Source organism: Dendrobates tinctorius, unplaced genomic scaffold (genome assembly GCF_039654945.1).
Source record: "Dendrobates tinctorius isolate UK_male_01 unplaced genomic scaffold, ASM3965494v1 ptg000120l, whole genome shotgun sequence".
In the NCBI taxonomy this organism is placed as follows: Eukaryota; Metazoa; Chordata; class Amphibia; order Anura; family Dendrobatidae; genus Dendrobates; species Dendrobates tinctorius.
In genome coordinates, this window is record NW_027361788.1 from 20337914 (window position 1) to 20459809 (window position 121896).

Consider the following 121896-nt stretch of genomic DNA (forward strand, 5'->3'; position numbering starts at 1 on the left):
TTTGACACTGTAGACAGATGGTGTTTCCCTCAACCAAGAGATCTTTCATTGTAGCTTGTTGCCAAAATCTAATAGTCTAAATTTTTTTTGTATTTTAGATATTACAAAAACATACTAAATGGTAACAAGAAATATTAAACATTTTTCACTATTTTTATAATGAAATTAAAAAGAACAAATTTATTTAAATTTTTTTTCTCCTTCTCCACTGTGATTTTAGTAATTTTTACATGTCTTTCTTTCTCTCCAGGTGTTAACATCTCATTCATGCTCAGAAGAAGGCTTGGAGGATGCCGCCAACGTGTTGCTTCAGCTTTCCAGAGGAGACCCTGGGACCCGGGACACTGTATTAAAGCTGCTGCTGAGTGGAGCCCACCATCTAGGATATACTCTGTGCAAACAGATAGGTAAGGAATATTGTTTGTAGGACCCCTTGTGGGTTTGGGTCTAGTTTGTGCAGTCATTGATTTTTCTTCCATATTCTTTCCTAGGTACGCTGTTGGCAGAGCTGCGAGAGTATAACCTGGATCAGCAGAGGCGCATTCAGTGCGAGGCCCTTTCTCCAGACGGCATGCCGGAGGAGCAGCCTCATAACACCAAGGCAAAGGGCAAGATGCAGAGCAGGTAAGTGTCACGTCTGTAATTATTTTAGGGCCACAAATTACTTATTTCTCATTTTGGGCATAATTCAATCTAAAGTGTCAGGTCTCTCCCCACTCCATCTCTGCGATCCAGGTTTGACATTGCAGAGAACGTGATCATTGTAGCTTCGCAGAAGAGACCTCTAGGGGGTAGAGAACTCCAACTACCGTCAATGTCCATGCTGACGTCCAAGACCTCCACGCAAAAATTCTTCCTGCGAGTACTACAGGTCATCATTCAGCTCAGAGATGACACCAGAAGAGCCAACAAAAAGGCAAAGCAAACCAGCAGACTAGGTGGGCACGTTTTTCCCTTTTTGGGCCTATGCATACGTTGCAGATTTGCTCTTGAATCTTACCTTCCAGAACTGTTGGCACAACTTTTAATGAACCAGGCTGGTGTGATGTCAACATTGCGGCGTGGCGCCAGCCTGGCTAACAGTTGCACCAGGAATCCCGGAAGCTAAAAGATTCATGAGCCTCCTGTCCAGCGGTCACTGAGCACTGATCTGCCCAACTCTAACTGCAACCATCAACTTATTACTATACGGAGGTTGCGAAAAATCTAAATTTTGTAGAACATTTTGGAACTTGTGTTGCGGTCCTGCCAAACGAACAAAAAACAGACTGCTCAAACCAAGCACAAGTGCTCAAATTACCCTTGGCGCTGCTCAGATTTTCAGTGCACAGTCTTGATTCTTTCGCTCAGCCCTTCTTTACCACCTATAAAGCATAAGCTGTCAATCCAAAGAGGGCAGCATAGCGCCACTGAACTACCCGGCCATGCCTAGGATGCATTGAGCTTGGTTTGAGCAGTCACTTTGCAGACTCCCTGTAAAGCACACAATCTGTAAACCTCTGCAATGATGAAGAAAGCACAGTGTGCTCCTGAAGGATGTCGAGATGTATTTCTTAAAGCACCAGCAGTTAGATAATTTGGTTCAAAAAGTAGTTTTGTGTCAGTAAATAGCGGAGCAGTGTCAGATGGTCGCTTTTGAGCCATTAAACCCTCATGAGCCAAGCATGCTGGGAAATTAGTAAAAAAAAAAAAAAATCTCAAGTGGACAAATAGGTAAAAGTTACTAATGAGCGTTCCAATGTAAGGTTCGGCCAGCCTTCGTTCTGCACCTAGTGCATGTCGCAGGACAATGTTTTCTTTTTTCTTACAGCTGTCTTCTTCTTGCAGGGGCTGCCAGTCTGGCCTCGGCTAGCAGCATCCAGGCCGCTGTGCAGCAGCTGGAGGCTGAGGCTGATGCCATTATACAAATGGTACGTGAGGGTCAAAGGGCGCGGAGACAGCTGCAAACTGCAACGGTTAGCATGATGACTGACGCTGGCAGAGCATTCATCCTTAGTTTGTTCCTCTCCCTCATATTTTTTTTTTTTTGATTGGTTTCTATTCACATGTGTTTCCCCACTTTTCCACTGTCCTGTGTGTCCATAGCCTCGCGGTTACGTCTATCCTCTCTACATCCCAGTTTCATGCATGGTTCATTAACAGAAGCGCCTTGCTTTTGCGGACAAAGCGTGCGTTGTCTACATGGTTTGCATGGCATCTCATACTCTTGTGCTGCTTTTGTGTGTCCTCCATCCTCCTATCATTACTAGTCTACTTACACTTCCACATCTCTGCCCTTCGCACAAATCTGACAAAAGTTTATTCGTTTGTTCAGGCGGAAGGCTCCGCACGGAGGGAGGAATCTCCTATGGATGTTGACCAACCCTCGCCAGCCACACAAGATACCCCATCTGTTGGTCGGTATCCGGATGAGTAGTGTGCGTAGGTAACAGGTTGCGTTGGTTTCTTCATTTGATAACCCATGAGTATTGTCTTATATTTCTAGGCTCTGAAGCATCTCAGGCCGCTGAAAAGAAAGAGGAAGAGCGACTCCCCGAGCTGCCCCTGCTGAGCGAGCAGCTGAGTCTGGACGAATTGTGGGACATGTTGGGAGAATGTCTAAAGGAGCTGGAAGAGTCTCACGATCAGCACGCAGTGCTAGGTACCAGGACCACAGGCCTCACTTTGACTTTTCTATATTTCTGCCGATATTTAATGTCCTCTTTTTCTTTTTGTCTGTTGTTCTGCAGTTCTCCAGCCGGCCGTAGAGGCGTTCTTCTTGGTCCATGCAACAGAAAGAGAGAGCAAACCTCCCGTGCGGGACACACGGGAGAGCCAACTGGCTCACATAAAAGATGAGCCTCCCCCATTATCGCCAGCACCCCTCACTCCCGCTACTCCTTCTTCCTTAGATCCCTTCTTTTCAAGGGAGCCCTCAGCTATGCACATCTCATCCAGCCTGCCTCCTGACACTCAGAAGTTTCTACGATTTGCAGGTAACGATGTAGTTTAGATTATCCTTTTATTTATTTTTTTCAACATCATGGATTCTTCAGATTGTGCAGTTTCAGGTCCTAAGACTTACGGTACATTGGTGGTGGTCTCAGGACCTGGACCCCCACAGATTTGCAGAACATGTATGGTAGCACCTAACATTAAAGGACTATGGTGCTTACCTCTTGTGCAGGGCATTGCAATAGCTTAGATATCCATGGTTACGACCACTCATATAGTGACAATTAGTTGTTAGTCGTTCTAACCATGAATACCTAAGCTACTGCAATGCCCTGCACATGGGGTAAGCAATGTATGACATACCCCTTTTGAAGTAATAAGTATTTTTCTTATAAATCAATAGTAGATCTTATCTGAGCAGTTCCTCCCCTCCCTGCCTTCTGGACTGATCGATCATTCTAAACTCACAGGTAAAATATATATTTAGTGAATACAGACTTTCTCATTACTGAGATGGGAGATGACAGTTGGTGCTCATAAAATTTTATGGAGAGCTGTAACTGGTTCCAGGAGAAGATGCAGTACAATGTCTGTTTGCCTCTATCTCCTCCCTCTTCCATAGAATTTTATAAACACCAACTGGTATCTCATCTGAAATGTGAATAGCTGCCTTCACTGAATGCAGATTTTACAGGTTTTTTTTCCCCATGAATTGAGGATGACAGATCGGTCCAGGAGGAGAAAGAAGTAGATTTCTCTGATAAGATATATTACAAAGTTTCTTATTTTCATGTGCCCTTATAAAATAGAAATAAATGATGGATTCTCTTTAAGCTCTGGTTAGTTTACTAAATGGGAAAGCAACTATTTTGTCTGTGCAAAAATGATGGAAAAAAATTGTGGTCTCTTTTCATCCCTCATGTGAGATGTGTGCTTTCCTTGGATACATACAGAAATGTAATTTTTTTTTTTTTTTCCCCCTTTCCCCAGAGACGCATCGCACTGTGTTAAATCAGATCCTCAGGCAGTCTACCACTCACTTGGCTGATGGACCCTTTGCTGTTCTTGTCGACTACATTAGGGTCCTGGACTTCGATGTTAAACGCAAGTACGTATGATCCCAAGGATGCTAGTGACAGGTGATCAGTGGAGGGTACCGGGCCGCCACCCATCCGTTAATGATGACCTATCTAACAGCATCTTAGCACTGGACTACCCCTATAAAGTCGTTATATAATGTACAGAGCCTACTGATGGTTTATTACTTATCATTTAAAGCAGTGGTCCCCAACCTTTTTTGCACCAGGGACCGGTTTTAAGCAAGACCATTCTTCCATGGCCTGGCAGGGCGGGGATGGAGGTGTGGCAGGGGGGGGCTTTGGTCATAAGGGGGCGGGGCTATGGACGCGGTTGTAGTGTAGCAGTGCATACTTATAATTAAATGATAACATTTATAATGTGACTCAACTCACCATAGATTTTGAATGAGTGCTCCATCACCCCCATCCTTGCCTGCTCCATCACCCCATCATTGCCTTCTTCCCATCACTCCCTTCACCCCATCATTGCCTTCACCCCATCACCTCCTTCTCCATCACCCCCATCATGGCCTTCTCCCATTACCCCCTCATTGCCTTCTCCCATCACCCCAGGCATCATGGCCTTCTCTCCCCATCACTGTCTTCTCCTCATGTCCCCATCTCCTCCAGGGCCAGGCTCCACCTACACAAACACAGACAAACACACATATATACACACACACACATACACACATTATATATACACACACCACCTCTCACCTGTCCGCAGCATCGCCCGCGCTTCCTCGCTCTGACACAGCAGCGGCCGCGGCACGCTCCTCTCTGTGTCAGTCAGACAGGAAGCGCGGGCGGCGGGCAGGAAGCTGGACGGGTCCTTGCAGCTCCGCTCCTGCTATTCCCTCTTGCAGGCAGCGGAGCTGCTTGGATCGCTCCCTGGCCGCCGCTACACATGAGGGCAGTCTAAGAATTGTTGCGCGCCGCCCCAGTCCCCGCTACGCCACTGACCGCCCCTGGCTCCCCTTGTGTCCGCGGACCGGCAAGGGCACTGCAGCGGCCCGGTGCTGGGCCGCGGACCGGCGGTTGGGGACCCCTGATTTAAAGAATTCTGTTTTGGCAAAATTTTAGATATTTTCGCCAGGAGCTCGAGCGACTAGATGAAGGATTGCGGAAAGAGGATATGGCCGTTCATGTGAGACGAGACCATGTGTTCGAAGACTCATACCGAGAACTGCACAGGAAATCCCCGGAAGAGATGAAAAACAGACTGTAAGTAATGATAGGTGGATAATTCATTGCAGAGTGTGATGTAGAGAAATGCTGAATATTTCCTCTCTCTCCATAGGTACATAGTGTTTGAGGGAGAAGAGGGCCAGGATGCAGGTGGGCTTCTCCGAGAGTGGTATATGATCATCTCCAGGGAAATGTTCAATCCCATGTATGCTCTGTTCCGCACGTCACCTGGGGACCGAGTCACCTACACAATCAACCCTTCCTCCCACTGCAACCCCAATCACCTCAGCTACTTCAAGTTTGTCGGGCGGATAGTCGCTAAAGCTGTGTATGACAACAGGCTCTTGGAGTGCTACTTCACTCGGTCATTCTACAAGCACATCTTGGGCAAATCTGTCAGGTAGGCTGTCATACTTGGTACCCCGCTTCAGCCAGCACCCAACTTCTGTAGTGCTCTGTCATCATACAGAGGTAAAGTCGAGTCCACCGTTTTGTGTGCTCCTATGCAGGGATATTCACTTTACGCAGACGATGATTTTACCTTTTCAACTCTCCAGTGCCTTCTGCTAAAGCCATTTTGTCTGCTTGCCTTGCAGATACACTGACATGGAGAGCGAGGATTATCACTTCTACCAGGGATTAGTGTATTTGCTTGAGAACGATGTCTCCACACTGGGATACGACTTAACTTTCAGCACTGAGGTAACTAAATATGAAGCCACTACGTTAGCGCCTCATTTACATTTGTAGTCTCTAGCCTTACAGCTCTGGTGTAAGGTGGCAACTATGGATTTGCTCCACTTAAAGGGAGCCTAGTTTGATTTCCATGATTTCAACAGCTTAAAGTGAACCTGTCATGTCCCACAATTCTATTAATCTTCAGGTAAATAGTGTTACAATGCGAAAGCATAACCACCAGGAGAAAATGAACTTACTGTATATACTCGTGTATAAGCCGACCCCCCCCCCCCCCCCCCCAATTTTGCCACAAAAAACTGGGAAAAGTTATTGACTCGCCTATAAGCCTAGGGTGGAAAATGCAGCAGCTACTGGTAAATTTCAAAGATAAAAATAGATACCAATAAAAGTAAAATTAATTGAGACATCAGTAGGTTAAATGTTTTTGAATATCCATGTTGAATCTGGAGCCCCATATAATGCTCCATACAGTTCATGATGGGCCCCATAAGGTGCTCCATACAAAATACACCCCATATAATGCTGCACAAAGGTTAATAATGCCCCCACAAGATGCTCCATAGAATATGCCCCATATAATGCTCCATAAGATGCTCCATAGATTATTCCCCAATAAGATGCTCCATAGATTATTCCCCCATAAGATGCTCCATAGATTATTCCCCCATAAGATGCTCCATAGATTATGCCCCCATAAGATGCTCCATAGATTATGCGCCCATATGCTGCCCCATAGACTATGCGCCCATATGCTGCCCCATAGACTATGCGCCCATATGCTGCCCCATAGACTATGCGCCCATATGCTGCCCCATAGACTATGCCCCCATATGCTGCTGCAAAAAAAATGCCATACTCGCCTCTCCTGCTCAGGACCTCACCGCTGTTTGCCATGTTGTCTGTCAGTGACGTTCAGGCAGCAGAGGGCACGGCACACACTAACCACGTCACTGCGCCCCCTACTGCCTAAACGTCAGACAGGATGCAGCAGACAGCGGTGAGCAGCAATGGACACCCCGGACAGGTGAATATCACTATACTTACCTCCCCTGGTGCGGTCTCTGCAAGCGGTAGCACCGCTTCTCCACGGTCTCCTTTCCTGCCTTCAGCGGTCACGTGGTACCGCTGAAGGCAGGAAGGGAGACTGTGGAGAAGCGGGGGGCTGCAGAGACTGTGCCAGGGGAGGTAAGTATGATCTCTGACACCCCCGCTCCCCCACCCCCGCCGACCCCCAGGTATATGACTCGTGTATAAGCCGAGAGGGGTATTTTCAGCCCCAAAAAATGGGCTGAAAATCTCGGCTTATAAATGAGTATATACGGTAATTCCTCCCGGTAGCCGCCGGCTTCATACATTGGGACGTATGACGTGTGTACAGCTTTCACATTCAAGAACATTAATCACTAGACTAAGCACCACAGGGAAAGCTTCCCTTAAAAAAAAAAAAAAACTCCTCCTTAGTCTAGACCCAAGTTTCAGTACGAGTGCACTGGCCATCTTTCAGAACGCCATTTCTGTATGGGAAATATTTTTATTTTATGCAATTTTGGGGGTTGCAGATGTTATACTTTAAAAGTTGAGAAATTTTTAGTTTTTTTTCATGTAAATTAGTTTTTTTTTTGTGTGACTAGTCCCAGACATTTCTCCTTTGATAATTTTAGGTTCAGGAGTTTGGTGTCTGTGAAGTCCGTGACTTAAAGCCAAACGGTGCAAATATCCTGGTTACTGAAGACAACAAGAAAGAATACGTCCACCTTGTGTGCCAGATGAAGATGACAGGTGCTTCACGTGCAGCCATTACTGTGCATTGGCTAATGCCTCATTTATACATATTGATGTCCACAAGTTCTGTGCATTTAATGGAAGCCTTTTGGTCTCATGTCTTTAAGGTGCAATCCGAAAGCAGTTGGCAGCTTTCCTAGAGGGATTTTATGAAATTATCCCCAAGCGTCTCATCTCCATCTTTACAGAGCAGGAACTGGAGTTACTCATTTCTGGTTTGCCCACCATCGATATTGATGACTTGAAATCCAACACAGAGTATCACAAGTATCAGTCTAACTCCATACAGGTGAGGACAATTTAGGTGAGCCCAAATCTTCTCTCCTGGCCCCTTCCCTCCCTATACATAATAGACTAACATCGGCCGATGGTCCATTGTGTATGGGGTCTCCCAACTCTGCCCCTCCAGTCGGAGGTGATATGGATCTAGCATGACTTATCTTGCTGAGAACAAAAGGATTGCCAGTCTGAAATCGGTCACCACCACAAGAGAGCCCAGTGCTCATGTTTATGGAGACGTCTGGTGAGATGGCTGCTTATTGAATGGCTGCCAGCTATCTCTTGTGGGACTGAAATATACAGGTACTGATCACTTACCTTGCTGCTTTGTTCTTTCGTAGATTCAGTGGTTCTGGAGAGCGTTGCGCTCCTTTGACCAAGCAGACAGAGCAAAGTTTCTTCAGTTTGTCACTGGAACATCCAAGGTTCCCTTGCAGGGCTTTGCAGCTCTGGAGGGAATGAACGGCATTCAGAAATTCCAAATACACCGAGATGACCGGTCTACGGACAGGCTGCCATCGGCCCACACATGGTAAGAGTCAATACAGCAATACAAAGTGATGTGTCAAAACACATCTGCCTAATTTCTAGTGCTATAGCTTAACTGGTGCATATGTAATACACTTAAGGGGTTATCCCCATCTTCATGAATAAATTGTTGGACAGGGCTTATAGAAATGAGCACTTTTGCAATTTACTGTTTGTTAAAATTTGCAGCAGTTCTTGAGATATTAACATTTTAAAGCTCATTGCCCAGGAGACTGACCACCACTGCTGCTGCCTAGCTTGCAAGCACTGGGCTGAAGCTGACCATGATCGGGGGATTACAATCCTGAACACACCCGAGTTCGTCTGATTATGGCATGACGCTGGCAAGCTTACAAGCTCCATAGAAAAGAACTTGTAAGCACTGCACATGCTTGACCACAGCTGCTGTAGACAACGGCGGTCTGTCTCCAAGCTATAAACTAACAGAAAAGTGTTAATATGTTAGGAACGGCTGAGAATTTTAATAAGCAGTAAATTGCAAAAGTGCTTGTTTTTACTATATCTATGCTTGAAGATGGTAATAACTCCCTTTTAATAATTACTTTTCTTACCTTTTCCTCTCCAGTTTTAACCAATTGGACCTTCCGGCGTATGAGAGCTACGAGAAGCTACGTCACATGCTGCTTTTGGCGATTCAGGAGTGCTCTGAGGGGTTCGGCCTTGCCTAGGATTCACCCCGACACAGATGTTTTGTTTTTTTTTCCTACTGTTGGACATTAAAGAGAGCAAAAACCAAGCCATGCATCGATCTCGCTCACCCTGCTGGCACCGAGAAAGAGGGACTTGCCTTCTGAAAGCTGCCACGTGTCTCCGAGTTCCCTTCCAACGGCGAACCGGCCGCGCTGAGACTTGAATCACTGCTCTGAGGAATGTAGAGAACGGAGAGGAGCAGGGGGGGGGAAATGATATAGTATATAAATATATTTTTTTTTTTTTTTTTTTTTTTGCTTTTCTTCAGTTCTGCCTAAAGAAGAAGAGTTTGACTCTTCTAAAGAAACAAAAAAAAAAAAAAAAAAAATACAAACAAACCTCCAGATGCAGGGTAGAGAAGCTGGTGAAATGGTTTGAGAGTTCTATAAATATGTGGAAAAAAATGCAAAGAACCAGCGAAAGAAGGAAAAACTAGAGCACTCATTATGAAATAGCCACTATTCCAACGCTATTATTTTTTTTTCAGCTTCGATTAAAATACTGAGGTGTTTACCTGTAAATAAACCACTGAAAGGAAATACCCGATCAATACAGTTTTTATTTCACACCCTTTGGTGGAGGACGAAAGAATCGCAAAGGGGAGGAAAAAAAATGGATGAGAGTTGTAGGTGGCAAATGCACCATATGAGGTTCAGTATCACCCCAGGGGGCTACTGGTAAAATAAACTGTGTATAGACTCTGCAAATGCCCTTCCATCATCCTAGAGAGAACAGAAAATTGCATTATAGGATGCAATGTGGCACTTATAGTGGGACAGTACAGTGTACAAATAGATATCATATGGTCCAGCCAAGGTTTATATCCCCCCCCCCCCCACCACCTTCTTCCTTACCCATCCCCCTTATATTTATTCATTTTTTTCCTTCCACCATGATTTTGGGTTTGGTTTGCTAGGTTTTTCTGTTTTTGGATGGTTTTTTTTTTTTTTCTTATTTCAAAATAAATGGAAAAAAAAATAAATGAAGAAATGACTTTACTAATAGGCATTTTTGCTGCAAGTTCTGAAACTCTGGGGGAGATGTGGCTGCCATGGCTGTAAAGCGTTATGGGAGGGAGAAGCCTGGCTATATTGTCCCCTTCTTTTTAAGATTCACCCCCCACCTTACATGCTAGTCGTTCCTAGCGCCCCCTCACATGCTGTGCACAACATAATGCACTTGTGTCCTCGTGACTGCTCAGAAGGAAGGAGTGGATGAAAGTGGTTCAATAAAGGTTTAGTTTGAAAAGCCAAAAAAAGTTATTGCTTGTGTTTGTTAGTACGAGCGCACTTTTTTTTTTTTTTTTTTTTTTTTTAAAGGGGAAGTTCACCTAAATTAACTTGTGACATAGAGGGGATAGACTTCTGAGAGGCAAGACTCCTGCATGCTTACAACTTTGGTATTATCGATATAGAGGTTTCAGGATACAGAAAGGCGACTGAGCCACTTGAGTCTTCCAGAGTGACTTCTGGACAGGGGCTATACTAGAAACAGTTTAGTCTGGCATTAATGGGGCTATACAGGAACATATGGCTGTTAAATCTGTTTAGGTCAGACCTAGGCAAGCTACGGATCGTAGGAAACATCTGGCCCTTTGGCTGTTCCTGTCAAGTACTCAGACCGGGGCAACCAAAGAGTTGGAAATGGTGGCGTAGTGCATCATGTGGCCGTCCCAGCACCCATCTCCATATTAACGGTATTTGCATCCTCAGGAATGGTGGAGGAAGGAGCAGTCGGCTGTCTGTGCCACCATTCACACTGCGCGTCTCAGTTCAGCAGGAGCAGCGCGGTGGGGGGAACGAGGCTAGATGGGGGGGCTTTGTGTCCATCCTTCCTTGTGGAGGGCATTGTAATGGCATCACGGTGTTTGACACTTCCCAGTCAGAATGTGCCCTCGTGGGCCTGTGGGAAGTATCGTACTGTTGAGCAAAAGTATTTCTATATCCTTAAAGGTCCCTTAGTGCGTCCAGTCTGATCGGTGAGCATATGGTGTTGAGAAGAAGCTGAGGAAAGTTATGCTGAAGTTGAAACCTTTTTTTTTCCATGATCACTGGTGTATATGTAGGAGTCCAGTGGGCAGTTCCACTAGCAAATGACAGTTATCACTACATTGTCAATCATGGAGTAGCCCCGCCCACTGGACTCCCACATACAAACACCAGGGATATCAATCACTGCCAATATTGTCTGTGAGTCTGATCCAGCCGCAGGTGAAACGCCGTGTCCTACAGGAGCGGTCTCCGCTGAGGATGAATGACAGGCGCAGTAGGATTTACTTGTTACAGATCTGTGGCGGGTAAGACAAGTCACTGGCAGGAAGGAAAAAGTCCAGTCTAAGAAATACTGAGGGGTTGGTCTGTCTCTACGGTGCGGCTCCTGCTAGGAGCGCTAAATGCCGCCTAATAGCGATGAGCAAGCCTGTCCCCGGGAGCGTTAGTCCCGTAGCCGCGTCTGTGGCCTCCGGACCCCTCTGCCAGAATCCCGGCCCCTCTTCTGCTTCACACCATCTGCTGTAGTGTTGCAGGGTCCTGATATGGCCGCTGGCCCCCATAAGCTGCGCCGCAGCAGCTCTGCTACATCTGTCCACCCCTTTTCCTGTTTTGCAGGTTGGACTGCCTCCCCACCACCCCTGCCTGCCATACAGTACACTGCCTCTATGCTGCACTGGCGGGTGCCGTCATCCCGTAGGGGAAAAAAAGGCCATTTTTTAGTTTATGTAGCAAAAGCCGCACAAATAACGCCTGCACCGTCGCGGCCCGTGACCTATCGGGATAATATGGCGGAAATGTTCGGGAGCAGCAGCGCGTTCACACCTGTCACTACACGGAACGGAGCAAAAACTACCGCAGCGTGTGAGCCAAGAAGCTCCTAGTCACATGACTGCTAAGGCCACGCCCCTTTTCTACCGTGCGCCTCCACCCCACACTTTCCCGTCAGGCTCCGCTCTGCCCACGGTCAGCTGATTTCAGAACTGAGAACTCCAAATGCTTCTCGGTGTTGTGAGCTGCTGGTTCGTGCGCCCGGTGCCATGCAGGTACGTTAGCCCCGTCCTGCCCGCGCTGCCAGCGGTCTCCCTCCTGTCAGGGAAGCACCGCCTGTTGGTTCACAGGTTATGAATGTAGAACTACAACTCCCAGCATGACAAGTGCAGTGCAGCCATTAACGTAAAATATACTGTGGCCTCCGAGGGTGATCGCACCCGCCCGATTTACTAGTGTACCCGTAGTAACCAATCACACTGCAGCTTTTATTCTTACAGGTGGGTTGGAGGAATAAAAGCTGCGCTGTAGTTGGTCGCTGGGAGCTCTGAGGCAGAAGTGCTAAAAAGTGATGGATGATGATCCTGGAAAGTTTCCCTGTCTGGTGACAATGTTAGTGTGACTGGAGAGCTGCAGAGAACCCTCCTCAGCGGTCACATCATTTCTACATTGTCTGCGCCTACATTATGTATTACAGGCAGGCAGCACTTTCTGCCTACATTATGTATTACAGGCAGGCAGCACTCTCTGCCTACATTATGTATTACAGGCAGGCAGCACTCTCTGCGCCTACATTATGTATTACAGGCAGGCAGCACTTTCTGTGCCTACATTATGTATTACAGGCAGGCAGCACTCTCTGCGCCTACATTATGTATTACAGGCAGGCAGCACTCTCTGCACCTACATTATGTATTACAGGCAGGCAGCACTTTCTGCGCCTACATTATGTATTACAGGCAGCACTCTCTGCGCCTACATTATGTATTACAGGCAGGCAGCACTCTCTGCGCCTACATTATGTATTACAGGCAGGCAGCACTTTCTGCGCCTACATTATGTATTACAGGCAGCACTCTCTGCGCCTACATTATGTATTACAGGCAGGCAGCACTCTCTGCACCTACATTATGTATTACAGGCAGCACTTTCTGCACCTACATTATGTATTACAGGCAGGCAGCACTTTCTGCACCTACATTATGTATTACAGGCAGCACTTTCTGCACCTACATTATGTATTACAGGTAGCACTTTCTGCACCTACATTATGTATTACAGGCAGCACTTTCTGCACCTACATTATGTATTACAGGCAGGCAGCACTCTCTGCGCCTACATTATGTATTACAGGCAGGCAGCACTCTCTGCACCTACATTATGTATTACAGGCAGGCAGCACTTTCTGCGCCTACATTATGTATTACAGGCAGCACTCTCTGCACCTACATTATGTATTACAGGCAGGCAGCACTTTCTGCACCTACATTATGTATTACAGGCAGGCCGCACTTTCTGCACCTACATTATGTATTACAGGCAGGCCGCACTTTCTGCCTACATTATGTATTACAGGCAGGCAGCACTCTGTGCCTACATTATGTATTACAGGCAGGCCGCACTTTCTGCACCTACATTATGTATTACAGGCAGGCCGCACTTTCTGCACCTACATTATGTATTACAGGCAGGCCGCACTTTCTGCGCCTATATTATGTATTACAGGCAGGCAGCACTCTCTGCGCCTACATTATGTATTACAGGCAGGCAGCACTTTCTGCGCCTACATTATGTATTACAGGCAGGCCGCACTTTCTGCCTACATTATGTATTACAGGCAGGCAGCACTCTCTGCGCCTACATTATGTATTACAGGCAGGCCGCACTTTCTGCACCTATATTATGTATTACAGGCAGGCAGCACTCTCTGCGCCTATATTATGTATTACAGGCAGGCAGCACTCTCTGCGCCTACATTATGTATTACAGGCAGGCAGCACTCTCTGCGCCTACATTATGTATTACAGGCAGGCCGCACTTTCTGCGCCTACATTATGTATTACAGGCAGGCCGCACTGTCTGCGCCTACATTATGTATTACAGGCAGGCAGCACTCTCTGCGCCTACATTATGTATTACAGGCAGGCAGCACTCTCTGCGCCTACATTATGTATTACAGGCAGGCCGCACTTTCTGCCTACATTATGTATTACAGGCAGGCCGCACTTTCTGCACCTACATTATGTATTACAGGCAGGCAGCACTTTCTGCACCTACATTATGTATTACAGGCAAGCAGCACTTTCTGCGCCTACATTATGTATTACAGGCAGGCAGCACTCTCTGCGCCTACATTATGTATTACAGGCAGGCCGCACTTTCTGCCTACATTATGTATTACAGGCAGGCCGCACTTTCTGCACCTACATTATGTATTACAGGCAGGCAGCACTTTCTGCACCTACATTATGTATTACAGGCAGGCAGCAGTTTCTGCGCCTACATTATGTATTACAGGCAGGCAGCACTCTCTGCGCCTACATTATGTATTACAGGCAGGCAGCACTCTCTGCGCCTACATTATGTATTACAGGCAGGCAGCACTCTCTGCGCCTACATTATGTATTACAGGCAGGCAGCACTCTCTGCGCCTACATTATGTATTGCAGGCAGGCCGCACTTTCTGCCTACATTATGTATTACAGGCAGGCCGCACTTTCTGCCTACATTATGTATTACAGGCAGGCAGCACTCTCTGCGCCTACATTATGTATTACAGGCAGGCCGCACTTTCTGCCTACATTATGTATTACAGGCAGGCAGCACTCTCTGCGCCTACATTATGTATTACAGGCAGGCCGCACTTTCTGCCTACATTATGTATTACAGGCAGGCCGCACTTTCTGCCTACATTATGTATTACAGGCAGGCAGCACTTTCTGCACCTACATTATGTATTACAGGCAGGCAGCACTTTCTGCGCCTACATTATGTATTACAGGCAGGCAGCACTCTCTGCGCCTACATTATGTATTACAGGCAGGCAGCACTCTCTGTGCCTACATTATGTATTACAGGCAGGCCGCACTTTCTGCCTACATTATGTATTACAGGCAGGCCGCACTTTCTGCCTACATTATGTATTACAGGCAGGCAGCACTTTCTGCACCTACATTATGTATTACAGGCAGGCAGCACTTTCTGCACCTACATTATGTATTACAGGCAGGCAGCACTCTCTGCGCCTACATTATGTATTACAGGCAGGCAGCACTTTCTGCACCTACATTATGTATTACAGGCAGGCAGCACTTTCTACCTACATTATGTATTACAGGCAGGCAGCACTTTCTGCCTACATTATGTATTACAGGCAGGCAGCACTTTCTGCCTACATTATGTATTACAGGCAGGCCGCACTTTCTGCCTACATTATGTATTACAGGCAGGCAACACTTTCTGCGCCTACATTATGTATTACAGGCAGGCAGCACTCTCTGCGCCTACATTATGTATTACAGGCAGGCAGCACTCTCTGCGCCTACATTATGTATTACAGGCAGGCAGCACTTTCTGCCTACATTATGTATTACAGGCAGGCAGCACTTTCTGCGCCTACATTATGTATTACAGGCAGGCAGCACTGTCTGCGCCTACATTATGTATTAAAGGCAGGCAGCACTTTCTGCGCCTACATTATGTATTACAGGCAGGCAGCACTTTCTGCGCCTACATTATGTATTGCAGGCAGCACTCTCTGCGCCTACATTATGTATTACAGGCAGGCAGCACTCTCTGCGCCTACATTATGTATTACAGGCAGGCAGCACTTTCTGCCTACATTATGTATTACAGGCAGGCAGCACTTTCTGCACCTACATTATGTATTACAGGCAGGCAGCACTTTCTGCGCCTACATTATGTATTACAGGCAGGCAGCACTCTCTGCGCCTACATTATGTATTACAGGCAGGCAGCACTCTCTGCGCCTACATTATGTATTGCAGGCAGCACTTTCTGCACCTACATTATGTATTACAGGCAGGCAGCACTTTGCGCCTACATTATGTATTACAGGCAGGCAGCACTGTCTGCGCCTACATTATGTATTACAGGCAGGCAGCACTTTCTGCGCCTACATTATGTATTACAGGCAGCACTTTCTGCGCCTACATTATGTATTACAGGCAGCACTCTGCGCCTACATTATGTATTACAGGCAGGCAGCACTCTCTGCGCCTACATTATGTATTGCAGGCAGCACTTTCTGCACCTACATTATGTATTACAGGCAGGCTGCACTTTCTGCGCCTACATTATGTATTACAGGCAGGCAGCACTTTCTGTGCCTACATTATGTATTACAGGCAGGCAGCACTTTCTGTGCCTACATTATGTATTACAGGCAGGCAGCACTTTCTGTGCCTACATTATGTATTACAGGCAGGCAGCACTCTCTGCGCCTACATTATGTATTACAGGCAGGCCGCACTTTCTGCCTACATTATGTATTACAGGCAGGCCGCACTTTCTGCCTACATTATGTATTACAGGCAGGCAGCACTTTCTGCACCTACATTATGTATTACAGGCAGGCAGCACTTTCTGCGCCTACATTATGTATTACAGGCAGGCAGCACTCTCTGCGCCTACATTATGTATTACAGGCAGGCAGCACTCTCTGTGCCTACATTATGTATTACAGGCAGGCCGCACTTTCTGCCTACATTATGTATTACAGGCAGGCCGCACTTTCTGCCTACATTATGTATTACAGGCAGGCAGCACTTTCTGCACCTACATTATGTATTACAGGCAGGCAGCACTTTCTGCACCTACATTATGTATTACAGGCAGGCAGCACTCTCTGCGCCTACATTATGTATTACAGGCAGGCAGCACTTTCTGCACCTACATTATGTATTACAGGCAGGCAGCACTTTCTACCTACATTATGTATTACAGGCAGGCAGCACTTTCTGCCTACATTATGTATTACAGGCAGGCAGCACTTTCTGCCTACATTATGTATTACAGGCAGGCCGCACTTTCTGCCTACATTATGTATTACAGGCAGGCAACACTTTCTGCGCCTACATTATGTATTACAGGCAGGCAGCACTCTCTGCGCCTACATTATGTATTACAGGCAGGCAGCACTCTCTGCGCCTACATTATGTATTACAGGCAGGCAGCACTTTCTGCCTACATTATGTATTACAGGCAGGCAGCACTTTCTGCGCCTACATTATGTATTACAGGCAGGCAGCACTGTCTGCGCCTACATTATGTATTAAAGGCAGGCAGCACTTTCTGCGCCTACATTATGTATTACAGGCAGGCAGCACTTTCTGCGCCTACATTATGTATTGCAGGCAGCACTCTCTGCGCCTACATTATGTATTACAGGCAGGCAGCACTCTCTGCGCCTACATTATGTATTACAGGCAGGCAGCACTTTCTGCCTACATTATGTATTACAGGCAGGCAGCACTTTCTGCGCCTACATTATGTATTACAGGCAGGCAGCACTCTCTGCGCCTACATTATGTATTACAGGCAGGCAGCACTCTCTGCGCCTACATTATGTATTGCAGGCAGCACTTTCTGCACCTACATTATGTATTACAGGCAGGCAGCACTTTGCGCCTACATTATGTATTACAGGCAGGCAGCACTGTCTGCGCCTACATTATGTATTACAGGCAGGCAGCACTTTCTGCGCCTACATTATGTATTACAGGCAGCACTTTCTGCGCCTACATTATGTATTACAGGCAGCACTCTGCGCCTACATTATGTATTACAGGCAGGCAGCACTCTCTGCGCCTACATTATGTATTGCAGGCAGCACTTTCTGCACCTACATTATGTATTACAGGCAGGCTGCACTTTCTGCGCCTACATTATGTATTACAGGCAGGCAGCACTTTCTGTGCCTACATTATGTATTACAGGCAGGCAGCACTTTCTGTGCCTACATTATGTATTACAGGCAGGCAGCACTTTCTGCGCCTACATTATGTATTACAGGCAGGCAGCACTGTCTGCGCCTACATTATGTATTAAAGGCAGGCAGCACTTTCTGCGCCTACATTATGTATTACAGGCAGGCAGCACTTTCTGCGCCTACATTATGTATTACAGGCAGGCAGCACTCTCTGCGCCTACATTATGTATTACAGGCAGGCAGCACTTTCTGCCTACATTATGTATTACAGGCAGCAGCACTTTCTGCACCTACATTATGTATTACAGGCATGCAGCACTTTCTGCACCTACATTATGTATTACAGGCAGGCAGCACTTTCTGCGCCTACATTATGTATTACAGGCAGGCAGCACTCTCTGCGCCTACATTATGTATTACAGGCAGGCAGCACTCTCTGCGCCTACATTATGTATTGCAGGCAGCACTTTCTGCACCTACATTATGTATTACAGGCAGGCAGCACTTTGCGCCTACATTATGTATTACAGGCAGGCAGCACTGTCTGCGCCTACATTATGTATTACAGGCAGGCAGCACTTTCTGCGCCTACATTATGTATTACAGGCAGCACTTTCTGCGCCTACATTATGTATTACAGGCAGGCAGCACTCTGCGCCTACATTATGTATTGCAGGCAGCACTTTCTGCACCTACATTATGTATTACAGGCAGGCAGCACTTTCTGCGCCTACATTATGTATTACAGGCAGGCAGCACTTTCTGTGCCTACATTATGTATTACAGGCAGGCAGCACTTTCTGTGCCTACATTATGTATTACAGGCAGGCAGCACTTTCTGTGCCTACATTATGTATTACAGGCAGGCAGCACTCTCTGCGCCTACATTATGTATTACAGGCAGGCAGCACTCTCTGCGCCTACATTATGTATTGCAGGCAGCACTTTCTGCACCTACATTATGTATTACAGGCAGGCAGCACTTTGCGCCTACATTATGTATTACAGGCAGGCAGCACTGTCTGCGCCTACATTATGTATTACAGGCAGGCAGCACTGTCTGCGCCTACATTATGTATTACAGGCAGGCAGCACTTTCTGCGCCTACATTATGTATTACAGGCAGCACTCTGCGCCTACATTATGTATTACAGGCAGGCAGCACTCTCTGCGCCTACATTATGTATTGCAGGCAGCACTTTGCGCCTACATTATGTATTACAGGCAGGCAGCACTGTCTGCACCTACATTATGTATTACAGGCAGCACTCTCTGCGCCTACATTATGTATTGCAGGCAGCACTTTGCGCCTACATTATGTATTACAGGCAGGCAGCACTCTCTGCGCCTACATTATGTATTGCAGGCAGCACTTTCTGCACCTACATTATGTATTACAGAAAGGCAGCACTGTCTGCGCCTACATTATGTATTACAGGCAGGCAGCACTTTCTGCGCCTACATTATGTATTACAGGCAGCACTCTGCGCCTACATTATGTATTACAGGCAGGCAGCACTCTCTGCGCCTACATTATGTATTGCAGGCAGCACTTTCTGCACCTACATTATGTATTACAGGCAGGCAGCACTTTCTGCTCCTACATTATGTATTACAGGCAGGCAGCACTTTCTGCTCCTACATTATGTATTACAGGCAGGCAGCACCTTCTGTGCCTACATTATGTATTACAGGCAGGCAGCACTTTCTGCGCCTACATTATGTATTACAGGCAGGCCGCACTTTCTGCGCCTATATTATGTATTACAGGCAGGCAGCACTTTCTGCGCCTACATTATGTATTACAGGCAGGCAGCACTTTCTGTGCCTACATTATGTATTACAGGCAGGCAGCACTTTCTGCACCTACATTATGTATTACAGGCAGGCAGCACTTTCTGCGCCTACATTATGTATTACAGGCAGGCAGCACTTTCTGCGCCTACATTATGTATTACAGGCAGGCAGCACTTTCTGTGCCTACATTATGTATTACAGGCAGGCAGCACCTTCTGTGCCTACATTATGTATTACAGGCAGGAAGCACTTTCTGCGCCTACATTATCTACAGGGAGTTTTGACAAAGCCGATACCATGGGTAAAGTAAATAAGCATTCTCAAAAATGGAGCAAGGGCAACGCACTACAAAATTGAAACCTACAAAACGAAAAAAAAAACCTGCTATAACTAAATACCGTAAGTAAAAAGCAAAAGTGCATTTAAGTGATAGAGTTCTTAGTAATACTGTATTTGATCAAACATAGCATAAAAGCCGTCTCACCATCGACAAGGTGACTCTGTGGTCGGGGCGGTCCTACACTGTCTAGTATTAATTGTTTTGTATGCTTTTTGGCCATGTGAACATGCGTTTATATGCTGCATGTGTACCAACTCAAACCAAGCTCAATTTTTGTGTTTTTTTTTTTTATTTTTAAATTGAAACCTACAAGAGCAAAGTAGCATAATGCCCTCAAGGACAAATGCAGTCGTGAATTCAATAGATTAAAAATAACTAATATTACACAAAATCTAAGAAAAACACAAAATGATAATGATAACAGTAGCAACGTAGTATAGGTGAGGATACAAAAAGTGTAGGCCTGGACAAAGTCTCTAAGCACAACACTAAAAACACAGTACCTTTGGGGGGCGGTCTAGAGTGTAGTAGTGTCTACCTATTTATATCCTAGTGCCCAGGTGTGTGGGATTAATGTGCCGCCATCCAATGACAATGTGTGTCAAGGGAAAAGTCCCTGTAACGTCAGTGACACGCATCACCATTGTAAGGAGGCCTGTAGCGACGTAAGCAGAATGGAGATGCCCCCAAAGCCCAGCGAGCGAAACTGGTGTTGATCTGCCAGGACCGTGCCCCATCTTGCACAACCACTCACATGGGTAAGCATTAATGTGCACTTTTTACCTTGTCTGCACTATGTCCCGCACTTTAGTTAGGAAATAGCTGTGACCGCCATGCGACGCCGTGCGCACCTCTAGCGCTTTCCTCCCCGTCCTGGGTGGTTAGTGGCGTTTGCCGAAGCGGCACTGTGTGCACTTGGTGCGATTATATATATATACTGTTACCTTTTGCTGGCACTGCAGCCGCGGCGCCGAGCGCTGATGGTCTGGAGGAGCTCTAGTCCGGTGTCTCTAGGACAGGGCTCTGTGACCCCTAATTAGCGCTCACTCACCTGAGCTCTGTGAGTTCAACAGGCTCCAGCATTTGTTTCAGAGGCTCTGTGGAGCAACAGAGTTCACCTCTATTCACACTGGGTGAAGTTAACCCACGTGTGAGCAAGCGTTTATCCACCATCTAGTTCCGCCATTACTCAGCAGCGGGTTCCATCTCTGCACGGTGGACCCGGGCTGCGAACGCACTTCATATCTCCTTTCATATTATTTGGTGCGTTCCGCAGGCCTTAACATTATACTAGCGCCAGAGTCTGGCTAGTAATGGCGGACGACCAGCGACTGCATAGGTACATTCAGCAGCTGGAGGGCAGTTTGGCAGCGCTAGAGCGTTCCACCTCAGCTGCGGATGTTACCTCGGTCGCTGTTCAAGCAGCCACAGAGGCTGTCTCCCGTGTCTCCACGGCCATCCCTGCTCCGACTTTGTCCCGTCTTCTGCTGCCCGAGAAGTTCTCGGGCGATAGTGCATCCTGCAGGGATTTCGTAAGCCAGTGCTCCATTTACCTAGAATTGCTGGCCGCACGATTTCCCTCTGAGCGGGCTAAGGTGGGATTCATCATCTCCCTCCTGTCGGGCAGGGCCTTGGAGTGGGCCACCCCGCTGTGGGAGCGTGGGGATCCCCTGGTACAGAGTGCCACCCATTTTCTGGTCACCCTGAAGCAGGTGTTCCTGGGGCCTCGGGTCACACACGACACCGCACTTCAGTTGCTGGCCCTAACTCAGGGATCGTCTCTGGTCAGCCAGTATGCGATCATCTTCAGGTCTCTGGCCTCAGAGCTGGAGTGGCCAGATAAGGTTCTCATACCTATATTCTGGAGAGGTCTGGCGGATCATGTCAAAGATGCTCTGGCCAACAGGGAGGTGCCCACTACTCTGGAGGAGCTCATTACTGTCTCCACCCGCATCAACCTTCATTTCACAGAGCGAGGGCTGGAGCGCTCCAAGTCCAGTCAACGGTATAGGTTGGCCCCAACTTTTGCTAGACCACTGAAACTTCCCGGTCAGGCGCCCTAGTCTCCAGAGGCCATGGAGGTGTCCCGGACGGGTTCCAAGTTCCGGTCCGCGCGGGTACTCCCGGTCTGTTTCCGTTGTCAGCAGACGGGCCACCTTGCCAATCAGTGCCCCCAGCGGTTGGGAAACGCTCGCGTCTAGTGGTCATCAGAGGGGGCCTACTAGACACGGCAACTTTCTCCTCCAAGCTCTTGTTTATAGGGAGGCTAGAGTTCAATTCTTCCACTATGATTGTGGAGGTTTGTGTGGACTCCATGGCAGAGGGCAATTTCATGTCATCTGCCTTCGCCCAACAACACACAATCCCCCTGGACTTGCTACCCCAACCAGTCATTATCAGAGTGGTGAATGGTGCGACACTACTGTCCCAGATCACCCAAGAGACGGCTCCACTGAGGCTCTCACTGTCTCCTTCTCATCAGATGTTATCTCTCCTTGTTATGCCCGAAGGTATCGACCAGGTCCTCTTAGGGGTTCCCTGGCTACAATTTCACTCTCCTCATATAGAGTGGTCCTCGGGGAAAATTCTCGTTTGGAGCAAGTCCTGTGAGGGTAGGTGTCTGAGGGACAGCGTACAGGTCGCTACCTCTGAGGTTCCTGCAGATCTATCCTCGCTTCCCAAACCCTATCAACAGTATGCAGACGTTTTCTCCAAGAAGGCGGCGGAGACCCTTCCGCCGCACCGCCCTTACGACTGTCTTATTGACCTCTTGCCCAGTGCTGAGCCTCCTCAGGGCCGAGTCTACCCCCTATCTTTCCCAGAGACAGAGGCCATGTCTCAGTATATCAGTGAGAATCTGACAAGAGGATTCATTAGGACGTTGGTGTCACCGGTGGGAGCGGGATTCTTCTTTGTCCAAAAGAAGAATGGAGAATTACGCCCCTGCATCGATTTCAGGGGTCGTAACACCATAACCGTTAAGAACAAGTATCCTCTGCCCTTGATATCGGAACTGTTTCATAGGTTACGAGGAGCGAGGGTATTTTCCAAGTTGGATCTGCGGGGAGCCTATAATCTAATACGTATTCGTGCGGGGGACGAATGGAAGACGGCCTTTAACACCAGGGATGGCCACTATGAGTATCTGGTCATGCCCTTCGGCCTCTGTAATGCACCAGCCGTCTTCCAAGACTTTGTAAGTGATGTCTTACGGAACATCCTCTCCACCTCGGTGGTGGTCTACCTGGACGACATTCTTATCTTCTCTCTAGATTTGGCTACCCACCGGAGAGACATCTGCAAGGTCTTCGACCGCCTGCGAGTGCACTCCCTCTTTGCCAAGTTGGAGAAGTACCAGTTTGAGCAGGAGTCCTTGCCTTTCCTGGGCTATATCATCTCGGCCCAGGGTTTGGCTATGGATCCGGCCAAATTGCAAGCGGTAATGGACTGGCAAGAACCCCACTCCCTTAAGACGGTGCAGCGCTTTTTGGGGTTCGTTAATTATCGCCAGTTCATTCCCCATTTCTCCACCTTGGTGGCCCCTTTGGTCGCCCTCACCAAAAAGGGAGCCAATCCTAAGGTATGGTCTGAACAGGTCTCCGAGGCCTTCTCCGCCATCAAGACACATTTCGCTGGCGCTCCCATCCTCCACCGTCCCGATATAGATAAACCATTTATCCTGGAGGTAGATGCCTCGTCCGTCGGTGCCGGAGCGGTCCTTTATCAGAAGGACGCTCAAGGTCATAAGCATCCCTGCTTCTTCTTCTCTAAGACATTTTCACCGGCGGAGAGGAACTATTCCATCGGGGACAGGGAGTTGTTGGCCATGAAGTTGGCCTTTTCTGAGTGGAGACACCTCCTGGAGGGTGTGCGGTTCCCCTTCCAGGTGTACACCAACCATAAAAACCTTGTATATCTACAAACGGCCCAGCGGCTGAATTCCCGCCAGGCCAGATGGTCGTTGTTTTTCTCCTGATTCCGTTTCACCCTTCACTATCTGTCCGGTGAGAGGAATGTCCGGGCCGATGCTCTCTCTCACTCCGTGGTGTCACTGGAGGAGGAGGAGACTGAGCCTCAGCTAATCGTCCCATCTGAGAGCTTAAGGACTGTGGCTCCGGTCGCTCTTGAATCGGTGCCCCCGGGCAAGACCTTTGTCACCGCCCGTCTGCGGTTCTCTCTTGGGCCCATGCATTCAGGGTGGGAGGTCACTTTGGGACGAAGCGGACCACCAAACTCTTGGCGAGGACATATTCGTGGCCGCACATGGCACGAGACGTGGGAGATTAAATTCGGGCATGTGTTTCCTGCCCCCAGAACAGGTCTTCTCGTCAGAGGCCTGCCAGGCTACTTTACCCCCTGCCGGTGGCGGACAGACCTTGGGAGATGGTCGGCATGTACTTTGTAGTCGGTCTGCCCAAGTCCACTGGCAGCACGGTCATCTGGGTTGTCACCGATCATTTTTCTAAAATGGTGCAACTGGTACCACTCTTGCAGCTACCTTCTGCACGAGGCCTGGCAGCCTTGTTCATAAAACACGTCTTTCGCCTGCATGGTATGCCGGACAAGATAGTCAGTGACCGGGGCCCCCAGTTTGCGTCTCGGTTCTGGAGAGAGCTCTGTAGTCTGCTCAGTATTGAGCTAAATCTCTCCTCGGCCTACCACCCCAAGATGAATGGGTTGGTTGAGAGAGCCAATCAGACCCTGGTCACATACCTACGGCCAGGCAGGATGACTGGGCATCCTTGCTACCATGGGCGGAGTTTGCGTTGAACAACACTGTGGCTGACTCCACCGGTCAGACGCCGTTCCTCCTTAACTACGGCCAACATCCGCACGTCCCTGTCCCTATGCCCGTGTTGTCCACCGATTCCAGGGTAGCAGACTGGGCGGTGGAGGCTTGTGACATTTGGGACCGAACTCAGGATGCCATCTGGGCCTCTAAGGAGAGAATGAGGGCTTCCGCCGACACGCATTGGCGCCCTGCTCCGACCTTTGCTCCTGGCGACTTAGTGTGGCTCTCCGTCCGTAATATCAGGCTGCTGGTTGAGTCCACTAAGTTCGCTCCTCGCTACATTGGCCCCTTCAAGGTTCTTGAGCAGATCAATCCAGTGGTCTATCACCTGGCCCTTCCCCCACACTTAGCCACCATCTAGTTCCACAATTACTTAGCAGCAGGTTCCATCACTGCAGGGTGGACCCCGGGCTGCGAATGCACCTCATATCTCCTTTTATATTATTTGGTGCGTTCCGCAGGCCCTAACAGAGTGTTACTTGGACTGTCCGATTCTTGATCCTACTGGTGCTTTGTACTCACACTGTTGTTCAATTTTTCTGAGCGCTGGCGTGACATGATTCAGACGACCCTGTAGTTATGCAAATTGTGGGGTAATTAAGGTACTGTGGTGTTGTGCTTAGAGACTTTGTCCAGGCCTACACTTTTTGTATCCTCACCTATACTATGTTGCTACTGTTATTATTTTGTGTGGTTTTTCTTAGATTTTGTGTAATAAAAGTTATTTTTTATCTTTTGAATTCATGATTGCATTTGTCCTTGAGGGCATTATGCTCCTTTGTTCTTGCAGGTTTCAATTATCTACAGGGAGACATTACTGTCTGTGCCTACATTATGTACGAGTCGTATTACAGGCAGGCAGCACTTTCTGTGCCTACATTATATACAGGAAGGCGGCACAGTCTGTGCCTACATTATCTACAGGGAGGCAGCACTGTGCCTACATTATCTACAGGAAGGCGGCACTGTCTGTGCCTATCAGGGCTGTGGAGTCGGTAAGCCAAACCTGCGACTCCGACTCCTCAATTTCCCTTACTCCGACTCCACGACTCCGACTCCCACATATATTGCTTATATTTAAGTGAAAAATGTATTGTAGTACAATGTGAACATCAGACATTTAATCATTTCTATGATCAATAATCAAGAAATTTAGATAGAACAGAATATATATTTATTGGAATACAACTTTAGAACACAAAAAACTGTAATAAATTGTAAATATGTAATACACTATGTAATATCGATTACATATATACAGTACAGACCAAAAGTTTGGACACACCTCATTCAAAGAGTTTTCTTTTATTTCATGACTATGAAAATTGTAGATTCACTCTGAAGGCATCAAAACTATGAATTATAGCAACAATCAAGAAAAAAATGCAGATGGCACCGCTGTTACCGTATATTCTCAGAAGGTGTGCGGTATGCAGGAAGCAGACGGCTGGTGAACTCGGGTGCTTGACCAGAAATAGACAATCCTCGGAATCCACATGAAGAAATGGTCGCACTCATCGAGTTTGAAGCGCTCGAGTAGCGCAAAACTGCCGTTGTCAGCCTTTTTGCACTCCTTATGTCACTCCCCCGGCCCGACATGTGATATACGTGTCAATAAACCCGTGAATTCCTTCAAACTCGATGAGTGCGACCATTTCTTCATGTGGATTCCGAAAACTATGAATTAGCACATGTGGAATTATATAATTAACAAAAAAGTGTGAAACAACTGAAAATATGTCTTATATTCTAGGTTCTTCAAAGAAGCCACCTTTTGCTTCGATTACTGCTTCGCACACTCTTGGCATTCTCTTGATAAGCTTCAAGAGGTAATCACCGGAAATGGTCTTCCAACAGTCTTGAAGGAGTTCCCAGAGATACTTAGCACTTGTTGGCCCTTTTGCCTTCAGTCTGCGGTCCAGCTCACCCCAAACCATCTCGATTGGGTTCAGGTCTGGTGACTGTGGAGGCCAGGTCATCTGGCGTAGCACCTCATCACTCTCCTTCTTGGTCAAATAGCCCTTACACAGCCTGGAGGTGTTTTTGGGGTCATTGTCCTGTTGAAAAATAAATGATGATCCAACTAAACGCAAACCGGATGGAATAGCATGCCGCTGCAAGATGCTGTGGTAGCCATGCTGGTTCAGTATGCCTTCAATTTTGAATAAATCCCCAACAGTGTCACCAGCAAAGCACCCCCACACCATCACACCTCCTCCTCCATGCTTCATGGTGGGAACCAGGCATGTAGAGTCCATCCGTTCACCTTTTCTGCGTCGCACAAAGACACGGTGGTTGGAACCAAAGATCTCAAATTTGGACTCATCAGACCAAAGCACAGATTTCCACTGGTCTAATGTCCATTCCTTGTGTTCTTTAGCCCAAACAAGTCTCTTCTGCTTGTTGCCTGTCCTTAGCAGTGGTTTCCTAGCAGCTATTATATACCATGAAGGCCTGCTGCACAAAGTCTCCTCTTAACAGTTGTTGTAGAGATGTGTCTGCTGCTAGAACTCTGTGTGGCATTGACCTGGTCTCTAATCTGAGCTGCTGTTAACCTGCGATTTCTGAGGCTGGTGACTCGGATGAACTTATCCTCCGCAGCAGAGGCGACTCCTGGTCCTTTCCTGGGGCGGTCCTCATGTGAGCCAGTTTCTTTGTAGCGCTTGATGGTTTTTGCCACTGTACTTGGGGACACTTTCAAAGTTTTCCCGATTTTTTTTTGGACTGACTGACCTTCATTTCTTAAAGTAATGATGGCCACTCGTTTTTCTTTACTTAGAATTTGTATTATGGCAAGAAAAAAGCAGCTAACAGTCTATTCAGTAGGACTATCAGCTGTGTATCCACCATACTTCTGCACAACACAACTGATGGTCCCAACCCCATTTATAAGGCAAGAAATCCCACTTATTAAACCTGATAGGGCACACCTGTGAAGTGAAAAACCATTTTCGGTGACTACCTCTTGAAGCTCATCAAGAGAATGCCAAGAGTGTGCAAAGCAGTAATCAAGCAAAAGGTGGCTACTTTGAAGAACCTAGAATATAAGACATACAGTATTTTCAGTTGTTTCACACTTTTTTGTTAATTATATAATTCCACATGTGTTAATTCATAGTTTTGATGACTTCAGACTCAATCTACAATTTTCATAGTAATGAAAATAAAGAAAACTCTTTGAATGAGGTGTGCCCAAAATTTTGGTCTGTACTGTGTGTGTGTGTGTGTATATATATATATATATATATATATATATATATATATATATATACACACACACACACACATATACATTAACACTATGACTTATCTCCGCCAAGACAAAGCCTAGATCCTCAGGCTACATTCACACCATGGGCGTAGCCAGGATCAAACCTGGGGGGGCAGAACCTCATACTGCACACCTCAGCTGCTGCAGAACCTCATACTGCACACCCCTACACTTGAAAATAAAGCCTGCACCTTAAGAAGATGTGGTGGTGATGAATGCAGCCTATTTATTCCAACTATCAATTGATGTTGATGTGTTACTGAAGACGAGCAATGCCTGTCCTGGGCATCCTTTTGGGCAGCTATGAGGTGTACCTGACTGGTGCTAAAAAAAAAAAAAGGAGTGTTAGTCTGTACTACCCGGCTTTCATTCTTTTTGGTACAGATATGATATGGATAGACAGATATGGATAAATGGATAGATAGAGCAGATTTCTAATCTGCTTTTGCTATTGAAAACATTATCTATGAGCTCAAAACCCTTTCAGGTGATGCAGTTTTTTAAAAAGCTGATCGGCTTTTGCAGCTAAAAAACGTATCCTCAAAAAACGCAGGAAAAACGCTGTGTGAATGTAGCCTTAGATCAGGAATAGAACAGCCATTTATAGGACAATTCTTAACTTTCCCAAATTCCTATGAAAACATTTTCAGCACACTCTGCATTGAATTACTGCACCCAATTTATTATATATTTTAGGAGTCGGAGTCGGTCCATTTTATACCGACTCCACCAAAATGAGCTACGACTCCACAGCCCTGGTGCCTATTACATTATCTACAGGGAGGCAACATTGTCTGTGCCTACATTATCTACAGGGAGGCAGCATTGTCTGTGCCTACATTATCTACAGGGAGGCAGCACTGTCTGTGCCTACATTATGTATTACAGGCAGGCAGCACTGTCTGTGCCTACATTATGTATTACAGGCAGGCAGCACTGTCTGTGCCTACATTATTACAGGAAGGCTGCATGGTCTGTGTTTTACGTTATTTATTACAGGGAGGCAGCACTATCTCTGTCTACATTACCTACAGGAAGGCAACACCATCTGTGCCTACATTATTTACAGAAATGCATCACTGTCTGCGCCTAAATTATTTATTACGGGAGACAGCACTGTTGTGCCTACATTATCTACTGAAAGGCAGCACTGTCTGTGCCTACAGTATTTATTACAGGGAGGCAGCACTGATTGTGCCTACATTATCTACAGGAAGGCGGCACTGTCTGTACCTATTACATTATCTACAGGGAGGCAGCAGTGTGTGTGCCTACATTATCTACAGGGAGGCAGCATTGTGTGTGCCTACATTATCTACAGGGAGGCAGCATTGTGTGTGCCAACATTATCTACAGGGAGGCTGCACTGTCTGTGCCTACATTACCTACAGGAAGGCAGCACCGTCTGTGCCTACATTATTTACAGAAATGCATCACTGCGCCTAAATTATTTATTACGGGAGACAGCACTGTTGTGCCTACATTATCTACTGAAAGGCAGCACTGTCTGTGCCTACAGTATTTATTACAGGGAGGCAGCACTGATTGTGCCTACATTATCTACAGGAAGGCGGCACTGTCTGTACCTATTACATTATCTACAGGGAGGCAGCAGTGTGTGTGCCTACATTATCTACAGGGAGGCAGCATTGTGTGTGCCTACATTATCTACAGGGAGGCAGCATTGTCTGTGCCAACATTATCTACAGGGAGGCAGCACTGTCGGTGCCTACATTATGTATTACAGGCAGGCAGCACTGTCTGTGCCTACATTATTTATTACAGGAAGGCTGCATGGTCTGTGTTTTACGTTATTTATTACAGGGAGGCAGCACTATCTCTGCCTACATTACCTACAGGAAGGCAGCACCATCTGTGCCTACATTATTTACATAAATGCAGCACTGTCTGTGCCTACATTATTTATTACGGGAGGCAGCACTGTTCTGCCTACATTATCTACTGAAAGGCAGCACTGTCTGTGCCTACAGTATTTATTACAGGGAGGCAGCACTGTTTGTGCCTACATTATCTGCAGAAAGGCAGCACTGTCTGTGCCTACATTATGTATTACAGGCAGGCAGCACTGTCTGTGCCTACATTATGTATTACAGGCAGGCAGCACTGTCTGTGCCTACATTATTTATTACAGGAAGGCTGCATGGTCTGTGTTTTACGTTATTACAGGGAGGCAGCACTATCTCTGCCTACATTACCTACAGGAAGGCAGCACCATGTGTGCCTACATTATTTACACTGTCTATGCCTACATTATTTATTACGGGGATGCAGCACTGTTGTGCCTACATTATCTACAGAAAGGCAGCACTGTCTGTACCTACATTATGTATTACAGGCATGCAGCACTGTCTGTGCCTACATTATCTACAGGGAGGCAGCATTGTCTGTGCCTACATTATCTACAGGGAGGCAGCATTGTCTGTGCCTACATTATGAATTACAGGCAGGCAGCACTGTCTGTGCCTACATTATTTATTACAGGAAGGCCACATTGTCTGTGTTTTACATTATTTATTACAGGGAGGCAGCACTGTCTGTGCCTACATTACCTACAGGAAGGCAGCACCGTCTGTGCCTACATTATTTACAAAAATCCAGCAGTCTGTGCCTACATTATTTATTACGTGGAGGCAGCACTGTTGTGCCTATATTATCTACTGAAAAGCAGCACTGTCTGTGCCTACAGTATTTATTACAGGCAGGCAGAACTGTTTGTGCCTACATTATCTACAGAAAGGCAGCACTGTCTGTACCTACATTATTTATTACGGGGTGGCAGCACTGTTTGTGCCTACATTATCTACTGAAAGGCAGCATTGTCTGTGCCTACATTATGTATTACAGGCAGGCAGCACTGTCTGTGCCTACATTATTTATTACAGGAAGGCCACATTGTCTGTGTTTTACATTATTTATTACAGGGAGGCAGCACTGTCTGTGCTTACATTACCTACAGGAAGGCAGCACTGTCTGTGCCTACATTATCTACAGGGAGGCAGCACTGTCTGTGCCTACATTATCTACAGGGAGGCAGCACTGTCTGTGCCTATATTATTTACAGAAATGCAGCACTGTCTGTGCCTACATTATTTACAGAAATGCAGCACTGTCTGTGCCTACATTATTTATTACGAGGAGGCAGCACTGTCTGTCCCTACATTATCTACAGAAAGGCAGCACTGTCTGTGCCTACATTATGTATTACAGGCTGGCAGCACTGTCTGTGCCTACATTATTTATTACAGGAAGGCCACATTGTCTGTGTTTTACATTATTTATTACAGGGAGGCAGCACTGTCTGTGCCTACATTACCTACAGGCAGCACCGTCTGTGCCTACATTATTTACAAAAATGCAGCACTGTCTGTGCCTACATTATTTATTACGTGGAGGCAGCACTGTTGTGCCTATATTATCTACTGAAAAGCAGCACTGTCTGTGCCTACAGTATTTATTACAGGGAGGCAGAACTGTTTGTGCCTACATTATCTACTGAAAGGCAACACTGTCTGTGCCTACAGTATTTATTACAGGGAGGCAGCACTGTCTGTGCCTACATTACAGAAAGGCAGCACTGTCTGTGCCTACATTATGTATTACAGGTATGCAGCATTGTCTGTGCCTACATTATTTATTACTGGCAGGTAGCGCTGTTGGTGTCTACATTATTTATTAGAGGAAGGCAGCATTGACTGTTTTTACATTATTTATTACAGGAAAGCGGCATTGTCTGTGCCTACATTATCTACGGAGAGGCGGCACTGTCTATGCCTACATTATTTTTTACAGGAAGGCAGCACTGTCTGTGCCTATATTATCTACAGGAAGGCAGCACTGTCTGTGCCTACTTTACAGGAAGGCAGCACTGTCTGTGCCTATATTTACAGAAATGCAGCACTGTCTGTGCCTACATTATTTACAGAAATGCAGCACTGTCTGTGCCTACATTATTTATTACGAGGAGGCAGCACTGTCTGTCCCTACATTATCTACAGAAAGGCAGCACTGTCTGTGCCTGCATTATGTATTACAGGCAGGTAGCGCTGTTTGTGCCTACATTATTTATTACAGGAAGTCAGCACTTTCTGTGCCTACATTATTTATTACGGGGAGGCAGCACTACAGTATTTATTTACAGAAATGCAGCACTGTTTGTTCCTACATTACTTGTTAAGAGGAGAAAGCACTGTCTGTCCCTACATTATCTACAGAAAGGCCGCACTTTCTGCGCCTACATTATGCATTACAGGCAGGCAGCACTGTCTGTGCCTACATTATGCATTACAGGCAGGTAGCGCTATTTGTGCCTACATTATTTATTACAGAAAGGCACCACTGTCTGTGCCTACATTATTTATTACGGGGAGGCAGCACTGTTGTGCCTACATTATCTACTGAAAGGCAGAACTGACTGTGCCTACAGTATTTATTACAGGAAGGCAGCACTGTCTGCCTACATTATTTACAGAAATGCAGCACTGTCTGTGTCTACATTATTTATTACGAGGAGGCAGCACTGTCTGTGTTACATTATCTACAGAAAGGCCGCACTGTCTGTGCCTACATTATGTATTACAGGCAGGCAACACTGTCTGTGCCTACATTATTACAGACAGGTAGCGCTGTTTGTGTCTACATTATTTATTATAGGAAGGCAGCACTTTCTGTGCCTACTTTATTTATTACAGGTAGGCAGCACTGTCTGTGCCTACATTATGTACAGGGGGGGGGCAGTACGTATTTACATAGTAAGGCAGTACTAGCTGTACTTCCATCATTTACAGAGAGATACAGAGGACAGTACTACTTATTATTTACTAGAGTCAGAACCATCTGTCTTCTATATTATTTATAGGGTGGAGGTACTGATCACAGAAAGAGTGGGGGAGGCAGCACTATCTGTGCCTATATTTATAGGGTGGCGTTACTGATCATAAGAAGAGTGGGGAAGGCAGCACTATCTGTGCCTATATTATTTATAGGGTGGCGTTACTGATCATAGGAAGAGTGGGGAAGGCAGCACTATCTGTGCCTATATTATTTATAGGGTGGAGTTACTGATCTTAGGAAAAGTGGGGAAGGCAGCACTATCTGTGCCTATAATACTGTGCTGCTTACCAGGTGAGAACTATGTTTATTCTGCTGCCTTGTGACTCCCCTCCTCCCCATCATTGTAGATATGTAAAAATCTCCTCTTGTCATTGTTTTCTCCGGTTAGTATCAGGAGACGCGTCGTGCAGCTGCTGTTTATGCGTCAGTGGAGTCATCGGGGCTTCTGCTGCCAAGCTCCTCTACTGCCCATGTCAGCATAAGCATGAGCCGAAGGGTGTCTGCATCTGACCGAGACAAGGGGGTAAATCCATCAAACCTTGCGCAGACACCAAGGGGAGCAGTAGGTTTTGATTCATATTTTGGTCTTGTTCTTGAAGTTTTTTGTTTTTTTTATGAAAATGACCAAGGCCAGTGCATCTATATATATTATCACTGGTTTTTCAGTATCAGTATGGCCTCACTTAAGGCCTTTTTACACGGGTCGATAAAAATGCTCATTCCCAACTATCGGCCCTTGTAAACACGTCGCCAGTCACCAATGAACAAGCAAATTGATCATGATCAGATTTTTGATGGCGGCATACAAGTCATCATCTGCAGCTGTCGTCCAGGTTTTTCTTGGTCCATGTGAGCAAGAGACGACTGTCTCGTATATAGTTGAACCCCAGTGGTTAACGGTAGAAAAATCGATCTAAGGGCGCAGTCAGACGGTTATGTAAATCAGAGTGCAGCACACGGATTGGCCAGCGGCTCTCACTACTTTATTGAATGGGGCAAAAAAAAAAAGGAGAAAAGGCCAATCCAAAGGAGGGATTGTAAAAGCAAAAAAAAAAAAAAACCAGTAGAGCGCGCAATTACTCCATAAGTCCTCCTGGGAATATTCTAATAGTACATATTCATGACTCATACAAATGTGTAAAAATAGATGGAAAACGAGGTAAAAAAAGGTAAAAATTGTTTAAAAATTGACCATGTTGCAGAGATCGGGTTTGCCTTTTTCCAACCAGCAGAAGTGATCAGTTCCCAATCCACCGATTTACCTCTTCTTTCTCCATATCCCAGGCTAGGTTGGCAGGGATTTGGGAAATATTCAGGAGTATTTTCCACATCTAGATCCACCCAAGGGGAGCATTATTATTTTCATTTTTTATTCACTCGTATGGTCCAGTGACCTATTTGCCCTATGCCCTATGTAACACTTATCTATTTTTTTTTAGTCTTCTGCCCTTTTTCACCTTCTTTTTCAAGAGGAAGAACCGTTAGGAATTATTCCTTTTCTTTGACGCTTTGTTAATATGAAGCATTTTTTTGTGTGTTTTCCCAAAGTTTTTGGTTCATTTTTTTTTATACTGCAGATACTGAAAAAACACTTAAAAAACCCACCCAGTTGTCTTTTGAGCAGAATTAAAAGGGTTGTGTTGTACAGCCTCTCTGGCTTCTGCAATGGGATGTGACATTTCATGTGTCTTGCCAGGTGTAGTGCACAACCAGTGGGGGGTCACGACCTATGGAAAATGGCACCAGGCTCCATGACAGTCCTTCTATTCTTTGCAAAGCCAGAATGCAAGGCTTGGAATATTAGTGGAGAATTGTGTGTTTTTTAATGAAGACGACCTCCTGCCTATAGGCACTATTAAGTCATTTGGACATTGAGGGTGGGGGGGCTCTCAACCGCCATTGGTGAGCCAAAATGAAGAATGGCTCTCGTTCTGTATCACATGCATCTCCCAGATTGTCTCTCCAGGCTCTTGGAAGGTGTATGACCCACCCAATTTTAAAATGGGTCATCAATATCTGGTAAATGGAGTTATCAGCTCCAGGAGCTGCTGGATATAAGCAGTCAACGGGGCGGATCAACACAGTATGTTTTTTGGGTTCTGCCATTCAGATCACATTCACTTGAATAGGAGCTGAGCTGCAGTACCTGTGAACAGCCACTACACAGGGAGCGGAGCTGTGTCATTACCACTCTGTACACATGGTTTACAGCTGTCCAGAGCCGATCACAGCTGATCGGTGCCAGACACCCACCCATCTCAAATTGATGACTTACTCAAGCAAGATCAGTGGTCTGGAGGACCCCTCAAATAAAACAATGTCTGTATCATGGTTGAATGGAGCTTCGGTGTAAGACTGAAGGCCGCTTACTTCATGTACTCAGGCAATTTCTCTTTTTTCGTTCCTCAGATGCATTTTATTTTCTCGGACCATGTGACCCTGTTGTTCGACTTCTGGACGGTCCAGACCTTGGCAGGTAGGAGGAGATGTGATTAAATCCATTTCTGGGTGCGTCCTGGAAACAACTGTTTGTACGTGGTTTTTAATGAATGATTGTGCGCTCTGCACCCGGGGAACTGAAATGCAATTTTATTCATTGCCGCTTGTAGCATCTGATGAAAACAATTTATCATATTGCACTTTGCAGGAATGCCAATCCTCCTGGAAGTCTCATCACCATGCAACATTGGTCCTAATTTTCCCCACTTTTGAATCCCGGAGTATTTTGGACTATTTTGATTCTGAATGGGCTTTTAATAATAATCTAAAGATGGATGATGACTAGTGATGAGTGTGCTGGGATAATATATTTGCGTCCCCACGGCTGTTCGACAGCCGCATCACATGCAGGGATGGCCTAACAGCCATGATCCAGGCAACTGTGGAGGCTCGAACATATTTTTTGAGCGTGCCAAAAGGCACTTGATTAGCACCCGAGTATGCTCGGATAACACCTTTTCCCAGCACGTTCAGTCGTCACCAACGACGACTCATTATTGGGTGACTGCAAAGACGGAAAAGTCAAAATACTTCTGCAAAATCCATGTCAGATGTCACTCAGGGATGCAGTCTTATGATTATAAGCATCACTTCCTTTTTCTTTGAATTTGCATTTCGGTGAATAAAACAATATCCTTATCACAGAACATAGTTTGCTTTAGGCCAGGTTCACACAACGCAAGTCTGATGATGGTTGTAGTGAGCAGACCAAAAACCAAAATAGCGGATGGATTTGATTCGGTAGACCAATGAGCTGTACCAGGCCAAGGAGCCAAGACCCCGTTCAGACATCCATTTTTCACAGTTTGACTATAATGGATCCTTGTATTTTTTTTTTGGACTGTTTCCTTATTATAATACATGAATGTCCAATCATCAAGCTGTAAGAGTGATCTGCGGGATCAGTAGAAGAATCGTGGAAAGCCACGTCTTACTTAATGCCAGCACCTCCAAGTATGTGCCCAGATAGTGTTTCGCTGCTCCACGCACCTCTAGAGCTGTGAATAAATATGGCTTTCCCCCTGAATGCAGCAGACAAGTAACATCCACAAATATCAGACGTGACTGGCTTCGAGTGCCCATCCACAAAGTGGATGGGTGCAGGAGCTACCTACTGTTTACATGCACTAGCCTGGTCCCTAAATTACACCGGACTATCACATTGCTGGGATTTTTTTTTCTTTTTCTGAAATACCTTAACTTAAAAATATTCCATATACACCAGCACTTGAGAATGAAGGGAAAAAAAATTAACCTATGATACAACCTAGGCCAATTTCACACTTCGTTTTATTGCCTCCGATGAATGCTGGATAAAGCATCCAACTTTTGGATTCCAGGGATCTGCCAGCACAAAATGACGAGGACAGTTCAGTGCACCTTACTTATAGAACAAAGATATGTTGTTAAATAAATCAGGGGAAAAAAATACAGACTGTTCGTTTGGGGTGGGGGTGTGGGTTTCAGAAAAACATCCGTCTGAAACTAGCATGTGGACCAGTCTCGCATGTTAATACCCGGCACTGCCGTGGCACATAGGAGCGTAGAGTGCAGCTGCATGTATTGCTATGCGGCCGCACGCTCCGATCCGAGTGTCGGCAGTAGTGCTGGGTATTAACATGAGAGACTCGGGTGAGTTTCTCACATGTGTGATCTTGGCCGAAGGGTCTGTCTTGTGACTGTTGGCAGCTGCAGAACATTGCTCAGTCTTTCCCGGTGTGACATAGTGTTTTCTTCCTCCAGGTCTTGTACTTTCCTTTGTGATCGTCCTGCTCCTCACAGTTCTCTATGAGCTTTCGAAGGTCTGGAAATCAAACCTTCTCGCCCGGGTCATCCAGACACTGCCGGTGACCCCGGATTCTGCACTTTACCCCCCACTCATCTCTGACACAGAGAGTAACTTGCCAGTGAGCTCTGACACCTTGCTCACCCCCGATCCTTTGTTTCCCGAGGAGACCCACGTTCCTTCCATGCAGTTTTCATCTTCTACCTGGCGGTAAGTGCCCATTACGCCACGTTCTACATATTTTTAGTTTTTTTTTCTTATGTACGCCATTCACCATGCTCTCTACACACAGGTGGTGGCTCCTGCACACTTTTCTTGCCCTCCTGCACACCGCTCAGGTTTTCCTTGGATACGCATTGATGTTGTGCGTCATGACCTACAACGCCGCCATCTTTATTGCTGTCATTCTCGGCTCCGCCCTTGGATACTACTTGGCTTTTCCTTTTCTTGCCAAATACCCAAAGCCTCACAGTTTATAGAGGACTGAGCTGCGATGAATAAGAAAAAGTCTTCCAAACATGGCCACCAAAGCAGTTCTGGATAACTCTTCCACCGTATATCGCTTGTGGATCTGAGCTTTTACTCCCCCATCAGGCAAGCTGCCACGCCTAGACAGTAACCAGTATAACCAGTTAATATGTTGCTCACTGCTTTCTCTGCACAGGTGCGAGTCCTCGGTTTGGTGGCCTTCCACTTTTCCAATTGCACTTTTAGCTCAGCAAGAAGTAAATTTATATGTTTCTATGATGCAGACGCCCCTTTAAAAGGTAAATAATTTTAGCATTGTACAGGCTGTGTATACTTTCCTTTTTTTTTTCCCAGTACAGAAATTTTTATTAGCGTCATCAGTCTCCATAGAGCTGGAAGCAAAAGGACATTTTTTAATTAGGAACCATTGCAAGGGGCTTTTTTTCCCCTTTCCATTTTTTATGCATTTAGTTGCAGAGGTCAACAGCCTTGCAGGGATTTTTTTTTTTCCCCCATGCATTGTATTGTCTCATCTAGTTAGGAAAATCTGCTGGGTATTACACTCACACTGCTGAGAAAATGTACAAAGTAATTTGAGCAATGCTTGAGATTTGGAATCCGCAGCGTTATTAATGTAGGCTGTGGGCTTCCCCCTTTTGCAACACAAAGCGTAAAGTGTTTGGAAATTTGCAGCGAATTTCTCTCCAAAAATTCAACACGTGTCCAACGGGAGCAAACCCTAAAGCCCCCCATACACAGGAGCGCTCCTATGTTCTTTTTGAAAGAGCTGCTGTCAGACAACTCTGTTCTCGGAGATTAGCCACCACCAAAGGATAAACAGTCTGAAAATCAGACAGGCTGGGTCCTTTTCTGCCCCTCAACATAATCTGGTCCAAGGAACCCCATACACAGACTATCAGCCAAACCCATGTCAGTGATTTTGGCTGACGTTAGAGTATGGAGGGGCCTTATGAGAAACAAGTACAGAACCGGTGGAGCCAATTGTGTGCTTGGCGTTATACTGTTATTTCTCCAGCTTTATTCTTTTTGGTTGATGGGTTACCATTTTACACTGGACTAAAATGTGTCTCTTTCTCAGGATACAGGGTGTAATCCACGTCCATAAAAATACACAGAATGTCTCATACTCCTCTGAATTTCTTATAATAAAGTATTTATTAATAATTAGAAGCTTTTTTTTGTTTCCTCTTTAAAACATTTAAAAGTTTTAATAAAATATAATAGAGAAAAGAAAATCGGCAGGTGTGGATTGAGATTAAAAAAAGGCACTGCTCGGCTTAAAACATCGGGTTGCCCCATATTGGCATGCAAGGAGTGAGATTGCTCCCCCCGTGTCTCTGTCTCCTCCATGTGTCGACTGGTCCCTACTCTTGCCTTTCATGGAAGGCTAAAGTAATATGTCCCCAATCCAGCTTATCTCACGTTGCTTACCTGTGCAAAGGTTAGGACTACACTGGATCTGGTCTTCTATGGCCAGTTCACAAAGCAGGTTTTGATTGTCACAGGCCAGCACGAAGAATCAGGGACGTGTAAACATACCTCAAGCATGAAGGTAGGTAAGAGTGGCTTTTGCAATATCATACGGTTGGAGTGTTTGAGCTGGTGCAAATCGATGCACAGGACCCCGTCCAATGTGAGGGCAGCAATACCGTACATGCAACTGACCCTCGCTCTTGGTTAGCCGTCCTGGCACATCACATGTGCAATCATGATGTCACGCCAGGCCGAATAATCAAAAGAAGAGCCACAGCTTCTGGCAAGTAAGAGGCTCCTCTTCTGTTTCTGAGGGCTCCCGTCCAGCGATTACAGTCCTGACTGCTGGAATGAGTAATGCAAATCGATTTGCACCAACTGTATGGCGTGTTAAATATTATTTCATACCCAGATTTTTTTCAAAGGCAAACTTAAGTGATAGGTGTGACTTTCTCAATCTTCTGTCAAATCACTGTTGCATTCTCTGAGCCTTCCACAAATGGGAGACACTGAGGGCGGATGCTTGGGTTAGGGTTTTTACAAGTGTGTGTGGTCACGGGCAGAGAACGTGTATACAGGAGGTGGCAGTAATGGAAGTGTGTAAGAGGCGACATCTAGTTAAAAATAATGAAGCTCTAGAACTGTGATCTGCGTCAGCTTAAAACTCAAATACCCCTCAGGATGGGTCTAAATAAGATTTAGTGGCGGACACAGTGAATCGGTGTTGCTTGATGGGCGAGGATCCAGCAGCAGTGTAATCGTGGGGTGCAGGGATGTGTACTGGTGAACATTGAAAACACTGACAATGGAGAGAAAAAAAAAAAAAATATCAGTCCTGGCATAGCGGAGAATAGCAGAGCCAAAAAGCATTTAAATAAGTAGTTTTGTGCCAAAAGGAAGGAGTTCGGCGCCACTTCTGCCCTCCATAGAAGTTCATTGTACAACCTCAGTCCCTTATTACTGCTACTCAGAATTGGGTGATGGCTTCACCACCCTTCCTTGGAGCAGGTACAGGGATTTCTCTGAACCCCTCACCACCTTCCTCTTCCTCCTCACTTAGGGGTGACTGGAATCCGCTATCGTCGGGAGTGCAATGTACTATGTGCGTCACCGGAGATTGTGACGACACTGCATGGCATTCTTCTGTGGGGGTGACGAGGGAAGAGGTTTCCTCCTGCGGTGACTGGGGATGGGTTATTCCTTGTACTGTACGGTCTTCTGCTTCAGTCTCATTGTATTCTGGACTTGCACGATCTAGTACAAGTTCCAGTGGAGGGGCCATGCTTTCGTGAATTGCAAATTTCTCCTCTGGAGCTAAATGGTCATTGGGCTGTTGTGGCCGTTCGTCCTGTGCAGAATGCTCATCTTCATCTTCTAAGACGTCTGTTACATGGTGGTATTCTTTGACTTGGTGATTTTCTGGAGCAGCCTCTACACTGTGCACAGCTGGTATGTTGTATTGTGGCGGTATTTCCTCTGCCCGACTGTGATCTGGTGTATCTACATAGTGCTCAAGCGGTTCGGCACACAATTCCGGCTGCGACTCGGCTGGTGGCACTCGCTCTGTGTGTGGCTCGATCACGTGTGTCACCGGCTCTTCTTCAGGTTGTACTTCGTCAGATTGCTCTGCAATGTCCTTTACTGGAACTTCAACATCAAATTGTTTGACGAGCATGTTACGGATGGTGTGCACGTCGCTGGAGCCTGGTTCTTCGGGGATGTATTCATTGGCTGGTACTTCTTGGCACGATTCCAAGTATTCTGGTACTTCATCATCTTGAATAATAGAGACCACTTGGCGAGCTCTGGCATGTCGATTTCCAGACACGTCAGTACTATTGCCATATTCATTAGTCCAGTTGATAGGAGGCCCCTCACCGAGGAGATGAAGATTGGGGTCACTGTTATTCATCACCATACTATCCCGGTACAGGTTGTGCTTACGCTGAGTGGCAGCATCTTTAACAGCTGGAAACATGAAAAATACATACATTATAAAGGGAACCATATACCACCCTCACAGCCACAGCATGTCCGATATCTGCTCCAGCCTTACCTTGCACAATATCTCTCATTACAGTTTGCAGTACAACTTCTTCATAAATATTCTCCAGCAGCACAAACCGGGACAACTCCTCAAATATAAGTTCCTGGTAACGGGGCAATTCCTGTAGAGGACAGAGAACAGAGCCATAAAGCTTAGATGCAGCAAGTCTTGTAGGAACAGCTCGTGTAATGGCAGACGCTGGTTTCTAGGCTACGCTCTAGGAGAACAATGTGATCGAAAGTCCAAAACAGGATATTCCCAATCAGCATCTCCCCGACCATCAGTTGGTCGCCCCCATACACATTAGACTGTCAATATAATTGGTTTTAGCCAACATTTGGCTAATATGTATGGGGGGGCCTTAAGAGTGGATCGCTGGTGTCAAACATCCTTATAACCAGTGCAGCAAGCAATACTGTTTTTTCCAAAGGCCCCATACATTAGAGAAAGGTCGGTCAAACATTCAGGTGACCTCTCTCCCCACTCAAGCTTGGCCAATTGCTCCTGTGTTCTCTTTGCGAGAGCCGCTGCCAGACTCCATATTTCAGGGGGTGAATAAAAAGTTCAGTGTCTGACATTCAACCAGCTGGATCCTTCTTGCCCCTGATATCTGTCAGTAGAGTTGGGAGCTCCCTCATTCACATTATATTATAGTCTGGCCATTCGAAATCTGAAGGTTTGGCACTGTGCTGTGATGTGTATGGGGTCTTACGGACTATCTGATGACAGATTATGTCAGGGGGAAGGGAAGGATCAGGCAGTTGGAGTTTCTTCACATGATCCTTGTGTCTTCATGATAGATGAGCCACTGTTGGACTTGTCCGGTAGTTTTCTCTGCTCGCTCCCGATTGAAAATGTGGCAGGACTGAGCACTCATGTATAGGAGAGTCAGGAGACTTTGACAAATGCACATTAGGTCGATGGTAGTCTCTCCGGTATGGCCATCCTAAGGCTATGCTCACATGTGGCATTTTTCTGCAGCAAAATCTGCTCTCTTGGCAGTAAGGATCTTCAGAAAAAAAGCAGGTTTTTCTTGCATTTTTACTGTGTTTTTGTCATGCTACCTTTGTCTTCGATGCATGCTGATAAAGTTTAGTGACAAAAAAAATCTACATATTCTACTTCATAAGATTTTGGCACAAAAAACGCAGCAAAACCTGATACCTGTGTTTTTTCAACACTCATTACTTTCAATGGGTGAAAAACACTGAAAGAAGTAATATGCTCTATTTTGCAAAAACCAAGCAAAGCACAAAATACTGAGGACAAAAACCATGCCATGTACATGATATTTTAGAAACCTCAAACTTTGCTAGTACTGTAAAACGTAGCTGAAAATTTGCATTAAACGCAGCAAAAATTCCACGTGTGAACATAGCCTCAGATTAGAAAATCTGCCCAGATACAATATTATTCATTACTAGATGAGGACTTCATAAGGATATGTGCACAGGGTGTACAATGCTCCAGGAATACGCAGCAGACACAGTGAGCAATTTACACTGTGTCCACTTTTCCAGCACATGAATTTTCAATACATTTGTCAGAAAAGCATGATGTCGCAATAAGGGTAAGTTCTGTAACACCAGACAGTCACAGACTTCCGTTTTTTGTGACCTCTCCCCTCCGTTATGTGTCACACCTCTCATCACTGCTGACATCGGCTTCCTGAACTCATTCTGCTGCCCGTCCCACCATCACCTGGTTTCCTCCCTTCACCCCGCACTCACAGATTTGCAGGTTGGAGCCAACTTCTTCAGTAGAAACGGGATGATAATTTGTAGTAACGCTTCTTGGAAGAACTTCTTGCGGACAGTGCTGCTGTCGTAATCGTATTTCTGTAAAATACATTAGTCATTAATGCTCTCATACCATGAATTCAATCTTCCAGAAATATTTAGAGGGTTTTTTTTCTCCATGTGGTCATATGGTATTAATAAAGCACTTGGTAATGTCAGTATGACCATCCAGCTGCCACGGTAGAGGGAAACTCTGGGCTCATGCACTGCTACAGCTATGAACACGTGCAATAATTTACACATGCCTGTAAACTTAAGCCTTGTCTGCAAATTGCAGAGGTGCTTGCATCCGTATGTGGCTCTGTGCGATAGTCCGCATTGTGGAGAGGCGCAATAGTTATCAGTCTTACAGTACATGTAAAACTAGCAAAGTCTCATCTGCAAAACACACGATTACTGACTGACAATACATTAGTCTCATTGTACGAGAATGCAGCTTTACTCCACTAAGGAGAAACTAATAAATCACTGCTAGAAACCTCTTCTAAGGAAACAAAGAATCAGACATGTTGAAGTCTAATATGCCCAACCCTTCGTTCCCCACATAGCTGCCTTTAGGGAACAATAGGGTCTCACAATATACATTACACTGCTGCTATTATCCCCAGGCCTCGATGTAATATCATGTGTGTGGCCAACTTTAAACCCTACACAGCTCCCTTACAGAGGACCTGTCACTTGCTGAAAAAAATTTAGTTAGGTAAATACCTTGTGAAAAAAAAAATTCCCACGCTCCCCTGATTTTGTGTTTTTTTTTCCATTTTGAGATGTGTTGCTTCTTTGCAGACATATTCACATTTGTTGCTTCTAGAGTGCATTATGTGAAATCTCGGTTTTGTAGACCAACTGAGCAGATCTTCAAAATCTTCTCTGGGGGGTGCCTTCACCCCTACCAAGCACTGACCATCACAGCATGGCAGCATCTGAGACTACTATGATTAGCAGTGTTTGGGAGGGAGGGATGAAAGCACACACCCCCAGAGAAGACTCTGAAGAAACTAGCAATTGGACTGAAAAGGAGAGATTTCACATACTGCGATCCAGAAGAAACAAATGTGGATATCTCCGCAATGAAGCGGCGCAGCCAGAAAAGTGAGAATCAAGGATTTTTACAATGTATTTGATGCGTGATGATTGATGTAGTGCAGGGCTGAGGTGACGCAGCAAATAAACAGGAGGACACAGCGGGGTGCAGTCTTCACACTTTTACTCACATTTTGAGGTGTAGACCAGGGCACTGAGTACAGATGGTAATGGAGATCCAGCCAGCCTGGAAGCAATTTAGGATTCCCTAAGCCAGATGCCTCCTTACTGTGCACTGTTCTCTGAGGTCCTTGCTGCCTGAAACTATGCTCAGTCTACTGTTCTTTAGTCCTTGCCTGTATGACAGTCAGTTTGTGCCTTTTACAGGTGTTACTCCTTTCATGGTGGCTCCGGCTCTGGTATGCTGCTGTGCCTTCAGGTGTGTGATGGGATCAGGAGGCCTGCAGTCTCCTGCCTTCCAGATTTGGCCGCTGGGACTGTTGTACCCGTGCAGCCATGGACTCTGCATCCAGTGTCAAGCGCTCTTCCCTGGGGTGAGCTTGATAGCTCCAATCCCCAGGCTTTCCTAAACTCCCACTTTCCTCTCTTTACTCTGCTCTTGGGACGAGCTCCTCACAGCTCCTGTCCCCTGTACAGACCCTCACAGACTGCTTAACCCTGCCTCCAGGCCAGAACTAATAAGGAAGCTTTCCTGAAACCAGGTTTTGAGCTCCCCTTCTGGTCTGGAGTCAGGAAAGGTGTTGAATGCTGGTGTTATCTGGCTAGGGAAACCCTCTGTTGTGAATTCTCTTCTGAGTCGGGGCTCCCTCTGGTGGTTACTGTGGGTAGTGGAGCTGGCCGGATTAACAGAGGTCTGCCACCTGACGATTGGAAATCTGGGGTTACTGATTGGGAGAATTTAAGTGAGCAGGCTTCCCTCAATTGTTGCTGGTGATTAGTTCTTCCTGTGCAACTTGAGGTCTGCTGTCTCCTGCCTGATCCTGCATTTTTCAGTTAAGTTGTCTATTTGCTAATCCTTTGCATCTGATCTGGTTTTGCCTCTTTCTGCTTTGCTGTGCGGGATCAGCGTGCTCCCTGCTGGGGCTGTGCTGGACCCCGCTCCATATGTTACAGCTTGTGTCAGTTTGTTCAGTCCCCTGTTATATTAGTCTCTTTTGCTTTGGTGCCAGTTTACACCAGAATGCTGATATAGTGGGGGAGAGGTCGTAAGACCGCAGTGTTTTTTGTACATCAGTCGTGTTGGATTTTTTAGGGTTTTTGTGTAATTGCAGACAATGTCTTTCCTTTCCCATCCTATCTAGACAGTTTGGGCCCCATCATTTGCTCAGTCTATTTTCTGAATCCAAGTATAGGAAAGGTCGCACTAGACAGGATAAAATATAGCTCCTTTATTGACACATATTTACATGTCAGGTCAGAGTGGTGTGGCAAGAGTGTTCACAAGCTGGTCAGCCACTCTGACCTGACATGTAAATGTGTGTCAATAAAGGAGCTATATTTTATCCTGTCGAGTGCGACCTTTCCTATACTTGGATTCAATGATTTGATCGCTGTGAGGTCAAGCACCCAGGAGCATTGGATGACAGCTTGCTGCCAGACGCATACCATCAGCTGATATATGGTAATAGCGGTGCCGTCCGCAGTTTCTATTCATTTACTTTCAGTCTATTTTCTGCCTGTGTTTGTCCCTCATCTGGTCTCACCGACAATATATGTTTGGGGGCTATTTCTTTGGGGTTCTACTCCGGGGCAGTTTAGATTTCACCTTTCTTGCTTTAGGCCTAATTCTCTGGCTGTGTCGAGGCGTCTAGGGCATCGAAGGTACGCTCCACAGCTACTGTTACTTGATGTTGTTAGGATTAGGGGTCTGCAATTCGCTAAGTGACCAACCTTTCTGGTTTCCTGGTGGCCTAGCCTATTCCTGCCATCCTCCTCGGTGACCTGTTCATAACACCCTCCTTGCTTCCAGGCATGACATCACCCCCTGTGAGGGAGGCAATGCCACTGTGGCAACCGGACTCTTGGGGTGCCACATACGCCTTTTAGTAAATTCCAAGTGTGTATATTATGTGATGTATATGGCACAGTCTCAGTGTATCCTATGCAATGTATACAGCCGAGTTTCAGTGCATCCTATGCGATGTATATGGCAGAGTCTCAGTGTATCCTACATGATGTATCCGGCAAAGTCTGTGTATCATATGAGATGTATATGGCAGAGGGTCACCAACCTATTTTAAAAGTTCTTTTGTTTGTTTGTTTTTTAAGTAGAAATTATAGTGGCTGATTTGGGAGATTGTATAGATGTAACCAAGTTGGAATTAAATAAATTACCGTAAACAGAAAAGGCAATATACATATAAAAACACCTTAAAACCTATGACTAAAAAAACCCAGAATGCTCACAGAGCCTGTATTAGAGCAATCGTGAGCGTGCCTACTGAAAGACACCTACACATCTTACATGTCACTCAGAAAATGTCAAACTTTCCCTTCACTGTAATTATTCTAGTCAGGGTGATATAAGGTACAGACGGGCTCTACTGACGATCACACAGGTAAGGTCATAGAATGTTTAAGGGATTTTCCATTAATAGGTTTTCATTCACAGATGTTCGCTGTGCTGGTCTTTATCGACAGGCTGCAAAGATGATGGTACAGCGCACATGACCACTGCTCCCCATCACTGCTCCCTGCGTTAATTCCGATATTGCAAACGACCGCTGAGGACTGTCATCGGCTGCATGGGTCATGTGTGCTGTAGTCCTGATGTCAACAAACACCGGGGGCTGTGGCTGAGTGCAAGTAAAGTGGATATTATTTATTACCCAGAACAAGCATATAGGGATAGCAGAATTACTAAGGATAAAACCTCTCTTACATTTATGCATTAACAATGTTAGCAGGAATGTTTAGATTTAAAGGGGTTGCACCAAGTTTGAAAGTTTTTCTCTATCCATAGTGTAAAGGATAACTTCCCGATTCCTAGGTGTCTGACCAATGCCAAGATCAGGGGTGTGAATGGAACGATGATCGTCTATGCACTCTCTGATCCATTCATTCCTAATGGGATTGCAGAAGGACAGATGAACGCAGCGCTCAGCTATCTCAGGTGGTCCCATACAGAATGAGTGGTGCAGCAGTGTACATGACAGACCACCCTCTGTTTTTGGGATCAGTGTTGGTCCCTGCAGTCCTGATTATTATACATAACTTCTAAACTTGGAACAACCCCTTTAAAATATTCAGGAGTCAGTGAAAGCTTACATATACACCCCAGTATACTAGCCAGGTCGTAAGCAGACATGGCTGTATTTGGCGATTCTGGTAAGATAAAAGCTATATGGATGTAGTTATGGTCTTACCTTAAGGACACGTTCCAGTATGCGCTGGATGTCTCGGCACAGGTTCTCCGTTCCTTCAGACTTGCCCAGCTCCTGATGGATCAGCTGCTCGAAGGTGAAAACTGCATTGTCTGTTTGCTACAAAGAAAAGAAACAGTTATCTGTCATCCACCAGAGACGGTCAGAGAATACAACCGTAATTGTCTGCATTTTATTATTACGTTACCATTTCTGAGGCCGGGAACAGAAATTAGATTTACTGAGAAGTCGCTACCAGATTTAGACTGCATCAATCAGAGGGTCGCCATCACGCCAAACTTTTGATATGGTACATGTAACATCAGTTGGGTTACAGAAAACCTGATACAGTTGGAAAAACCCAACATATTTGTGCCTTTTGTCTGCAACTATTTTAGAGCCGTTTGGTCATTTAAAAAATATATCACACATACTGTAAGACAAGTCCCTATTGCAAGCAACTTGCATCAGAGACAAGGATGGCAAAGTCCTTGCACCCAAAAAGTTTGGATTTTTTTGCAATGACGATCACTACATGGGGTGTCACGATGAGACGCGGCGATCTTCATGCCGATCAGACCGAGCTTTATCCTATTAGCGTAAAGAATAATAATAATAATAAATTTTATTTTTAGAGCGCCGACATATTCCGCAGCACTTTACATTTCAGAGGGGATTTGTACAGACAATAGACATTACAGCATAACAATAATCACATACAGTAGATTATAACAAATACCAAGAGGATAGAGGGCCCTGCTCGCAAGCTTACAGTCTATGAGGAAAGAGGTAGACACGAAAGGTGGGTGGTAACAGTTGCCCTGATTGTATGGACCAGCCATAATGTTAAGTGTGCAACAGTACAGACACAGAGGGCTAATGGATGCATAAAGCATGTGGGAACATGATGAGGAAATCTGGTTATGGTAAAACTTTTGGCTGTGCCACACAGGGATAGATTAGGTTAATGTGTTGAGGCGATAGGCCAGTCTGAATAAATGCATTTTCAGGGCACACTTAAAATTTTGGGGATTGGGGACTAATCGTATTGACCTGGGAAGTACATTCCAAAGAATTGGTGAGGCACGTGTAAAGTCTTGGAGACGGGAGTGGGAGGTTCTGACTATTGAGGATGCTAACCTCAGGTCATCAGCAGAACGGAGGGCGCGGGTAGGGTGGTATACTGAAACAAGGGAGGAGATGTAGGGTGGTGCTGAGCCATGGAGGGCTTTGTGGGTGAGGGTAATAAGTTTATACTGAATTCTGGAGTGGATGGGTAGCCAGTGTAATGACTGGCACAAGGTAGAGGCATCAGTGTAACGATTGGTGAGGAATATGATCCTGGCTGCAGCATTCAAGACAGATTGGAGAGGGGAGAGTTTGGTAAGAGGGAGACCGATTAGAAGAGAGTTACAATAGTCCAGACGAGAATGAATAAGAGAAACAGTAAGAGTTTTTGCAGAGTCAAAAGTAAGAAAAGGTCGAATTCTAGAAATGTTTTTGAGGTGCAGATGACAAGAGCGAGCCACTGATCGAATGTGGGGGGCAAAGGAAAGCTCGGAATCAAGTATGACCCCAAGACAGCGGGCATGTTGCTGGGGAGTAATAGTGGAACCACACACAGAAATAGCAATGTCGGGTATAGGTACATTAGTAGAGGGAGGAAACACCAGGAGTTCAGTCTTTGACAGGCTCCGTAGACCATATCTTGTGCAGGAATCCACTGCAAAATGCAGGAACATTAGAAATTATCTCGGTGTAGAAAGACTAGCAAGGGTTCACAAAATGACACACATTACAAAAGACCACTAGATGGAGCCACTGAGTCACTGATTGTAAAATACAGTGTTGCCTTTTAAACCCCACCACCACCTCCCAAAAGGGTTTTTACAAGATATAGCATTTCTTTTGCTATCTGAAAACTGCATGGAATGCACTAAAATAAAAATAAACATTACTCGCAGGTTCAACACCCCCCTTTCCCCACACTCTGATGGTTCCCCGACTGTCTCCATTTATTTCCCTTCCCTGCAGCAATCACATGCCATCTACTCCAGCATCACTGCGGACGCCGGTGATTTGGTTGCAGAAGTGTATGGCACAAGAACAGCACTCCTCGTGATCAGTGCAGGAAAGGTAACAGACCAGCAGGAAGCAACAAAGCTCCTGCGCATTGGTTAACATGAGTTATTTTTTAAAGAGTTTCCTATAGTTAGGTTATAAAAACGCAACTCCTGTACTTTTTTACATTTTTGGCAAATTTTTTTTTTAATCCCAATCTATAGTAAAAAATTATAATATATATATGTCTATCGAAAAAGAAAGCGGCACACTATAGTAGTTTTCAATAAAGTGCTTTTTAATAGCCCATATGGCTATGTCCCCATGCAGCAACGTTTCGGTTCAATGGGTGTGAACCTTTTTCAAGCCCATTGAACTGAAACGTTGCTGCATGGCCACATAGCCATATGGGCTATTAAAAAGCACTTTATTGAAAACTACCATGGTGTGCTGCTTTCTTTTTTGATGGACTATTTGGAGGTTTGGTATGTACCTGGAGGGCTTGCACCCGAATCCCTTTTCTATTTTGTGCTGTTATATATCTCTATCTTGCAATTTTAGACTCACTTCCTGTCCTTTCAGGAAGAGTTTTCAGCAGAATCCTTATCATCAGAGGCAGGATTACACATCTTGTAGTTTATATTTATTGATATAGACTGTGATTTACATTTTTACCTCCTACTAAAAATTCTCAAGAACAGAGACTTTCTTAATTCTATAGTTTAGTGCATGTTGCCTAGGCTGACTACCACCTCTGCAGTGTATCAGGTCTTGGCTATACAGCTTGTAAGAGCAGTTCTGAAGGTGGACGAATGGCTAATCCCCTGCAATTCTCTGATGCTGCAGAGATACAGCTATCCCACCCACTGTGCAGCATGGAAGAGCACACAGTTTGGACCAGCAGTAAGGTCACACCGCTCATCTAAATAGTCAATTTTAAGGAGCATATTACACACAGAAGGCAGTAAGTTGTGAGGAAGAAAGATCGGTGAGCTCCTGAAGACGAAGACCCCATTAATGGGAGAGGTTTTTTTTCCTTTTATTTTGCCATTTGTTTTGTTTTACTTTATATTTTTTTGGGAGATTTGACCCTGCAATTGCTTTATCACTAAAGACAATACTCAGATTGCACTACTTTAGTATTGCAATATATTATGCCTGTATCTGCCACTGAGACCCTCCAGCACCCTGCAATAATAATAATTTTATTTCTATAGCGCCGACATATTCCGCAGCACTTTACATTTCAGAGGAGACTTGTACAGACTATAGACATTACAGCATAACAATAATCACATAGCTCATAACAGATACCAAGAGGAATGAGGGCCCTGCTCGCAAGCTTACAGTCTATGAGGAAAAAGGTAGACACGAAAGGTGGGTGGTAACAATTGCCTTCATTGTTCAGACCAGCCATAGTGTTTAGTATGTAACAGTACAGACAGAGGGCTAATGGATGCATAAAGCAAGTGGGAACATGATGTGGGGAACCTGGTTTTGGTAAAACTTTTGACTGTGCCACACAGGGATAGTTTGTTTACTGTGTTGAGGCAATAGGCCAGTCAGAATAAATGCGTTTTTAGGGCTCGCTTAAAATTGTAGGGATTGGGGACTAATCGTATTGACCTGGGAAGTGCATTCCAAAGAATTGGCGCAGCACGCGAATAGTCTTGGAAACGGGAGTGACAGGTTCTGGTTATTGAGGATGCTAACCTCAGGTCATCAGCAGAACAGAGGGCATGGGTAGGGTGGTATACTGAAACAAGGGAGGAGATGTAGGGTGGTGCTGAGCCATGCAGAGCTTTGTGGGTGAGGGTAATAAGTTTATACTGAATTCTGGAGTGGATGGGTAGCCAGTGTAATGACTGGCACAAGGTAATGGCATCGGTGTAACGATTGGCGAGGAATATGATCCTAGCTGCAGCATTCAAGACAGATTGGAGAGGGGAGAGTTTGGTAAGAGGGAGACCGATTAGAAGAGAGTTACAATAGTCCAGGCGAGAATGAATAAGAGAAGCAGTAAGTTTTTGCGGAGTCAAAAGTAAGAAAAGGTCGAATTCTAGAAATGTTTTTGAGGTGCAGATAAGAGCGAGCCAGTGATCGGATGTGGGGGACAAAGGAAAGCTCGTAGTCGAGTATGACCCCAAGACAGCGGGCATGATGCTGGGGAGTAATAGTGGAACCACACACGGAAATGGCAATGTCGGGTATAGGTACATTTACATTAGTAGTGGGAGGAAACACAAGGAGTTCGGTCTTTGACAGGTTCAGATATAGTGAGGACATTATGTTAGACACAGCGTTTAGACAATCGATGGTGTTTTCTAAAAAGGCAGGCGTGATGTCAGGAGAAGAAGCGTATAATTGGGTGTCATCAGCATAGAGATGGTACTGGAATCCAAATCTACTGCTTGTTTGATCAATGGGGGCACTATACAAAGAGAAGAGGTGGGGCCTGGGACTGATCCTTGAGGAACCCCAACAGTAAGGGGAAGATGAGAGGAGGAGGAACCAGCAAAAGATACAGTAAAGGAGCGGTCAGAGAGATAGGAGGAGAACGGTGTCCTTGATGCCGATGGAGCCGAACATAGTGAGGAGGAGCTGATGATCCACAGTGTCGAATGCTGCAGAGAGATCCAAGAGAATTAGCATGGAGTAGTGACCATTAGATTTAGCTGTTAGAAGATCATTAGAGACTTTAGTGAGGGCAGTTTCAGTAGAGTTTAAAGAGCGGAAACCGGATTGGAGAGGGTCAAGAAGAGAGTTATCAGAGAGATAGCGGATCAGACGGGAATGGACCAGGCATTCCAGGAGTTTAGAGATGAAGGGAAGATTATAGACAAGTCTATAGTTAGCGGCACAGTTTTGGTCGAGGGATGGTTTTTTTAAGTAGTGGATGTATGATGGCATGCTTAAATGAGGAGGGAAAGATACCAGAAGAGAGAGAGAGGTTAAATATTTTAGTTAGGTGAGTGGTGACAGCAGGGGAAAGGGACTGGAGGAGATGTGACGGAAATGGGTCACTGGTGCCAGTGGTTGGGCGAGAAGCTGCAATCACAATGGGTAGACCGAGAGCCCTTTAGAGATGAGCGAACCTGAACTGTAAAGTTTGTGGTTCATACTGCACAACTAGTGTTCAGTACTGAACTCCAAACACTGACTTCTCCTGGAAGAGGAGAGCGCGCGGGGAAGAGGAGAGCACGCGGGGAAGAGGAGAGCGTGCGATTTTCCAGCTCCAAAGTTCAGGTCAACATTCCTATGGGGTTCGGGTACAGAATCTGATGAACCCGAACTTCCACTGCTCCGATCATCCCTAGAACCCTTCTTCTGTCTTTACTCCTAGATGCCAAGGTCACTATTAACTGCGGCATCTAAGGGTTTAAACATCCAGGATTGGAACTAGTAAATGCTTCTGTCAAACACACACTGTAACAGACTCCCCCCTGCACCATTCACAGTAATATTTACAGCATTTCATGCCAAGACCGGAAATGTACAGCCCAGGCTGGGAAACAAAAGTTACAGATAAGAAAAGCTTAGTTTATTAGTTCTGTTACCACTGTGTGCAGAGTTTTTGCCTTGTGACTCTGTGGCTCTGCTGATGCATACAACGGAACATTTCCTACTCTTATTATCTACTGGAGATGGTTGATAATTGCTATGTACATGAATGCAGTCAACTTGATGCCTGTCAGTGGACACAGATTATGTCATCACTGCAAACCAAACAGTCCCCAATATCTTATCGATGTGTCGTAAACACATAAGCAGTAGTCAAACAAGTGGTTACATCATTATTGTGTTCATTATGGAAAGATATAATGCTACCATACTATGCATTGAAATGCAGCCTGAAATTAGAGGCACCAGACCACCGTACAGAGTCATGAGACTTGTAACTCTAAGCGTTTACTCACCTCTCGCATTAGAATTTGTGCCCTTTGCTTGAAAACAGACGGACTTCCGACATCAAACCTCTGCTGCAGGCCTTCTAGGTTCAGGAGATCCATCTTCTCATAGCACTGCTGCATTTTAACAGGATGATAGGCCAGCTGGGATATTTTCTCCATATGCTGGTGGAAATATACAATTAAAAGTTAGAGTAACAGTCCCCATAAATCAATAGTAAACATGAAAATAAACTTTGTAACATATCTTTTCAGATATTTGCTTCCATCTCCTCCAGGACTGATATTTCACTCTCAACAGTGAATTCAGACTTTCCCATTACCAAGGAAGGAGAGGAGATTTGGTGCTCAAAGTTCTCTGGAGAACTTGCAGTAGAATGTCGGTGTCTCCTCTAGGTCCTCCGTAGAGCGCTTTATGAGCACCGACTGTCTTCTCTTATTTTGTAATGGGAAGGTCCGTCTTCACAGAACACAGACTTTACCCATAAATTGAGAATGAAAGAACAGTCCAAAATTCTCTAATAATTCTGTTCCAAAAGTAATAATTCTATTACAAAAGTTTTGTGCCGGCTAGTCTTTAACGATAAGAGGAGCCACTGTGTGCGTCTCAGCCTGGCATCATCTTTCTCCCCTTACCTCACCCAGCTTGTCCCGTCCTCCCTCATTCACCAAGTTCTTGTTCATTTCTGTGGACTCGGTAAAGACTAGTTCTCGTACTTCAGAAAAACCCTGACTTGTTGGCACCATCAGAGCCTCCAGAATAGACGGGATGTGGGACTGGACGTGGTTTCTCACGCACAGCTCCGCTTTGGGCAGCACTGCCGCTGTTAGATAAAACATCTGACTCAGGATCAATTATGAATAAAGTAATCACTTATCGGTCATGTATAGTAAGTGACATCATTAATGGGGCTTTCTTGTGGGCCCCCCCATCAGCCATTGTAGAAGGCACCTGGTCAATCAGAAATCAGTCTTTATTGCCCGATAAAATGTAATTCTTTGCGCTAAGGTCACATAGTCAAAATATACACAGTAATTGGAGATTTACAGTAAGAGAAATAAATCTATGAAATGCATCTAAATTATCGGTTACTCCTGTACCTCGAATCTTGTTGGACACGTGCTCCTTGCAGGCAATGATCTGGTCCATGTCCGTTCTGATCTGACTCTCCATCTGTGCTCTCCTGTCACCACATCGCTTTTCCAGTCCCTCATAAAACATACGTGATTGCTCGTGGACCATCCGGTACACCGTATCAGAAATCTGTACGGAAAAAAAAGGGTTTTAGGAGCATATCTATCTTATTACAGCCCAGCCCAAAGGTTTCTACAGACGTCTTTTCATAATCTTGCAGGTTCAGCAAGCAGACAAGGGTGGAGCGCAGCCAGACAAATTTGGAGTCTGCTTATCTCAGGGGAAACAATAAAGATTGTATAGAAAAATCCAACAGAGATTTCCCTTGAAGAAACTAACCAGACTGACATCATCCGTAGTAGTGACCGAAAGCCCACACATTAGATGGCTGTCAGCTTGAAACTATCTTACCAGGCTGCCCACACACAAGCTCTCTCTCTGCTGAGCACACCTGTGTTCTCTTCGAGAGCCGCTGCCAGGCATCTCTCGCTTATCTCTAGTGAACAAATAGATGGGCCATCCGAAATCGGCACCCATACATACTGACTGTCAGCAGAACGCATCAATATCAGTGAGTCCAGCAGATGGTGGTGGGCCATTGGATTACCCAACTGGTGGCCCCGTTGGATCACCTAATTCGATCCCCAGTTTAAACATGAAAGTGTGAAGGAGAACAGATCATGTCTGTGGGGCAATGAAAATAGAAAATGGCATTAAAGGGGGGGGGGGGGGGGGGGGCATTAATTTATTTGAAAGTCCACGTACGACGCATTTCAGCTCAAAGATAGATAAGCATTTATCAGGCACCTGATGAAAGCTCGCCTATCTCAGAGCCCATTTCCTATGGAGCATCACTTCAAAGACAGGATCCATTCTCCTCCATTAGTAAATCAGAAGTCAGAGACTCACTTGCTGATATATCTGCCTTTTTCTGGTGTTTTTGCTGGGACCAATTTGCAAAATGACAATTTACCAAGACTGACTGAAGTAAAAATTTCTTTAAAAAATAGATGTTAAAAATCTCCATTAATGACTGAATAAGGTGACGAAAAGGACCACTTGATTGTTGCTTTGTGAAATAAGTGTACGCGATGTCAATATGGCCACACTTCCTATTTTAGGAAGTAAAAACCAGAACAATACCAATATCGGTAACTTCTGATCTACTAATAAATGGCCTACTAATTTTATGTCCGTGGTCAATTGTTTATTACGTATGGCCAACGTAAAGTTCCATATATGACTGGGATTTATTTGGGGCAGTGATACGGGTCTGCAGCCTCTTCCTGCCCGATTCTCCGCTATAAAACACGTATCTGGTGCGCAGGGCTCTGGTGTCAGTGAAGTGTTTTCTCTGCGCTTATCTCACTTATGGGGTGCACCTTACGAAGACTGGAAAGCATGTATTTGGAATTCGCCTTGCTACACTTGTAAGGAGAGCTTTAAACTAGAACAACATGGGAAGGGAAGCAAAAGACCAGAAAAAGCCATACACCTGACAAATGCTATTGAGAACTCTACTAGTAGAAGTGGAAAGGAAGAACAAAGACAAAAATCTAATTAATAAAAATATTGGAGAAGGAGAAACCAATCACAAACTAAAATGTTTCTATACTAATGCACATAGCATGGGCAACAAGCAAGGAGAATTGGAACTACTAACACAGGAAAAGAAATATGATGTCATTGGAATCACTGAAACTTGGTGGGACAATACACATGATTGGAATACAAGGCTAGAAGGATACAACTTATTTGCTAGAAACAGACTTGATAAACTAGGCGGAGGTGTCGCATTGTATGTTAGAAACACGTATATCTGCACAGAGATTGAAGCTTCAGAGACTGGGAGTTCTGTGGAAACTGTTTGGGTAAGAATACAAGGACAGAACAATGGAAAGGACACCATTGTAGGCATTTACTACAGGCCGCCTGTGCAAGCTGAAGCTATGGATGAACTCTTTGTGCATCAAATGGCCAAGTTCTCCAAAAAATATGACATCGTTGTCATGGGAGATTTCAACTATCCAGACATTTGTTGGGAATCTCTCTCAGGCAAAACTAACAGGTCAAGGAAATTCTTATCCTCTCTTGCTGACAACTTTATCTTCCAAAAGGTAGGGGAAGAAACAAGGGGATCTGCTACCTTGGATCTAATCCTTATAAACAGGGAGGAAATGGTTGAGGAGGTAAAAGTGGCTGGGACCCTAGGAGGTAGCGACCATGCTATTTTAGAATTTTGGATAACTAGAGGAGGAAGACCTGTGAAGACTCAGACGTCAAGGTTAGATTTCAGAAAGGCAGATTTTAAGGGATTCAGAAAGAGAATTGGAGGGATCCAATGGCTGGATATCCTTAAAGACAAAAATGTCCAGGAAGGATGGGAAATCTTGAAAAATGAAATTCTCAAAGCACAATTGTTAACAATTCCGAAAAGAGGGAATAGGAAGCATTTACGGAAACCAGGATGGATGAACACAGAACTTAAGCACATGCTAAAAAGGAAGAAAAAAATGTTTATAAAATGGAAAGAGGGAGGCATATCTAAAGAAGAATATAATGCTGTCTGCAGAACCTGCATGGCACAAATCAGATTATCTAAAGCTGACAATGAATTGAGGCTTGCAAGAGATGTCAAAAGCAATAATAAAAGGATTTTGGGGATATGTCAAAAGTAAAAGAAAAGTCAAAGATGCTATAGGATTTTTACAGGATGAAAATGATGAAATGGTAAGACAGGATGTTGAGAAGGCCGAACTTTTAAATTCCTATGTTGCATCTGTTTTCTCTCAGAAAGGAAATGTAACATCAACTGTTCTTCACTGTCCTATTAAGGGAATAGAAGAATCCAGGATATCTATAAACAGAAAGATAGTGAGGAAACACTTAGCTAACCAAAATGAATTCAAGTCTCCAGGTCCAAATGAATTACACCCCAGAGTACTGAAGGAGATAGCAGAAGAAATTTTTGAATCCCTCTCCATAATCTTTGAAAATTCTTGGAGAACAGGAGAAGTCCCAGAAGACTGGAGAAGAGCAAATGTTGTTCCTATCTTCAAAAAGGGGAAGAAGATGGACCCAGGCAACTATAGGCCGGTGAGTCTGACTTCTATACCAGGAAAGATCTTTGAACAACATGTATGTCAGTACCTGGATAAGAATTAAGTGATTAAACAGAGTCAGCATGGGTTTGTAACTAATAAGTCATGTCAGACTAACTTAATTTCCTTCTATGACGGAATCACCGATTGGGTGGATCAAGGAAATGCTGTAGATATAATATATCTTGACTTCAGCAAAGCATTTGACAAAGTATCTCATACAATCCTTATTGAAAAAATGACTAAGTATGGAATGGACAAGGCAACTGTTAGGTGGATTCATAACTGGCTTAGTGATCGGACCCAAAGAGTGGTCGTAAATGGCTGCACATCCAGTTGGAAGAATGTCTCAAGTGGGGTACCACAGGGCTCTGTCCTGGGCCCTGTATTGTTCAATGTCTTTATCAACGATTTAGATGAAGGAATTGAGGGTAAACTGATTAAATTTGTTGATGACACAAAGCTAGGAGGCATAGCTAATACTAGAGAAGAGAGAGAGAGGATTCAAAAAGATATAAATAAACTGGAGCAGTGGGCAGCAACTAACAGAATGGTTTTTAACAGGGAAAAATGCAAAGTACTACATCTGGGCAATAAAAATGAAAAAAGCATATACAGAATGGGAGGAATAGGGATAAGCAACAGCACATGTGAAAAAGACTTGGGTATACTAATAGATCACAGACTGAATATGAGTCAACAGTGTGATGCACCAGCAAAAAAGGCAAATGCAATTCTAGGATGTATTAACAGAAGCATACAGTCTAGATCACGTGAAGTCATTACTTCCCTCTACTCCTCTTTGGTCAGACCTCATCTGCAATATTGTGTCCAGTTTTGGGCACCACATTTTAAAAAAGACATCAACAAACTGGAGCAAGTTCAGAAAAGAGTGACCAGAATGGTGACGGGTCTGCAAACCCTGTCTTATGAGGAAAGGTTGCAGGATTTGGGAATGTTTAGTTTGCAAAAGAGAAGACTGAGAGGAGACTTAATAGCTGTCTACAAATATCTAAAGGGCTGTCACATTGTAGAAAGATCATCTTTATTCTCATTTGCACAAGGAAAGAGTAGAAGCAATGGGATGAAACTGAATGGGAGGAGACACAGATTAGACATTAGAAAAAACTTTTTGACAGTTAGAGTGATCAACGAGTGGAACAGGCTGCCACAAGAGGTGGTGAGTTCTCCTTCAATGGAAGTCTTCAAACAGAGGCTGGACAGACATCTGACTGGGATGATTTAGCGAATCCTGCTTTGAGCAGGGGGTTGGACCAGATGGCCCAGGAGGTCCCTTCCAACTCTACGATTCTATGATTCTATGCACTTGGGTTACAGATAACTGGCAAATAAGTCCGCTTCACACCGGCTTCAGAGGGAAGGGAGCAGTCTCAGGAAATAAAGTGATGGCCTCAAACGAGAATGAGTAATAAATGACAGAAGCTACGTTATGTGGACTAAAATCAGACCTTTATATACAGCAGATTTCTATAACATGCTGATCCTCCATATGTCAGTAATGTCAGCAGATCATCTTATGCTCCCCCATACACATTAGCCTGGGTGCTTTAAAGCAGAAGTCTCCCAGCATGCATTGTGCAAAGATTTAAAGGGGGTGTCCAGACCCACGTTTGCACATACCGCAAGGACGCACGGGAAGTAATCAGCTGTAGAAAGTAAAACAAACTACTACTCCCTAATAGGAGCACGGCTGATCTGCTAGGGAAACGTGGCAACAAACTTCTGGACAGTTTCTGACCACATGCAAAATTGTATCTGCAGGTTGTGGATTCAGAATCCATAAAATATATGTAATGGAATTTCAGGCTTGGTTTTATCTGTGTTGTGGCTTTGGTTTACAACGGAAGCCACAACAGCAAATCTTTTACATTATAGACCCCAGCGGTACCAACAGACCCCACTCAATTAGAATGGGGTCCATCATTTTGACATGGGGAAAAAATATAGCAGCAAAAGTGTCACTAAAACAGATCTGAGTCCTAACTCTATATACTGACTAGTGTTTACCGGTGGACATGCTCTTCAAGACTAGATGGGGAAAATTATATTTTAGGAATAGTGACCTTTTCTGAAATGTGAAATGGCAGGTTGCACTCCCCTGTCTTACAGAAATTTGCCCGCAGTTTCCTCCAATTGACTGTCGCAGGAGAAATCTTTTGTATGCTGAAAAATAGAACAAAGGCCAAATACCCTGTGTGAGCGGCTCCTGGAGAGCCAGAAGACTTGTGCAAACAGTACTTTGTGACCCCATACACCTTAGAATGAGTTCAGGCATACGTATTTTCAGTCTGTGCGCTCATTGTGTACACGATTGCCCGCAGACTATGGAAGGTCGACGGCACCGTTCAGACTGCCCGTGGACTAACAAAGGTCGATGGCACCGTTCAGACTGCCCGTGGACTAACAAAGGTCGATGGCACCGTTCAGACTGCCCGTGGACTAACAAAGGTCGATGGCACCGTTCAGACTGCCCGTGGACTAACAAAGGTCGACGGCACCGTTCAGACTGCCCGTGGACTAACAAAGGTCGACGGCACTGTTCAGACTGCCAGTGGACTAACAAAGGTCGACGGCACCGTTCAGACTGCCCGTGGACTAACAGTACAGTAAGCATGAAGAATGCTGCATGCAATAGTCAAGTGTTATTTGAGGAAGACTCTTGCATTTAGCTCAACAGATGCATTAAAAAAAAAAAAATGTAGAGCACATGGACACAGACCATTGTGGACATAACAGAACAGATGGCATACCGACCCCATATGGATAAAAAAATATATATATATCTGGATGCTAAACAGACGATTTTTCATATGCTCATCAAAACTCCAGCTTAGATATCTTTTGACCAAACACTTGTTCAGCCGAATGCAGACTCTGTTACGGCGGCGGAACACGCTTAAAAAAAAAATATAAATAAAGCGTGTTCGCCGCCCGGGGTCCACCGTGCGGCAGGTATAATAACCGCTGCTTAATAGGCAGAGCACAAGGACGGTAATGTGCCCAGGGAAGGACTGCACCTGATGCACAAAAGCAAGCTGTGTTAAAAGACTCACAGAGCTGCACACATGAACACAAATACAAAAGACGCTGGGTCTGTATTAAGTTCACAGACACTCAGCGGCACACGTGCGGTAGCCAAAGATCGGAGTAGTTATAGACGTCACTACAGCCGAGACGACTTACCCTGACTGGACGTGTGCACGGCGTCGCAACTGCGAACACCAAAACGGCTGCAGGCGTAAGTTACCAGGCGCAATGCAGGACGCAGGCTGCAGAGGATGCTTGAGCGCGCTGGCGCTAGCGCGCACACTGGCTGTATCCCAATCACTCACACATACGTATTATCAGAGGGAAGGGGTTTCTTAATAATTTATTCACCAGTCCAAACATCCATCACCAAACACACAGCAGCAAGTATGGAAAATACTAGCGCATGGCATAGCGGCCATGCGCACTTTTTATAGCGTACGGGACCTACCGGAAATCTCCAGAGCCCCGAGCATAACCAGTCAAATCAGGAGCAGGACCTGAGCACCTGACTCCTGAACTCCAATGAGAGCTAGTCCCGTGAGCATGCTCAGAAGCAGGGAAAGAGGACTTCGCCTCCCTCTGGAGACAAATGTGAGAATCTGGGTTGCTGCATATGCATAGAATGACCCAGATTCCTAACACTCTCTTGACTCCTCTCCTATATATGCACACTCAGTTCTGCAGAACAACCATGTGGTTACAATGAGGAGAGCAAAGGAAGACATCTCTAGCGGCATCTTGTCTCCTACAGGAACTAGAGGACCACTTGTGGAAATTCAAGAGCTCCCTATACACGGGATGGTGCATTACTCCCAAACTTTCCCCCTAATCTTGCGTTTCATGGAGTTGCAATGTATCGCTATAGAACAGACACAATGTTAAATGACTGCTAGGAAACTAGAAGTGATCATACAAAATACAAGACCGGGAAGAGGAGAAATACTGTTCATGCCACATGTACGATGTCCGTGTAGGGGAGGGCAGCTACAACCTTCTGTTTAATTTCTCCAATGTTTATTTTACCCAACATATTTAGATATCAGGAAATGATGGTGACTCACCAACCACCAGGTTCTCTGCCGTTCTTGGGGTTTACCCCTTAATCTGGGACCAATTATGTTTTTCAAATCAGGAATAAGGTCTTCCATCACCAGATTGCAGAGGACCTGCACAATGAGGAGACATTTATAAGATGGAAATATTAAAAAGTATCCTAAAACTATAAAAAAATAGAACAGAGAATCGGATTTTGTATAGAACAATAGATTTAATTGGTCAGATGGAAATAGATGCGTATCGTACCTGTACTTGGTTGCCGCACAACATGTCCCAGGTGCCATACTGATCGCGTGCTTGTCTATACAGCCTGACTGAGTCTGTAAAAGCTGCCGATTCCACTCGAGCGTCTTCAGGGATACCTGAACGGTAGAGAGAGAAATCTACTATAAAACTTGACTTACTGTGAATTCATGTAGTTTCCAACCAGATTGTGTTCTGGATGTTAAAATTAGGTGATTAACAGTATCAAAATCTAAGGGTAGGCATGATAATTAATAGTATACTTTAATTGGACACTGTACTCTTCCTTGCTTTTGCTTTGAGATCTTCAAGTTCAGTCCATATGAGGACCTCAGCCATCTTTCTAAAACTTTAAAGGGAATCTTTCAGTTTTCTGCTATGTAATCTGGCAGCGACATAATGTAGAGATAGAGACCCTGATTGCAGCAATGTACCATTTAGTTTACTGGGTTCAGCACATGTGATACACTCCTTGTTTTTTCTGCTGCAGAGCTCTGAATGCTGAGCCCTATATAACCCCGCCTACACCACTGATTGACTGCTTTCTGTGTACATTGTCAGTAAGCTGCTAATCAGTGGTGGGGACCTTGTTGGATCAGGAGACACTAGACAACTAGTCTTGTAGTGATAATTTCCTGCTGATAAAACACTGATTGTATTGAAACAAAAACACAGATTAGTAAGTGACATCGCTGGAATCAGGGTCTCTGCCCCTACAACACGGTGCTCCCAGATTACACAGCAAAAACCTGCTGACAGATTCCTTTTAAGGTGGTTGTCCACTACTGGACCACCCCTCCTTAAATGCTAAAGGAGAAACAAAAATACACACATACTTGTCACCAGGACCAGCATTTCCAGGATCGTCGCATCACGTGAGAGCTGCAGTTATTCAGCAACTGATTAACTCCAGCCTTCATACTTCAGACGGAACTGTGAAGGCCTCAGCTATTCAGTGGTCACTGATGCAGTGCTCATCACAATGTCACGAGTGCTAGGAAACAACGCCTCGATATCACTGGAACAGTACCAGTCCAGAAAGTAGGTTTTTAACTTTATAGAGCACTTTAGCAGTGGACAATCCCATTTACAGATGTTTTACATGGGACTGAAGGCAACAGCTGATCTACAAGTAATGTGACCTGCCATGTCGCTACAACCTGTGTTTTATGAAGCTTATTGGCACACCGACTTGTAAAAGTGCAGAATTATTGTTCTGGCAGGAGAGCAAACCAGCAATGGACGTCCCAGACATTTAAGAGACTTTTCAGACAGCTGGATTGTGAAAGGAGAAATGCATGAATAGCCGTAGCCCAGACAATGGGTTGTTACACAATTGCTGGCCCCATAAAATAAAAGTTTGACATTTGCATCAAACAAAAAGACAGAAAAATACGGCATTCTCTACTCGCCGTGCATCCACACTACGCCGCATGGCTCTCTACCTCCACTGCAGACAGGGATTTGTATTTACTGGTGTGCCTTATACAGGTGTAATTGTGTGCATCTAAGTGTAGAGCAGAGTGCACGACTGCGGCGGACACGGCAGAACAAGCGGGAGACTAAATAATAGAAAAAAAGAAGTCTAATAAGATAACAAGGTACGGTTAATGGAGTGGCTATTCAGTAAGGAGAACATTTTTGCAAACTGGGATGAGGTCAGGACCTGAAATTTTCCACCAGTAAAATGCTGGGCTTCACCCAGTCTAACCAGTACAATCTCAACCACAAGCGTGCTAATTTCTGATGACACTGCAGTCAATGTTAGACTTATTACAACAATGTAGCGTGTCCCCTGTAACATTTTCTGTGCCTTCTTACCCAATACCGTTTACTTCAGGCTCCATACTTACCATTATTGCAATGACGCACACAGTCCTGGAAGACGGCGCTCCATCGCTGTTGCTCACGCTCGGTCATAAAACAGAAGTAGTAATGACGGCAGTAAGGGTGCCACAAGATTATGGGGAACTGTGTTGCACATTTCATCTGTGCACTGCCTGCCTTTGTTTTTAAACCTGCACATGACAAGCATCATTAAGCCACGGCTCATATTCATTCCTTGTGATGTTACAATAATACACCAACTGTACATTCATATGTCATTGCTGCCTAAATTTGCCAAGTTTCAGAACCCCACTTATGTTATGTGGCTCTCCAAGAATATAATAAAAAAAATAGCCACCGTCACATATTTCAAGTGGCAAGCAATCATGACACAACAAGATAGAAATATGTGACGGTGGTTATTTATCACATTTTCGGAGTACCCCTTAAATACATTTGGATCCATCACAATGAGCTTTATATGTTGACCAAAATCTTGCACAGTTCAGACCTTGACCGCTAAGTGAAGGCTTCAGCAATTTCAGTACATAAGTGACTGGCACAGTTGAAAAGTCAACAATGGAAAGAAGTACGTACCTGGAATTGTACTATTAAGCATTTCTGTGTACTGATCCAGGGAGGTGAAGACTCTGTACCCAGCGCAGTTCATGCCAGCTCGGGGTTGCAGACCACGCTCATAAGCCTAGTATGAGAAGTACATTTTAACAGCTATAGCCACCTGTAGGCCGCTTATGAGGGCAACTGACAACACTTACTATTTTATTCTCATACAGTACTGGTCCATAGTGGTGAGGAACGACGCAGAAACGGTTCCTCCACTTTTTCGTATCATCTTGATACTGGAATAGGTTCCCAGAAAAGATCACCCTGTCCTTCAGCGGGATCTTAAAAGGAAGAAAAATGAATAACAAAATAGTATATTTTCTTGTCCTCTTAAGAGAGTTGTACATCTTCAGGTCCCAGGTATACCTGACTGTATATGCATATCCAAGGGTATTTAGGAGGAAGTTACCTGACAATGTAATATTCAGAGTTTTTGATATTTTTCCATTCCTACCTTTCGATGGAGTAGTTGTGTCTGCGGACCTCCATTCCCTTCGATCTCATAACGGACACTGTTAAACAAAGCAACTCCGTATTGCTCTTCGTATAACTTCCCAAATTCTGCCAGCAATTTTCCTGTCCGTTCTGCAATAAAAGAGGACAGATAGTCAGCATCTAGAAAAATGAGCATATCCTCCCATAGAATAGCTGAAATTAATAATCTCAAAGCAGCAATTTCTCTTAAGGGGAGTCAGTCACCCCCAAAACTCCGTTTAAACTAATCAGATGGGTCATATAAGGACTATGCTCTTAAAATCATATTCCTGTTAAATTCTTAGCTTTAATTTTCCAGAAACTTATCTTTAATCCCTAAGCAAATGTGGATGCTCAGTGCACCCTTGGTGTGGCCGAAAACCTCAGCCTCACTTTACGGATTGCCAGCGCTGTCTGAACTGAAAAGCCAGCAGTTTGTGCACACCGACCCTGCAGGAGCAGAGCAAGTGCGCACACAGTGTCAGTGCATGAGCAGAGCAAGTGCGCACACATTCACCTCTCCTGTCTGCTGCGACAGCTCACTATATTGATTGATGGAGGGGCGAAGTGTGCATTTAGAGTTTTGGCCATGCCAAGGGTGCACCAAGCATCCACATTTACATAAGAACTAAAAGACAAATTTTCTCGATAAACAAAGCTAGGAAAAGTTAACATACGATTTTTATAGGGATTAGGTCGACCATCTGGTTAGTTTAATCTGAGTTTTGGGGAGTCACAGAGACTCTATTACATGGAAACACATGAAGACGGACTCATCTACTATTAAGTTTGTCTTGTCTGTGACAAGATCTTTAGTATGTTTTATGACATTTCACACATTTGTTACACACTGAACTGAGTAGCAAACACAAGCAATTTTCACACCAAATTATTATAAAGCTGTAATAGAGGAAAGTAATGGAAGTGTCCTGTGGGTATGTGTCCAGCGCTGGAGTGAGACTGGGATAAGTCATCAGATCCATAAAGAATACTCTGGGATCGGGCTCAGACTCAATGTCGGAGAAGAAGAGCTCACTGAGGATTATCTTTTGACTAATGTAGGCAAAAATCATAATCCAGAGAGCAGCTGACTAAGACCGAGGCAATGTGTGAGCTGTCACTGTCCGTGCACCCCCTGACAGTATGCGTCACTGGTCATTGATCATGTTCCAACAAATAAGATGCAGAGAACATTCGAGAAGTTTTCGGATTACCAGTTACTGTAATTACCCTGACAGGAAGACGAGCAGCTGTGGTATGTATAAAAAAAAAAAAAAAAAAAAAAAACACGGGATTAGTTAGAGGGGTTGTCTAGTGTTTCTTCAGGAGCACACTGCTCCCCTACCTGCTAGCTTGCTGGGCAGCAACACGCTCCTACAGGTGGACAGATCAGGCTGGCGGCATGTCGGAGCTACGGGCCTCTACAAAGGTGATAGAGTCAGCTTTGCCTCCATGGCATCGAAGGAGCGCAGGAGTACTGAGGCTGTTCGGATTCAGCGAGCTTTAGAGCTACGCTTGCAAGCTGTATAGTAAACTGCTTGTAAGCGCTGCCCTTTTTGCCCCTGCTAATAGGACTTCAGAAGTAGTCATTATCCTCAGCAACAAGCAGTAAACTAATTAAAATTAGAAATCCCTCCATTCCAGAGAACAGAGGATTTCTAATGAGTGGTAAATTTCAAAGTTGTTCATTTCTACAAGCCCTTAGCAATTTTATCCATTCAAACAGTGGAGACAACCCCTTTATAAAGGGAATCTATAATAATGATTTTCATTCCAAAACACAATATATGGCTGAATAGATCACAGGACAATAAAATAATGACACCTGTCTTGTAGTAATCCGATGCGTCAGTGCTAATAAATGAAGCCTTGAAGAAATATTTATATTAGCCTGGAATTGCATTGATGCCCTCTGAGTGCATAGACACGCCCACAGTGCACTGCCAGGCTAATTTACATGCAACTTTAAAGCTTGATTTCTACGTAATATGTACCATATCTCCCTTCTATTGTTGTATACAACTGTACCACAAGATTCAGTGGGAAAATCTCCCTTACAGGATCCTTTTTGCTCATCCAGCTGTGCATCCTTTACACAGAGGTGCCAAACCTTAGGTCACTTTGTATGTAACTTCTAGGCCAGGTTAGTACAAGTATCCGTCTGTGTAGGTATCCACTCTATTGTGATTATACCAAGCCCAAAAGAAAACCATAAAGTGCATTATGCATTACAGGTCACATTGTAACCACCATGCTTGGCCATATAACGCTGTATTAACAATACCTGATTATATAGCTACATCTTCAGTATCACAGTCATTTCAGCTATAATTAAACCATACCTGCAATTTAACACAGTCACACCCGCTATACTACATGACTGCTCACAATACTTGTTTACCACGTGCTTGACATGCTGTAATATGTATATCCGATACGACCGATACCATAAAGTGCGGGTAGGCTAAACCAAGAACGAGAAACAGTAATGCCCTGTTCACACCCTGAGCTTGGGATTGGTTTTCAGAGGTGATTAAGTCAATGAGATTTTATAATTCTTAAAATCACATTTTATTCTAGCCAACCATTTAATAATTGTGATTGGCTGCAGTGGTCATATGACCGTCCGGCTGAAACAAAGGAGACCCAGGCAGCGTTCTTCAGTACAATGCCGGGGGTAAAAGCTGGTAACTCTTGTGTCACATCTGTTGTTACAAGGTATAATTGATCCAGTTATGAGATTTTAATCCAGTTATATAACAAAACATATATTCTGCCGAACCACCTCCCTCTGTCCGGGAACATGTTATTTACAGCAGTCATAGGGCTTCAATGTACCATGACTCAGTATAGGAAAATGCCAATCATTTCATGAATTCAGGATATATAACATTCTGTGCATCCATCTTAAAAAAGGAGGACATTTCCATGGATACAAAAAGGTAGCCAGTGCCAGGTATCGGCTTATTGCTAAATTGATCTGGTCCCAAGGCACCGGCTATACCATAGTGTTATACTAGCCCCTGGCTGAAGGTTGTCTGTAGGCATTATTACACATAATAATAGTCACACTCCCATGAAAAATGAACAGTGTACATCTAGTAGTAACCACCTTAACTCAATAAAACAGTATGGCAATTTAAGAATTAGGCCAGGGTCACACTTGCGAGTGCAATGCGAGAAACTCGCGTAAGTCTCTCACATCAATACCCGGCACTGCCACCAGCGGTTCGGACCGGAGTGTTCAGCTGCACAGAGTTTCTCACATTACACAAGCAAGTGTGACCCCGGCCTTAAGGCTGCCCTCATACACAGATAAAAGTTAGACAAACTCGTCGATTTCAATGGGACTGGCTGACCATATGATCCATGGGGGCCTCCCGACTCCACCGGACAGCAGGCCAGGAAGAGGAGAATCAGTCCTCTGGACTCAATTTGTTTCCAAGGGAGATAAGCCACTGTTATAGGTCTCTGGCAGCAGTTTTCTACTCTAGAAAATGCAATCTAGTGCATGGCGGAGTCAGGAGCATCCATGGAGCGATATCTACAGAAGGGTACTTTTTTATTTAAACAAGCGTGAATTAGGCAAATGCTTTTTACGCCAAGACATGAAATTTGTTATAATTTTTCAATGATCTCGCACATCTATTTTAAGAGGTGCAATGTGTTTGGCATAGATCGCAGTGGACATTTTATACGGTCATATGTTAAAGTTTGGGCACCCCATTAATGTTAACCTTTTTTCTTTATAACAATATTGGTTTTTGCAACAGCTATTTCAGTTTCATATATCTAATAACTGATGGACTCAGTTATATTTCTGGATTCAAATGAGGTTTATTGTACTAACAGAAAATGTGCAATCTGCATTTAAACAAAATTTGACCGGTGCAAAAGCATGGGCACCGCAACATAAAGTGCCATTAATATTTCGTAGATCCTCCTTTTGCAAAAATAACAGCCTCTAGTCGCTTCCTGTAGCTATTAATGAGTTCCTGGATCCTGGATGAAGGTATTTGTGACCATTCCTGTTTACAAAACAATTCCAGTTCAGTTAAGTTTGATGGTCGCCGAGCATGAACAGCCCGCTTCAAATCATCCCACAGATGTTCAATGATATTCAGGTCTGGGGACTGGGATGGCCATTCCAGAACATTGTAATTGTTCCTCTGCATGAATGCCTGAGTAGATTTGGAGCGGTGTTTTGGATCATTGTCTTGCTGAAATATCCATCCCCTGCGTAACTTCAACTTCGTCACTGATTCTTGCACATTATTGTCAAGAATCTGCTGATACTGAGTTGAATCCATGTGACCCTCAACTTTAACAAGATTCCCGGTGCCGGTATTGGCCACACAGCCCCAAAGCATGATGGAACCTCCACAAAATTTTACTGTGGGTAGCAAGTGTTTTTCTTGGAATGCTGTGTTTTTTAGCCTCCATGCATAACGCCTTTTTGTATGACCAAACAACTCAATCTTTGTTTCATCAGTCCACAGGACCTTCTTCCAAAATGTAACTAGCTTGTCCAAATGTGCTTTTGCATACCTCAGGCGACTCTGTTTGTGGCGTGCTTGCAGAAACGGCTTCTTTCGCATCACTCTCCCATACAGCTTCTCCTTGTGCAAAGTGTGCTGTATTGTTGACCGATGCACAGTGACACCATCTGCAGCAAGATCATGCTGCAGGTCTTTGGAGGTGGTCTGTGGATTGTCCTTGACTGTTCTCACCATTCTTCTCTGCCTTTCTGATATTTTTCTTGGCCTGCCACTTCTGGGCTTAACAAGAACTGTACCTGTGTTCTTCCATTTCCTTACTATGTTCCTCACAGTGGAAACAGACAGGTTAAATCTCTGAGACAACTTTTTGTATCCTTCCCCTGAAAAGCTATGCTGAATAATCTTTGTTTTCAGATCATTTGAGAGTTGTTTTGAGGAGCCCATGATGCCACTCTTCATAGGAGAATCAAATAGGAGAACTACTTGCAAGTGGCCACCTTAAATACCTTTTCTCATGATTTGATACACCTGGCTATGAAGTTCAAAGCTCAATGAGGTTACAAAACCAATTTAGTGCTTCAGGAAGTCAGTAAAAAGTAGTTAGGAGTGTTCAAATCAAGAAAATGATAAGGATGCCCATACTTTTGCACCGGTCAAATTTTGTTTAAATGCAGATTGCACATTTTCTGTTAGTACAATAAACCTCATTTGAATCCAGAAATATAACTGAGTCCATCAGTTATTAGATATATGAAACTGAAATTGTTATAAAGAAAAAAGGTTAATATTAATAGGGGTGCCCAAACTTTAACATATGACTGTATGATGCCAACATAGCTACCCAAATAAAGTATGTGCAAACATCAGGAGATCCAAACACAAATATATACAGTTGGTATAGGAAGAGATGATGGTTTTGCAGAAGACATTCTTGTGCTGGAGGCCCCACATATACGTACAGTAGGAGATGGAAAATAATGGGAACCATATTATCATCCTGATGTGGCCCGCCATTAATACATATGGAGGACAGATTGCTGCTGTGGCAAAGTAAAAAAAAAAAGAAAAAGAAAAAAAAAACCACTCAGCCTTAATATCCGTTATGAAACTTTACATCACAAGTAGATTCCAGTCCAATCTGTTGTTAATATCATGAAATCCTACAAATATCACAGCATCATAAACCATCTGCTGGACGGACTCTCTGCCGCTGTCACTTACACTAAGAACTTCTGATGAAGGTCAACATTTTTGGCTTTCGTATCCCCCGTCACCGACACAAAGCACTAGATCTACGCCAAATATACATACACTGTGTTTTCATTTTGAACTTAAAGTATCTACGAGACATAAGTGCTGCCCGGCAGATTTGTGTTTTTTGAGGGGGCTAAGATAATGACCCCCAAGTGCTGCAAGAATCACTACAATCTGTGAACTCGATTCATCATCGCAGTTTCTCCACTTTTCTGGAGTTTTCTAAAAAAAATTTAGTGGTTTTAGAGTCTGTGCCTTATTCTCTATATGTTTTGCAGCACTTCTTAAGGCTGGTTTCACACTTGCGTTGGGCAGAGCTGCGGAGGGCTGCATACTTCCTCTGTTAAGCCCTGCCCACCTCTTCCATTCAGCTCTGCCTACGTCGTACCTATCTTTAACATTGGGTATTCAGGCCATGTGAATGTATGCGGATGCCTTCGCATGCATCGTTTTGACACTGCGCCGAACGCAACATGTTGCATTTTGTTGCAGTTGGCGCAGCGTCAAAACGACGCATGCGGAGGCATCCGCATACATTCACATGACATGAGTATCCAATGTTAAAGATAGGTACCCAGGATGCGTGTAGTTTGCGGGTCTTAACGGAGGAAGTACGCAACCCTCCGCAGCTCTGCCCAACGCAAGTGTGAAACCAGCCTCAGGTTTTTTGTTTGTTTTTTTTAAACTGTGATAGATTTTATTTACCTGGTTCACAGACCACCCAAAGATGCACCTATTAATAAATTTAGCGCACCATCCTCCAATGTGCTTCAGATTCAAGACTGGCCTTGATACATTTTCCTCTAAGTGATAGAATGCAAAACAAAACAAATTTTTAAGTAGCCAACAAGAAAAAAAAAATCTTACTTAGTCATCAACGCAGAGCAACCAGTACTTATTGGGAAGGACACATGTGCATGAAAAAGGCAATTTATCATAATAGTTGAACCTTTGCTTCTTTAACGAGCCTTGCGTCTTTTGGCTGACCTGTTTACGAATAACCCAGTGAGGTCAACATGGAACACAAAAACATCCCAAGTATTTTGGTAATTGCAATACCAGGACATACATATAGAACTGGTCAGAGGCCGTACAAATAGCATAGAAAAAAAAAACATCCAAAAAGAATGTGTAACCATGTCCCACAGCTAATCACCAGACCTGTAAACTGTGTCGTAACCATTCAACAATGTCCAACTGTTTTGTGTGGCGCAGCGTACTATGTGGTTGGAAAATAGGGATTTTTGTGGAACTCACCCTAAAATATTTTTCTCCGAGATGCGCATTGGGGGACACAGGACCGTGCGTGTATGCTAATGCCGCTAGAAGGCTGACACTAAGTGAACAGAAAAAAGTTAGCTCCTCCTCCGTAGTATACACTCTCCCACTGGTTCTAAACGAACCAGTTCAGTACAAAGCAGTAGGAGAATAAAAAAAATCAACTTTAATACAGGTACAACATGTCAAGAAACCCACCTATCAAAAGGAAAACAAAGAGCCATCAGGCTAACAGGGTGGGTGCCGTGTCCCCCAATGAGCATCTCGGAGAAAAGGATTTTACGGTGAGTACCACAAAAATCCCTATTTCTCTTTCGCCTCATTGGGGAATACAGGACCGTGGGAAGTCCTAAAGCAGTCCTTTGGCTGGGAAACTGACCCAACGGATTAAGCCAAAAGTACCAACTGTCTATAGGTGCGCTACTGCTGCCTGGAGAATCCTTCTGCCCAGACTTGCGTCTGCTTAAGCCTGAGTGTGGATATTGTAGTGCTTTGAAAATATATGTAGATTAGACCAGGTTGCAGCCTTGTAAACCTGTTCTGCTGATGCCTGGTGCCGAAGAGCCCAAGAAGCACCCACCGCCCGTGTGGATTGTGCCCTGATCCCTGCTGGAACAGGTGCGCCACTGACGCGGTAAGATTCCTGAATAGCCAGACGAATCTGCCTGGCTATAGTCGACTTTGAAGCAGCGAGTCTGTTCCTACAACCCTTGTGGAGCTCGAACAACGTGTCTGTCTGCCAAAAGTATACCGTCCATGACACATACTGTACCTCCTGAGGGCTCTTACTAGATCCAACGTATGAAGGGCCTTTTCCACACAGTGTACTGGTACCGCGCAAAACAAGGGCAAGACAATATCCTCCTTGTTAATGTGAAAAGAGGAAACGACCTTAGAAAGAAAAGGAGGGGCCAACCTGAGAACCACCTTATCCTGGTGAAAGATCAGAAACGGGGCTCGACAAGATAGAGCCGCCAACGCCGAAACCTGCCTGATTGACGTTATAGCAATGAGAAAAAACACTTTCCATGAGAGGTATGCTAATGAGACATCCTGCAGTGGTTCGAACGGAGATTCCTGCAGAGCACTTAGGACCAGGTTAAGGCCCAGGCGTCCAGGGGAGCCTTATAGGGAGGTACCACGTGGGAGACCCCCTGAATGAAAGTTTTTACCCGCAGGTTGGATACAACCCTGCTTTGAAATAGGATGGATAAGGCCAAGATCTGTCCTTTGAGGGAGCTCATTGCTAGACCCGAGTCCAGGCCGGTTTGGAGAAATTCTAAAATGTTGGGAATGGAGGTGGTGAGCGGAGGACGACCGCGGTCTCTGCACCATGCAAAAAAGACTTTCCAGGTGCGGTGATAGATTAGCGCCCGGAAGCCCGCTTCGACACATATCATTGTAGAGACCACATCCTGGGAGAACCCGGCTTGGGTCAGGATTCAACGGCCAGGCCGTTAAACACAGGGCCCCCCGAGTTCTGTTGGTAGATCGGACCCTGGGAAAGTAGGTCCGGATGATCTGGTAGCCGCCAGGGGGCCTCGGCCAGTAGCTGCACTAGCTCTGCGTACCACGCCCGATGAGGCCAGTCTGGGGTGACCAGGATCACTGGGACCCCTTGTGACTTGACCTTGCTGATGACCTCTGGAAGCAGTGGTAACGGGGGAAAACACATATGGGAGGCGAAATTGGTTCCACGGCAGAACCAAGGAGTCCATGGCGATGGCCTGTGGATCAAGGGACAGAGCGACAAACTCTGGCACCTTGGCATTTAACCTGGAGGCCATCAGATCTACATCTGGGGTTCCCCAACATTGACAAATTTGTCAGAAAACCTCGGGATGGAGAGACCACTCCCCGGACGCAAGACCCTGCCAGCTGAAAAAGTCTGCTGCCCAGTTCTTTACACACAGAACGTGGACTGCCGAGATCACAGAGTGATTCTTCTCGGCCCAGCGCACAATGTGTTTCACTTTGTGCATGGCCGCGCTGCTGCGGGTGCCCCCCTGGTGATTGATGTAAGCCACAGCCGTGGCATTGTCAGACTGAATCCGGACTGGGCAACCTGCCAGGAGATGATGAAAATGCCCCAAAGCCAGCCGGATCACCCCGATTTCTAGGAGGTTGATGGGAAGGTGTGATTCCCGAGGCGACCAACGTGATTGGGTAGTGTGGTGATGGAAAACAGCTCCCCAGCCAAGGAGACTGGTGTCGGTAGTAACCACCAGCCAATGGTCCGGGGGGAAAGGACTTCCCCTGAAGGGAAGAACTCTGCGTCCACCACCTGAGAGCCTGGCTGACCTGAGGAGGACAGCCGGCACGGGCGGTCGAGAGAAAACTGGCTCTTGTCCCAAGTTGCCAAGAGGGCGTGCTGCAGGGGACGAAGATGAAGCTGGGCAAACGGAATTACTTCCATCGCTGCCACCATTTTCCCCAGGACCCTCATGCCGAAACGGACAGTACGAGGAACTGGCTGGCGGAGTGCCTGGAATCCCTGCCGTAAGGCTAGGGCCTTGTCCCGAGGGAGAATTACCAACCCTCGGGAGGTGTCGAAGATCATTCCGAAGAAGGAAATCTTTTGAGCTGGGACAGGGGAAGATTTTTTCAAGTTTACCAGCCACCCTAGGCGGTAAAGCATATCCAACGTGATGTTGACGCATTCCTAGCAAGCTTGAAAAGACGGTCCTTTGACCAGGAGGTTGTCCAAATATGGCAAGACGACTATGCCCCGAGAACGCAGGATGGACATGACGGTCGCCATTACCTTTGTGAACACCCTGGGGACGGTGGCTAGCCCAAAAGGCAGGGCTGTGAACTGGTAATGTAGGCCGTGGACAGTGAAGTGTAGGAATGTTTGATGCCAAGGAAAAAATGGGGATATGAAGGTAGGCGTCTTGGATGTCAATACAAGCTAAAAATTCTCCCTTTTCTATTGATGAAATGACGGAGCGAAGGGACTCCAAGCATTTTCGGATGATTTTGTCAAATCTGTTTAGGAGCTTTAGGTCCAGAATGGGCCTTAGTTCCGTCCATCGGGACCACGAATAAATTTGAATAGAACCCCTGGAATTTTTCGTTTTCCGGTATGGAAACAATAACTCTGTCATGAAGGAGTGACTCGATGGCTTTGAAAAAGCCATAGCGCACACTTCCGCTCTGGGAGGATGGGAATGAAGAAAACGTTTCGGAGGATGGTTGACCAATTCTATTTTGTACCCAGAGGACACTAGCTCTCTGACCAATGTTGTGCACGACGGTGAGTCAGACATGGCAAAACCAGAGCAGGCGGCCGCCTACTCTGCTGGTGTCGACCGGAAAATGCCTCGAGTCATTTGGCTGAAAATCTGTGGGACCTAGATTCCTTGGATTTGGACTGGTGGGAACGGTAATTTTTCCCCAATGGATTGTATCTGTACGAGATTTGACGATCTCTGTCCTGAGTGAAGCAACCCGAACCGGCAGGATTGGTCGATGCGGTCCACCTGGGGTTGCGAAAGGACTAAAAACGTGCCTGTAGCTGGTGACGAAACGGTCGCTTAACCCTTTGCTGGGGAAGAAAGTTGCTTTCCCCCCCTGTGGTGTCAGAAATGAGTTGATCTAGCCTCTCACCGAATAATCGGTCGCTCTGGTAAGGCAGAGACGTTAGGTATTTCTTTGATGCTGAGTCTGCTCACCATGTCCTTAACGACAGAGCTCTTCTAATGGAAATAGCATTCGTGGCAGCAAGTGCCACGCAGTTAGCCGCGTCCAGGTATGCATTAATCAAGTAATCTCCGTCCAAAGCGATCTGATTCGTAAGATCAGCTACCTCTGATGGCAGGTTAGTACCCCTAGACTCATAGTACCCAAGACTCTGACCAGGATACCATGGCCTTCACCACCCACGTTGCCACGAAGGAAGGGGAGAGAGCTGACCCTGAAGCTTCAAAAACTGAACGAGCAAGGCTCTCTGAGATGGTCAGTGGGATCTATGATAGAGGATCCGTTAGGTAAAGATAGCAGGGTTTTAGAAGCCAAGCGCAACACGGGTGGGTCTACTGGAGGGGATTCTGCCCATTTTTTGCGGAGATTAGGAGCAAACTGGTATCTTGCTTCAAGCGCTTTCTGCCCTGAGAAACCCTTGTCTAGCCATTTCCTATGCCGCTGCACTATGTCCTCAAACTCTGGGTGAGTGCAGAACACTATGTTTAAATGACACCTTGTGGCCTGTGGTCAAGGTGGATTAATCGTCAATCTCTAGGGTTTGATTGAGGCTGTCAACTGTCTCCTGGTAATCAGACGCATCCAAATTGAGGGGCGCATCCGATTCAAACTCCGAGTTCTGCTCGCTATCGTACACTGGTGGGGGCGAGCGAGAGATGGAGCTTATGGATGCCGAGGCACTGGATGGGCCGGGAGACGCCGTATGGGTTCGTTTCCCCTGCATCTGTCTAGAGAGAGAGGCCCCTGCAGGCCAATGGCTCCTGTGAGGTGTAGGATCCTTCCAAGACAGGCGAACCACTGTCCCTACCCCTATTTGGGGCCGTTAGAGATGCCATAGACTGCGACAGAGACTAAGCCCATTCAGGGGGACAAGGTACACTGGGCTCGGTGGCAGCGGAGGGCTCTTGGGCACGTTCGGAATAGCAGGCTTCGCATAATTGCTTGCTCTGTGCCTGCGGAAAAGCGGACCGACAGGAGGTACATGAGGTGAATAACACCGTATGAGTCTTGGCCCTTCTAGGCATGCTGTACCTCTTAGCTGATATGGCCTGCAGCTGCTGGGGCGGTGTATAAGCCGAGTGTAGCTTAAAAGAGATTAGCGCAGCCTCTGAAAAATAGCAATGCAATAAAGGGGGTGCAGCACTTACCCCGGTCCTGTGCCCCTGGGCATCCTGGAGGGCTGCAGAATGTCCTGCGGCTTGTTACTGGATTCCAAAACGGTGCCTCTGTGTGAAGCGTCGGCGTGTGGGCGGGCCCTCTGGAAATAGACGCACCTGGGGGCTGGACATCCGGTCGCGGCCTAGTTCAGGCCGAAGCCGGGGCCTAAAGTTCCGGCGCCTGCTGGAGCACCCGAGTGGCGTGCCGCGCTGGGGATGCGGGTATGGCGCGCCAGAAGTGGCGCTAGCACTTGTGCCCGGAAGCTGCACGCTGATAATGACGTCGGCTGCGCCCCCACGTCGCAGGAGAGGGTATGTGGAGGCGACACTACACGTGCTCGCCTGTTGGCTTGGGGAGATCAGACCCTTTCAGTAGGGTCCGTCGTCCCTATCTCGTCTTCATGGTAAAAGGGAATGAAAAAAAAAAAAAGAATGGTCTGAAAAAACAGACACTTGTGCCTCCTACGGACATTAAGCATGAACTGGTTCACTTACAGCCAGCGGGAGGGTGTATACTGCGGAGGAGGAGCTAACTTTTTTTTTCTGTTCACTTAGTATCAGCCTCCTAGCAGCAGTAGCATACACCCACGGTCCTGTGTCCCCCAATGAGGCGAAGGAGAAATTAAAGGTGATTTCTAAAACCTGCTCTCAAGATTTTTTTAAAATTAAATATTACTGACTGGTCCGGCTCTGTTTACGTCCACATCAGAGGCTCCGTCACAAAATCCGCCATGCTTCATGGGAAGAAAAGTGCAGCAGGCAGAACTGCTCCTTCTGGGAAAATTACAGACATCACAATATAGGACCATAGATGGGGTCCATCAGGACCATAGATGGGGTCCATCAGGACCATAGATGGGGTCCATCAGGACCATTGTTGTAATGATACTGGAACACTTATTTTTGGTTTTTGGCTCCTAAGGTAGGACAAAACCTTAAAATGTATTCATCCACAGAAACACAAGGAAGAAGAAAACCTGACCATTGGCATGGCTCACTCCCTTCTTTGCCATCCATCTTTTGGGCTGTCCAAGCATTTGGAAAATGAAACCTTTGGCAGCCATGAGCTGGCATAGATTTCAGCTACAATGCCTGCTTTGTAGCGCACATTATCGTAATCTTGTGTGGGGATAGACTGTGCCCTATTTTGTTATAGGGGTTATCTGGCACCATCCAACTTTGCTCACTTTCAGCATCAGAAGTGAGGCACCAATGACATTTCAATCAGCATACTTGCACAATCGGCAGGTATAATGCATCTGTGCCAGAGTAGAAATGGTGCACAGATTTTGATAAATATGTGGGTCGTAACCTCATTGGCACCGATCACTTCCAATACAGAAGTGAGTGGCTCTGAGCGTTGCAAAAAAAAATTAAATTAAAACTATTTTTTAGAATAGTTTTAGCCAAAACAAAAAAGCCCAAAAATTTGGAGTAGAGATGATGCTAAATTATCCCAATGTGTACAGAGTAGGATGATCTGGGAACACAGGGGCAGTATAATCCAGAGGTCTCAGTTCTGGTGCTGGTGTAAAACCTCTCACACAGTTAGAGGAAGCCACTTTGATAATAAAGACTTTAGAAGAATCCAGCTTGTGCCATTTCCTGAAGAGTTCGTTGCTAATAATTGGACCAAACATATCCAACATATGGAGAAATAAAAATATTCCTCGATGAAGTGCAAGTATCCCATAAAGAATAAATAAATAAATGGGAGACCATAATTTCTTTTTGGTACCAGAGATTTCCAGCTTAGACCTGCAGGTCCAAGAAAACCAATAGCCTTGGATGTTTACCTTTTGTGGTCACTTGAAGAAATGTCACAAGGAGGTGTGGACTTTTTATAAACTCGGCTCTGATCTATTCTGAGAAACCACAGGAAACGTCCACATTAAGACTCAAACAAGAAGAAAAAGTGGTTGAAAATTAGCCTTAGCAATTCCCAATCTAAATCGCCAACCCCCACCCTGCTAGCCCACCTTATCACCCCTTCTGGAATTTCCTTACTGGCGTATGACATAAGCATGCACAACATCTGTTAAAAATGGACGGCCTTCATGCGCCATGCAATTTTTCATTGACCTGAGTTGGCTGACACAGACAAGAAAAAGTGTTGTACGGCCTAAATAAAGTGATCCTCCTGGGACTGAAAAGAGACAACACATTTTTTGGAATAGTCACCCTACTTGGTGTCAGCCATAGATGAGGGGGTTCCCAAATTGGTTGCACCTGCAGCTTAACCACAAGCAGCAAGTTATTTCTCGATTCACTAAATGTCTAAACAGAAACAGGGAAGATCTCTGATAAACATTCAGGCCTGAAATTTCTAGAGATGCCAATAAAGCTACCACTCTGTTTATGGGGCAGAATTTTACTCATGCAGGATGCAATTTCAGGGTATGTTTCTACGGTCCATAACAGCAGCGCTTTGGATGCAGCTCCGCCCAAAGCGCTGCTGGCTTTTGTACGCACGGTGATTCATTGAATCACCCCATCCTATACATAGACCGTGATATTTATCTTGTGGAGACTGAGCGCCTTCGCAAGATAAATAGACATGCTGTGGTCTATAAAGACGCGCCACATGTGCGTATAATGCAGATGGCAGACCTGCGCTTTGAACGCATAGTGGAGGTGGGATTTTAAAAAATCCCCTCCACTATGCTGTAACATCTGGCCGCTGCGGATTGGACGCTGCCGCTGTACGCAGTGTCCAATCCGCAGCAAATACTGAACATGGAAACATACTCTCAAGCATCACCTATGAACAAGGGTGGTACAGTTTCCGGGGAGTGGAGGGGGGGGGGAGCAACTGCATGTATTCACTCCACTAGCTTGTCAAAGGGATTGTGCGTCTGTCCCCTCTCTGACATCGGACATGGCGAGGCATTACCACACGCCGGCTGGGACAGTCGCGTAGGTATCAGTCCGACACCAGGCACCGGTCATATTATAATTACCGCCAATGATCATATCAGTTATTTTAAAAAAAATTAAAAAAAAACTACCACCTGAAAATGTGATTATAGTGTAAATCTTGCAATGCGTGACGTATCCATTATGGCTGATCTGTGAACATTGTCACCTTCGACAAAGCCCTTGGTAACAACAAAACCAATATCTGCCTTGATCTTTGGTTTAGTTTCTGTGAATACAGACACATTACTGAAATAGGAGATGACAGTTGGTGCTTTTAAAATTCTATGGAGAGATTAGCTAGAGACTGACAGACATTCAGCTGCAAGTTCTCCATAGAACTTTATGAGCACGAACTGTCATATTTCAGTAATGGGAAAATCTGTATTCACTGATGACACATTTTAGCCGTGAGTTGAGAAGTTTGAGAATAAATACAGTACAGTAGTAGTCACACGAGTAGTATCAGTACTGATGATCAGCAGGCTCACTAGTAATAATGGCAAAAAACATGCTAGTATTAATAAGAGATGCAGCAGTGCTAAAGAAGGGCTTTAAAGGGGTAGGGGCCTTAAAATGGTAGCTGGTCAGCAGTCATTTATTAGCCTGTTAAGGTTGCATTTACACTAGCCAGTCATCATGAACAAGTGTTCCTAAGAATACTTTTTTTTCCAATAATTGTCTAGTATAAACCTTAGACCACCCTTACCATGCGCACAGAACAAAATCGGCAGTAGACTTACATTGCTCTCGGCAGTACGTCCTGTTTACTCCACACGATGTGCTGCCGAGAACTATGATTTTTAAGCGTTTTTGGTTGTCCAGCGGGTGATTGGCAGACTGTTTATACTGGACGAACAGGGGAAACGAGCGTTCCTGGTAATGCTTATTGTAAATCGGTCAGCGTAAATTCACCCTTATTAGTACCAGTAGTGATAACCGCCATAATGATATTGTGGGGAAGGTGACTTGACGGACAGACGTGACTGGCAGAAGGACAGAAGGAGGGGACGGTTTGTGCACTAATGACAGAGATTGACAGGTTAGAAAGGTAACAGCAGGGAAAGACAGAAAAGGGAGTGCAGTACCGTGAAATGACCACAAGATGGCAGGGGAGAGTAGTACAGGACTTAACATCAGTTAAGGGCTTAGGAATCCTGCTTAGTCATGGGGGGCGGGGAGATAGGAGCCCGGGTGGGAAATTCCCCTGTGAGAGACAGGATAAATAGAAGGCGGGGCTCCAGAAGAGATTAGTCCCGGGAGGAGCTCAGAAGAAGAATGGAAAAGGGAGAAGAGCTCGGCCAGGGGGACGGACAAAGGAGAGACAGTCAGGGGGGTGGCCCTGACCCGACGGACCGCAGGACAGGCAAGGAGAAGAGACAGTCAGGGGGAGGCCCTGACTTAACAGACTGCAGGACAGACGAGGCCCCGGGGGTACCGATTGGAAGACGACCTCGGGCAGGTGAAGCGCTTGGGGTAGATTGGTCTAGGACAGCCCCCCAGTGAAAGATCCGCGAGATGCGTTACTGTGACTGGAGTTGAAGAATAGGTACCCGGGCCTGGTGATACAGTGGTGTAAAGAAGCTGCGGTGCGTGTTTGGTGGTCGTCAGGAGGACGACAAATAAATCCGGAACTGTTACAAGTGGAAGCTGTCTCCGTCTCATCTTTGCCTCGTCTGGTAAGCAGTGGTCCACCCCCCTAGCCCGGCCCCCTACTACAATATCACCAGTAGTGATAATAGAAGTAGCAGTAGACATTTAGGGAGTGATCTCTAATAATGTCCAGATGTCCCAAACAGCTTGAAGGGGGATTCATCAGAGAATATAACTTTACCCCAGTTTTCTGAAGACCAATACCTGCACTTCCTGCAAAGTTATTTTCTCTGATGAAGCCTCTTCAGACTGTTTGGGACATCTGGAAGAATGATCATCCAGAAAAGAAAAAGGTGAGCGCCATCATGAGTCCTGTGTCTGCCAACAGTAAAGCATCCAAAGACCCTTCATGTGTGGGGGCATTTCACGGATGGAGGAGGGGGGTGGGATCACTCACAATTTTGCTTAAGATAACTGCTTGAATAAAGAATGAGAGCTAAACAAAACCCAGAAATTGTGATAAATTCCAAGCCCTGATTGGACAAGAAAGGGCAGTCATCAGTTAAGATTTGGCCAAAAAGCTGATATCCGGCTGCTGCCGGGGCGAAGGGCAAAAGTCTGGAGAAATAGGGATCAGAACTGGAAATATTGAGGCTTTACAGAAACTTCATGTATTTGTCAATAAACGTATAAAAACTTATGAAATGTTTATAGCCGTTCTTTATTAACAAGAGAAACATCCGACTAAAAGATCTTAAGCACAGCAAGATCGCTGCTGAGTCACAAGGTTTGTGATGCAACAGCGATCTCACCAGCGATCTCGCTGTGCGTGACATATCAGCGACCGGGTATTGCTAATCGTGCTCGAAAGCCCTGGACATTTTTTTGATAGTTGGTCTCCCGCTGGCCTGTACGCATCGCTGCGTGTGGCAGGCGGGAGACCAGTGATCAGCGAAAACCGTGGGTAACTAAGGGCGTGCGTCAGTTACCCGCAGTGTACCTTTAGATACCAGTGTGATGGCGCTGGTATCCAAGATAAACAGCGGGTTTCTAAGCAACACTCGGCGTTTAGAAACCCGCTGTTTACCTTGGATATCAGCTCCCAGCGCCAGCACACTGGTATCTAAAGGTACACTGCGGGTAACTAAGCGGTGCGCGCTTGTTACCCGCGTCGTCGCTGGTCCTGATCGCTGCTGAGATCTGCCTGTTTTGGCAGCTCACCAGCGATCATGTAGCGACACACCAGCGATCCTGACAAGGTCATATGGTTGTCGGGATCGCTGGTGCGTCGCTATGTGTGACGGGACCCTAAGACACCAAAACCAAAATTTGTGGAGGACTCAAAACTTGGCAATAACTGTAGTATCAGCAATTACCAGACGTGATAACCACCAATGGATAAAGCACAGTAATGTCTGACATAGATAGCACCACAAACACTGAACAATCCTTTGATAGGAAATGATTATTTAAGCACTGACACCTGCTCGTAGTTTACATAACCGTGTAGCAACAATAGTGACTCATCATCATCAGATTATTTTTGATACTTTTATATATTTGAACAAATAAAATCCCTTAAGATAAAAGTTTGCAGATCGATAGATAATTCTGTCTTATTATTATTTTCATTTTGGGGTGGGAAGCAGGGAAGGATGTAGGCAGGAGGAAGGAGTTCTGCTAAGAAATGTGTGATTCACTAACACCCCCCTGTGACTCATACAGACATCTGCTCCTATGCACGTGACAGAGCAGCCTGTAGCCCAGACCCCAGTAATGTAGAATACAGATATACAGCTATGGTGAACGCTATGGTCATACATGTGAATACCGCCTTACTAATGCTATGCCTGCAGTCAGGGCATTCATTATTATTTTGACTACAGGTGTGCCCACTGCAATCCGTGTTTATTCATTGCCATTTTATAAGGGTGCCACATGTCTGGGCCTGCGATCTCGGGGCGCTCAGCCACATGTTTATAGTGTTTTACTAGCATATCATTCCTTTTCCATCTCCTGTTTACATTTGAAGGTAATTTAAAATCACCAAAACAATTCAACAAATATTGTCATGTATATGTGGGACCCTCCACTAATCTGGCTTTCCCCCCCCCCCCCCCCCCCCCGAGAGTAGACTTCGTCATGCCCGATCCTACATTCTCATACCAGAATCAGGACTACAGTGATGTCTGCTCAGGGAAATAAGTATGGATCCCCTTCCCAAGCAGCACTTTGCATTATGGATGTATCCTAGCATGTAAATGTAAAGTAAGGGGAGCGGACCTCATTTCTGTAGTCTCACAGTGACGGGAGGCGAACAGACAGGTACAGGTTGTAGTGAAAAGAAGGAGCAAACATGCCAGGAATGTAACCTTGTGCTGGAAGGGTCAGAGTATGGGTCACAGCAAAAAATGCTGAGAAAATAATCCACAAGTCCAATACTAAACCCGGCCTCAAGTTCTCCAACACATATTAGATTATAGTCAGCTGAGTCCACCTTATTCAGCAGGATAGGCTGAGCACCTGATGTGTATAAGGGGTAGTGATGAGCGAGCGTGCTTAGATAAGGTGTTATCAGAGTGTCTTCAGCGTGCTCGAATAAAATGTTCAAGTCCCCGCGGGTGCATGTCTCATGGCTGTTCGACAGTCGTAACACATGCATGTATTTCCTGTTGGTTAGACCATCCCTGCATGTGTTGCAGCTGTCGAACAGCCGCAGAGACGCAAACATTTGAGCACGCCAAAGACACTCTGTTAGCACCCAAGCATGCTCAGATAACGACTTATCCAAACACATTCGCTCATCACTAACAAGGAGGTCCCGACTCTTCACTTAATCTAAACACCCAATCCTTTTATTATCCAACTAAATATGTCTGGCAGCAGCTTTCTCTCCTCATTGAAAAAATATGCACGCTAGGCTGAACAACATTCACGTGTAGTGGGAAGATCGGGAGAAATGGTGGTCGGCGGAACGAGTGATCAATCTACAATGGTTGACTGAGCTACTTGGAACGTCTGACAACTGCGTCTTTTCCAAGGATCCGGTATGGTGAAATTCAGTGTACCAGCAGTTGTCAGAAGCGCGTGGCAGCAGCTCATCCTTACACCTTATTGAAATAAACACGCACGTTCAGCCAATCGCAGAATGCACAAGTGCACTCTTTTCAGCCTAGCGTATTTTCGGTTGATAACCTGCATATCGTTGTGCACAATCGACCAAAGAAAGTCAAAGTACTAAAGCACGCAAAGATTTTCCACATAGAAAAATAATTTGAACCAGGCAAGTTAAATAGCACACCAATCCTGAACCCATCCGCAACGTGGACAAGAGCTGTTCCCTAACCAGTCACATCCGAGAATGGCAATATTTTCCAATGTAGCCCAAAAGCTCATTCCGGCATCAATTTTTCCCGGACAGAACTTATACCCATTATATTCCATTTACATTTTTGCTTACTAAATTGTTCTGAACCTAAATTCAGACACACATCAAATTTTGATCCAAGTCACAGATCAAACTCGGCAATACGGTCCATGCGAAAAAATTGGATAATCGGATGCCATCTGTTTGCCGTTTTTTTGAAAGACTGAATGGATAAGCTTGAGAAACCTCCATTTGTTTACATAAAAGAAAAGCTAATGAAATGGACGGCAAAAACGAACACTGACCAAACACTGATGAAAATTGGTCTGTTTTTTGCATATGAGAAAAATCACCTACGTCTGAATGAACCTGAATAGTGATAACGAACAAGGTTAATATTAAAGTGCCCAGAGGATGGTCAGTTTCTCTGGTGACAACCCCTCTGGTAACGGAAATAGCGACCATAGTGGTTTTCAGTTGTGGCTCACTTTAAATGGAAATTCTCCTTAATCAATCGTCTGTGTAAGAACCATGTCATGCCGCTCTCCATGTGACTCATTTATCAAGTGTTCGTTTTTTTAATCTGACCCGGCATTGACTTTAGCACACAGGACATACTGTATATGTATAGGACAGATTCCAGGGGCCACCATTGCAGGTAAGTTGGGGGCATTGTACTTATCTGAACAAATTATATTTACACGTGAATGTCACTTCAGATAAGGTCAAGTGTGTAGAAATATTTCAAGAACTCTACAGTTTATAGGACTATTGGATCAGTATTCACCCCCACCCACCAGCCGATAATCGGCCAGATTAATACACCAGGTAAAGTATGCATCACGTTCTAAAGAAGGACAAAGAAAAGGGAGAGAGGACACTGGCAGGAAACCAAGAACAGGGCAGGAAGCTAAAGAACGCAGGACTGCTCAATGTTTGACAATAGAAGTAATATACAACAGAAAGTGACTGCAGGCCCGGGACACCACATTCCTAAATTTTTGTTCATATAGTATAGATCACAAACTGGGGGAGAGAACAGAAGTATGTGCCCCCTTGTAGAAGTACATTACATCTACAGGAGCTTTTAAAACCTCTATAGACATTAATATGGAGTTGACCTCAGAGTGTAACGGCTCCCGCTCTTCTGGGAAGGATTTCTACAACATTTTGGAGGCGTCTATGGGAATTTTTGCCCCTTCATCAGGAAGAGCATTTGCGAGGTCAGATACGGATGTTGGGGAGAGGCCGGGATCACAAACTCCATTCTAGTTCATCTTAAAGTTGTTGGAGGGGATACATTTCAGGTCTATGTTATTCCCACCAACCATGTCTGTATGGATCTTGAGTACTGGGCACAGTCATGGGGAACAGAAAGGGGTCTTTCCCAAAATGTTCCCAAAAATCTGTAAACTTCAATTATCTATAATGTCTTGTGCTGAAGCCAGGATTAAGGGTCCCGTTACATTTAGCGAAGCAACAGTGATCCCGACACCGATACGACCCGGTCAAGATCGCTGGTGCATCGCTAAATGATCCCTAGTGAGCTGCCACACAGGCAGATCTCACAGCGATGCAGCAGCGATAAGCGATCCGTCGGCGGTCGCTCTTACCTGTCACACCGCAGCGATGACGACTTCCGCCTGCGTCCATGCGTCACTAGTCGGCGCCAGCGGGACGCCAACAATGAAAAAATGGCCCAAGCCGTTCCAATGCGATCAGCGATATCCAGCGGGGGGGCCGGTCGCTGGCAATATTGCTGTTGTGTCACAAAATCGGTGACGCTTTATAATCGCTAGCGATCTTGCTATGTGTGAAAGGCCCTTAAGAGTTCCCTTAACTGGAACTAAAGGCCCCATCACACATGACGATTTACCAGCGATCCCGACAACGATATCAACGTGTCAGGATCGCTGGTAAGTCGCTATGTGATCACTGGTGAGCTGTCAAACAGACAGCTTCACCAGCGATCAGCACAGCGATGCCGAGCGCGCGGCATTGCTGTGTTCTGTTAGTTACCAGCGCGCTGATGCAGGAAGCTGGTAACTAATGTACACATCGGGTATCCAAGGGACGTGCGTCCCTTGGATACCCGATATGTACGTTAGTTAGCAGGTACCTGCATCAGCGCGCTTGGTAACTAACTGAACGATCCTCCCACAATCCTCCGCGCACTGCAGGGGGCGTAACCAGAAGATCCGGGGGAAATTCAAAGGCCCGTTTGCGCCGCTGCGCCTGGTACCATGGCAACTACCAGCACAACCGGGGCCCCCAGGGGCCAGCCGTGCAGCCCGATGCAGGCGTCCATTCCCAGGGGTGGGGGTGTATAGCACAGGCTGGTGCTATACACCCGAGGGAGAAGAAGTCACAGCCTGCCCGCCAGGCCTGCATCAGCGCGCTTGGTAACTAATGTACACATCGGGTATCCAAGGGACGCACGTCCCTTGGATACCCGATGTGTACATTAGTTACCAGCTGATCGCTGGGCTCCCGCTGGTCACACGCAGCGATGCGTGCTGGCCAGCGGGAGCCCAGCGACCAAAGAAATGTCCTGGGCTTTCCTGCAGCGATCAGCGATACCGGCAGGGGGGCCGGTCGCTGATCGCTGTCACACACAGCGATCTCGCTGGTGAGATCGCTGATGTGTCACAAAACTTGCTATGTGTGACTGGGCCTTAAGAAGCTGAGGCATACCCCAGATAACAAGCCTATAGTATTATCACTGATAACAGTGAACTCTTTACCAACAGCCATTCAGTCTCATCTTAGTAAAGGCAGACAGCACAGCGAGGGGCCATAGGTTATACACCAGTGAGCAAGGGTCTGGACGTTCTGGGGGGGGGGGGGGTGGCATGTGAGATGTCAAGTGGAATCTGCTGCCTCCATTGAAAAAAACAAACAAAAAAAACAAAAAACAACAACACATGTGGCATTGCGATGCGCTAGTTTCTCTTCTTGGAAACTGCCAATAGAGGGGGAGCACCACGCTGCAGATAGGAGGGGAAATCGGAAAAACAAGGTGGTCGCAGTACATAGAGATGCTTCTATAAACATTATACAAGTGACTTTTCGTGCTGCTTTAAACACTTTGAAAATACAAGTCATTGAATCAGATTTTTTTTTATAGATTTTTTAGGTTTACTATGCGTTTCATTTTTAAACAGAGGCCTTAGTTAAAAACATATTATATTTTTGTTTTTTTTCCAAAAATGTTACGTTAGCTGTCATAGAAGTCAACAGAAAGTCACTCGCTGTCAATCATCCTCCAAACACTTCAAAAGCCCTGGGTGTGCACAGATGACTACTACACAGTGTCGGTCAGAGGCCGGGTGCTGAGGGGCTTCCGCCTTAGGTCACAAATCCAGGGTCCCACTTAGCATACCAGTGAATTAAAGGATATCTCCCAACCCAGAGACAAAACAAGAGTCTCAGGGTTAAGCAGGGTACCCTGGATCACACAAATATGATCATATTGCAAATCTACACGTCTAAGCCAAGAAAAAAAAAATGTTTTGCTTCTGGCAGCAGACGTCAGACATTTGTACCATTGCTATGAAGATTAATGAAATATGCTCAGGCCGAGTACAGATTCTCCATTCTCCCACGGCCGATTTATTTGTAACAGTTGCTATATTACATTGATTAACCATATTGTTAACACATGTCGGATTTGCAAAATGCGACTACAGAATCGGCGGCAGAAATCTAACAATCTCTGTTCTGAAGGGTCATGAAATTTCACATGAGCTGGATTTTCACTGCCAAACCTCCTTTTCTGGTGCATTTTTGTTCCCATAATGTGGACCAATATCTGAATTTTGCATAATGTGCGAATTGGATTGAGAGCACCCATTCACAAGAATAAGCTGCTGCATCTTGGGCCTCTACCTTCACTTCTTGAAGTAGAGAGCAGAGCAAATTTGACAAGGGCCGAATTGTGATGGCTAGGTGGCTCGGTCAGAGCAAATGCAAAACAGCAAATTTTGTGTGGTATGTAATGGTTAGTATCTACCAAAAGTGGTCTGAGGAAAGACAACTGGTACAGCTTGGCCATCTCCGCCAGTCCTATAGACTTAAAATAGTGCAGCACTGCACATGTGCAACCAATGCTTCATTCAATTGGATGGCACAGGGAATCCTATTTATGTGATGGGTGGGGATTTCAGTGGTGGAATCATTTGTATATCCTATAGATAATGTTTCCAGAATCACAGCCTAATTTAATAGGACCTGCATACACCCACAACCAAAGATAGCAGCAGTCAATTGTAAACACTTCTATTTCCTTTGCCACATTTCCAATAGTACACTCTGATTTAGACGTGTGCAAAAAGACTGACAAATGAGGATTAAAAACTCAATTTCCAGGCTTCCAATCCCTTTAAAGAGAATCTGTCAACAGGTTGTTACTACGTAATCCGAGAGTAGCATGATGTAGAGGCAGAAACTCTGATTCTAGGGATGTGTCCCTTACTAGGCTGTCTTTTGCAGTTTCAATAAAAATCAGTGTTTTAGCAGCAGGATGTCACTATGGGACTAGGTGTCTCGTGCCTCCTGGTCCATCCCCGCACCCAGCACTGATTATACACTGTTTAGTGACAAAAAGCTGCAGTTAGAGATCTACCAATCAGAGGTGTGGGTAGGATTATACACAGAAAGCTGTCAATCAGGGGTGTGGGCGGGGTTATGCACAGCTCAGCATTCCGTGCACTGCTACATCTACAGCAGAGAAGATGGGGATTCTATCCCACCTGCTGCACCCAGTAAGTGATATATTGCTGGAATCAGGGTCTCTGTCCCTACATCATGATGCTGTCAGATTACATAGTACAAACCTGCTGACAGATTCCCTATAAGTAAAGCCCCTGGTCTTTTCTGAACTAGCAGACACGTGATTTCTTGTGTTGTCTTTTACATCCTGACATTCTTTACCCAATGTACAGATCAGTATAATACAATAAATTACTCGGATGCACTAAACAAACAGTCACGCCAATGCAAACACATATAAGGAAATTAAAAACACAGACAACGTTCCCAAGAAAAATATTAAGTGAGCAAGCGGAACGGGAGACTGAACGAGCCAGAGCCTGTCTACTTGAAATTAGATCAATATCAATCCGAGAGGTCATTGCATTTGTCATCCGCCGTATATCAATTCATACTGCGGTTTTTGACCGCAGACGTCACCTCGTTTCCATAGTTAAAGTCACACGATGTGGTGCAGGCATTGTCATTGTGGGAAATAAGCAGCACATAGGTCCTGTGTGCACATGCCCTTCATGAGAGCAGACGGTGCAGATGCAACTCTGCCCACTGAGATGGCCAATGACCACATTATAGGCAAACATAACTGTGTGGTCACGGACCACCTCCTTATCTCACCCTTAGGACTTTTCTTCACAGCTGAGAAAAACGATCCGATGACGGTTCCGACTCAACATAGACTTGCATTGCCAATTTAAATCCACTTAGATCAAAACTGGACACGTTGCCAATTTTTTCCAGTTCGACTAAAAAAATAAATAAATAAATTGGGACATATGCACAACCCCACAGAATGGGCAAGAGTGAGATCCGTGAAAACCACGGATTGCATTCGTCAGAGAATATCGGTCGTGTGCACAAGCCCTCAAGGTTCACTTCACACTTCTGTATTTTTGGTCCAATTGCTGTCCGTGAAGATAAACTGAAATCACACGAACAATACTATAAACCAATGTGTTTCAATTGGGCTGTTCAGATAAGCGATTTTGTATTCACGGTCAATATGCAGGTGGAAAAAAAAAAAAAATTTTGCATCGAGCATCAGCCTCTTCTGTATTTTGGATGGTACTCACCCCCATTCAAGTCTGAACGGGCAAGAACAAAAACTGAATCCCATGCGGAACAACCATATAGTACCTGATTTTTACAGATACATTGCAATTTTTTTTTAACTTAGGGAAACAGTATTTGGTCTGATAGATTTTAACAAATGCTGATGTATTAAAACAGATGCTATACTGATGACAATACAGATTCCGTATGGATGAAAAGCAGACGATTTTCAACACTGCACTTATCCATCATCCAGTCGGGTTCTCCACAGCAGCCGATCTTCACTTCTGCAACCTCGGTCCGGCATCCTGGGCTCTGCCCAGCGGCAACATGACATTGTGTTGGGCCTAATAATCGCCAGAAGTGCTCAGGATGCTGGGAGGGCAGACGTAAAAACCAACTGCCATCAACAACTGGACGACAGAATCAAATTGATCAGCTCCAGGTAGAGCCAATAGTTACATACCGATACGCCTTAGTGATTGTTTTTTTTACACCGATGTTGACACTATTGATACTTTGGCACCTAGAGCAAGGAGCGTACCCGGTAACACGAATCCTGATAATTTTTGCAATTTGCAATCGCCCCCAGAGTAATGCTATCAGCGATCTACTAGCACATATTATCACTATGGAGTCCTGGCTTTTATGTTCCAGAGACTACAGGTTAGAACTCAAGCATGAGAGGAGACAGAATAGACGGCTGGAAGCCGAGCACATCACACATGCTATAACAAATACCGAGGAACGTCCTTGTCACGGTGAGAGAACTCTATTGTGATGCGTCTTCCGACTGTCACTATTAAAAGAGAAGAACTTGCCACAGGCTTTTGTTACAGGTCCAGACCCGTTGTAATTGTTTACTACAGCATTTAAGACTGTAACCCTTTCACTACGCTTCCAAAATTACATTACATTGCTGCAGATACCTTCAAATATTCCAATCTAGGGGCTTGGGAACCCCTAAAATGCTAATGAGGCCCTATGGAAGTTACTGGGATGCACACTCATATTGTAGCCATCATGTCTAAAGTACCAAGGCCAAGTCATCTTCACATTCCCAAAGGTGGAGGGATCCACCCAAGCTGCCTGTAGCCAACATCTGACTTGCTAGGTCATGGCAACCTGTAGTTTTTCTAGTAATCCATCAACCGTGCTCATTTGATCCTGCATATAATTGCAAAAATAGGTTGATGACTGACAGATCTGGTCTCTCAATGGAAAGCTGAAGACTAGTACATATGGCGGCCTGGACATCTCATACTCTTGCCATGTTCTCTTACACAAGTCATTGATAACGTAATGGCCAATGCCGTCCACATAGGTGAAGTAGTTTTTCCTCACCTGTTAGACAAGTTAAAAAGAGTTCATTTTATTTCCTAAATCAATAATTGTAATTAGTAATATATCTTATCAGAGAAATCTGCTTCTTTCTCCTCTGATCATTGATTATTCATGGGCAAAATTAGTAAAATCTGCATTCAGTGAAGACAAATTTTCCTATTGCTGAGATATTAAAATGGTTACTCTTTAATTGCTAATAATTAGTGATGAGCGAGCGCGTTTGGTAAAGTGTTATCTGAGCACGCTCGTGTCCTAATTGAGTATTTTCGGCGTGTTCGGAAAAAAAATGCTCAAGTAGCCGCCGCTGTTCGACAGCTGCAACACATGCAAAGATTTCCTGTTTGCTAGGCAATCCCTGAATGTGTTGCGGCTGTCGAACAGCAGCGGCTACTTGAGCATTTTTTTTCCGAACACGCCGAAAATACTCAATTAGGACTCGAGCGTGCTCGGACAACAAATTCTCCAAGCACGCTCGCTCATCACTACTAATAATGTGCATCCAGGAAATTTGGAGCCTCTGCTGTCCTGCAGGACTGGCACCTATCGGAATGGTTGCCCAGATGCAGCACAAGAATCTTGCCCGACCAGACCTGGCTGGCTGAAAACAAATATATATTGAGCCAAGATCAGTTCTCCACCCTCATTCCTGTCAAGGAGAGATGAAAAGCACATTCTGTGCCAATACCCAACCACACGCCTGCTCATTAAATGACGACAGCCCTCAATTACTGTACACGCCCAGACCCTGGGGAGAAAACTTACTCTGCCTCTCTGAAATCACAATGAGAAAACTGCTCCGATCTGTGTTCTCAGAGTAATTTCTGATATAATCCTGCTTCCTACAGCTAGATTTATTCTTGTGATTTTTAGATGACCTGCGATTCCCAGGTACCAGATCTTCCTAAAAATCCCCTACCTTGTAGAGGGCTCCACACCCTAATTCCAACTGCAATGCAGCCCTCTCGCCTACAGGCCGCAATCATTTATATAGGCTTTTCACTTTACTTTTTTGAATTTTTCAAAATGGTGTATGCAATTTATGAATTTTGCACAACAAAAAAAAAATGCTTTTCAAATTATTTTTGCTAACATTGTTTGCAACCTTTATGTGGAAAAAGTTGCACATTTCAGTCATACATAGAGGTACCAGAGTAAATTTGCTCCAAAATCTTGTAGTGTTGAAAAAGTCACAATTGATTAATCAGTCGAAAACATCTGGAAACCCCAATTCTCACCTGCAATGGACATAAAAAAAAAGGCTGGCCACATTTAACAGACTTTTAAAAAGGTTCAAGTGTGAAGAAAAACAGGCAAAAAAAAATAAAAAATCATATGCAATAATGAATCCGGCCCATAAGGTAACTGTGGCCCCTGCCTGAGGTTAGTTACAGCAATCCGTGGGCACTAAACACCCGACCTGTTGAAAAATATTAATTAGTTTAACAAAAGGGTCAATAATAGCAAATTCCTCATGATCGCAGCCTACGAGGATGTATTACAGAACTGCTGAAATTAATATTCTTATGTAATGCAGCATTCTTACAAAAGTCTATAATTTGCGTTCCAACTTAACAGGTATATCCATCTTTGAATATCAATATACCCCTACTAAAAAAAGGGCAGATTTTAGCCCCTAAATGGTACAAGTAAATCTACAGGAGGGAGAATGTTATTTAATTCTTCAAATCACCTACCTGACGTAGTCCCCTACATGAGGATGAAGCGTATTGTACAAATTTTTATAGATTTCCTTACCTAATTTTGTGCGCACACAGTATTTTTCTGGTGGATTCCACCTGGAACCTGCTTGAAAAAGCGGTAAAAAAATGCCAAAAATAATGAACATATGCACAGCAATGTCAAAACAATGTTGCTGTGGACATCTCCCGTCCTTTTTCACTTCCTTTAACTGCTTCAGGCTTCGAAAGCTGTGAAGCAGCTTAAAATAAGTTACCGGTCTGTTCTTCAATAGGCTTCTGCTTGAAAGATGTCAGTATCTTATATGAAAAATGTAATGCTGCCACAAAAAATGCCACCGGGATCTCCAGGAGGGTTTCCAAAGCCAGTAAGTCTCTAAAGGGGTTGGCAACATCAGTTCCAAGTCAAGTGAAAACTCTTTCTTGCACAACTCCTAAGAAGAGAATAGACCTGCCCAATACGGACATAATTTGTGACAATGTTCGGCATTCAGAAAGTTCCCTTCTCTCTCTACCCAGTATTCAGAAAGTTCCCTTCTCTCTCTACCCAGTATTCAGAAAGTTCCCTTCTCTCTCTACCCAGTATTTTCACTCTCTCAATGTACAGCTACTGTATAACCTACTTCACTAGTCCGGTAATTGCATCACCCACATTCCCTCAATATTGAGTTATAACCTATAATATACTCCAGAGCTGCATTCACAGTTCTGCAGGCAATCACAATGTGCAGAGTTGCGTAGTGGCATAAGGAAAGCCACAGAATACTGCTTGTTTCACTCACGCCGCTAACACCATTGACTGATACTAGAGTCCACAGAGGTGTCCACCATTTCCACATGAAAGGTAGCGTGGCACCCAATGGTATTTTTCCTGTCTGACAAAGACATTAGATGTGAACGCAGCTATAGCCGAGCTCTAGAGTGGGGGAACAGTTATGTTTTTCACTATAAGACTACCAGTGAGTGCAGCAAATAAAAGGCTTATTATTACACCAAGCTGTGAACACTATCTACTTACAAGGTCACCGAGCGTTTGCCATTTAGTTTATGGCGTACAGCTGTGTATAATTAACATTAATCTGACGAAATGTTCAAGAAAATTGATGATTTAGCAAGTACAGGAGCCAATAGGAGCAGCGCGACAAGGCTGGGCTGCAAGAAGCAAATCGGATTTCAATAAACATGGGAATAAGCACAGAAACTGGAGAGACAATGACTTTGTATTTTGGCCACAGAACGCAAGACTATAGTGTTGCAAATTCTTCTGACCTTTTCTTTACAATAGGAAATTTGGGGAAAGGGTCTTACTTTACTAAAAAGATACCCAAACTCAGATTTGGCCACCCGCCATCTATACTGACTCTCCCTTACACACAGTACCCATGGCAGTGGGGTATCGTCAATTGCCATGGGTAATTTATTCTATTTATTGCCGAATGCAATGGACATTAATTGGATTGCATTCTTTAAAGTCGCCCTAACTCTTGCAAACTTTATTTCCAACTTTGACCTCTAGTTCCCTCTTTAAAGGGAACCTGACATGTTGAAAACTGTATCTGATCTGAAGACGAGATGCTGATCAGAATAATAGACATTTGTACTGAAACATAATATAAATTGTATTTTATTCATTGAAATCCCTGGCGTTTGTATGTAGGAGTCTAGTGGGTGGCCCTACTCGGTGATTGAGTCTATTTTGGGGCCACCTACTGGACTTGTATCCTTCCGCAATCTTTTACCATAAACCTTTATATCATTCTGATCAGTTTCTTCTCTATACCATTTTATTGGACTCAAAAATGGTGAATCTGGCGCTCGAAAAAGCAAATACTTATTTTAAAATTTCAAAAAACTTTATTGAATGCATATTAAAAAAAAATTCTAGTGTGCAGATGGCCAGAACTAACATTAGTTCCATTATTAAGGCTTCAAGCTGAAAGCGTAGTATCGTCTATGCTACACGCAGCTAATGTTAGTTCTGGCCATCTGCACACTAGAATTTTTTTTTTTTAATATGCATTCAATAAAAATTTTTGAATAATAAATCTTTGCTTTTTCGAGCTCCGGATTCACCATTTTTGATTGCATGTTCCCGCCTGGGCAGCTCCGTGCGCTGGGTGTGGATCCATAGGTTTTCCTTGGAACAAGGCAAGTAATGAGCAAAGCTGGATGAAATTGCAAGGAGCATTTCCTTCCATCTCTCAGGAATGAGGCAATCCCAACCAAGCTAACCTGGGTTACAGTCCATATGGTACGAGCAGCCAGGAGACCATCTCTACCCTGAGGGGGACAACTCCAGAGTCTGCAATATAACTGGTCTCCCTACTGAGGATTGCACGGAAGAGAGTTTTACAAGGATTAACCACATCGTGGTGCCCATGCCTACCATCTGAAAAAAAAAAAAAAAAAAAAAGTGCCTTTATTAATGTGCTCAAGGAGGTTACATAAAAGTCAATCTTAACCTGCTGTACTGCTCTTCAGTACTCAGTGCAGTGTCCACTGACAGTCTGCTGGGATCAACGTTTCCCGTGACCACTGCAGTCAATCAGTGGCCATCGACTGGCTGCAGAGATTTCAATATTAGTCTTAGTCGAGAGGAAGAAACAGTATAACCTCCAGTGGCGCTGGTCAGAGAAGCGTTAATGGATTCAAGGGGTTATCTAGTAAGTTAAAATATCCATGAATACTTTCTTGTACTCATCTGGAGCCGACTTGTTCTCATCACCATGTACACGTGTCACAGCTTCCATCTTCCTGGGCGGTACTGATGAGCCCTTAGCTTCAGTCTCAGTAATGGGAAATTCTATATTCACTGAATACAGATTTCACCTTTGAATTGAGAGTTTTGAAAATAAATCATCTATTCAGTAGGAGAAAAAAGATTTCTCTAATAAGATATATTACAAGTTCTTATTTTCATGCGTAATATTGTTTTGTGAAATAAAAACAAAGGCGATTCTTTAATCAGATGTCGCCGAAACTGAACAACCCCGTTTCTGGCTTGAATGAATACGCCACAAATTCAGTGCTAATCCACATTGCTTAACGGATGAGACATAGATTTGTTTTATTCAAAGGGCGCTGGCCAGAAGCCAACAATGAAAAAGAATGATATCATGCAAGAAAGGTTATGGGGTTACTGAGAGACGTGACTTCTCTGCTGCAGATTATCGCTCACATTGAGAATGGCGTCAAGGACAGACGTCCCAGTGCCACTATACCCGGGTAGATCTAAACATCGCGTCATGCACAGAGGCTCCAGCACAGATGACTTTATATACGGTCCACCAATTTTCCCATACAAATCTCCCATTATCTTTTTTTTGTTACCAGTCAACAAAATCACAACAACTGGCTCCCTGAACTCCACCTTCAGATCCAGGAGAGAAAAAAGATAAAAAAAAAAAAAAAAACACAAAAAAGTCTCAAATATTACTAAATATTTCCACCACTCCCCAAAATGTCTGAATCGAAACATACACAAACAGCGATCCGCTCGGTGCAACAGAGGTGTCATTGTGACGCCATGTACAAGGGAACCTGTGACAGACCCAGAACATTGCCACCTCCTCCAAATATCTGAAAGACTCACAAAACAAACAGAACCAGTTTACACCAAACACTGGCTCTGCAGTTTAACCTCTTCGCTGGCAGGGATCTGCGTGCATAATACAGGAGCTTCTGTGTGCAGGTTATGAATGCCGGCGTGTATATCTAGTAGGCACGGCGCACGAAACACATGGGTGTAGCTGCTTACACATATCACATCCACCGCAGATACCCAAAAGATATGGATCAAGAAAAATTACACAGTCATGGGCAAAAGGAGAAGAAAAAAAAAAACACAGCCAATTTAGAAAAAAAAAAAAAAGAATAAAGCAAAAAGGAATAAGATAGTCACTTCAGTAATGTCACACGCGGATATGTGACAGTTAATGTTCATTGTCTGCGCTGACATTTCATCAGACAGCGTGGTGCTCTGGAATTTAGTTGCCACAAACACAAGAGTAAGGAGTGGATGTCCTCAGTACAGTCTTAGACTTTATGTATGTCGTCTGTGCAGGAATGTATAGAAATATACCACTGGGGGAGAGACTCAAGGTTATTGCCTCACTGGTGAGTGGCGGCACATCTTGGGAGTGACAGGAGAGTGTATACTCTGCTTGCTGACAGTTTGGCAACGTACGGTACCTGTCAGTTATAGATACAAGACAATCGTTCCAGATGAAAATATCTGGCAGCCAAACCCAAAATGATCAGATACCCCCCTTCAAAGAGGTTTCCCAGACTTCAATGTATGATCCATAGGGGTCCAAATCAAGGAGAGGGCTGGACCCCCCACTGAGTATATCATTGTGACCCATTCCAGGGTGGTTACTTTCTAGTGTAACCAAGCCAACACTTTACGCCCTGCATGTCATATCCAAGTGATCTTTAAAATCCGATCTTCTTCCCCTTCCACCCCTACGCAGGGCGACACACTCTCTTCCACCCCTGTCTTCCTACACAGGGTGACACTCTCACTAATTGAGAGTTAAGTTTAGAAAACGCTTTCCTTATAATCATTCCCATAAGGAGTTAATTTATGGTAATCCGGCCACACAGAGATTTAATATTTTCCTAACATAGAACAGCCCATAAAATAATAAACACCATCTGCTGGGCACCCAGCTATGAGCCAGAATGGAGTTGAATTGTAGGAATGGGTCTTGTTTTGGAGCCATCTTTGTGTTAATGATTTCTATTCACCTGCAAAGGAAATGTCTCCGCTGGCTGTTGTCTCTCTGGAAAAATTAGCCCTTTTCTTGTGGTGCCACAGCCACATTTCGAAAGTGATGGTTTCTGATGAGAGGACGCCTTCACAGACCTTAACTATGGCAAATTCTGAGGTGAAAACATCCTCATGAAGGGTTTATCCAGCAGCTCTCACTTTGGCACAGAGAGGCGCTGCTGACGTGGTGTCTGTTGGCTACTTGCACTTGTCCAACGCAAAATACCTGCAGATACTAGACAAGCATTGCACAGACGCCATGTTACCCGCATCTCTTATATTTTTATGAGAAAGTAAGATTAAATGGATGAATTCCATAAAGGGAATATGTCAGCAGGTTTTTGCTATATAATCCGACAGCAGCATAATATAGTGACAGGGAACCAGATTCCAGCAATGTGTCACTTACAAGGCTACTTGCTGTAGTTTTGATTAAAAAACAAACAGTATTCTCAGCAGGAGAGTAATCACAAGAGGGGCTAGTAAACCTGCTACTAGGTAGTCGTACCCCACCCCACCACTGAATGTCAGCTGTATTACCTGCATACACTATGAAGAGGCAATAATCTGCCAATCTGTGATGTGGGCAGAGATATATAGAGCTCAGCATTCAGAGATTTGCTAGATCTGCAGCAGAGAAAACATGTTATAAAAACCAACTGGCCAGTAAGTGACACATTACTGGAATTAGGAGATCTGCCCCTATATCATGCTGCTTTCAAATGGGGTAGCAAAAATCCGGTGACAGATTCCCTTTAAGCCCTTATGAACATACTGTCTTATTACTAATCCATATTGTCAGATGCTTAGTAGAGAAGGTGGTAAGTGCCAGGGAAGGCACCAACATCTGCCAGGGTACATAAGATACATGGCTTGAGCAAGAAAGTGAATCTTTAACCTAGGTGACTGCATGAAAGAGGAAGCATATGGTGGTAGAAGGAGTGCCGAATGGCCCGTGCACCGTTATACAGTCTCTACATATAGCAATGATGTGTCCAGACCCTGCTTAAATAACATGCACCATAATTTATAGTACATATACATGTCGTGCACTGTAAAAATAGAAGAAAAAAAAAAAAAAAAAAAAAAAAAGACAGTTTCTATGCTTGGGTATTTTTTCACCTCTTCCACAATGACTGCGTCCATAATTATTGTACTCTGCATTATGGATGAAGGAGAAGCTTCAAACTTAAAGAAAAAAAGAATCCTAATTTTGGAATATAACGGTAAATGTTGTTCTCCATCAAAACAAACTTAGGACATGAAAGGAAGCGAGCGGTTAACTTGTCCCTTTGTTTCAGCCCGACATTGTTCCCATAGGAACAGTGGCGACACTTTGATTACTAACCAACCAAGCAATGCTAGAATGTAGGATTTGAGTTGTATGAAACAATAGTTAAAAAAAAACAAAACTACAACCTATTCTTGAAAGGGTTAATAAGTTTGACCAATGCAAAAAGCATATCCAACAGATCTTATCTTAAGGACTTGTGTGTGCAGAGAAGAATCTAGTGTATAGGGTTACATTATGGGTTTTGCCCTGCATTCATTTTACATGGCCATTTTCGGTAATATCTCATTGTGCTGATAATCGCTCGGTGTAAATGAGCAAAGTGAAAGGCGAATTCAGGTGCGAAAATAATCTAACTTGTGACACACTTTACAACCTTCTTATCAACTTACTGCTGCAGTTGTAGTATTAGACGGTAGTAAAACTGTAAAGCATCATTGTGGGGAAGAGAAGGCTTTATTATGCGATATTCCGAATTATTTGGCTTCCTATTGTATCGCTGTATAAATATACTCTTCTTCTGTGCATTTACTTGGTGTATTCAGAACTCCAGTAGGTTTTTGCTATTTAATTTTAGAGCAGCATGACGTAGGGGGCAAAGACTAATTCCCGCGATAAGTCACTTAGTAGGCTTTGTGTTGTTTCAATAAAATCAGTGCTTCATCAGCAGGAGATTATCACTACAGGACTAGTAGTTTCATTCCATGTAGTCCTCCATATTCATGAGCTCTTTATAACCCTGCCCACACCACTGATTGGCAGCTGTTTAAATGGGTAGAAATCTGCCAATCAATGGTGCGGGCGGGGTTATACAGAGCTCAGCATTTATAGAACTGGTAGATCTGCAGCGGAGAAAACAGGGATGTTATCAAAAAACGTACCAAGCAGTCCAGTGTGCGATAACCTGATTCCAGTGATGTATCTGTCCCTACATCATGCTATTCTCAGATTACATAGCAAAAACCTGCTGACAGATTCATTCTGACGTAGCAGAAGTGAAACTGTTTGTGAGCCGATTGCAAAACCCCTATGGAATTTGGCTTAAGGATTGTATATGGATTGACGCTGAAATCAGAAGGACTAAAAAGTAAACAACGAATCAGAGATGTCTCAAGAACTATGGCGGCATGCAGTTTGTCTGGGTTTCCAATTTAGTTGTAAACGGCTGTGTAGCTTTGTAAGTTAATGTGTATCCACCTGCAAAATCATACAGCTCTTAATGCATAAGATGCATAAGCCCTGGAAGAGACGGTCACCAAGTTTTTGCCACCTAATCTGAAAGCAGCATAATGTAGAGAGAGAGTCCCTGATTCCAGCGATGTGTCACTTACTTGCTGCAGTTTTGATAAAATCACCGTTTTATCAGCAGGAGATCTTCATTAGAGGACTAGTAATCCGGCTGCCAGGTAGTCCTTCATATGCATGGGCCCAGTCTATCCTCTTGCTCACCACTGATTGGCAGTTTTCTGCCTATGTACAATGTACACAGAAGGCTGCCATTTAGTGGTACGTGTAGGTTATGCAAAGATCAACACTGAGAAGATGAGAAGATTAGCAGAGCTGCAGCAAATAATGGATCAACCCAATAAGTGAACCAGGGCTGCAATCAGGGTCTTTGCCACTGCACTAGGTGCCAGATTCCCTTTATTGACTGCACTATATTACATGCAGACAAACATTATAAAAAAAAAACAAAAAACCTTGCATCCATTTACAGTAAATGAAAATCGAACCAATCAACATAGCTGCTCAGACAAGGAGGTGCAGATTCACGTTAGGGATTCTGACAGGTGGCAAAGACACTGCTGTACTGCTTTAATGTGTCCATTTTTTTGTTTTACTTTATTTACAAAACTTGTTAACATGGCATAAGAAAGTTTTTCTGTAATTGTGACAATCCTAGACATCCTAACAGTGAAAGACCGAACCTCCGCTATACAACCCTCCTCTTGATCGAGAAATAAGGGGTAAAAGAGCTGGGGGATCCCAAGATCTGATTTTAGTCTGCACGAATAAAGCCACCTCCCCCTCCCCATCCATACCCTGGAATTTCCGTCCTCTGCATCCTGCCCTAACCCATGGAAATGTCTGGCTCCTTCCCCCCTTCTTCCCTCCTCGCAAATCTCTTACTGACTACGTGGTACTCTTACATGCTTCCACCTCTTGAATAAGCCCGAATTCTAATAGACATACACCAGGGTATATTCAGGGATCATAATCGTGCAGTCACTTGGCATAACTTTCAGTATCTTCTGGAGACAAAAGGTATATAAAAACGCTGTATTATTAGCATTCGCCACTGTCCGGAAAACCCGGAATGACTTGTCGGTCAGAATGGTAACGACAATGACCGTGATTGCTCAACCGTGTTGTGCCACATAATGATCTAACCATATGTAATGGAAAAAGTCATTTCAGGCAACAGTCAAATGTAAGGAATCTGTTCATACATAGAAATAATAAAGCATAAAAGATATCAAAATGGATGCGCTAATGTAGAAAAATGCTATGTCAAATGCCAATACTGCCCTAACGTGGGGTCTACTGGTTGGTGGCAATCAATGCAACGTATCCCCTCTGGTACATCCACAGATAAAGACTCTGTCGGGCTCAGTGTGGCCACAAACAGTTCATAGAATCATAGAATCATGGAATCATAGAATCGTAGAGTTGGAAGGGACCTCCTGGGCCATCTGGTCCAACCCCCTGCTCAAAGCAGGATTCTCTAAATCATCCCAGTCAGATGTCTGTCCAGCCTCTGTTTGAAGACTTCCATTGAAGGAGAACTCACCACTTCTCGTGGCAGCCTGTTCCACTCATTGATCACTCTAACTGTCAAAAAGTTTTTTCTAATATCTAATCTGTGTCTCTTCCCATTCAGTTTCATCCCATTGCTTCTAGTCTTTCCTTGTGCATTACTATAGTAGGGTTGCAATTGCATCAGGGCTCAGAACCTTAGGGGCCACAAGAAGTCCCTTTCCCTCTATGAGAAAAGCTTTAACCCTATGATAGTTGGTGGCCCTGATGCAGATTTTCCATATGGTTGAAGTTATGTCGCAATATGTGATCAGCTGGTTACCAATGCACCAGTTTACATATTCAGCTTACTCCATGTGCTCCCTTTGGTCCCAGACTGAGAGACCAGCGCTATTTCTCCAGATATAGACGGAAGCATGCTGGGAAACATAGTTCAGCAAGGGCAGACTATAGAATTTGTCTTTACGTGCCGCACGTGAAAAATAAGAATAACGACTGGTGATCTGAAAGTTGATGAAAGACGAGAAGTGTTTGCAAAACAAAACCCCAATATAAACCTCTGAACAATCCTAGAGAGAATGATCTTCAATGAATCTACTACCTGCTATTAAAGTAAGCACGGGTACATAAAAGATGGCTTTTGATCAGCCATGTGAATGAAAGCAGGACTTATCTTTAATGTTCACACAGCATATAGATTCTGCCTGTGGTAGATCCTGTTTCCATACTGGTAAAAGACACAAAGCGAAATTATGGACTGATGGGTGAAAAACAGTCAAAGGAGGGGTGCGATCCTTGTGACTGACCGTTCACTGTGCACTTTCCAAAGCTGCTATATGAGGCAGCTTTTCCTCTGAAGCATCAGTGGTCCGGAGGAGCATTGAAAGTGGCCAGATCCAGAGCTACGAACAGGGCTTGCAAGCATGGCGTTCCTTAGTCTGCAATGATGCACAGTAATAGAGAAGTACACAATTAATCCCTCCATTATGGGGAATGGAGAGGATTTTTAACAATTCTACTGAGAAAATCCTTATCAATTTGGCCTTATGAGGTATTCTCACCTAAGGCTATGGGCACATAACATGTTTTCCAGGCTGGTAATCTCAATGAGTTTTTTTTAAGAGGAAGACACTACTCTTTTCCTTTAGTGTTTTAGTTGATTCAAAGTGCTTTTTCAACATTTTTGGCAGCTGCCGGTTTCAGAGTGTTGCGTGTCTTCAGAGGGGAAGATGCCTGAAAAATGCGCAGGTCACTTCTTCTATCCACTTGTCATCTTTGAAAACCTGAAGCAGTTAAAATACGCTCATACTGACCATATGCACAGCAATCTTTTGGGTGTTTTCTAAGGGCTTTTAAGGCAGGTTTTGGTTCTCACCCACCTGAAAAAGATGTACTGTGCACATACCTTTAGAAATGGATATCAATTATCAATGATAAGGGCTCTCCCTCTATGTCTAGAGAAAGGAAGATTTATTCATCACAGGCTGCAAATCTTTACTTTACGTCAGTGAGACTATGGATTCTTTACAGTAAGAGCAGTGAGACTTAAAACTCTTTGCCACATGATGTTGTAATGGTCAATTCACTAAAGAAACTCAAGGAGGCCTGGATGCCTTTCTTGATACATGAATTAAATCCTTATTCGGAATAACACCCAAAAGGTACCTGAAAATTAAGAGATCCAGCAATATTACAAAAAATATTAAATTTTATTATTACAATATTTTCATACATAAACAGAAATGCCCAGTAGAAGACACGACAAAACACTAATTTATGTATTGCCACTATAATCTATTTTATATAGTATGAATATACCAAATTATGCAGCATAAATATCTTATAACTTAAATAAATATAATTATTAAAGAACAATGTCTGTAAAAACTTCATTCATGTGCCACATTTTCCCTAATATAAAGGGACCAAATACATATCACTTTCAAAGCGGTATCCATTATCATAAGGAATCAATCACTATACCCATAGCTATATATAATGAAATATCACGCCATGAAAATAAAAAGCACTTGTCTAAATAGCCAGCGTAATTCCGATATAAGTATTCGACATGGGACAACTATGATATTACCTTAAAACTTATGGAACATAGGTGGCACAGTGTAGCGTGTCCTCCCTCACCCCTACGCGCATTACGCACGGGCTTCTACCGTAATGTAATATCACAGGTTATGGGTAGATTCTGTGATGGGATGTTGATCCAGGGAACTAGTTGGATTTCGTATCTGGAGTTTGAATTTTTCCCCCTAATATGGATTAATTAGCATCTGCTCCATGGGGTTTTTGCATCTTCTTGCTCAACATGTTGGATTGAAATTTATGGATTTGTGTCTCCTTTCATCCTCCAGCACTGGGATACTGATTGCGTATCCTTAGTATAGGTCACCAATATCAGAGCAGTGGGGGTGTGACATTAGAAAACTCCCACTGATCCGTTGTTTCAACCAAAGAAGATCAGTTCTCATATAGTGTGCAAGAGCCCCGTCACACATAGCGATCTCGCTAGCGAGATCGCTGCCGAGTCAGAATTTTTGTGACGCATCAGCGATCTCTCCAGCGATATCGCTTTGTGTGACAGCGATCAGCGACCGGCCCCCCTGCCGGGTATCGCTGATCGCTGTAGGAAAGCCCTGGACATTTTTTTGGTTGCTGGTCTCCCGCTGGCCACCACGCATCGCTGCGTGTGACAGGCGGGAGACCAGCGATCAGCTGGTAACTAAGGTAAACGCAGGGTGACGCACGTCCCTTAGAAACCTGATGTGTACCTTAGTTACCAGCTCCCTGCATCAGCGCGCTGGTAACTAACGTACACAGCAACGCCGCGCGCTCGGCGTCACTGGTGCTGATCGCTGGTGAAGCTGTCTGTGTGACAGCTCACCAGCGATCATGTAGCGACTCAACAGCGATCCTGACACGTTGATATCGTTGTCGGGATCGCTGGTGAGTCGCTATGTGTGACGGGGCCCTAAGACCCCTCCCCATACACACACTGATCTGGTATGGATGTTAACCTATCATAGGCCATCAATATCAATGTCCTGGACAACCCCTTTAAACTGCATACTAGTGATGAGTTTACAAGCTCAGATTAGGTGTTATCTGGACATGCTCATGTGCTGAGTGTCTTCGGTTTGCTCGACTAATACGGTCGAGTCCCAGCGCCTGCATGTCTTGCGGCTGTTCGACACTAACACACGAGCATGCTCAGACAACGCCTTATCCGAGCACGTTAGCTTATCACTAGTGCATATACATGAGCAGGCTTTGGTGTCTTTTTAGCAAAATTTTAAATAAACCATCCATCCCATTGGAATCTATGGGTGATTTTTTTCTTTGTTTGATAGCGGAACAGCTCTCCCTCCTGAAATTTCCATATGAATGACATTATACTGTACAACTGTATATACACACACACACACACACACACACATCATTAGCACTTCCTTTCTTTCCAAGCTTTGCTCCAGTGTGCTCACCTACTCCTTTCCTTGAACAGCAATGATTACATTCGTCACTAAATATCTCCTGTAGGTGGATGACACAAACCATCAAAACCCCGCTGATTTTAATAGGTTCCCATGTGGGAAACGGCAGCAGGTAATTACGACACAATCTTCCCATCCCAAGATTTGTTTCAAAGTCTCCAAGTTCACAAGACGAGCCTTGTTCTCCAATGTCAGGCATCATTACACCACAAACCAACCTATTATTCCGCGCAGCCAAAGAAAGCGCTTACTGCGCAGGGAAGAAAATGGCAACGGTAAAACTGAAATAAGCCACTAAATGACCTCCCTCAACCTTCCTGGAGCAGCGTAGCTGTAATAGCATTTCTTGTGTTAGACAGGTCATAGATCACAAACCTCATACCCACAGTCGTAAGAAAGTGATCCTGTCATTCCCAGTGTAGGATTTATTAATCCCCCCTCTCATAAAAATCTGAAAATGTATTTCAGATTAGGCAGCATTTACACAATGAATAAAAAATTCTGTGATTTTCTAACGTGGCGGAAAAAAAAAGGAGCAACGCCTCACAATGCGAAAGAGAGAAATCTGGCTCTTTACACTACCTGAGCGCTGCCGCAATCTTTACTGAGATGTTACCAACCCAAAGGGCTGGGGGGTCCCGAATTTCACTAAATAAAATGGACATCTCCAGATTCAGGATAGGTACTCTTCAAGGTTGTTGTCACATGCTTTGAAATTGCAAAGTTTTTTTTCCAACATTTTTCCAAAACCAAAAGAAAAAACGCATTTATTTTATTTTATTTTTTTCTGCTTCAATCGGATTTCAAATCTGCAGCATGAAGGTGCGACTTCAAGAAACGTCATCCACAACACTGCTGATATGGTCTTGAGATAACATTTCTCCTCCATAAAAATCTGCTGCATGTGTCATGTCTGCACATACACTTAGGTTGGATTTGGAGGGGGAAAAAAAGGAGGAGATTTTGTAATACATAAGGGTATATTATGCAGCAAGTCTGCTTGTGCTACATAGGGATTTTCCACAAACCCAGCAGCAGCTCTTGGTCACTTTTGGATTGTTATCAAGACATGGATCCAGCAAGATATTTTTCCCATTCCTTTTGTATCTACTCCTGGCTTTTGATCAAAAACTGCATATGTTTCCAGCACTAAAACTCACCATTATCTATACTCTTAAGAACTTCTTGCAAAAACATAGAAAGAGACAAAGTTGTTTTTTAGGGCCAATCAGATTTCAGAAAAATTTTGTGGTACAAATTAATTGGTTGGTAGCATACGTTATCTGCAATAGTTACCCACGAGGTTCAAAGTGCATTAGTAATGGAACATGGGGGAAAAAAAATGCTTCACCTGAACTGATCTGTCACCAGATTTCACAATACATCCTGCATATATTACTAGATAGATCGCTTAGACCTGATGATGCTGGTGAACTTAAGGGCCCGTTACACATTGCGATATCGCTAGCAATATCGCTGTAACATCACTGATTTTGTGATGTAGCAGCGATATTGCTAGCGATATCGCTACATGTGATACTTACCTCTGACCGGCTCCCCCGCTGGTCGCGCGAGAACGCCCTGGACCATTTCTCGTCGTCAGCTTCCTGTGGCGCCGATGAGCGACGCGTGGACGCAGGCGGGAGGGCGTCAGGATCGCCGCGTCTGACAGGTAAGTAGCGACCCCCGACCCCTGCTATGTCGCTGGTGAGATCTGCCTGTGTGGAAGCTGACTAGCAACCACTTAGCGATGCATATCGTTGTCGGGATCGCTGGTGCATCGCTAAGGCTAGTTTCACACTAGCGTTTATGAGCGCACGGCCGCCGCTAAGCCCCGCCCCTGCCGCGCCCCCGCCGGTAGCTCCGCCCACCGGCGCATGACGCTGCATGCGCCCTGCGTCCCCTATCTTTATCACAGGGGGCGCAGGCCGTGCGCAGTATGCGTTTGGCGGCGCATGCGCCTTTTTGACGGTGCGCCGACGCAACCAAACTGCAGCAGGTTGCGTTTGGCGCAGGTCGGCGCACCGTCAAAAGGACGCATGCGCCGCCAAACGCATACTGCGCACGGCCTGCGCCCCCTGTGATAAAGATAGGGGACGCAGGGCGCATGCAGCGTCATGCGCCGGTGGGGACGGGGCTTAGCGGCGGCCGTGCGCAGGCCGTCGCTGCGCTCATAAACGCAAGTGTGAAACTAGCCTAAGTGTAACGGTACCCTAAGGTCAGAGACTCAGGTCTCTCTACCTTCAAGAGTACCCCTGGGACAGGGATAGTTAAGGTTCCAGTGACAGTGTGAAGCCCCCATCCTTACCGAAGACCGTCACAGTGTGACAAATCCTCAGCTGATAGGCAGTGACTGAGTAATTAGGTGTGAGTGAGATTATTTCTGCTTTGAAAAATCCATGTCCGATTGGATGTATAATCCGTTGTGAAAGTTTCCTCACCTGATATTAATGTCAGCAGTTTGTGTTAAATCTGGTGAGGAACCAAATTTAAGTTACATTTTCCTGCTGGATACAGCCAATTGATATCTACTTTTGTCATGTACAAGATGGTTGATAAACTGTGCAGATCCCTCGTGTTTTAATGGATGGCCGATTTACCCAATGCAAGCTCTCTTTTCGAGGGGTTGTCCAGTAAAAATATGTTATATTATCGGTCAGGAGGGGTCTGACTGCTGGGATCAGCATTGATCGGTAGAATGGGGAACTTTTGAGTATGATTGATAGCAACTTCATTCATTCCCTATTGGGCTGCTGATCGCTGAACTTGGCTTTATATGACAGCCCTATAGGTAATGAATGGAGCACAAGGCGGGCACACGCACTGCCGCTCCATTCTAAGGCTGGTTTTACACTTGCCGTGTTTTTGCTGGCCGTTTTTGCAGCCCCAATGTATTTCTATGGGGCCGCAAAAACGAGCTGCAAAAATTAGTAGGAGGGCCTTGCTCCGTATGGCCGTGAGGGCTGTATTTTCGGCCGCAATGCATTTCAATGGTACCACAAAAACAATGTTAGCTTGTTTTTGCAGTACACCGTATTTGCGTATCGCCGTTTTTTTTCCCTGCTATTTGTTATAACAGGGAAAAACGGCGATCCGAGAAACTGGCCGCAAAAAAGCACGGCAAGTGTAAAATCAGCCTAACGGGTAGAAAAGTTGTCTGGGGAAATCAGTATAGGTCCCAGTGGTCAGACCTCCACAGACTAATAAGTTAACAATGATTCTGTGGCTAGGTGATAACTTCTTCTAACCAGAGAACACTTTTAAAGCTGAAAAATTATTGTACCACAAAATTAAGGTGTTCCTCAATGATTCACCTTCTTTATAATATACACAGACACCTGTTATACATTCACTTAAGAATCTATAAAGTCGGCCAGCACCCACTCATTCCCTAAGGAAAGATGTTCTACAAGACGGCACCCACTTCATACAAAGAACCCACGCAAACAAGAAATGAGAGGTGCAAAAGACATTCCAGTCTGTAAGAAAACATCTTCCTCTGCTCGGTGATCACTGCCAGAAGGTGACTTTAGCGGCATGCAGACTTACCTGTAATGTACTGACGTCGGCTTTCATCCAGGTGACTCGATATAACATCCCCCATGGCCTACTACTGGTAATCACAGCAGGTCCTGCCTGGGAGAAACAGATGAGATTTAGAGGAGGTATCAATGCTGAGATCCGAGGGTGGTGTGGAGAGGTGGGATTAGCGGAGGATTGTGGTGGGAAGTGGGTGTGAATTGGAGAGACGAGCGAGTTGTCATGGCACTGAAGACAAAAAAGATGGCAAGTGAAGAGAATATGAGATTTTCAGGGAAAGCAAGAAACAGGAAGGCGGTGATGTAGGAGATAGCTGGCGCGAGAAAATGCTAAAGTAGACAGACGGTGCCAAAAAGTTAAATATAAAAGATGAGTAAATGCACATGGAAGAATTAAAGGCGTTAAAAGCATAACATGCACCAATCTTCAATAACTATAGATAAATGGAAAATGGGGACCACCGTGAACAATCTCCAACAGGGCCCCGAACTCTCATTGCTCTGTGGTCTTCTCATATGAGCCACAGAGACCTTTCAGGTCACCCTAGGGTCCAGGATGCGACTCTTGCACCCACTATAGTAACACTCCTGCCTGTGGCTTTCACGCTTACATTTCAATGTAGTCACTGAAGTCTGAGGAAAAGGACCACGGACCCTGGGGATAATTTATCCTCCATAGACTCCTACGTCCAATTCATATAGATAAGCACATATAAAAAACACTGCTGCCCCCTGTATAGGTGATCCCACCCCAATACCACTACTGTGGCTATAAATACTGTGGATGCGTTTTCAATTGGGGATATTTTTTCCCTGAATTGCATGAATTTGGGACTAAAAAACATTTTTTTTTGCATTTGGCTGTCATTAAAAATGTTACACGGTTTGGCTTTTAAGAGCACATTCAACTTAAAGTGTTCTGTGGTCATAAAATCATCTGAGAGGAGCTCAGAAAAAGACAGATAAGAGTTACAAAATCTCCTATTTATTTTACTCCCTTAAATAGCGCCATTAAGTCCACAGCCCTATACAGACATCATCACTGTCCCTGATGGAGCTCACAATCTAGATTCCCTATCAGTATATCTTTGGAATGTGGGCGGAAACCCACACAAACACAGGTAGAACATACAAACCTTGCAGATGTTGTCCTTGGTGGGATTTGAACCCAGGACCCCAGTGCTGCAAGGCTGCAGTGCTAACCACCGAGCCACCATGCTCTCCTGTCAGATCCTGCTCACTGATGGATTCTCAATTGATTCTTAAGCACTCAGCAATAGATAGTGAAAACAAAAGGTCCAAAAACACAATATAAAAAAGGTCCAAAATACATGCGCTTACATTTTTTTTTAAAGTCCTGAAAGGTAAACATACCCATTAAGTAAAACAAAATAACTTTTGAGCATTTACAGTACAACTACGGACAAAGTCTGTATTATTACATCCCCTTTAGCATGTCTTTTTTTTCCCCATAAGCGCGACATGTGATCTGTTGGTATAGCAGAACAAAAAAAAAAAAAAAGTGATAACCCCTACTGGCCAAATGTAATGTAAAAAATAAAATACTGATCTGCCAATAAAAACAAGCATAGGTGGAGAGCCAGCATGCGGATGTGTTAAGCTGCCATGCCAAGTTTCAGGCTTGCTCATCGTAGGAGCGTGATTTCTAAATGAAGGGTGGCATGACCGCCCTTGCCATCGATTCATAGGGTTAAAGTGAGCAGAGCATGGCTTGTACTTCTGAGTAAGAGACAGGGGGGAGACGGGTCTGGCTGCTTCCCAGAGAGACAGTCTGAGAGCAGACCTCCACACCCAGGCTGTCTCATTCATTGTCTGACTCATTCCTTGTCTCCATATATACGGTCCATACGGGACGCGCCGTAGAAGCCCCAAGTGTTCCCAGTCCCATATAGCCATCCAGCAGTGGGAAATCACAGACACTGGAGTGGATACAACTTTGTAAGTTCTTAGCACATGGCCACAGTCCTGACTTGTCTCCCACACCCTGTATACCGCCTGCTGCCTCTTACCATACCCCTGATGTAGAAGACCCCATCACTATGAGCCCAACCCCTGTAGCAGTGGCTGCAGTACATACCTCGCTCGGGGAGCCTGTCTCTCTGGCTGCCTCTCTCTCTCAATGTGACACACCCAGCAGTCTCAGTGCTCTCAGCCTCTGCTGTCTCCTCCCTGCTCTACACTCCCTCCAGCTCTTCTCCCCTCCCTATTCCTCTCCACAAACACTTCTGTATCTCTTTATTTTCTCCAAGTCTTTAGCAACAAGAAACAATGTGACAAACTCTGACATTATGTGCCATTTTTTGTAGCAAGTCTTTTTGTAATAAGAATTAAGCTTTTATGAAACCTGTTATGGGGTCATTAAAGGAAGATATTGACCATGCAATAAGCCAGTGCAGGACTATTCCCGCTCCGTAGCTAGGACAGCAGAAAACTATGGTTGTTGGGTCTCGTTCTGACATCGGAGGTGAAAGCGTTACCATGATAGTTGTGAAAAATCCAAACCGGACAGATTTTATTTTTTTAACACCGCAAGTGACTTTCCCAACATAGAGATCAATATACGGGTTTAATCAGATATCACTGATTTTTCTCGTAAGCAAAAAAACGGACTAACTTTTGGATCAGATTTTCATCAGAATCAGTTTTTACCTTTTTTTCCTCATATGCAGAATAAAATGGTGGATGTTTCTCACGTTTCTGCTCTCAGTCCGTATTTTGGTCCACAAAAATACACGGACATGGGAACACCTCCATAGGCTAATAGTTACTAGTTCTATCTGGGGAAAAATACAGCTAAAAATCATATGTGAAGAACGAAAATCTTAATGAGCCCTATGTTAAAAATGTGACCGGTAGGGTTTTTTAGACAAGCTGAGCAAACAGAGTTGGTGTGACGCAATTCACGGGAGCCGATCCATTGGCCACGTCAATAATTTGTGATTAATCACAAATAATTGATAATCACCTCCTAACAACTGGCATCCATGGCTCTTTTGATTAGCCTGCTTGGCGCAACAGTGACGCACATGTGACCGCGTCAGGCAGGCTAATCAAGAGAACAGCCACGTATGCCGTCAGGTAGGAGGTAGTTCTTAGCACTTCCGTCTAGCTGCCATAGATTAACGACATGGCCGTCGTACTGGGTCCTGCGAATCGATTTGCACCAACTCCTAGTGGCAAATCCGAAATCACATGTGACTCAAAGCTAAATCTCACCCTAAAGTATTTGTGCGACTTTAGTAAAACTGCAAGTTGCAGATAAATCACGTATAAATTTTTTGGGGACACTCAACTTGATGTTGTGCAACCAAATATGTGGTGTAGGCAGGGGCATAATGACCATGATTGCAAAGATCGTGACCGGGCCCATGCAGGTGGGGTCCCACCAACGCCGCACAATCTTCAAATGGATGTGAATCCTTCAGCTGAAGTGTATTGCAGCGCAGAAACCCATAGGGTTCATGAGCGGCAATACACGCTGCTGCCCAACTAGAGGCCAGCAGATGAAATCGGCATACACGTGACTGGGGGCACAATGAAGTCAGCTGCTGGATTCAGAAGAGTACGCCACACAGCGGGAGAGCGGAGGGAAGGTGGGTATAATTATTTATTTTCTCCTATGCATTGAAGAACAATGGCAGAACAGGGGACATATACCAGCATGGGGCCCAGGATAGGGGATATATATACCAGCATGGGGCTCAGGATAACGGACATATATACCAGTATGGGGCTTAGGATAAGGGACATACAGCTCTGGCAAAAACTAAGAGACCTCTGCAAAGTTTTATAAAAATCAGCTTCTCTACATGTCTGACAGCCATACCATTCCAGTGTCAGTTGAATTCCAACTAGAGTACACCTCATTCTACTTAATGTGCTTCTGATTAGGTGATCACCTGAACCAAATCTTATTTAACAAAGGAAAGTATAAAAAAAACCCTGCTGTGGTGTTCACAATCCTCTTGCAAAAGGACAAGCTGGATGGCAAAACAAAGGCTAGTAATATCCCAAAAGTAGTAGGAATGAAAAAATAACTTTTAACCACTCAAAGGAGTTGAAAAGAAGGGCTCAATTCTGGCATTACTAGCAGAGTGATACAATGAGCGTCATGTTGCCTCCATCCTTAATATTTCTAAGACGGCAGTCCATTACAACCAGGTCAAGCAGCAGATATTGGGGACAACAAAGCTACAGACTGGCAGAGTGCTGTTTTTTTTCCCAGCAGGACAATGCACCATGCCACACAACTACGTCAATCAATGTGTGGATGAAAGACCACCACATCAAATCCCTGTCATGGACAGCCCAATCTCCAGACCTGAACCCCATTGAAAACCTCTGGAATGTAATCAAGAAAAAGGATAGTCACAAGCCATCAAAGAAGAACTGCTTAAATTTTTGTAGCAGGAGTGGCATAAGGTCACCCAAAACCAGTGTGAAAGACTGGTGGAAAGCATGCCAAGAGGCATGAAAGCTGTGATTAAAAATCATAGTTGTTCCACAAGATATAGATTTCTGAACTCTTATTGAGTTAAAACGTTAGTATTGTTGTTTCTAAATGATTATTAACTTGTTTTCTTAGCATTATTTGTGGTCTGCAAGCAATGCATTTTTTGTTATTTTGACCATTTCTCATTTTCTGAAAAAAAAAAAAATACACAAAATTTAGTGCTTGGAAATTTGAAGACATGTTGTCAGTAGTTTTTACAATAAAAGAGCAATTTACATTTTACTCAAATATACCTATAAGGCCGGGATCACACATGTGAGGAATACGGCCGAATCTTGCATGTTCATACCTGGCACTGCCGCCAGGAGCGGAGCGTGTGGCTCCATGTATTGCTATGCAGCCACATGCTCTGATCCGAGTGGCGGCGGAAGTGCCAGGTATTAACATGTGAGACTCGGCTGTATTCCTCGAATGTGTGATCCCGGCCTAAAGAGAAAAATCAAACAGAAAATTTTGCAGTAATCTCTTAATTTTTGTCAGAGCTGTATATATCAGGTTGGAGATACATAATCCAGCATCGGGTCCAGGATAAGGGACATGTACCAGCAAGGGGTCCAGAATAGGGGATATATATACCAGCATGGGGCCTAGGTGTCAGTCGTCAGGTTTCTGCGTCTGCTCTGCAGGAATCTAGAGCCTCACATTCTGCGGTCTCCTGCTGTCTTTCTACTACAGAGGAGATTACTTTGCAGCAGACCGCTCCAGAGACTAAGTCCCTCTGTGCTCCTACTGGGCATGCTCACAAGACGATCTCTCATTGGAGATCGGGAGTCATGTGCCCAGGTCCTGTTCCAGATCTCATTGGTCCATCTCGGAGATCAGGAAGGTCACGCACAGCTATGAAAAGCACGCATGGCCGTTCCGCCATGAGCTAGTATAGACTATACTGCTATGTGTGAATGGTGACGGATGTATGACTCTGGTGACTGACTCATTTGAAACCCCTTCCCTCTGATATTACGCATGGTAATAGGGAATTAGTTTAGTAGTCAGCGCCAGTCAGTGGCAAGCCTTAAGCCACTGTGTTCATCGCACCGCTACGCTAACGTCCGACATCGCGCTTGCCTTCCAGCCTTGTCGTCGAGCGGCAGTATCCTACGCCGAGCTGCAGTTGCAGCCCCTCTTGGCGCTTGCAGTAGCGACGCACGGTAGGTCTAGAAGGACGCAGTTCCTCTGCCTTAGGCTGTGTGCACACGCTGCGGAAAAGGTGCGGATTCATCCGCGCGGATTTTGTACAATCCGCAGGTGAAACCGCGGGTCAAAAGACCTGCGGTTTTGCCCTGCGGTTTTTCATCTCCTCAATGGAGGAGATGGCAAACCGCAGGAGAATCCGCAGAAAGAATTGACATGTCAATTCTTTCTGCGGATTGAAAACCGCAGATAATCCGCGCGGAAAATTCCGCACCGTCTGCACTGCGGTTTTTGATTCCCATAGGGAATCATTGTACTGTACACCGCAGCAGAAACTGCTGCGGGTCCGCAGCGGCCAAAACCGCTGCGGAACCGCAGCAAAATCCGCAGCGTGTGCACACAGCCTTAGGGCCTGCTCCTGTGACCAGATATCGTGTGTGCATTTTAACTGTATTCTCTGTGACACTAACAGGTTCAGTGTTCTTTTTGTTTTTGTGTTGCGGCATCTCTGTGTGTGAACAGAGCCCGCTCTGCACACTACGGGTGAAGTTGAACCCGTGCGCATTATACCGCCATATTGCTCCTGCCATCACTCAGCAGCGGTTGTAACACCTACTGCACGGTGGACCCCGAGCAGCGAACGCACTTTATTATAATTTTTCTTTAGTGCGTTCCGTCGCTCCTAACACTAGGATAAGGGACAAATACCAGGATGGGGCCCAGGATAAGGGAAATATATACCACAATGGGGGACATATATACAAGGATGGAAGACACACACACACACATATATATATATACTCTCAAAATTAGAATATAATCAAAAAGTTATTTCAATGCAAAAAGTGAAACTCATATATTATATAGAGGCATTACAAACAGAGTGATTTATTTCAAGTCTCTATTTCTGTTAATGTTGATGATTATGGCTTACAGCCAATGAAAACCCAAAAGTCATTATCTGAGTAAATTAGAATACTTTATATCGCCAGCTTCAAAAATGATTTTAAAATCTGAAATGTTGGCCTACTGAAATGTATGTCCAGTAAATGCACTCAATATTTGTTTGGGGCTCCTTTTGCATCAATTACTGCGTCAATGTGGCGTGGCATAGAGGTGATCAGCCTGTGGCACTACTGAGGTGTAATGGAAGCCAAGGTTGCTTTGATAGCAGCCTTCAGCTTGTCTGCATTGTTGGGTCTGGTGTCTCTCATCTTCCTCTTGACAATAGCTCATAGATTCTCTATGGGGTTAAGGTGAGGCGAGTTTGCTGGCCAATCAAGCACAGCGACACTGTTTTTGTAAACCAAGTATTACTTGGCAGGTACTTTTGGCAGTGTCGACACTTGTAGCCCATGTGCTGGATACGTCTGTCTTGCATAAAACTTGGCACCCTGGTAGATGTTGTAAGCAAATAAATTTATTTTGTGCAGGCGATCCAAAAATAAAGAAATGTTTCGGTCCTACAAGGACCTTCATCAGTCAGACAGATTGCAGTGTGTACAAGGTTACAGGCAGAAATTACCGCTCAGGATATGCTGCATTTGTATATATAGCAGGATTGGGCCAGGATGAGGGACATAAATACTGTACGTACCAGGATGGGTGGAGGGGGGCAGTCCAGATCTTGCACCGGGGCCCATTGGACTCTAGTTGCACCAACGGTTGTAGCCCTAGCTGAAAGACCTCCATGACATTAGATGAGTGTCAGTGGGAAAAATGTGTATGGGGTCTGGAGAGCTGGCTCTCGGTTATCTAATGTACGGTATATGGCCAGCATAAACGCCCCCACCCACTTTTGGATAAGTTATTTAATATGAAAATGCATCTCAAAGGTAAATGCATGTACATTGCTGTGTATTTTTCTATAGGAAATTTGCACGTGTTACGCGCAGTTTTGGGTGAAAAAAGACATTTTATTGCCATACACAACCTGCATTGCAGTCTATGAAGTCAAAGTTGCATGCAGCTTGTTACCAAAAAAACAAGGTTTGGATATTTTTGCCACTGTTGCATCACAGTCGTGGGTCACTCACAATTGTGACAACCATTAGATATTATCCTGGCCATAGTATTGCATATCTTTTTTCCATTTTTTTATTTTCATGATAATAAGAAGTGCATAAAATGGTAGCTATTGCTGGATTCTTAAAAAAACGAGTGACAGCCATAGATCATGGTAAGGCTAGTTTCACATTAGCGTTTGGAGGCGCAGCGGATGCTCACCGTGAAGCTCCGCCCCCTGCTGTGCCTACTCCGGTCAGCTCCGCCTATGGGCGCATGCGTACCCTATCTTTAGCATTGGGTATGCAGGCCGTGCGCAGGTATGCTTTTGCCACTGCATGCGTACTTTTGATGGTGCGGCGATTGCACCAAAATGCAACACGTTGTTATATAAAGGAGGACTTTACACTAGCCTGACAGCAGATGGCGATAGTGTGAAGTTATGTGTTTGCTGTATTGTGGGGATGGAAGTTCTCTATTGTTATTGTTACTTTTCCTTTCGCTTTTGAGTGTATTATACCAGAAGCACGGATTGTGTGCTTCTGAATTCTCTTATCTCATGTTTATCCATAAGAAGTAAATGCTGTTTACTCAAGATAACTTGCTCAGTGAAGTTCACTTGTGTACCAGTGGATTCTCAGATGATACACTCTGCTACAGGTTATGGGCCCAGAACACAGAATCCCAGACGCACTGAAAACCCCAAGCAATAACCTCAGATACCGGAGAAGCAGATAAGATAAAACCCAGTGAACAGAAGCTGACAAAATCCAGATACAGAGGGACAAATGAATTTATGATCCAGGAACTGGAGAACCGCGCACTGGAGATCATTACAGAGAATCACCACACACAGGATTTACAAGACTCTAAAGAAGAAAGAAGAATATCTTCATAAAACAAGATCTGCAACTGCATCATTTGTTGCAAGATATTTTCATGGTATTTAATTCCATCATTCCTGTGGTGGGGCTTTCCTTTTTTTTTATTTTCTTTTTGGTTTCTGCTTTGAAGTGTAGAAAGGGTTTTTTTTCCCTTTCTCTGTTTGATGGCCTTGTCCAGCGTTAGTTATTTACCCTGCATAGTAATGCCTGCTCTGGCCTTGTGCTAATTGGTTAATTACTGATTGTGGCCTTTTGGTGGCTGAAGCAAGCAGACATTTCATTTCATATATATTTAGCTCTGGCTGGGATAGCACGCGTGCCACAGGATCAAGTGTTTTGCAGTTAGACAATGCAGTTGGACAGGGCAGGAGACAGGTAAAGTGCATAAGTTTTTCATGCACGCATGCTTCTTGGTCAGTCGTACTACATATGCATTGATCATATCAACCTGCTGCTTATTTGTCTTCACTTCTGCTTTTTAACAACTCGCCTGCCCTTTTACACATTCTGTGCACTCACTGCATATCCACCCCTCCCTTTTCCCCTCTCCCATGTATAACTCTGAGGCTCTATTGACATTTCTTACCCACACCAAACCATCCAAAACCTCCATGCAGCACTCAAAACGTTCATACAAATCATCCCACCACCTGCTTTTTCTGTTTTTTCTCCTTTTACTAGTTGCAGGTGACATCTCCCCCAGCCCTGGGCCTCCCTCCACCAGCATACGTTACTCTCCTCCAGCTGCATATAGAAACCCTGCTAATCTTATTAACATTAAGTGCATGCCTTCTCCTATCACTTTCCAATGTGCTCTCCGGAATGCACGGTCTGTGTGTAACAAACTGACTTACAATCACGATCTTTTTCTCTCTAATTCCCTTAACCTTCTGGCTATTACAGAAACCTGGATCCAGCATTCAGACACCACCGCTGCTGCCGCTCTCTCGTTTGGTGGGCTGAAATTTTCACATACCACCAGACCTGAGAACAGACAGGGTGGAGGTGTTGGTTTGCTCCTTTCATCACAATGTGCTTTCCAGGTCATCCCCCCGGTTCCCTCACTTACATTTCCTTCCTTTGAAGTCCATGCCGTCAGACTCTTTAAGCCCTTCTCCTTACGAGTGGCGGTTGTTTATCGCCCTCCAGGCTCCTCCCGCCAGTTTCTAGACCACTTCGCCACCTGGCTTACTCACTTTCTATCCTGTGACATCCCCACCCTCATCATGGGAGACTTTAACATCCCCATCAATGATCCGCTCTCCCAGTCTGCCTCTCATCTTCTTTCTCTAACGTCTTCATTCGGCCTCTCACAGTTTACTAATTCTCCTACACATGAGGACGGGAATACTCTGGACCTGGTTTTCTCCCGTCCCGGCTCACTGCACGACTTTACTAACTTACCTCTCCCGCTCTCGGACCACAACCTTCTTTCCTTCTCAGTCAAGAATTGTCTCCTCACCCGGGACACCCCCACTTACCACACTTATCGGAATACACGTACCATTAATACCCAACAGCTTATGGACAATCTCCACACATCTTTAGCCCCCATCTCCACCCTCTCCTGTCCAGACATAGCATTGTCACACTTCAATAATACACTGAAGAATGCCCTAGATGAAGCAGCACCTTCTATACGCAGAAAGTCCCGACACAGACAACGGCAGCCCTGGCACACAACGCAAACACGCTTTCTTCAGCGCTGCTCAAGGTGTGCAGAGCGGCAGTGGAGAAAATCTCTCTTAGCAGAAGACTTCACCCACTATAAGTTCATGCTCAAAACCTATAACTCTGCCCTTCATCTGGCCAAACAATCCTACTTCACCACCCTCATCACATCACTATCCAGCAACCCAAGACGACTTTTTGAAACCTTAAACTCCCTCCTGAAACCTAAAGTACAGGCCCCCATCACCAACCTCAGCGGTGAGGATCTGGCCACTTATTTCCTAGAAAAAATCAACCACATCCATCAGGATATCTCAGCCCAATCTCCTCAGTGCCTGGATCCCCTTCCCTGCCGCACCTCAAGCTCACTAGACATCTTTGAGCCTGTTTCAGAAGAAGAAGTTTCCAAGCTCCTCGCTTCTGCTCGGCCTACAACCTGCAACAGTGACCCCATTCCTTCACAGCTCCTGCAGTCTCTCTCACCAGTGGTCACCACTCACCTGACTAAAATATTTAACCTCTCTCTTTCTTCAGGTATATTTCCCTCTTCATTTAAACATGCTATCATAACCCCTTTACTTAAAAAGCCATCCCTGGACCAGAACTGCACTGCTAACTACAGACCTGTCTCTAACCTTTCCTTCATCTCTAAACTCCTGGAACGCTTGGTCCACTCCCGTCTAATCCGCTATCTCTCGGATAACTCTCTTCTAGACCCCTTACAATCTGGTTTCCGCTCTTTACACTCTACTGAAACTGCCCTCACTAAAGTCTCTAATGATCTAATAACAGCTAAATCGAAAGGTCATTGCTCCCTGCTGATTCTCCTGGATCTCTCTGCCGCATTTGACACTGTGGATCACCAGCTCCTCCTCACTATGCTCCGCTCTATAGGCCTCAAGGACACAGCCCTCTCCTGGTTCTCCTCCTACCTCTCTGACCGCTCCTTCACTGTATCTTTTTCCGGCTCCTCTTCCTCTCCTCGTCCCCTTACTATTGGGGTCCCGCAGGGCTCAGTCCTAGGCCCCCTCCTCTTCTCTTTATACACTGCCCCTCTTGGACAAACAATCAGCAGATTTGGGTTCCAGTATCATCTCTATGCCGATGACACCCAATTATACACTTCTTCCCCTGACATCACCCCTACCCTAATTCAAAATACCAAGGATTGTCTGTCTGCTGTCTCTAGCATCATGTCCTCCCTCTATCTGAAACTAAATCTCTCCAAAACTGAACTTCTTGTGTTTCTCCCCTCTACTAACCTCACTCTACCTAACATCGAAATAACCCTGGAGGGTTCAACCATAACTCCCAAGCAGCATGCCCGCTGTCTTGGGGTCATATTCGACACTGAACTTTCCTTTACTCCCTACATCCGATCACTCAGTTGCTCTTGTCACCTGCATATTAAAAACATCTCCAGAATCCGACCTTTTCTCACCTTTGAAACTGCTAAGACTCTTACTGTCGCTCTTATTCATTCTCGTCTGGACTACTGCAACTCTCTTCTGATCGGTCTCCCTCTTACCAAACTTTCTCCTCTCCAATCCATCTTGAACGCGGCAGCCAGGGTCATATTTCTGTCCAGCCGCTTCACCGATGCCTCCATCTTGTGCCAGTCATTACACTGGCTACCTATTCGCTACAGGGTCCAGTATAAACTCATCTCTATCACCCACAAAGCTCTCCACTGTTCTGCACCGCCTTATATCTCCTCTCTCATCTCTGTCTATCGCCCTACACGTGCCCTCCGTTCTACAAATGACCTAAGACTAACATCCCCCGTAATCCGAACCTCGCACCTCCGTCTCCAAGACTTCTCTCGTGCTGCTCCAGCTCTCTGGAATGCACTTCCCCAGACGATCAGACTGATACCTAGCCCTGACCTATTCAAGCGCGCTTTGAAAACCCATCTCTTCAAACAAGCCTACCACATCAACTACTCAGCAAACTAACTTTGCCCTGTTCCTTCCTTCCAAATATTATTCTGAATCTGCACCCTACTATTCATCTGTCTCCACACCCTTCATGCACATGATAACTGCACTTGATACTTGTCTATTGCACTTAAACACACGGGCTGATGACCGGATCATGCAGCTTTATATGAAAATCCCTATTTATTATAATTGCCAGACCTGAATTAACAAGCACTTCTCACCTACTGTGTCCCCCCATTTCCTTGTAGATTGTAAGCTTGCGAGCAGGGGCCTCACTCCTAATGTCACTGTTTGAATTG

The 121896-nt window shown here is 44.9% G+C and overlaps 3 protein-coding genes across 14 annotated transcripts in view; 2 read left to right on the top strand and 1 right to left on the bottom strand.

Annotated features, from left to right (window-relative positions):
- HUWE1 (HECT, UBA and WWE domain containing E3 ubiquitin protein ligase 1) overlaps positions 1-9742 on the top strand; it is a 234366-nt gene extending 224624 nt beyond the window's left edge. For 6 of the 9 annotated variants that reach the window (XM_073590844.1, XM_073590843.1, XM_073590851.1 and 3 more), the window contains 15 exons: positions 251-407; positions 492-624; positions 706-938; positions 1828-1955; positions 2315-2396; positions 2486-2641; positions 2730-2975; positions 3925-4042; positions 5100-5240; positions 5317-5604; positions 5801-5906; positions 7565-7682; positions 7793-7974; positions 8306-8496; positions 9079-9742. In XM_073590844.1, coding sequence (XP_073446945.1) covers positions 251-407; positions 492-624; positions 706-938; positions 1828-1955; positions 2315-2396; positions 2486-2641; positions 2730-2975; positions 3925-4042; positions 5100-5240; positions 5317-5604; positions 5801-5906; positions 7565-7682; positions 7793-7974; positions 8306-8496; positions 9079-9181 — 2382 coding nt within the window. In that variant the 3' untranslated portion in view covers positions 9182-9742. The remainder of the gene's footprint in view (positions 1-250; positions 408-491; positions 625-705; positions 939-1827; positions 1956-2314; positions 2397-2485; positions 2642-2729; positions 2976-3924; positions 4043-5099; positions 5241-5316; positions 5605-5800; positions 5907-7564; positions 7683-7792; positions 7975-8305; positions 8497-9078) is intronic. The other 3 variants (XM_073590848.1, XM_073590852.1, XM_073590850.1) reach the window with 2 other exon arrangements.
- Positions 9743-12118: 2376 nt separating this feature from the next.
- Positions 12119-38907, top strand: SLC31A2 (solute carrier family 31 member 2). The gene is made up of 4 exons (XM_073590858.1): positions 12119-12237; positions 35373-35439; positions 37206-37458; positions 37541-38907. The coding sequence occupies exons 1-4, from the start codon at positions 12232-12234 to the stop codon at positions 37725-37727; spliced, it is 513 nt and encodes a 170-aa protein (XP_073446959.1). The 5' UTR covers positions 12119-12231; the 3' UTR covers positions 37728-38907.
- Positions 38874-114673, bottom strand: NIBAN2 (niban apoptosis regulator 2). Of its 4 annotated transcripts, none has more exons than XM_073590856.1 (15): positions 114544-114673; positions 109444-109530; positions 64923-65053; positions 64621-64749; positions 64442-64547; positions 63871-64035; positions 62021-62136; positions 61780-61884; positions 54533-54695; positions 54068-54255; positions 53441-53596; positions 47466-47582; positions 42988-43095; positions 41267-41378; positions 38874-41178 (listed from the first exon to the last, which is right to left on the bottom strand). In XM_073590856.1, the coding sequence occupies exons 2-15, from the start codon at positions 109496-109498 to the stop codon at positions 40178-40180; spliced, it is 2652 nt and encodes an 883-aa protein (XP_073446957.1). In that variant the 5' UTR covers positions 109499-109530; positions 114544-114673; the 3' UTR covers positions 38874-40177. The 4 variants fall into 4 exon arrangements, with proteins under 4 accessions (XP_073446957.1, XP_073446955.1, XP_073446954.1 ...); XM_073590854.1 differs by lacking the exon at positions 114544-114673 and adding an exon at positions 112104-112240; XM_073590853.1 differs by lacking the exon at positions 114544-114673 and adding an exon at positions 111532-111675.
- Positions 114674-121896: the final 7223 nt, after the last annotated feature.

What these genes read in the sequence shown, in the direction of transcription:
- NIBAN2 (XM_073590856.1), bottom strand. Translation starts at nt 109,498, where the DNA reads ATGGGGGATGTTATATCGAGTCACCTGGATGAAAGCCGACGTCAGTAC. An exon ending in TGTGCGTCATTGCAATAATG is followed by an intron (nt 62,137 to 63,870) that starts GTAAGTATGGAG and finishes TCTACCGTTCAG; the next exon opens with GTATCCCTGAAGACGCTCGA. An exon ending in GGCAGAGAACCTGGTGGTTG is followed by an intron (nt 54,696 to 61,779) that starts GTGAGTCACCAT and finishes TTTTCCGTACAG; the next exon opens with ATTTCTGATACGGTGTACCG.
- SLC31A2 (XM_073590858.1), top strand. An exon ending in GACGGTCCAGACCTTGGCAG is followed by an intron (nt 35,440 to 37,205) that starts GTAGGAGGAGAT and finishes TTCTTCCTCCAG; the next exon opens with GTCTTGTACTTTCCTTTGTG. An exon ending in TTTTCATCTTCTACCTGGCG is followed by an intron (nt 37,459 to 37,540) that starts GTAAGTGCCCAT and finishes CTCTACACACAG; the next exon opens with GTGGTGGCTCCTGCACACTT.